This window comes from Natrix helvetica (assembly GCF_964273705.1).
Source record: "Natrix helvetica genome assembly, chromosome: 7".
Lineage (NCBI taxonomy): Eukaryota > Metazoa > Chordata > Lepidosauria > Squamata > Natricidae > Natrix > Natrix helvetica.
Window position 1 is genome coordinate 31,057,058 of NC_138558.1, and position 112,205 is coordinate 31,169,262.

Sequence of the window (112,205 nt, forward strand, 5' to 3'; positions counted from 1 at the left end):
TCCTTCCACTGGATCCTCAGAATTCTACGGAGGCAGATCATGTGGAAGTGTTTCAATTGCCTAACGTGCCTCCCGTATATAGTCCAAGTCTCACTGGCATACATCTGGGTAATTAACACTACTGCTCGGTAGACTTTGAGCTTTGTAGCACTATCTATCCATCCATCCATCCATCCATCCATCCATCCATCCATCTATATATCTCAGGAAAAAATGATATTGAGTAGCAAAGTAAAAAAAATAGCATCTGGCCTGCCTCATTCTGTTGGTAGGGTGGATCTGCTGGAAGTGGTTTCTTAAGAAAATATTAATTTCATTATTTTTAAAATGTGATTATGTACTCCAAATTAAAAACATGAAACGAAGAAATGAACAAGTGTTTTAAAACAAAATTCAACATCAGCTCCTTTATTGCTCTCTTTGTTTCTTACCGATGTCTAAGTAAGAAACAATTTCTTGATTGATCATGGATCATTGCAAGAGATAGCTTATTTGTATCTAGTTTTCCCCATCCTCTGAACAGTAGCATTTTCACTTTGTACAACTTATGGCTGACATTATACTTCAAGAGTACCTTATATTTACATGGATCTCAACTAATTAATTTTTTTAGACTTATATATCCTTTTGCATTCAGGAATTCACAGCAGCATATATTTTGATCTTCTTCTCATTTCCCCACAATTCCATTTTTGGAGGACACTAGTTGTTTTTAGACCAGGCAGCACATCCCCATTGAAGACTGGTACACAAGTTGCAGTTCCTTAATAAAATCGCAGCTTGCTGCTCAAGAGCAGGTGGCAGCTGTGGCCAGAAGGGCCTTTGCACAAGTTTAGATTGGGTGCCAGTTACACCCATTTCTCAGTCAGGAGTGCCTCCAATCAGTTGCTCATGGTATGCTCACCTCATGACTGAATTATTGCAATGCACCCTATATGAGCTGTCCAGATGGTTCAGAATGCTTCAGCACAAAAAATAACGGGCACTTCTTAATATATCCATGAGTCATTGCCACTACAAGCGACATGGATTGTCAGTCAGTTCTGAGTGAAATTCAACGGGCTTGTTTTAACATATACAGTCCTACATGGAGTAGACCCTGGATATGAGAGACCGTTTGTTTCTGTCCATCAAAATGTGTGGGTTCCAGATATGTGTGGCTCTGTTATCATATTGAGAAAGCCTTCTCTGCTATGTCCCTGTCCTCTGGAAGAATATCTCCCTTGATATAAGGACCATACCGTTCTGAAAGCTCTTAAAACCTGACTTTAGATTTCGTATACTCTTGGAGGACCTGCTGTGGTTTCTTGTTGCTGTTTTGATTGTCTTCATCTAGGCTGTATGGCTCATCCAGGTACATCTACTCAGAGAATTTTGATGAACAAATGGGCCCAGTAGTAGAAGCATTAAAAATTGGGTAGACATCTTTTGAAGATACCCTTTCATTTCAGTTTGAAAAAACTACCATCATTATTTTTAATAGGTTATCTTATTTAATAATTTACATACTGAAGTTATTAAGGGTTAACAATTATGTTATGGTTCTCAATCAATGAATTGCACACATGACGCAGAACAACTTGGATTTATTTTAAAATTCATCTCGAAATGCAATGTTTAGTTTAAAAAACATTTAAAACACCAAAATATGTCTAATTTAAAAAGAAACCTTGTTAGAAATAAAGAAAATTTACAAACTATTAAGTTGGAATGGGATTGGAAAATTAGATATAATATTAAGGCCAGCATTTCTTTCTTTATTCAGTATTTATGAAGTTTGAGAAATACAACATTCTCTTTTTTACAACTACAAAAGAATGAATTAATAAATTTTTCCATCATGATTAATGATTTTTTAAAGTTATACTTTAAAGAGAATTAGTGTTTCCCTTTTTGGCTGTTGAAGCAGCTACTATTTGGAATAAGAGTAGTGATTCAATAAATCAAAATATTCAAAATGAATTCTGTACCTGAAGAACTTTTTTTAAAAATGGGATAAATCTTGTGTTTTCCTTTTAAAAAAGAACAAGATGTTAAAAATACCACTTACATAGGAATTTAAATATAAGGCCAAGCAAGAAACTTGGCATAACAAGGATCATTAAAAATATTCATGTGGTGTCAAGATATAATAATTCCATTTGTATTGCAGTCTGATTTCAAAACAAAACAAAACAAAAATCACAGTATCTTCTAGTACTATAAACAGTGAATGTCACACCGCCTCATGAATTTTCATACTAAAAACCAATACAAAGGCTTGGTAGCAGTAGAAAATTAAAAGCACATTGTTTGAACCTGATATGTGAACTAGCACAATGTAGTGCTAGGTACGTACCTGATGACATAGTTTCTGTTTTTGTAAATGAAGTAAATATTACACTTTGCAGTTAAAGAGTAAGATCAGTCATTCCTGCATACCTTCAGTAATATTGAGATTTATGTGATATTCTGGGCAAAGATCCCTCCCTGCAGAATCTTTGCTCGGCAAAAAAAGAACACTGTTCTCATGAAAATTCAAAAGGACCTCCTCTTAACTAATGCATTATTGAATAAGACATTAGAGTAGATCCAGAAACATGCCTATTATTACTCAGTCACAGCCATTTCTGATAGGAAGGCAACCTGTAGAGCAGTGGTTCTCAACCTTCCTAATGCCGCGATCCTTTAATACAGTTCCTCATGTTGTGGTGACCCCCAACCATAAAATTGGTGTCTCGGTTCCTAAAACCATAGAAAATATGTGTTTTCCAATGGTCTTAGGTGACCCCTGTGAAAGGGTCATTCGACCCCCAAAGGGGTCCCAACCCACGGGTTGAGAACCACTGCTGTAGAGTTTGAAATATTCTTTGCATGTATTAAATATAAAACATAGGCATTTAACCAATCGTCTCTTGACAATTCAAGTAGATTAAAATTGTGAAACTATTTTTTCTAATTGATCTTTGAGCTATTAAAATGCACCTCAGACCTTAATTTCAGTATCATACACATAGCTTACTTCCTAGAATGTTATATAGTAGTGTCAGGGGGAGAAAGGAGGATGTTAAAAATACATTAGGTGGAGAAAGCTGAACCACCATTTTAACAAGGAAAAAGTGCATACAACATTGTAATACTATCAATCAGTTAATTCCAGATCAAAATGTTTTTCTCAGACCCAAGATACACTATTTTACATCATGAAAATCACTAAGATTTGCCATAGGCTACTGTTTTATTTCATGTTGTCATCAGCTTGATATTGAAATATTTGAAGAAAAATAATTCATTGAAGTATTCTTCTCTCTCGGTTAATGGTGGCTCTCTTTAAGAATATTTAAACAGGACCTCAAAATTTTTTATTTTCATTTCACACTTTTTGTTGGTGTTTCAGACTCTGTTGATTGCCTTCCATCTGTCCAAGCTTCTCTTGTACTCTTCAACGCTAATGTTTTTTGTTGGTCAACAACAACATAATCGACTCTTTCATCAGCCACACTACCGCCAGAAACACTACTCTTTTTCTGGAAAAGAAACAAAACAAGACATTAAAAGAGAATAACAGAAAGGGGTTGGTATAGTGGATAAGGCAGTGGGCAAGAAATGGAGACTTTTAGACTTCCCTTTGGCACAAAGCCCCCTGGGCAAGTCACTCTATTTCAGCCCTAGGAAAGAGGGAGTGGCAAAATATTTCTGGAAATGCTGCTAAGGAAACTGCAGAAACTTGTCCAGATGGTTTTCAGGAGTCAGCAATGACTTTAAGGCACATACAGAGAGAGACTTATAGTAAGGCAATGTAACGTAAGAGTCCTTTCCACAAATGAAAGGCTTTCTTTTCAGAAGAGAATGTGATTCAGCAGACATATCTAATGGAAAAAATGGGATACCTTTTTTTTTTTTTTTTTGCAAATAATTACTATTTATTTATTCCTCACTTCCATTCTTTCAAACTAGAGGCTTGGGCTATAAACTCTTGATCTAAATTTATGATGAAGAAGAAAGCAACTACTGGTAAATAGGTATATACCATAAATTCATTAGTGTTTGAATAAAAGTCATTTTCTACTCAGCGTTGGAAAGTTGGCTAAAAGAAAAGTTCTAAGCTTATCAGTATAGTGACAAATAACATAAATAATTGTATTTTCTTGATTTTGGTAATCCAAAAAAATGGACCTCAACTGTAATTGACAAATAAAATGATTCATTGCCAGCAGCTAAATTATCTGTGGATAGCTATGTAGTTGCGTTTACCTTGCGAGGTGGAGTAGATTTTCCAGAATCCAAATCCAGGTCTAAATATTCCACCTGCTTGTCACCTTTAGGTTTTACCATAGGGCTGCTTCCCCCATCAAGGCTGCTGCTGCCGAACAAACCCTGAAATTGTAATTGTAATTATTGTTATTATTTGTTAAAAACTTTAATAATGCATCCCTCAACATTGTGAAGTACGTTTGTCACATTTTGTAATATGTATTTCAATATCCAATAATATTTTACAACTAAGATTGCCTTTAATTAAAATTATTTAGGGACACAGCATAGGAAAAAACTACAATCAAATTCAGATTTAATGTTAGAGATGTGCAAAAGGTTTCAAAGCCAACATGAGTCGTATTAAGTTAACTAGAAATGGCTTAATACTGTTTTGTTCTTGGTGCTTTCTGAGCTTGCTTGTTTTCTTGCAGATGTTTCATTACCAAAACTAGGTAACATCATCAGTACTAGCAGGAGTGCAGTGTGATGCACCTCCACTGCACTCCTTACTCATGTCAACCCTGAGCTACAAGTATTCTCCTTTTTGGTATTATTTTGTTTGTTCCAGAAATATTTGAAACATGACCCAGTTCAGAACACTTCTGGAATGGTTGGAATAGTGTTAAACATGCTTATTGGAGATCAGAAGAGATGTTATGAAACTGAAATTTTGGAAAGCCACATTAATATTTACATTCATAAGAATTTACTTCACAATATGTACTGACTACCTCCCCCCCTTTCCCATATATGGGTACATGTTGGTCAAAGATTACATGAAGGTTTGCCTACCTTCTCTTGCTATTATTTCATAATAAATAAATAAAATATTTCTTAAAGTTGTATAAAATGTACAGGGACGTAATGAAATTCATTCACTATCAGAAGACGTGATGATGGCTGAATAGTTTTGAAAGGTTTTTGTATACATTGAAGGGTTCTAGTCCGAAGTCTATATAATGACTAAAGAATATCTTTTGTTCGAACAAAAGTTGGATTGAAATACTGGTCTTGTGTAGTTCCTATGTATTTTCACCAGCCACTTTAGAAACTTGTGGCTCAAAAGAGCATTATTTCTGAGCAGAGCTTAGGAGGGTTGAAATTCAGCAGTATCTGGAGAACCACAGGTTCTCTACTTTGTGATAGGACCTAGGCTGGTCATTTGGCCATTTATTTCTAATAAATGTGATGTAGGGTTTCCTTCCTAAGCATGGGTTGGACTAGAAGACCTCCAAGGTTCCTTCCAACTCTGTTATTCTGTTCTGTTCTAATCAAAAGAACAATTCTTATCTTCAAACAAAGAAAAGGCTGAAAATGAGAAAGAGGCAACTAGATCCCATTACTTCCAAGGTTTTACTAAATTTATGGTCTCCAGAACTTAATTGCCAGACATTAATGATAACTTTTCAAGATATGAAATACATGAAATAAACCATTTTAAAAACCAACATGACTAATTTGCTTCATCCGATTACCCAGTTTGTCTGTCACTATCTGTAATTTGTTAAGTGTAACTACAAAATAATGCTCATATTATTTTCAACATTATTTCACTTTCATAAATCTCAAAGTGTTTAATTGATTTAATACCTCCCCTCCCACTGAAAAACAGAAAGTGTGATATGATTTTGAAGAAAGGGCATATTTATGATGTAAAACGACTTACTGGATCATCAGTGGACTGATTTGGATTCATGGGTACATAATTCTCGTCACTGTCATGTGAATCACTGCTAGAAGTTGTACTATGAATTGAATCTGGCCGGGGAGATAATGGGAACCTGGAAGAACTAAATGAAGAAAAGTGTTTTAAAATGTGTGGTGTACTTATTTTATGCTGTTCATAAATATATTTCTGTATTATATTTAAGTATTTCTATTCCATCTTTCCCTTTAAAAGCAAGAACCATAAAATAAAGAAGTTGAATGATAATTCAAGAAATAACAAATGCAAAAGAATCTAGTCGTAAAATATCAGGAACTGTTCCTGAAGAGATTTTTAAAAAAACTCGTTGACCATAGGAGAAGTATGTGGGAAGAGTTTCTGGTGGTGGCATCTGCAGTGGGGACGGATTCAGAAAAATTAAGGTGGTGGTCATGACTGCCAACTTAATTTTTTCATAATCCTGTACTAGTTTCTCTGCTGCATGGCAAAATGGCAGGAACATATGTAAAGCAATGTATATGGGCAGAACATATAGTTGTGATCACCGTGACAGGTGAGTTGCTATTGGTTCACACTGGTTCGGGCGAACCGGTAGTGGAATGTTGGCCTGGGTCACAGAACCGGCAGCGCCCCAGGCTGGCCATGTCTCCAGTTCTCTGGTCGCCGTGGCATGTTTTTTTGGCAATTTTTAATGTTCTGGGCATATGCAGACCTATTTACAGGTGACTGCACATGTGCACTTTTTGCACGAACGCACCAAACTGGCAGTAACGCTGGCAGCAACCCACCCCTGGTCACCATTGAATACAAAAGAATATAGAAGAATTCAAAGACTTACTCTCGTGTAAAACTTCTGGTAATTGGAGATCTAACTGGAGCTGGCAATTCATCCCATTCTGATAAAGGTTTAATTTCTAGTGGTGCTGGTTTAACTATATACACAAGAAACAAGTTTGAAAACAATGTACTTTAAGAGAAATCTTACATTACTATACACATATGTTATTATAGTTCATTTTCCATATGAAACTTCACCATGAAATGTTATGGGAAAATATATTTAATATACTCTTAATATACTACATTCTTTCTTAATTATCTCTGTTCTAATTTAGTTTGTATTAGTTCTCATTACTGCTTTTAAAACACACAGGGAAACAAAAAATTGCTTTGTGCAAATTACTAGAGTTTAAAAGATTAGTCAAGACTAATTGACTATCCACCAAACCAGTTCTTCAGACTTTCTCTGTTTTTAATAGATAAATTCCAATTTTTCACTTTTCAAGGAATTGTATCTTGCTAGAATAAACAACCATAACTATTCTTTTCCCTCCTAAATACCTTGGTTAATTTTGTAAGATTCTTTTTTAAAGAAAGGGAAGTTAATCAACACACTAGTGTATGATTTAGCAGAAGATCATAGAATTCAGATCTTTTTTCAAAGTAGTTAATGTTACTCTATTAAGCTCACGAGAATGCAATTATTATTAGCTAAACTATGGTATAAGATCATAATCATTTTAAGAAGGTCTAACTCAGTATGTTATTAGATTTAAGTATTAACTGCCTAACATCGACATCCATCACTTTGAGATTGGTGATAGCATATATGCAGGCAAATATTTTTTGATATACTTTATGCATTTGGTTTTTGAACATTTGCATATTATTGACCTTTAGTAGCCTTGAGTGATCAAATGATGCAGAAAGGAGGGATGTTTTGTATTAAAACAATTAATGCTATTTCATAATTAAATTGGTACAATACCGTTTTTCAGGCTTAATACAAAGTGTGAAATACAAAACATTGTTTAATATCTTTAAAGCTTCCTATCATTTGAATGCAGGCTACTTGAGTCAAATCTGCTTGTATATGATCGCCTTGTTCTTTGAGATAAACTTTTTTATTAATTAAAAAGTTTTATTGGTTTTTTTCAAGTATTTTGGGGAAAAGGGTACATAAATATGGAGAAAAATTTTGACAGCTACATCATACAGAAGCTGGTACTTTCCCGGAGTCTTACATCTCGCTCTTATTTTATATATATCAAAATATCATTATTACATACATATTAGCAGTTTAACTTCAAATTCTTTGACATCTTCAACCATACTTTATATCACTTCTAACCATTTCATTGTATTAACAATTGCAATGTGTTTTTAAATCATTTCTGTGACCTAAGTCTCATTGCTGTCTCTTCTCCCCTGTCTGTTGGCTGTTCTTTGAGATAATCTGAGAAGGCCCGCCTAGACTTTTTAAAGTGGTCTGTGTTAAATATTCTAACACCTAAAACCAAGCAATATATATTTGAAATAATGCCCAAGATAAGTTAAAAGACCCTAAAAGCACATTAAAAAAATTTATAGTTGCTTTTAATAGTTTTACTATCTCAGGCTTTAGTTCCAATTTTGTATATTGTAAATAATAGATGGTGTTAAGTTACTGGTATAAATTAGTAAATAGTATAATATGTTTCATTATTGTAACATATTGACATACTGTATTTTTCGGAGTATAAGATGCACCAAGATTTTGAAGAGGCAAATTTTTTTAAAAAAGGTTTTGCACTCTGCAGACCTCCCAAAAATGGCCCGTTTTTCGCGAAAAGTGAGCAAAAAATGGCCCGTTTTTTGCTAATTTTTGCCCTCCCCAGCCCTCAGGAGCACTCTGAAAGCCTCCTAAAGGCTATGCATGGCCATTTTGGTGAAGAGGGGCGGGTTGCAGGAGGCAAAAAAATGCTGTATTCAGTGTATAAGAGGCACCCAGATTTTCAGCCTCTTTTTTGAAGGAAAAGGGTGTGTCTTATACTCCAGAAAATACAGTACTTCTATTTTTAAACAATTTGATACATGGAATATTGTCTTTAGTATAATTTAAACCAGTCATACAATTCTTGATTAGACTAATTCAAAAAAAGGTATTTTTCAAATTACTTTAAAATGCTTAAAATACTAACTGGACCATAAATAAGCATGTACTATATGAATATCCATTGTATTTTAACATAGATTAATTTTACAATAATTATAAAATATTCTTTTTTTCAAGGACCATTAAATAGGTTTTATAAAGATAGGGAAAGGGAAGAAAAAAGATCTTTTATGATATTTTAAAAACACTTATAACTTTGTCTTAAATACACAATTTAATACAATGTTATAAATGCATAACAATTAAATTGCACACACTTCAAAAATAATTGGGAAAATGTGCTTCAAAACACATTTGAAGCTTAATGTGCTTAACACACATTTGTGTTTAATGTGTGCAAACATTAAACACAGTGCTTTTCTTCTGTTCGTTGAAGCAGCCTGTTCTTTTTTTTTTTTTTTTTTTTTTTGCTTCCATATAAGCCTTTCAGACCTTTGAAGTAGTTCAAGGAACACCTCTTCCAAGTAGCTGGCCTGGCTCAACCATAGTTTTATCATATCGCTCCTGACAGGTTTTTTAATTGTGTATTTTGTATTGTAATTGAGGGGATTTTAAATCGAAATTTTAATGCTATTTTATTCATTTGTTTACCTCCTCCATGTACATGCATATGTATATGTTTATGTATTGTTTATATTTGTATTTTTTATGTGTTTTAATTGTACGCCGCCCCGAGTCCTTTTGGAGAGGGTGCGGCTAATCAAATAAAATTTGATGATTTGATGATGACAAGTAGCATAAATGCTCTTAATTGTTAAAAGGCCTTCAGGACTCTATATAACACATCTAATACTAAAATCAAATCAAGGCAGGGATATTTTTAAAATAGCAATGTGTCAATTAATTCTGACATTACTAAATTTTATCTATTACTAGATAAATTTCTAGATACATTACTAAGTTTATCTAATGTGTGTATAAAAAGATGTCAATGTTTCCCATTGTTACACATTAATTGAAAAAATATCCTTTATACTAATAAAATCTCTATAAAGAGTAGTCTTCAGACATCATAATATGGCATAACTCAAGTTACTTGAGTGTTTATGTATTTCACATTATAATAGAACATTATACATATAGTGTGTAAATAATCTAAAACCAAGCAAAATATATTTGAAATAATGCCTAAGTGAAAGAGAAGAAAACTGATTTACATGCAGCATTTTCAACACGTTTTGTTACAAATGTCTTTTCCTGAGCAAGTTAAAAACATGGCTGAGAAGCTAGAAGTTCTATGAACTGGAACGATACGAGTAGTCAGGATTACTTTTTTCTGGAGTTTGATACCCAGCCCAATAGATCATGCAATGGTGAAGTACATACCCTTTCTCCTTGTTGTAAATTCACCTATGGTTTGTGAATCTGTTCGCTCTAAACCATGAGGTTTAGGTCTTAGAATTTTAGGGCTTTGACCTAATTGATAAAAAAAGGAATCTTTCTTAATATAGCTTTTTATTATCAAGATAAAAACCAGAAAAATAATGACTATTAAGAAGCTGCAAAGTCCCTTGCAGAAAGAGATTGCATTTTTGAAAAGTAAACAAGCAAGTGACAGACAGAAATCTCACACTAAGATACATGCAGCATGCTGACAGCCCATGCATCAAAGTTGCTTGAAGGAAGTAATTGAGTTCAATGTCACCAACAAATACGATGTTCTTGCTGAAAACAGCACTGTTAGCTACCATATTGGAAGGAGGAACACTAGGTGATATTTCAACAAATCAAACTAGCATACTGTGAAAGGGATTCAAGTATATCAAGGAAAAAAAAGGTGAGCCACAGCAAATAGGATGTGTTCTGGAGGCCATCTTACGGTAAAAACATTTTTAATTATTGAAGCATATAAATATGTTAAACTAGATAACTCAAAAAAAATTCAAAAATATTTCCTTATCTACATAGAAAAACAGAGCGAACAAAAGCAAAATACCATGAGAGTGGGAATGACTTCTGACTTCCTGCTGGCTTACTTTGGCTAACTGCACTCCAGCAGTTGATAGTAGGACCAGTTTACCTGGTCTCTGAAGTCCCACCTGGCAAGAGTGGGACTTTTCTACTTGGTCTCCAGCAATCAAAACAGAGACCAATCTAACCAGCCTCTGGAAAGCTAGGGTAGAACTGGTCTACTGACCCTATGGATGGTGATATGTTATAGCATCATACCATCACTGAAGTGACAACAAATATGCCACATATGCGAAATCACCGGTCCTGGATTTTAGATGCATTCTGTAAGATAGCCCATTTGAGGTACCTTGTTTCAAAAATTGTTGCCCTTTGGTGCACTGTTTTGTCTACTTAAAGGTTACAGAAACAAGATTTTTTAAATAGCATATAGACAGTATTGAAGTCTAATGCAGTATTGCAGTCTAATTCTGCCCATTGCCTGAGTTTGATCCTGACCAGCTCAAGATTAACTCAGCCTTGTATCTTTCTAAGGTTGATAAAATGAGGACCCAGATTGTTGGGGGCAATATGCTGATGCTGTATAGTGCTTAGAGAGTCCTGTAAAGAACTATCACATGGTATATAAGCCTAAGTTCTATTTCTATTTCTATAGTTAAATAAATGAAATGGCCTTTAAGTTACTACTATAGACATGCAGTTCAATTTCAGCAGTGAAATACAGCAGCAACTTTAAAAAAAAATTGTATCAACAAGAATGAATGCAGCTGTAAGAAATAAGCAGGATTACTATGACGCATTTATTATTTTAAAATTTAAAATCTATTTGTGATAGCCTTGTCCCAATATCTAACATTAAATTATATGATGAAAGATTTGAAAGGTATAAAATAGTTTTGACGTAGAGAATAACTGCTTAATACTGGAGTATCATGATTGCTGACAAAAGGAATTACTTTAAAAAACTGACTCCATCAAGTTTTCCTGCATTGTTGTGGGTTTTTGTAGAATTGTCTTTTGTGGGTTCCTGCAAAGTTCAACCAATCAAAAACCAAAATTCAAACAAAAAAGCCCACCAAAATCTCACATTTAGCTTTCTTTAAATGAATTCAATAAAGCTATGGATAACAGGGCAACAAAGTGAACTCAGATCTAATGTCTAACATGGAAAGAAACCAGGATTATCAAATTTAAAGCAGACCCCTTCCAGATATACAGTATTATGTCATTTTACAGAATTATCTTAAAAAATAAATTTTACTGAGGTTTATGTTTTAGGGATGTACATAGTTTTGTAATTCAGATCATCTACAGGAGATCAAGAGGTAATAAGTGATGAAGCCATTTCAACACTGAGATACAAGGTGCTTGTATTGAGATTGCTTGTTGTGTACAAATATTATGATGGTGAATGAATGCATGAAAGGGTTGGAGCTTGCACCTGATGGGTGTAAGGCTGCTGACCTGGCCAATTAGATCAGAACTGGCCAATCTATCTTAAAATTATTCTTTATTTTTATTTTACAATTGTTTGAGAATCATTCTCTGCCGGTTGAATGAACAATAGTTCATTTCTGGGATTTTATACAGATCAAAATGACAATAAACTTTATTTAGGTTTGGCATTTAAATTGGGTAGACTAGGACCCTTTACAACTATGAGGTTCACAGGAAGAGAGTTGTATGTGATTTTAGGGAATCATGTTCTATACCTTCCTCTTACATATTGTTTAAGGTCACGCTTAAGGTAGAACAGCTAAAACTACTATGCAAAGGGTATTTTAAGGACCCAAGATTTATGTTTAATGTTCTACCTGTAATTCTAGGTAAGGGGTGTCAAACTTGCATCATCATGTTGTCATCACGTGATGTATCACAACTTTTTCCCCCTTCGCTAAACTGGGAGTGGACATGGGCAGCGCGTGATGCGTCTGGCCCATGGGCCGCGAGTTTGACACCCCTGTTCTACGGTAAAATACCAAACAGCTGTCACCAGTATGTAAATTAAGAGAGTTGCAATAACAAAACAGAACTATCACTGCATATGAAACGCCTTATTATCTCAAAAGGAAAGGTTATAACATGAACAACAAAAGAATGCTGTATTCTTATTTTAACAGTGCTTTAAAGACATGTGCGCAAGAGAAACTAAAGCACCAGCTTTGAAAAGCCTTGTTAACTATTTATTATATAAAACTGTACACAATTACATCTGTTAGATACCAGAATCAGTTACAATGTTTACACCAAGGTCCTCTGTTCCGGCGAGAACAGAGATTCAACCTGATTGGTCGAAGGGTCTGACAGCTCCCTATAAAAGGGCTGCTGTCAGACTGAACCTTCGCTGGATTGTACATAGTTGTTTCAGAGTTAATAAAGAGCTGTTGCTGCCTAAGCCTGAGTGTGCCTTTCCTTTACCCGATCTAACAACATCAGTAACCAAACATGCCATTTTCTTTGCAGATAGCTAATCAGTTTTCAGCATGAGCACTCAGAGGTCTGTTAACATTTTTAAAGATCTCAATGTGTCTTCTACTAAAAAAAACTCAGGACTATATGAAATTTCAACTGCAATCAAGTATTTAATTCATGTACATGTACCATTTTGCAATTATATTTTGTGTCAATTAATTTTTATATTAAACTTAGGACATCTCTGTTAAAGGCAGGTCCTAATATAAGAGATTGATGTGATGTTTAAAAACAAATCCTCCTTTTAATTTTATCTTTGAGGCTATACCTTTATTACATTTGAAATCAATAAGATTTTTTTAATGACACTTAGATAAAAGTTATGAGTAACTCAAGTTATTTGATCGGTTGAAATGCTGACACAGCAGTGCTGAGAGGAAAGCAACATCTGAATTTGCTACCAAGGTAAAAAAAATCTTTTTAAATTGCATATATGCAAAACATGCTCAAATAATGTGTATCTTCTCTTGTTAGAAGAAAAAAAAATTACCTGCCTATTTTTATACACATTGAGTTGGATCCAGGTTTCTACCTCTATGAACAAATAGGAACTTGAATCTAGCAAATCATCGTGCTAGAAAAAGGAAATATGGCAGCAATATTCTCTTATTCTTTCTCCCTTCTTGCTTCCACTTCCTTCCTATATTCTTATATAAAAAGTGCTGCAGAAGGAATAAGAGAAAATTGCCACTCTGCTCTTTCTCCCATTTTAGTAGATCTCAGGAAAGCAAATAATCTGTGAGGTTGTTGATGATCTCTGAGCTTGGTCATTTTCTTGCAGATGTCTGCAAGAAAAACAACCAAGCTCAGACAGCAGCAAGGATCCCTAAGCTACAAACAATCTCTTCTACTGGTAGCAAATAATGTGATTCAATTAAAAAACCTGTGAGACATTGAAGCAGGGCCCTCCAGATGTTACTGAACTGCACTGGCATGGCCAATGATGAGGCAAACTATGAATGGTAATTTTACAACATCTAGGAGTAATAGTTAATAATAGTTCACTATTATTAGTGGTGCAGTGGTTAAAATGCAGTATTGCAGGCTAATTCTGATGACTGCCAGCAGTTCGATTCTCATCGGCTAAAGGTTGACTCAGCCTTCCATCCTTCCAAGGTCAGTAAAAATCTCAGTAAGGACCAAGGTTGTTGAAGTAATGTATTGACTCTGTAAACCACTTAGAGTGGTCTGTAAAGCATTGTGGAGCAGTATATAAGTCTAACTGCTATTGCTATTCCATGACAATGACATGCATTCCTTCTATAGTGTTATATTAAAATATGTATTATCTATTAATATCACTTTGATAGACACTGGGAGATGAAGATATTTGAGATGAGTATCGTATACAGTATGGTACAGTACCAGCAAAATTTAAAGAGACAGTAAAGCTATGAGTTTGCCAGTTTCAAAAATGCTTATGTATTTGAAAATTACAGATTTGAATGAGATCCATTTAATAACTTATTTTATGAAAAACAAATAACATTATCTATAAATTCTGATGATCATAGATTAATGATGCCCAAATTACTTCCAAAACAGAGATCTAATCCGTGGACAAAATTTTGCACAAAATTAAAAGCAAAACTTTAAATTTAAAGTATAGAATTAACAATAAAATATTGCAAATGTTTTAAAAATTGCTGTGATTTTATTTATTGGTATAATTCATCTAACCACATGAGACCAAATTGGCTCTAAGTGGCTTATGGAAATTAAGTGTAAAAAGGAAGATGCAAATCAAAATTAAACTAGAATGAGCCTATTTAATATCTTAATAATAAAACTCTAAATTAAAATTGTTCATACTGGCTACCAACGTCTAATGTGGTTTTATTCTGTGAAGGGTAAACAATGATGGGAAGAAAATGCTTAGAGCAACTGGTTGCACACGCTCATCTCTCACCTTTCCGGTCTGGCTTCAGGTTCCTGTCCACTGGAGGAGGTTCACATTCGGCCACAGGGACTGGCCTTCTAGGAGGGGTCTTTGGACTAGATCGAAATCCCATGTGTGCTGGTGGAGGCACTTGCATTCCAAATAGTGAAAAATCAAACGTGCCAGGAGTCATTGGCACATAGTTCGTCATTTCTTGGATGGGTTCAGTAAAACTGCCAGAATGGTGACGTGGAGGAGAGTTGGGGTTCATGGGAACATAATTTTCATCCAGTTCTTCACTGGAAACACTTCCAACAGTCAATAGACTTTTATTTTTCTAGAAACAAGAGTTATGGTAGCAGTAAATTAATCAGAATTCACTGACTATGATTCAAGTTGTATGATACCGTGTTTCCCCGAAAATACGACAGGGTCTTATTTTCTTTTTACTTACAAAATATGGCCTTGGGCTTATTATAGGGGAGGGCTTATTGTTTTGGGGTTGCCAGGCAGCTGCTCCCTTGCAAACTGGCTCCCGAAGAGCCGGGCACAACCTCAGGGGCAAAGCAGCCACGAGGTGACCAAGCTCACAAGCAATTGCCCGGCAAACCCCCTCTCCAGCCGGGCAGAGCGCCATTAACTGACCTAGGGTGTATCCCTAAGGCGCCAAGCCATGTGGAACTCTGCCCGCTCCCCAGCTCCCACGGCATGGCACATTAGGGATACCCCCTACGTCAGTGCATGGAGCTCTGCCTGGCTGGAGAAGGGGATTGCGCGAGCGCCTGTTCCGCCCCCAGCAGGCATGCCTCCTAGCCTCAACATGTCCGGGCCCAGCTCTCCCTGCAGCAGCAGCCGCTGCCATCACGCTCCGAGCATAACGTTTTCTCCGGTTCCGAACTCCCAAACCCGGGTGCCGAGTCTTCCAGCAGCAGCCGCTCTAGGAGTGCGCTCTATGGTTGTGGGCTGGCTGCTGGAAGACTCTCTGTCTTTCTTGACTTGAATAGTAAGTCAACTGGCATTTCAGCTTTAGAAACTTTTTTTCTTCCTTGGCAAATCAAAATAATACTTACAAAGTGGTTATGGAAGCCTTCCAGTGAGCTTGATCTATCATTTGGAAATGTTCGTGGAACAAAATAGCAGTCTTGAGAACCAAGGTCTAAAACAAGGGAGAAGAAAGCAAATGTTTTCCCCCAATGACATAAAAATCACACACAGTTAAGTGCAAGTAGTCAAAACGAGAAATTTTGTATAACTACTTTCTATAACAGCCTTCCACATTTATTATGTTTTGGATGTATTCACACAAACTTCACTTGACTGGAAATAATGGGAGTTGAAGCACAATATAGCTATAGCTGAGGGAAGAGCTTAGAAGAATTAGCCCAGGTGTCTACTTATAGCTAAGTATAGCCACAAGCATGCCCTTTTTCGTGTTGCAGTACCATGATATCAATTTCACCTGATTTCCAGGCTTTGGCTAAAATAAGGGTAAGTCATCCTTACATTAATCTTAGAATTAATGTTTTTCCTGTTATTCCCAAACCATTTAAGGTTAGCCTCAAAATAGGCAAAATTTCTAGCCGCTGTACATTTTAGCCAACTTTAAGGATAGTAATAGCATTATAACTCAGTAACAGGGATATTCGCTATGTCACAGTTTAAAAATGCAAACAGAGCCATGCTCAACCTTACAGATGTAAGCAGTGAACAAAGACCTCAGACTTAAAAGGGAAAGAGAAATATTCCTTCCCATCCTTCTTTTAATCCAATTTGTTCTATAATTTTCATTTTGACTGCCAGTTTTGGCTCTTCTGCACATATCAACCTACTCCTTAATCCCAAATCATCCTCATAATATTCATAAAGATTTCAAATGTTATGAAGTTGAAAGGGATAACCTAAATAGATACTGTCCAAGCTCATGACTTTTTATACAACTTCAACCTTAGCCATTCCAACAGAAGCAGAAGGGAACTGAAAACCACAACATTCAAAAGCACTATGTGGCCTAATCCTACTTTGTAAGATACTAAAATGATTACGGCATACTTGCATAGTAAAAGATGAATATCACAATGGCAATTTTCAGATTAAAAATAGTTTGAACTCTGGAAGCCATATTGCTTGATAATAAAATGATTGATTTACATCACAAATAGCATTCAGGCTCAAAAGCAGTGGCATCAAACTGGTGGCCCACGGGCCGGATGTGTCATGCGCAGGCCAAATCCACTCCAGCTTCACAAATGGGAAAAAAAGCCATGAAAAGTCACATGACAGCAATGCGACTATGCGAGTATGACACCCATGCTCAAAAGGATTTGAAGTCATTTAGCCAACATTTTTACATGTTGGGAAATTAATTAAAATAAATATATCAAGTCTAGCACAATTTTTACTCACTCATTACTATATAGGAAAAAAACATAGTAAACATGCATGCATATTTTTGTTTTGGTACTGAAATTTGGCAGTACAAGAGGGCTTCATATAATCCTCAATGTAGGATATGCATATTGCAGTAGCCCTAAGATGGGGGTGTCAAACTGGATTTCTTCAAGGGCTAGATCAGCATTGTAGTTCTCAGTGGGCCAACAAGGGAGGGGGGAAGCAGAGGGAGTGATGAGACAATATGGACGCCTTTTGCAGCACCCTGCGGGTTGAAAACAGGCTGAAATGGGCCAAAAAAGGGCCCTGCATGGCCTATTTTCAGCTTCCCTGGCCTCCAGCAACACTTTGCCAGCCAAATCCGGGCACCACATGGCCCGTTTTTAGCCAGCAGAGGCATCGCAGGCCAGTCCTTTGATATTTCCAGGCTGGTCCGTGGGCCAGATTTAAGCACCCGGTGGCCAGGCTGGTACACGGGCCTTGAGTTTGACACCCTTGCCCTAAGAGATGTCTCTCTTAATAATCTATAACAAAAGGTAGCGAAACAAGAAAACCAAGTCTAAGAACATAACTCACTCACTCAAAATAAACTCTCGCTGATTTCAGCAAATTAAGATTCCCATAACATCAATGCCCTATATATGGTATGTAACCTCAAAGACCAATGATTTTGATTGTCTGATTTCCTTTTAGCAATATATGAACGTGTATATAAATTTATATCTACTAAATAATAATACAATGGGGATCTTAATATTAAGTACTCAGTACAGACTGAAACTACTATCACATGTACTATTTTGATATGAATGCAACTGTACATTTTTATATTATTCTTAATTTTGCGTGAAAAATGAAATAATTTTAAACTTGCAATATTGACATCTTAAAATGCTTTTAATATTGATATATTTTTACTTTTACTTTTTTTAATCAGAAGTCTGAGCTTTCCAAATAACAGAACGTTCACAATTTAAAATAATATTACTTAAATATTATTGAATGGAAATCTCCATTGAAATAATACAATGTATCAAGATTTATAACATCACATTAAAAGGAAATTAAAACAAATCCAATGATTTTGAGCTAACATCCTTCTCTTGGATCTTGGAATATTTCAATGAAATATAAATGAAATCTTTGATAAAAATTTATCCAATAAAATACCCACTAACCTTTGCGAAATATATTCATATCCATGGTGGAAATTGTGTTGCTGCGAGATGGGAGCAAGCCACCCGTAGGGATGCAGTAACTGTTATCAGTATCTGAGGCAGTACGTGAGATGCTACATGCCTCCACCGGAGAGCGATCTGAGGCATGATGAGGCTTTGGAGGACGTGGTGGAGGAATATCTGGAATAGTCTCTAGCTTTGAACCTTGAGTCAATGAATTTTCTGGAAAAGTTCGTGGAATTTGGTACGTACTTCCAGGTGTTGAGGGAATGTCATAACTAAGGGAGAAATGCCTCATCTGTATATCAAGAGAAGAGGTTGCTGATGGAGTGCTAAAAACATGTTGCTCTCCATCTATATCAGTTCCAGAAGGAGATGCCTTTGGTAAAACATCTTGAGAATAACTCCGTGGTAGATTATAAAGACTGCCATCTACTGACACCGAAGCGGCTCTTGATGTGGGGGAATCATATACACTATGTTGCTGAAAATATCCATTCACTGTGTGCTTGTTTAGCGATTGCACAGAACTTTTATGGGAAGGCACATTATCATTACAATCTGTTTCAGAACAGGCAGATTTTGCTGTATCAGCTGACAACCTAAGAATTAAATGAAAACAAACAAAAAATAAATGCACTGGCATATTTCTTCCAGAAACAAATATTTCCTAAAATAAGAAACAAAAATAGATAACCACAACTCTGTGACATACAAGCTTTAACTTTATATGTATTGCTAACATGCTCCTATAATGCAGAGGGACTTGAAGGGAGAAATTGCTGCTTGGTAAATCATAAGGCACGGGACTGCAGGTACCAATCTGGCATTTTCATTCTTAAATTCAAAAAGTAGTTGCTTTCATGATATACTATATTTCCATACTATGTTGCTAAACTCTCAGCTCTCATTCTGTCTATAGATTTTAGTCAGCAAGGTTTCTAAGATATCTCTTCTTATAAACATCAATGCTAGTTATCTACACAGGATTGATGAATAAGAAAACACTAATTATGCTAACTCTTATTAAATTGCCTTAAATGTGCTGCTTTTATTATTTTTAACTACTTTCTTTCAATCCTTAAAAAAATATTTCCATAACTTGTTATGAATTCTTTAGATTTGGAATAATGTAGTTCTTCAAACTAAGAAATAATATTGTAAAGGTATATAAGTTATTTAAGAAATAATGTTTTAAAGTTATTTGAAGTTACAGTTGAAAACAAATGTTTAAAACAACATTGTTTTTTGGAATGGGACTATATTTGAATACAAACCAGGGACAAAAATGCTGTTCAAAAGGAGCTGTGTACGCCACTTTGCTCTTAAATATGAGTGGACTGATCATCTGGATCCCTGTTATATACTGCAGCATCCTTCCTTATCACTATCTTCATAAAATTATAGAATTAAAAGTTGTCTTTTTTTTATCAAATCCAAACCTGCTCTGTAAAGAAATCCAAATTAAACCAATGTTGACAAGTAGCTGCCTAAGGTATACTTGGCTACATCCAGCGAGAGCAAGTCCACCATATAACTAACTATTTAGATTCACAGTTACATTGTTTTAGTGTCAGGACCATTTCTAATGTGAAATTGTAACATGTCCTAAGTTAAGAGAAGGCTGTGGTTTTTACTCTGCTTTTTAAGTTTCAGAAGAAGAACACAGCAATAGCAATAGCACTTAGACTTATATACCGCTTCTTAGGGTTTTGCAGCCCTCTCTAAGCAGTTTACAAAGTCAACATATTTTCCCCAACCATCTGTGTTCTCAATTACCAACCTTGGAAGGATGCAAGGCTAGGTCAACCTTGAGCCTGATGAGACTCGAACTACCAAACTGCAGGCAGACGGCAGTCAGCAGAAGTAGTCTGCAATACTGCATTCTAACCACTGCGCCACCATGGCTCTTAAGCATAATCAAATTACAATGTCTCTCAGCTTCTCAAGTCTAAATTGTACTTCATGGGATTTCTTTACTACTGTCTTGATTGTTCTAGGCATGATATCCAAGATATGGTCTGTTCCATATAGAGCAGGGATGGCGAACACGCGGCTCGCAAGCCGCATGCGGCTCCCGGCCAAAATAAATGAGGCTCTTTGCCTCTTATCATTATTTAGTATACTGTGGCTCGGATCACGCGCTCCCTTTCGGAAGCTGGGGAGGTCCTTTGCAGGCAGCTAGAACGGGCCGCCTGCAAAGGACTTCCCCAGACTTGCTTTGAGGAGCACGGGGCGACTGAGGCTAGTTGTGAAGCCCCAAAGCCCCCACCGCCACCGGAAGAACTGCTGCCACCTCCTCCTCATCCTCCTCTAACAGGCAGCACTGCCGGATTTGCCGCCCGGCGCTGCGGCTGAGATGAAGCCGCCAAAGCTCCAGCCGGCATCTCCGCACGTGGCAGCGGCACCTCCCCTCCGCTCGGAGCAGCTGAGCTCAGTCAGCGCTGGGTTACCCCTGCCCCCTCCTCCTCCTCCGCAGTGCTTTTGAGGAGCCATGAGGCTGCAGGAGCCAGTAGGAAGGCGGGGGGGAGCAGGGGAAAAAAAGCCTCATGGCTCCTCAAAAGCACGGAGGAGGGGGAGGGGGCAGAGGTAACCCAGCGCTGAGCTCAGGAGCAAATCTGGTGATTCTGTTGGAGGAGGAGGAGGAGGAGGAGGAGGTAGCAGCAGTTATTCTGGTGGCAACTCGTACTCGTCGGCATCTTCAGCAGAAGCCCTGCCCACAATGAAGAAAGCAAAGATGGAGCAGATCCATGCAGATGACGTCGCTGCAACATGACTGGAGGAGGAATTCTGGGAGTTGAAGTCCACAAGTGTTAAAGCTGTCAGGTTTGAAGACCCCTGGGGGTTTTTTTCCCTAAAGGGTTAGGGGTGCAAGGGTCTTGTAACTTGACAGCTTTAAGAGTTGCGTGCTTCAAATGCCAGAGTTTCTGAGCCAACATTTTGGTTGCTAAGCAGGAGCGTTGTTAAGTGATACTGATATTATATAACACTTTGAATTAAGCGGGTACCTTGAAGAAACATAACTTTGAGTTTCAAATAATACTGATTTCGTTGTTGTCTTAGGTGACATCTGTGAAAAAAATTCGGGTGCTCAGGCATGAAAATGTGCCGCTCAAACACTATACTTTTCTGCTCACATCGAAAAAAAATTAGAGGGAACATTGCTTCCGGGTCTGTTTTGGCAGGTCACTGCGTGGTGTGGCTCTCTGACTCTCACAGTTTAAAATTTTGGCTCTTTTTGTCGAACTTGTTCGCCACCCCTGATATAGAGTAAAATGGGATTACTACTTCCTTACATTTGCTTCACGTAAGAAAAGGGATAAGGCATAACATTCTAAACTTTTAGCAGACTATGTGCCAATGTGACGATTTTCTTAGCAAGTAGCAAAACTGTAAACCAAGCACTGATTTTTTTCCCCCATTTCTTTTACTTCAGTGTTTTTTTCAAAATGACCAATACATCTGCAAACAATGCAGCAATTTGTCCACTTCAAGCCACTCTGGATACATCAAGTAGTAATTATTTGCACTGCTTATGAAAATCCACAGCAAAATGCACAAGATGCAAAATACACACACAAGCTGTTTTTTTTTTCCAAACAGGCTTTAGATTTGTGGTTAATTTCTAAAGACAAATCCCAAACACTCACTGCAATGGAACTTTTTTACTTTCAAAATCCTCCAACAGTAAATATTCCTCCACTTCTTCCAAGATGAAAGAGCTGGTTTTTTGAGTACATGATAAAAATTAAGAGATCAGTGATGGAAATTATTTTTGAACAGTAACCCTAATCCCTTTTGAAAAAATATTTGATAAAAAGAGCAATTTTAAAAATAAAATATCATTGTATATAGGTTGGTTTTCAGATTTTATGAAAATAACATGTACCCAGAAGGTACTTAAGACAATTTACCTCACCCTTAAGTAATCAGACTCTAGTCATACTTCTTTAAAAAATTACATAGGGACTGATGGGGAAAAGGATATTATTAAAAAAAAACAAGTTTTTCATCAAGAATGATGAACAATGGCACTTAGACTTATATACCGCTTCACAGTGCTTTACAGCCCTCTCTAAATGGTTTACAGAATCAGCATATTGACCCCAACAATCTGGTTCCTCATTTACCGACCTCAGAAGGATGGAAGGCTGAGTTAACCTTGAGCTGGTAAGAATTCAACTGCCGAACTGCAATACTGCATTCTAACCACTGCGCCAACATGGCTCTGTACAATAATCTCTGAGAAACTAGCTATGGTAACTGTTACTATAGCATTTTAATGACACAAAAAGTTAAATGTTTACCTTGCTGGTTCAGGCTTCTTACTTTGACAATTGACTAGTAACAGGTAATCTTGTGGATCTTCATGACTTGAGGCAGATTCTAATGGTGGGATATTAATTAACTGATATGGAGGAGGCAGGGATGGCTCGGCTTGTACAGATGGTAGGGAAGTACTGACTGCTAAGGGTAATTCGGCTGATGCCGGCAGAGAATTGCCAGATGGCTTCACAGCATCTACAAAACAGAATATGCAGCCAGGTCACTAAATACTTGATTGATTGATTGATTGATTGATTGATTGATTGATTGATTCATTCATTCATTCATTCATACATTCATTCAAACATTCATTCATACATTTATTCAAGAGTTATATGGCCATCCATCTTGCAGTACAGGTAGTCCTCAACAGTTCATTTGGTGACCATTCAAAGTTACAACAGCACTGAAAATGCGACTTATGACTGTTTTTCAGAGTTACAACCTTTGCACCATCCCCCTGGTCATGTGATCAAAATTCAGATGCTTGGCAACTGGTTCATATTTATGACCATTGCTGTGTCCCAGGTGCATATGATCACCTTTCGCGACAAGCAGTCAATGGGGAAGCCAGATTCACTTAACAGCCGAGTTACTAACTTATCAACTATAGTGATTCACTTAGCAACTGTGTCAAGAAAGTTCGTAAAATGAGGCAAATGTTCCATTAACAAAGGTCTCACTTAACAACTGAAAATTTGGACTCAATTATGGTCATAAGTCGAGGACTACCTGTACACAGTTTTAGTTGGCTAATAACAATGATAAAACCATAAACAATAAAAGCAATAGAACTAAAAATCAGGAAAAACCTGATGCCCAACCCAACGTTTTTTTCTATTCATCTATTCAATCCCTAGACCCCAACCTTATTATCCCAACTCTTGGGGTAATGGTCGCCTCTTGATAGCTTTCCAGAAACTTAAGAAAGTGAGTGCCAGCTGGATCTAAAAGACAACAATGTTCCACGGAGAAGAGCCTACTGTAGGAAACACGATTTCTAGATCCCACTAGACAGCAACATTAAAGCGAAGGATCTGAAGTGTGGGCAGTCTAGCAATCTGGTGGAAAGGCGGATACCCTAAGGAAGAAGCAGTGCCACAAGCAACCTGGTCCTGTGTTATGTAGAACCTTAAAGTGATAACCATACTTTGAATTGACCTGCAAAGAAACTGGGAGTCAGTCAAGCTTGCACAACAAAGGTATAACATGAGCAAAGCGAGCATCAATACTGTGCAAGCTGCTGAATTCTGGACTGGTTGTAACTTCTGGGCAGCTTTCAATGTGCATGCACAGCACAGTGCAATAGTCCAAGTGGGAAATAATTAATTATGAGTGACCATGAGCAAGGCTTCGTAGTTCAAAAATGGGCACAACAAATGAATTTCTGCAAAGATTCCCTAGTCATGGCTGCGATCTGGTTCTTAAGTAGGAGGTGCAAGTCCACTCAAACTGCTTCTCAGCTCTGTGTGGGGAAGTGCTATACCACTGAGAGTCCCAAACCCCAAAGCTTGATCATTTTGCTAGGATTGAGTCACAGCCCGTTCATTCTGAGCCAGATCTCTACAATCTCCAGGAAGAAGATTAGCAGTGAAGCGGTGTTATCTGTTCAGTGGATGACACTACACCCCATGCCATCAGATGGCCTCACTCATCTGTTTCATATTTAAAAAGTGTGTTAAAAGATTCAAAATCTGGGGCATTCACATTGTGTGAATTTTTTTTTCCACCTCCAAAACCAATCCAACAGATTCCGGCCATGGAGGAAGAATGATCCCCACTTCCAATCCCTGCAGCCAGTCCAGAATATTATCATGGCTGAAGGTACAAAAAGCCAAGATGTTCAAGATTTCACCTAAATGCTACTAAAAGAACTTAAAAGTATTAAATATAATGCATGCTGATTTATACTTTAAAAATTAGTAATGTTTGGATTATATTATATCAACTACTCTTAATATCTTCAAGATAAAGAGATAATGGAGCAGGCTGCAGTTATTACGTAAAAGAATGGTGACTGTTAGGTTTTCAATCTCTTAATCAAGGTAAGATATCAAATTACCCATCTTCAGATATGATATCTCTGAACCAGATAATTCTCACTTGCCCCTTTCAGATTAAAGTAAGAGGAACCCATAATTTCCTTCCCAATTGACAATTTTATAGAATAAATACACAAACTCTATTTTTCCCTGTGTTTTTTTCTTGGAAAAAAATATAAGTCTTTTTATGTTCTGAATTTCAGTGTTAATGTATAACAGTATAGAAGAGAATGATTAATTGTTTTCAAACTCAATTAATAATGTAAATATTCACATCACAAGAAGTAGTAAGCCTCTGAGGTGCTTGAAGTGACCGTTTTATGTTCTTCTATTTACTTTTATGCTATTGCAGCTTGATGGGTGTGCTATAGCAGGGGTCCCCAACCTTGGCAACTTTAAGATTTGTGGACTTCAACTCCCAGAATTCCTCAACCAACTTCGCTGGCTCGCTGGCTTGAGGAATTCTGGGAGTGGAAGTCCACAAAGCCTTAAAGTTGCCAAGGTTGGAGACCCCTGTGTTATAGGATGAATGGGTTTTTATTAAAGAAATAATGATGATGAAGGCAAAAATTCAACATCATAACAAGCAACAGCAAATGTCGCCTTTGTAGCGAAAAGGATGAAACAATTGACCATTTGATCAGTGGCTGCAGCAAAATTTCATAAACTGACTACAAGCAGCATCGTGACCGCCAGATTATTCACTGGAAACTTTGCCAGAGGTTTGGATTTGAATGCAGTAAAAACTACTGAGGCAATGAAGTTGAGAAGGTTTTTGAAAATAAGTGGGTTAAGATGTCACGGGGCTTTAAGATCCAAAGAGACAGACATGTGGTTAATAACATGCTTAACATAACAGTTATTAAAAAGAAGAAAGGCTTGTATTGATGTTGCTATTCCAGGTGATGCTAAAATTGAGGAAAAATAATTGGGGGGGAAATTACAAAATACAGGCACTTGCAAATTGAAGTTTGGTGTTTACTGGGGGGGGGGGGGGAACCTCATTGCTCTACCAGTCATGAATGGAGGCCTTGGAGCAATTTCTTTGATATCTGGAAATACTGAATTTATCAGGCCTGAACAACCTAATTTTACAAAAAAAATATCCGCCTTGCCGTAAATTGCCTATATTCTTTGATGCCACCTTAATAATTCACAATTCCTTAGTTAAAGCTTGAATTATTAGATTACCACAGTCTTAGACTGTAAATCTAACTATAGAACACCCACACATAGTAAAGGGAAACGTATTGGTAATCAGTTCTGCAATGCAGAAAGCTACATTTATATAGGTGTAAGATTGATAACTGCCTTTGGATCCAAGCTATGGATATCTGCTCAAATGTTTATCCAAAGAAAGAATTTGGTATGGATATTCCCATTCATTCTGCAAAACAGATGTCCCATTCAGTTAATGTGGATACTAAATTCTAAAAGTAGAAAACCATAGCAAATATTTTGCAATAACAAATATTTATCGTACTGTCCCAAATTTAGCCTCAACATTATTATAATGTCCAATTGCTTCCAAAACAACTTCTAACTGTGGTATAAAATAAGGCAAACATTTTCTCAATGTTCAACTTTATAAATATATAAATTTAATCCTTTAAGATTCTGAAAAGTATGTTTCAAAATTGTTTCATAAAATCTATTATGAAAATATTTGGGAACTTTTCCTTCTGCCATTTGTGCTACCAATGTGGCCTGCTAACTGGGAATACTCGTAGTTGCAGTTTGAATATAATCTGTGTAGGTCTTCAGATTCAAATAGAAAGATCCAATAGAAAAGAATACTTGTAGCTTGGAGCTAGACTATTGAGTTCTTGATGTTACCTATTGCGTAGTGAAATGTCAGCAGAAAAAACAACAACCAAGCAAATACCAAGAAGACCACAGTTACAAAGTAGCCTGTGTAAAAACTAAGTCAGAAGGAAATGAGTGATTATGTGTCAGGTCAAGCAAAAGTATTTGTGTGACATTGCAACTCATTTTTACTGCAACTCACTTAAGCATAGGATCATACAGAGTAAGTGCATTTCAAATTGATATCAGAAAACGTATAGATTCAGTAATACTAGACCTGAAGTACTCATCCTGCAGAAGCTATTCTTAAAACGTATTTTCTTCAAAATTTTAAGTTACTTGGACAGGAGAAAAAATATATAAAAAGGAAGGAGCACAGACAGATACTTGACAAAATTAAGCCATAAGTCATATACTTTTATTGCCCCAGAATCAGAATCAGTTAACAATAATAACTAAAAAATAAAAGCTCTACGGTCATTGATTGAACCCTATCCTTACATACTTCAGCCTTCCCATAATCATATTTACAAATTCATCATACAATATATTTTACTAATTTAATACATTTATATCCACTTCTCATATGTGGCTCTCTCCCCATTGTTTTATTTATTCAATTCACCAGTGAAGCTGAGTTGGGGGGCAACTTAGTCACTAGACCAGGATATCCAGCAATGTTGTAGCCCAAATCATTTGAAACTAGCTCAGACCTATTCTGGCACTCTAACAATGATCTCATATTATGGAAGACTTATATTTGCTTCATGCATCTTTCCAAAATTCAATAATTTAAAACAAATATTTACAATACATAATAATATGTTTTCAAAAAAAATTTCTTCCTTTCCCAACAAATGTACTAGCTAATGTCGCTTGTAGCTAACTACACTTCTGAATGAGAAACTTTACTAGCTGAGAAACACACATCATTTATTTCTCAGGGGAATACCTAAGAAAATGGGGAATACCACATAAATTATTCATTATGGTATCCTGAGAATTCCATGATCAAAGGAGCCACATTAAAAGGACTAGCTAAGTTCAAAGGAAGACTTCAACCTGGCTTTCGGGAAATGCTCCTTTTTCTTTTTTCCATGTATGTGCAGGCAACGATTGTCCCATGGTGAGACCTATGTGCTTAGATTTTCTTGCTATCTTGTGTGGCTATAAATGACACTTCATTTCTCCACAACTAGATTGTCTGCCTGTACTGTATCTGTTTGATACTGCAACTTTGCAGCTGCACAGCATACTGGACCATCTTTGCTCCCAAAAAACTTTCTTTCAGAAGCTGAAGTGTGGCATTAGAAAACAATGGCTAATGAAATGCCACAATAATTTTCTATAATGGCAAAGACCAATATGGTTTTTTAAAATTACTACATTTTAGACTTAAATACAACAGAAAGTTATCTTCTGAATTTCCATATCCCAAATGTGATTGTATGGGCTCACATTTCTAACAAATTGCTAAAATATAACAACAATTTACTTACCATCATCAGTAGGATTGAATCCACAGATATCGCAAATACATCGAACCCACTTATTCATCTCCTCTTCACTGTCGGCAACTAAATAGAAGACTCTGTCTATTGTATTTATGTCAAAAATATAGCTGTTTTCAAACTCTTTTTTGTTAAATGTCAATCCAGCATCCACTTGTTGACACAAATTCAAGTCAATGATACGAATTGGTTTCTTGGTGTGGTCATTTTTGTAGTATTCCAATACATCTGGATCTCCTGTCAACCGACCGCTGCGAAGCACAAACCATCTTCTCTTCCATGCCTAGAGGATGGGGAAAATATCCAGATATTTTATATGAGTGTGTTACCGAAGTAGCACAGAGTAATCTAAATACATATTTGAAACGATAACATTGTATTATAAATTGAAATATTTGGAATTCAATTAAATTTATATAAAAAGAAAGTGCAGTAGTTAAGAAGTGCAAAGGAACTGACAATTTGGAATACTCAGTACAAAGCCACTAGACTTAAATCATATGCTGCCCCAGAGATTTTTCAGCCCAGGACAGAAATAGCAATATGGGGTACTGAGTCTTACATATCTTTAATATACTGATAATCTTTGTGTCCAACAGAAAAAGCTACAAGATTAAAAGTTTTTAAATTGATATTCTTTATTTTACATTGCACACCCCCTCCCCATAACTAATTTACCGTAATGTCTTGTATAAATGTATGTATGTTTGAAAATATAAAGGACTTTTCATTTTCTGGCATGAAATAGTTTGGTTTAACAAAGTATTCAAGCCTGTAATCACATTCCCATTTATTTAAGAATCAGCCAATTGCCAAGAACAAAAGGCCTTATACTGTATTAAATCTTAACCCAGTTATTATGGCATAAGCCACCCCTTGCCCAACCCCAATTTCTATTGTCACAGCTAATGTACATGGTTCCACATTTTCATCTGCTGTCTCTAGTTTTCTTGGACACACTTTTTTTTTTCTAAATATATAGCTAGCTTGGTATAATGGTTATGGAAATAGACTAAAAACTGGGAGACTGTGAATTCTAGTTCCACCTTTGGTACAAAGCCAGGTGAGTAACCTTGGGCCAGCCATTCTTTCTCCCTAGGAAACAGACAGAGTCAAATCATTTCTGAAATCCAAGAAAATTGCCGACTTGTCAGAAATAATTAAATTGATCACAGAAGGAGACAGAGAGAAGCAGAAAAAGAGAAGGCCAAAATGGGAAACAGAAAGAGGAAATCACTCTTCCATCAATTTTTTTGAACTTCTAAATTATTCTGGCAACTTCTAAAAAGATACAATCTTTTTACTATTGTCAGTCCTTAGAGGTCGTACAGATAGGAAACACCAACTTTTAAGTATTACCACTATTTTTTTGTAAAGTTACAGTAACAGAATCTTGAAAATTTAAAAGCACATCTCTTTCCCCATGCCTTTACAATTCAAGAATCTAGAAAGGTCCCTTCTGAGATGCTTGCTGCATCCTCATTGCTTCTGCAGGCTAAGTGCTTCTCATCTGACCATTGCCTAGTCTACTCTTCCTCCTTCTCCTGTCTCCCAAGTCCAAGTCCTGAATTTAATCCAGTGGTGGATTGCTAACTGGTTTACTACCAGTTTGCTTGTGCTTGCGCACGCAATGCTTTTGTGCATGAGCAGAAGTGGGTGGGCGGAGCCTCCCACCACCACCACTACTGGTTTGGCCGAACCTGGAGCAACCCACCTCTGATTTAATCCTAAAGAAATATGTAAACGTACATGGTGTGGGCAGTTCAGGGCAACATCCCTAAGTTGAAGCTTTCTTTAAAGAGGAATAGGTTTAAATTCCTCCAAGCCAATGTGCAGGACTGATGAACAGTTGTAAGAAAAGTTTAGTTGCAATCACTGCTACCCAACGATGAGCCATCACTGCTATATAACATTCCTAATTTCCTTCCATTAGAGTAGAAAAACTATTGGTTTTTTGAGTACTAAGAAGACAGGAGTTGTAACCCATCAGTATCTAGGTCAGGAGTGTCAAACTCACAGGCCACATGCCGAATCCGGTCCACGGGGTACTTAAATCTGGCCCATAGGGTGGGCCTAGAAATAGTAAAGGACTGGGGCCTGTGGTGCCTCTAGCAGCCAAACTGGGGCATGGGGGCTGCGCACAGCCCCCCAAACCCTGTTTTCAGCCTGGACAGCTTCCTCCTGTCATGCCTGCAAGCCATATTGGGAATTGGATCTTCAGGCCTGCCACATTTAGTGCCTGGTAGGGGGGATGGTACAAAGCTGGGGAGATATATAGTCATAACAAAATTCCTTTCTCTGAGAATCAAGGCCACTTTGCCCTGCACCTGGGTGTGTGTGACTGGGAAGCATGTCCAGTTGAGATGGTGCATTGATTGGACCATGTGACAGACATGTGGCTGCTGAGGCAGGGACTTGGACATTCTTTTAGGTGGGGAAAACCTGGAAGCTTTCAGTTTCGGGTTTTCCCAGATGTGCCAATATGGCATCTCTAATAAAATGGAACTTTGAGGAACTTCAAGCCTCGGAGTCTTCTTTTGTTGGGGGTGGTTTACTTGGAACCCTGACATTAACCCGAATCTCCTTTAAAACTCTAGCCTGCTCCCCAAACCTTGAGGTGCTCTCTGAGGTCCTGAGCCCCGAATGTTGACCCGATACCAGGCGGCATAAAGATTCAGGGAAGATGGAGGAAGACGATACCTGTAGCACTCTGCTGGGCAAAACGGGGTGTGGATGGCCTCCCCATTTCCCATTTTTTTTGCTGGCAAAGTGCTGCAGGAGGTGTCTGTCCCATCTCTCTCCCCCACAGCTGGCCCACAAAGGAGAACTACAACGTTGATCTGGCCCTTGAAGAAATCCATTTTGACACCCCTGATCTAGGTGATCATGGGAGTTTTGTAATACGGCAAATACTTACAGGAACAAATGAAGAACAGGACATCAATGTATCCAATGAAAGTGGGAAGAAAGTGTGCCATGATTTGTACAGTAAGGTGGTTGTAACCTATATAGTACAGATTTGGAAGTTTCTTCTCCAACTTGTACACTGAAATCTTTTCTGTATTTCAGAGCTAACAAAGATTCTCTGTGAGAGTGAAACATCGCTCTTACTGCAGCTTCCTTGGTAAATTGGCAATATAAACAAAACTTGTTTATAGTCCTATGTGTCAGAAAACTTTGCCTTTGGACAACTAACACCTGCTTCTATATCTCTGCTTTATTTCTCCAGAATACATCTTTTTCACAAGTGAAAATGGGAATGTTTATTTCGGTTGCTTAATGAGTCACTCACTGAAACTGGCACAGACTGTCCTTAAAAACAAAAGCAATTTCAGAAACTACACACTACTAAGGCAGACACAAAGGTTCTCTGGATTATAGCACAAAAGCACAATTTAACAGCAGAATAAAGCTTGAAGCTAGACAAGGGACCTGACATCAGCACGCGTGCTAATCATAGTACAATGGCCCTACTATGTTTCATGAAACTGCAAAGAGAGTCCATATAAATCGCTCTTTGTTATCTGAAAATATCTGGGATTCTTGAAGTAAGTTCTATTTTTAACATTTTAATATTGGCTGCCTGATAGAAACTGTATATTGCCTTACTGAGAAAAACTTCAGACAATCATGCTACAGAATGAAGTGAAAAGCACAGCTTTGGTTTTCAGATCCAAAGTATTTGGCTTGGAAAATCAATAAGATTTTCCCTTCCATGTTGAGATTCTTTGATTCCTTTTAACAGGTGGGACACCTAATGTTAACATCTTTAGGAATACACTTGAAAAGGTTGGTCTTTGTTATAGATATTACTATAATGAGCAAATATCAATTTTCACGTTTTTTTCTGCCCTGTTAAAGCAGAATAATAGTACTGCTCAAATCTAACCAGAATTAGAGTTTGTACTGCAGGCTTTATTCCGTCAGTCCTGACTGAAGAGGACAGAGGAAAAATTAAGCATAATAAGAGCTTATTAATAAGGAAAGAGTAGGAGAATATTTAATGAATGAATATGAAGGTCTCTATATCATAGCAGCTCCTATTTCTATGTGAGGCTTTTATCAGATTTAGTCTCCAATGGATGAATGAGGAAAGCAGACCACTTTCCTACGCCATAAGCTTTTCATTCAAATAAACAAATAATTTCATCCAAAATTTAGCACACAAATAATTTAACACACTATTAACACTAAATATTGATATTTACTGGCTTGCCAAACAGATAAACTACTCAAAGCATAATTGCTCAAGCTTCAGTTGTAATAATATATCTTAATACCTTTTACAAAGCGTTATAAATAAGGACAGAAAATATGAAGTGCATCTTTACTTATTGTTACACTGCTCCCCCTTTGCCAAAAATACATTCACACTTTTAAAGAATTGTTTTCCAGGAAGCACCATCTTTTCTTACAAAGAAAAATAAGGAAAAAATAGTCTCAGTGGAAGTTTCCACTCCACCAGCTATCATCCTGATTAGCTGTTTGAAATACACACATGGCCAACGTTTCCTGTTTTTAATCTATTGTCACCATTTACCAGTTCTGCATTGGTCTGTTCTAACTTTAGTGTACTTATGCAAACAAAAACATTGAAGACAACAGTGCTTTTTATTTTGCATCTTGCAGCATTTTTTTAATAACCTAAAATGGAAAATTAGAAAAGGATATTATTTGAAACATTTTAAAGAAGCAGGCGAAGCTATAAAATGCTTGATGAGATTGTGTGTGTAATTATTTTATAATTACTAATTTATTACCCTAAGTTGAAATGTGCTACTAGAATACCTCTATGTAAACATGCACTTCAGACAAACATCAGGATTTTTTGGGTGCAAATTCTGGGTATTGGAGATTCCAGGTATATTAGATTTGATCATGTAGTAAAGAATTATTGCATTGCCCGGCTGAAGCTAAAGTAATAAAAATGGTACTGACTTCTGCCTGCATTGCCCCGCACTTGCTCATGCAAAATATAACACTTTTTGAAGATAGCTGCATAGGGGGAATCTCACTATACATATTCACAATCAAGAACAATCAAAGGGTCATGCTCCCTTCTACTTTCATAAAACTGTAATGGCATGTGGGAATAGACCGCCTGGCTGAGCTTTAAAACTGCAGTCCAAATGACATTATCCATCTTGTTAACCTTAAAAAAAGGATAAATAATTTTGGCTTACAGCCTTGTTAAACTCCAGCACAGAGAGCAGGTTTCTTCTACTGTTTGGATTCATCTTCCAACATTTATACATTTGACATTTGTTATTTCATTAGCTTGCTATGCCTGCGAAATACATATTCAAAAATCTTTTTCTGCTTCTTTTATGTTCATTCTCTCACCCAGTTGATAACTTTTGGAAGTGATGCTTTTCAATAAACCCCTTTACTTACCAATATTTGTCAACTGTGTTAACGTAGTCTAACGCAAGCCTCAAAACAAACTAATGTTATTAGAATTATTTTTAATGTTATTTAAAGAGTAATTCTTAATATTAGTTTTTATTGATTCTCTTTTCTAAAAATACCAAAACTGCTCCACATATCAACAAACTCTGAGAGAGAGAGAGAGAGAGAGAGAGGGAGGGAGGGAGGGAGGGAGAGAGGCGCAAATGCATCTGTGTATATGGTCAGGTTTTGATTGAAAAAACAGAAGCCATTTTATAGTCGTTTTCCATTTCAAAATTATGAAAAGCTGTCTTAAATGTTATGGTTTTTCAGAAAGCATAGTAGGCAGTATCTGTCTTCCCCTTCTTTTGATTTATTCATCATGGACGAAGTGACAAAAAACAAGGATATAGGATGGTATTTGGGAATCATTTGAAGAACAGTTTGAAGTCATTAAGTCAATATGATCAGTTTTAATTGAATTTGACACCTAAACTTCATGCACTTTATAAATAATAACAGTAGTAATCAAGAAAGGCATGATGACTACCAAGGAATCCAAATTCACATACATGATTATTCAGGGTCTCTCCTTTTCGTCTTCATATATTCCTTCAATAAAAATAATTTTAATTTTAATTAATTTTTAAAATTAATTTTAAAAGCTATTTTAAAGTCACAAACTCTTTATACTGTATATGCTCAAAACCATAGGGAACCTGATCAGCTTCTGTTCAAGTCTTTGAATCAGTCCTTTCTTTGCAGAAATTCTCTTTGCAAAATGATTAGAATTGCTTCCTATCTCTGTTACAATGCCTTACACAAAGAATTATTTTTCAAGAAATTTTAACAAGATTACAAATTCTACATTTAACACACGCTTTTGTTTCTGAAAATACCAGCAATGCCACAAGAGCGAAGAATTATGGAAATATTTTCAAAAAATATTTTAAAGCCCAATCAACTCTTTAAAAAAAAGATTAAAATGTATAAAATAAGCAATTTTGCATATTTTATAACACATCAAATAAAAGATGGAAGTATTCATATGGATAGTTTACTATTGTTAATTTTAAAAAGTACCTCTTCTTTGTTTTCAGCATATCCCCGAATTCCAATCTTTTCAGTTGTTGCGTCTACCCCAAAAGAAGCTCAGTGTTAGTCTTCCTGTCAGCTTTCCAGCTTACTATACACCACCCTATTATAATAACCTTTGACCAGCAGGAAGCAGACACAATGGACTGAAAATAACAACAATTGTATGTTTTCAGAATGTTTTAATGTATATAAAAGAAGTACTTATTTAACTGATGAACAAACTATTTGAAACTTTGAACTTATATACTAAAATAATAAGCAGGGGCATAACTGACTTCATCAAGGCACATTTTTCTCTTGAAAAGAAAATGCCAATGTATAAAATATATGAAAATAAACACATGAATAAATATTTTAGATAAATCCTGCAAGGGAAGAATAAAAAAAAAATTCATACTGTGAAATTTACAAATTCTTGCAGAAACCTTTTCATTCATCGCTGGTCCTACTGGTACCGATCTTTTTTTGAAATGTAACAGAGGTAGAAATGGATAGATAGTTCATCTCAAATGTTGAAGGAAATAAAAAATAATAATCCGAGGGAATCATGTGAACAAGATGTCAATGTCCCAATTGTGGTTGGTAACAATTCAGCTATCTTTTGCTTTTGTCAGGAAGTATTAAAATTATTGTACCAAGTATCACATGCTGTTTTCATAACAATATTGGCAGAATGTCTGCAGAAAACGCTAAGCAAGTTAATCATAAATCTGGGAAAAGAAGTCTTAGAAGAAACAGTTCAAAGGACTGGTTCATTTATTCCCCCCAAAGAGAGAGAACATGATAGTGGTCTTCAATCACTTGGATGGAAACTGTAGGAAATCACATCTTAGCTAAATTCTAGAGGTCAGAATTAACAACAGAACCATCTGCCTTGTAGACTGATGCATTTTGATTTGCTGGAAATATTTAAGCAGAGCTGATGATCTTTTGTTAAGGATACTATAATTGTGTTCTACATTTCAAAACTTGCCTGATCAGACAAATGATTTCTACAGACACTGCCAACCTTTTGATTAAGAAGGTTCATGAGAGATGGTTTATTAAAGTATATAGTATTTATATTTTATATAACTCTGGATAATGGGTGATTCATCCACCCACCACCAGTTTTAGATTCATTTAATTACTATAAATAAAATAGCAGTTTTTTAAAACTGCCAAATTTTCTCAACTGAAATAAATTTGGCCAATTCTGAGCATTATTTTTACTAACATCATCCTATAAACTGAGCTTATTCTAACAGTGGTAAAATAACAGCAAAAAGACACAACTGCCTGACCTTAGAGCCAGCTAAACCTACAATCTAGACATAAGGTAAAGGTAAAGGTTCCCCTCGCACATATGTGCTAGTCGTTCCCAACTCTAGGGGGCAGTGCTCATCTCGGTTTCAAAGCCGAAGAGCCAGCGCTGTCCAAAGATGTCTCCGTGATCATGTAGCCGGCATGACTAAACACCGAAGGTGCACAGAACGCTGTTACCATCCCACCAAAGATGGTTCCTATTTTTTTTACTTGCATTTTTACATGCTTTCAAATTGCTAGGTTGGCAGAAGCTGGTACAAGTAACGGGAGCGCACTCCGTTACGTGGTGCTAGGGATTTGAACTGCCAAACTGCCAACCTTTCTGATCGACAAGGTCAACATCTTAGCCACTGAGCCAACGCATCACCTACAATCAAGACAGAGTTGAACATAAATAAGAAAAAAAGTTTACAAGTAATTTAGTGCTTGCAAATGAACAGGACATGACAAAGGCTGGGAAAGAAGGCAAAAAGAGAAAAATGAAGCTGCCGAAAGGCCAAAAAAGAAATAACAAGAGTAAGCAAATGACACAAACTGCCAAAGAAATTCAATCCACTGGGTGAAATCACATTGGAGTTTTCAATCATTATCATCATCAAGGTTCCATCGAACTTAAGTTTCTGTTTCAGAGCCCTTCAATTCTGTGGGGGTTTCTAGTTAAATTACCAAATAGGAAGCGCACTACCATTTCAATTCTGCAATTGTAACACAAAAACAGATGTTAGCGTTTACATGCGTAAACACAAGAATGCCAATTGTCCCCTTGCACTAATGTATTCAAGAAATGGAATCATAGACCATGCTATATGTTTACTTAATCTGACATCTCAAAATACCATTAACCCAGACATTAGTTCATAGTAAACCATGGTTTAATTTTGTTAATGTGAGCACAATTACAGGCTGAACATAGGACAGAGCAGCAAATTTTTTTAAAAAAAACCTGAAATATTCTACTACTAAAATCTAGCTGATTGTAGTAAATCAGTAATGTATAGTTATACTTTCTATTGTACTTTCCAACTGGACTGCTTATGATAAATATATACATGCAAATGTAACATAATAAAGGTTTTAATCTTTGCATACCAACACTAATTGGTACACTCTGCATTTTAGGATTTACACAACAATTAGTACAGGGATTCACAAATTTTTACTGCTGGTTCTGTGGGCGTGGCTTTGTGGGCATGGCAGGGGATGGATAGTGCAAAATCTCCATTCCCTCCCCACTCTCAAAATTTCCTCTAGCGGTTCTCCAGAACCTGTCAGAACTGGCTGAATACCATCTCTGAATTAGTAGCTCAAAATACCAGTTCATGGTTTTATGGATATTATTATCTTCATCATTAGATTTTTAGGACATGTCAAATTTTTCAATTTTTAATTTCCAAACATTAAGGGTGCTCAAACGTTCTGACATGCATTATAAAGATAGTTATTTTAATGTAATTTAGATGTGCTTGGTAAGAAACTACGTAGCTCCTTACCATTTTGTTTGTTTCGTTTAGAATCCAGTTAATGAAGCATAAAATTTGGCAAAGGAAAGTACGTACATCTATGCAGCCTTTAACTTACCTCTAAAAGTGTGTTACATGACATGCACACAGAACTGTATTCATGCGCCTATTATCAGGCTGTTTACATAAATAATTTTTAAGCTGGATTTATATTTCCTACTTCTGTAAATCCACTGGAAAATTTCATCCAGTTTTGGTTTGTAATTAACAATCCAAATCTTACATTCCAGTATAAAAAGGCTGTTCACCATTGTATAAAATGGAATTTATGATTACTGAATGGAAGAGAGTATTTAGTTCTTTAGTTTTGTTCCAGTGTAAAGAGATGAGAAATCCTCAAACAGATTTAAAGTGAAAAGTGGTTTCAGCTAAGTTTTAAGCTATGTAAAAAACAGCTCTTAGCAAGAAAGACAAGAGATATTTAAGAATAAACTGCTTAAGACAAGCATTCTTAATTCTAAAGTAATATAGTATATTTCTCAAATAGATTTATTGTCAAGAAGCCAAAACCTAATTGCTTTATCATGTGCACTGCAGTATAATAGATATATCAGCCTTATCCATCTTGAGAGCACAAGAGTTGAAAAAACTTGGTATGATACATATACATTTTTTTAAACGCACAGCCTTCCTCTCCCCCCCTCATTGTTTATTGCTGTATCCTATGTTATGTACATACAGTATCATATCTTTAACACAGCCCTAAACAGCTTGAGGCAAACATTCTAAATGACAGCCTCCTCCCTTGCTAGTCTGCCCAAAATTTGCATTTATCCTCCAATATGCTGTTACATGTATTACTTCCTACAAGTGTGAGCCTGCTGGGTATTTGGGAAAAGTGTCTTCACTATAGGAAGGTTCAGTTAATCTCTCTAACCTCTACCCACCTTTTCTTTTGGCTGATGAAGATTACCTATATTTGTGTCTATAAGACGTTCCCATGCATAGGACACCCCTCCCCACACTTTTTCTTACCCAAAATTCAGAAATCAAAATTTTAAGCAAGCGGAAGTTTGGCTCGTGGGGCTAGTTTGCAGAGATAAAGTATTGGAAGTGTCGCAACCGTGATTCTTCTCCCCCCCCCCCCAATGTATAAGATGTCCCTCCATTTTTAGGTAAATATTTTTAAGAAAAAGTATCGTCTTATAAACGGAAAAATATGGTACGTTGTTATACCTGGCTTTTTCGGAAATAATATTACCATCAAATTTTAAATAGCTTTTGGGGTTTTTTAAAAAAAAGTTTTTTAATTTGAACGCAGCAGGAATAAAACAAGATCCTAGTGGAAGAATACCAACAAGATTTGCAAGAAAATATTACAGAATGTACAGGATTCCACTCCATTTACCATTCTCTCCAAATCTTGACTAGCAGTAATTGTTCAGGCACTAATCAATTTGGTCTTCACTAAATCGATTCAGGAATCCCACTCTGGATTTTTGAGAAAATCTTGGGATAGAGACAATGCAATTTTGGTTGCATGTGGACAAACACATGAGAAATTAATTCACTATGAGTAAATAAGTATTTAGACATGCATATAATATACTACCTTCCTTCAATATGGAATTCTTCAGATGAATTCCTAGCACAACTTCCACAGTTGCCTCTAATTATAATAAATATAGTTTGGCAAATAGTAAAACTTCCAATATATCTATAAAACATACATAAAAGTATAAGCTTTGCTTTATTGCATTGCATTGCAATGCATTGCAATGCATGCTTTGTTTGTTTTGTTACAATGCTACAGAGCATAGATTTCTACACTTTAGTTCTGTGATGGCGAACATATGGCACAGGTGCCCAAAGTGGCACGCGGAAGCATGTCGCCTGGCACATGCGGCATTACACATTTCTCTTCCGGGTTTCTGGCACACGCACGCAACAATCAGCTGGCCTTCGTGTTCTCAGCAGTTCCGGAAACCAGAAGAGCTGGTCTTCCGTTTTCTGGCATGAGCATGCATGCTGGCCAGCTGATCATCACGTGCACATGCATGGCAGTAACCGAAAGACTTGCTGGCTGGCGCACATGTGTGTGGCAGAAGCTAGAAGCTTATTTTCCAGTGTGTGCATGCACCCTGGGCAGCTCCTCCTCCTTGTTGCGGCTCAGATGAGTGCATGCGTGTAAAGTGCTCCACTGCTCTACTCACTGCTCTATTTATATAGCATATATTTGAATCTCATGAAACATGCAAATGTTTCATTGGTATTCATTATAAGTATTTATCATCCCTTTCATTTAAATTGATGACCAATATATTATAGCTCACATCACTGAGTAAAGGATCTTAATTCTGCAACTTGTGAACATTGACATGAACTTTTAAAAAAATAATTCATCTGTTATCTGCTTTTTTTTTTCCAAACAAAAATAAATAAATAAAAGAGAACAAATGCTGCCAGAATCAGGAAACTTGTCTTTCTCGGTTATCAGGACATTGCATCTTCTCATATTGAGAGGACATGTTCAGGTTTGGCTGGCCTATGAGGGATCAGAGATATTCCAGATTAACAGCAAGCACACATTTTTACATTTTAATGCTGGATTCCAAGCTGCATTCCTGAGTTCCTTTTAGCCACAGAAAAATTGCTTAGAGGTTAAAATAGATTCTTTTCAGTCCTTCCTGATGAGACAAGTCCTCACATGTCACCAACTAATCTACTTCTCAATAACTGTTATTGCTTGTACAAATTTACCAGCTGTAGCATATGCATTTTGTTAGATTGGGTAATGGATAGGCGTTTTGTTCTGATAAAGCCAACCTTGATCTTCTAAACTCAAGTCTACCACTGATGCTTTTTGCCTTAAAGTGCAAAATATTAAAGTGCTTCCTTCAATATACCTACCAAAAAAGCATGCATTGGCAGATGTTGAAATACTAAGAACTTAGGTGTACCTAAAGTGTAATTTTTGCTTTATTTTGTCACTGAAATTCTAGCTCCTGCTGTTTAAAGCTTGGTTGCCTTTAGTTGTCTCTTCCCTGTTGCCTGAATGTGACCGAGAAATTGATTTTTTTGTTTAGGCCCTATTAACTGATGACTGCATATTACAGAAGCAACTGTAATAGTTGCTAAGAAAGAAGCAACCTTATGGGCCAGACCTGGCCCTCAGGACTCGAGTTTGACACTCCTGGTTTGGAGCCATTCTATTATTTTGAGAATAGGATTAAAATTGCATTCTATTATTTTAAAAATAGGAAGGAAGAAGGTTTTGGTAAGTAGGCCTTCCAATCACCGTCAGCCAGAATAACTACAATACAATGGCTACAAATGATTACCTGAAGAATAGGTTCATTATATCCAATGGGACAGCACTTGATAACAGCCATTGGGAATGGAGAACGATGAAAGAAGTTCAGATAAAGTAAGAACTGGCGAGTGGAGTGCCATCAACTTTGGTTTCCTCAAACGACTACCATTAAATCTCAATTTTGTAGTTCATTGGAATGCCTGTCTGTCTTGAGGTAAGTGATAACTCATTGAAAATGTCCTGAAGAAAATTCTTGCTATGCCTACAAACATGTCAGAACATTTATACAGAAGACCTGATGCCCACCAACCATATCTTTGATCACTCAATAACACTATTTATTACAAATTGAATTGCTGAGATAGTAGAAAATTAAGAGAATTTATAGCATTCCACTGAAGGATATTTACATACAGTATACTTCTGTCAAAATAAGATACAATTGATAGCATTTCTCCCAAATTCCTATGTGTCTTAGTCATAAATTATTTTTCATTCCATACCCCATCCTTCCCAAGTGTCTTAAAGCCATACAAACATATTTTCACACATTGCCATAATGCCTCAAAATCAAAGGCTTCAGGAAATATTTTTCTTCTATATGCAGATTCCAATTTACCTTATTTTTCGGAGTGTAAGACTCACCAGAGTATAAGACACACCAAGATTTTGAAGAGGTAATTTTTTAAAAAAAAAAGTTTTTGCACTCTGCAGACCTCTCAAACCCCCAGCACGCTTATTTTTTGTGAAAAATGGAGCATGCAGAGAGTTTGAGAGGCCTGCAAAGTGCTCCTAGGGGTTGGGGGGGCAAAAACGAGCAAAAACGGCCCATTTCTGCCCCCCAAAAAGGGCATACATAGTCTTTAGGAGGCTTGTAGAGTGCTGCTGGGGGCTGTGGAGGGGGGCAAAAACAAGCAAAAAATGGCCCCAGCCCCCAGGAGCATTTTGCAGGCCTCCCAAACCCTCTGCACGTCCATTTTTGTGAAGGGGGTTGGAGTTTCAGGAGACCAAAAATGCTGCATTCAGTGTATAAGACACACCCAGATTTTCATCCTCTTTTTTGGGGGGAAAGGTGCGTGCTATACTCCAAAAAATACGGTATTTTTTTTTCCAGACAGATTTTCAAAATCCATATACTGTCGACACACATAATTTTCTGTGTTCCTATTATCCTATGGCATTCTGTTGTTAATATGTAACACAATACAATCCACAAACTGACCAAGTTTTCAAATCAGCTCACTATTTATATATCTTACAAATAAGTATTATATATTTAAGATTGCTTGAAGCATCCAATCCACTGGATGATGCATTGTCTCTAAATAAACATTCATTTTTTATCAAATGGAGTTAGGGTTCAAACAGTTACAAATAATAGCAAACATGTATGAACAATTTCAAAATAATCTGCTTTGGAATCTACTCCTGCTCGTCATAATTGTATTATTTGCTAGTATAAGTATAAGTATAATCTTTATTGTCATTGTACTTAAATACAACAAAATTAACATGCAGTTGAACTTGCCAGAGCACTACTTGCTGTTATTGTGTCTATTTATGGAAATAACTTCCACTTATAGTCCCCAAGGAAAGATGGCTCAGACAGAGACAGCTAACTACATAATTCCAAGCATACAACAAATATAAAGAAGCATACTGTCATTCAGGCTAACGGATGGAGGGCAAAGAGGTCAAGGACCCATATGGTTTATTTCTGTAGTCATTACTGCATACATGAACCATTAAATTCTGCAATTTCACACTGGGGAAGTTTGAACAGTTTTTCAGTATCTGCCAGAAGATGTAGATTATCAAATGCCAGAATGTGATACATAGTGAGGTGCTTAACAATATACCATTCCAGTTGCTTTTCCTATCGAAGGAAAGAAATTCCTTTAAATTTGCTAGTGAGGACAACCACTCTGTGCATTTACCTGAACATAAATACTAGTCCATTTATAGTCACACACATTTGGCAGAGACTCTGCAAACTTTTCTTATCTATAGAATTTTCAAGCAAAATTAAGAGAGCAACTCCTGGAAATTTATTTTACACAAGATAACACATTTTGTTGCTAATAGAGAAGATGCCAACTTTCAACATATGTCTTTTAAATATCAAAGACAGCTAATGCTTTCCAAGCTAATTTCTTCCAAACCTCCTAATTTTATAGAACATATCCGCACAATAAATTACACTTCAAAGAAAAAAGAAAGAAAGTTGATAGAAGAAACTATGACAAATCTATGCATGTAGTCAGCCACACATATTACTCAGCAACTCAAGCCTACTATAGAAAATGTAATAAGTAGAAGTCTTCTTAACATATTTTGTTTCACTGACTTAAGGACCTTTTTTCAAAAGTTAAATATAATTATATTATTCATATTAATATTTATTAAATACAGTTAGATTAATCATAATCAGACATTAGATTTATTCATAATAATTGAAGGCACTGGCTAATGGTTTTTATCCAATCTGCAATATAATTTAACTCTTTAGCAAAAGAGTTTCAGAAATAGTAGCCCACTATGCAATTAAGAGTTCAAAAGTGTCACCCTGTGGCTTTTAGTTTCAGAAGATTGTGTGCTACAATGCAAACCAATCAATAATATAGCTAATTTTAATCTATCCTCAGAAATATGGAGGGCAGAAAGAACAACATCTCACCCTTATTTTACCTTCAAAGGAACAAGTAGTCTGGACTAAAGAAACTGTAGAACTCAAATTTACTTACAATTAAAACTTCAAGTCATAGAAATTGTTTATTTTATTACCCTCCCACAATTTGAGTTTAATGCTTTTTAAAAACTTTTTTCTCTTTGTCTATAAGCAAATTAAGAATCACCATAAAATGTACAATTTTATTTAAAACAAGTAAAAAGTTACAATTTTATTTAAAAAGACCTTACTAGTATTTGTCTCTATTAAATATCCTTATTTAATAAATTTGATATTTCTTGATTGGAAAAATAAGATAATCAATTATACTATTTGTGAGAGACCAATAATTTAAAAATGAGAACCATAACTACCTGCTATATTTAAGCAATGTGCTTATCTGGCATTAAAAATGAATAGTAAAGCTATTAAAACCAAGAAAAACAAACATCAAACAGTAACAAAATTAAGACATCATCTTTCCTTAATAACTTTAAATGACATAAATATATATTTGTTAAAACTATTCAGATTCATTATGACATGTTTGTGGTTTTGTTGTTTGCTTTCATAATGTTTTCTAAGACATATCTACAGTATATAAATTACTTCTTATTAGCAATATCTGATCCAAATCCAATCTATTACACAAATCTAATTAGCTGGATTTTGGCACCATACTTAATGGAATCTGAGTATTACATCACAATGTTCTGTCTCTGGCTGCCTAACATGCCTTATGAAAGAATTTACATCTTAAAGCAATTCGACTGAATGTACATATGCGGCAATATTCGCCTGACCTTAACTGACAAAAGGGCTGAGCAAACTTTTCTACATACACTGGTTATTATCTAATGGAGGCAAATCTTCAGTTATCAAAACATAAATTTTTCTAACTAGAAAGAAAGCTAAATTATTCTGGCAAGATACAAAAGCTATGGGAGAAGAATAGTAGATATATTGAGTAAATTGGGATTGGATGCAGTCAAGAAAACTAGACAGAAAGAGAAAAACATACCCTCTTCCAAGTTGAATCTCCGCTTATCTCTGAATCACATCACTATTCATTAAAGTGGCACAGAAGCTACACACAGAGCACCAGTGGCTCAGAGCCAAGTCTGTGACTTCAACTGCTCCATATTCATTTAGTAACAGAAGTACCATGCAGGGAGAGACAGAAAATGGAGTTGCTCAGACAGTTTGGTCAAGCCCGTTTGCATCTTGAGAGAAAGGGGAGGAGGAAAAAAAGCTGCTATTCCTCCTCCTACCAAAAAGACAAAACTAAAAATTTAGATATCTTTGTTTTGTCAATTCAGAGCAAACTCACATCTGTCCTAAGTAGCTATCTCAAGAAATGGACACTGGAAAGTGAGGAATAAGTTTAAATATGCAGATGCATAAATATGCATCTGCAGTATTTGCTATGATATTGGTATATCTGTAATTCCTAAATATAATTTTCCCAAATAAGCATGAGAAATTGTGTTGTGGATATGTTACTGTGAACGTCCGAAATCTGGTGAATGTCGACATTCACCGGTGAATGTCGACATTCACATAGTCGCTTGGTGTATGTTCGAAATATTTGCTGAATACCCTTATCCTCTCGACACCCTTACCCTAATACCTCGGCTCCTCTCTTCCTTTTAAGCGTCTTCTATTCGCGGACTTTTTTTTTTTAAACCTGCGATCCTGCGCGGTTAGAACGAGTAGTTTCCAGGACCGCGAATTGAAAAGCAAAAGTAAAGCGTTACGCTGACTCGTTATATATATGTCACCGTGAAAGACCGAAATTGGTATGTGTCGACATTCACCGGTGAATGTCGACATTCACCAACATTCACCGGTGAATGTCGACATTCACCAATTTCGGTCTTTCACGGTGACAGATACAATAATCATTTAAGATCCTTAGCCTCAGTGGTGGGATTCAATTTTTTTTACTACCGGTTCTGTGGACATGGCGTGGCATGGTGGGCGTGGCTTGGTGGGCAAGGCAGGGGAAGAATACAATAAAATCTCCATTCCCACCCCATTCGAGGGAAGGATACTGTAAAATCTCCATTTCCACTCCACTCCAGGGGAAGGTTACAGCAAAATCCCCATTTCCTCCCGATCAGCTGGAACTCAGGAGGCAGAGAATAGATGGGGTGGGGTCACTCAGAGGTTGTATTTACCAGTTCTCCAAACTACTCAAAATTTCCGCTACCAGTTCTCCAGAACTGGTCAGAACCTGCTGAATACCACCTCTGCTTGGACTGGATTATACAAAGGTACCACACCATATGCTGCATGATCAGGATACTTAAAGGTTGCAGTTTATGCTTTGTCTTTGCATATTAACAAGTTCTAAGGGCATTTGACCTAGGCCTGGGATGGCTAACCTATGGCACACGTGCCACAGGTGGCATGTGGAGCCATTTGTTAGGGTAATCAAGGTGTTGCCCTGTCAGCGACTTCGACCTTCTTTCTCCCTCCGGAGGCTTCCCTGAAGCTTCCAGGGGGCGAAAAACAACCCAACGTGCAAACTGGAAGTTCAGGAATAGACTTCCGGTTTGTGCGTTGGACCGTTTTTCTCCCTCCAGAGGCTTCAGGAGGGAGAAAAATGGCCCTACAGGTAACCCGGAAGTTCGGGCAAAATCAGATTCTGACATGCATCTAGTTAACTACTGGAGAATTCTGGATAGTGATTAAGAGTAGTCTTTTACTGAATAAAATGTAGGGTTTTTTTTTAAATGTATGATTTGAAACTCTAAGATGCACTGAGAACATAAGCTATGACATGATTATGTGAAACCTTTATCAGTGCAAGATTTTATCAGCAGAGGAATTATTAATATTATGCTTAGAATTTGACATAAGCCATTCTGTCATACAAGCTTTTGGGAACAGTCAGTGGAAGCAAAATGACAGACCAGAAGATGAGAGGAAAAAGTAATATACTCAATTTCACATAGAACAGTGAGCATGTAATGCTCTTTCTTATTCACTTTCATGAATGCTACATTTTCCCTGAGTTCAAACAGCCAAAAAACATATATTTTCATTATGTTACAAATATTTCCATCCAATCATCAAAATTGTATGTCAAGGCAAACTTTAAAGCTAGTTCTAACAAAAGTAATTTATGAAGAGTATATTCTCTTAATTCTGCTTTGAATTTACCACCATCAACCAAGATGTGAAAGAAGTAGGCAGCAAGTGTTACTGTACAAGTATGGATTTAATCTTTTTCCCTCGCTACAATTTGGTAGTTATTAAGAATAAATTTGCAAAATATCAATCAATCTGAGCAGATTTTACATTGGGACAATTAATCTCTATCTAATCACCAATAATTTCAATAAGATATTAAAAATAGTTATTTTTATACGTTTTATAAGCTCTTTTATAAGTATTCTTATTTTACATACCCATTTTGGTCAAGTTCATACTATTATTATTCCAATGTATAGTGTACTTATGTTTATACAGCATCTAATTCCATGTTTTCTTTTCTTAACTACAAAGTTTAAAAAGTTTATTTCTGCCTCAAGGAATAGATGATGCTACCTAGTAAGCCAACCATTATGTCTTAAATTAGTTAATTAATTTGATTAATTGGTTAAATGACCTGCTATACCAGTGATGGCTAACCTTTTTGGTGCCCCAAAATGCAATGCGAGCTTCCCCTGCACATGTGCCCCCCCCCCACCCATTTTTGGCTTCCAAGTTGGTGCAGGAGGTTTTCCAGGCCCAAAACTGGGTGCAAGAGGGAGCGCATACACCCGTGAACTCCCAAAATACAATGTGAGCACCCCCTGCACATGCACCCTGCCCCCACACATGCATCCCCCACATGTGCCCTGCGCATGCACAGCAGAGACCTGAAAACCACTTGGCAGGCGGAAGGCGCATGCACAGTGGTCCTGGGCTGGGGCGACGGCTGGCATGCCCGCAGAGTGGGCTCTGTGTGCCACCTGTGGCATGTGTACCATAGGTTTGCCATCACGGTTCTACACTTTTTCCTCTCTCTTCAGAGCAGTAAACTATTTCTGGATAATATCAGTGGTATCTAAATTCAAGCAATAGAAGAAGCACAAGCAAACCTCTTGTTTGGAGCTGCATGGAAATTAAACTATCTGGATATTTTCATCTGTTTTAGAAAACACTGAAACATCTTGAATGAGTTTTATTTTTCATGTTTATACTGTCTACGAAGAAATTTTATGGATCTCTGTATGTGATGAGACAAGGAGAGGCAGCTTTTTCAATCTGTGAGTAGGGATAACTGAACTGAGAATACACGTTGTCTTTAGAAAACTACATTTAAAATACTACTGGAATTATTCATGATAAGCACAAACATCTTATAAACTGCAAAGAAAATATTCATTTGAACAGAATTCATGACATTTCTTTTTTAAATGAAAATACTGAATCCTAGATATGCAAAGGTCAAATAGCTAGAAGACAAGAACAAGATAGAAAAGAGGCTTTTATTACAGAAGTAAAAGTACAATAAATAATTGGTAGTCTTAGAAAGACTTTCAAATGAAAAAGACCAGCTTTTCACATATTTTCACATAATTCATTAGCGGAATAATTCTTATGCAAAGACCCCAACCAGTCTTGAAGAAAATACTTAACCTCCTTCACTGTCAGTAAAATGACATAATATTTAAGGGACTGATATAGTTTTTTATTGATGTGTACTGAAAAATAACCCTAAAAATTACAGTAGTACTTGGATTACAAACATTTGTTCAGCAACCAATCAGAATTATGATAGCGCCACCGAGCTTAAATTATGACAGATCCGCATAGTTCCTGCCGTTGCAGTACCTCCACAGTTAGGTGATTGCATTCTGGGCACTTGGTGCCCATCCCCAATTACAATATCATGGTGAGCCACAGTCACATGATCACAATTTTAGATGTTCCATACTGGCTTCCCATTAGCAAAGTCAATAGAAAATCCAACAGGAAGTTGGAAGCTTTGTCACATGAGGTTCTCACTTAATGACCATCATGGCCCTCACTTAACAATAACATCCAGGATTGCTGGAACTGCTGTTGCTTAATGACATGGCCATTTGATATTGCACTTTCTGATTGCATTGCTTAGTACCAGACATTCCTGTCCTGATTGGCCATTATAACCCAAGCACTACCTGTAAAAATCCTAGCAAACTTTATTTAGAGGCTATAAGAGAATTTATCCTATAATTTTATATACATATATTGTATTGTTAGTGGTGAATGTTGCTCTGAAGAAAGTACAACAAAATACAACCTGTTGACCATGTAGATACAGCATGTAACCAAGACCTTTTATTAAAAATGTTTAAAACATAAAGAAAAATATCACAGGAAAAGAAAGGGGAAGAAAAATCCACACTGTCTCACATTATGGAATGTGAGACACACCCAATCAATGTTAGCAGAGAGCATGGCCTCTCCTTTGGGGGTGTCACAGGGACAGGGTTTGATGCTCTTTCTGCTCCTTTCTAATATCTACATGAGACCAGTAGGTGAGATCATTTGTCACAATGGGACAAGGTATCTCCAATACACTAAAATACTGTCTCACCCAGCTATATGTCTCCATACTGGATGAAGTGAGTGATACAGTGGAACCTTTCACAGTGCCTGGAAGCTGTGGAGATTTGGATAATAACAGACTCCCCACGAACTCTAGTTAGACAAAGTGGCTTTGGATGGGCCCCCTCTGTATCCAAGAGTTTATTATTTTTGGTTCTGGGTGGGGCTGAATTAGTCTAGCGTCTAGACCAGTGATGGCAAACCTTTTTTGGCTCCCGTGCCAAAAGCGGGGGGAGCACAGGGGTCGTGCACTGGCGTGCCACATCCATAATGCTATTTACGCGATCAGCAACACTTCCCGCTTTTGCTGTAGTTTTTCACCTTCCCCAGGGTCCAGAGGCTTTCTAGGAGCCTGGGGAGGGCAAACACAGCTCAATCGCCATGCGGTTAATTGCAGCCACTGGGGGTCTGGATGACAAACTGACCCTTGGTGTAGAGACAGGAGAGACCATGGGATGTGCTATGGGGTGGAGATTGACAGAGTCACTAGGTCGGCATACCAAGGCTGGCATGGCCAATTTGGCCCTAGCAGCAACAGTTCTGCCTCCTGCTTCAGCATTTTTTGAATTACCCTCTGAATGAGGCGAAGGGGAGGAAATGCGTACAGGAGACCCCTGGGCCACTGGCATCTGAGAGCATCTACTTCTGCCATGGGGTCCATGAACCTCGAGTAATACCTGGGTACGTGGTTGTTGTCTGCCATCGCGAACAGGTCTAGGACTGGGAGGCTGAACCATAGTGTCAGTCGATAGAAGAGGTTCGGATGGAAGCTCCACTCCGCCTGATCTATCGTTGTCCGGCTTAGCCAGTCTGCTTGGATGTTGGAGACCCCTGAGATGTGTTCTGCCCTGAGAGATGACAGGTGAGATTCCGCCCACTGGCATAACAAGTTGGACTCCTGCATCAGGGATCAGGAACGTGTTTCCCCTGTCTGTTTATATGTGCCTTGGTCGTGGTATTGTCCGTGAGGACTAATATGTGTCGGACCTGAACTCTGTGGTGGAAGTGTCTGAGGGCGAGGCGAACCGCCTGCAATCCTAGCCAATTTATGCTGTTTTGGCTCTCTTCGAGGGACCACTGACCCTGAGCCACTAGGTCCTGCATGTGTGCCCCCATCCTGTCAGACTTGCATCCGCCATAAGTGTGAGACAGCACGGCTCTCTGAGCAAGGTCCCTTGCAAAATTGCCGGGGACTGCCATTTGAGAGAGTGTAATACCTGTCTGGGAAGAGGAACCCTGAGAAGAGAGCTGCTCCTGTCAGCCTTTTGATATGGAACCATTGAAGGCTCCTGCTGTGAAACTTGGCCCATGGGACAATCCCGAAGCAGGATACCATCTTGCCCAAGACTTAGGAGAGAAGAAAAAGGGATGCCTTGCGTAGACATAGCACCTTCCTGACAAGTTCCCTCAGACTGAGAATGCAGTCGTTGGATAGGAACATCCACTCTGCCATAGTGTCTATCAAGACCCCGAGGTGGAGAAGGCGAGTGCTGGGAATGAGGTGACCCTTTTTGAGATTCACCCTGAGCCCGTGATTCCGCAAGGTGTGAATGGTGAGGGCGAGATCTCCTTCTGCTTGAACTGGAGACCTAGACCAAGGACCCAGGGTATGGAGGAAGAATGGAGGGGCCAATCAAGCACAGTAATCCCACGGTCATTGAACCAGGTTTTGGTGCTTTTGGCAAAAGTTGCTCTCATCAGAAAAGAGGACTTTGAACCACTGAGCAACAAGACTTTGGACCACTGTGCTTCATTAAGACCAGGGTCAACACAGCCGTCTACCAGGAGATTTTGGAGCACTTCATGCTTCCTTCTGCAGATGAGCTTTATGGGGATGCTGACTTCATTTTCCAGCTGCCCACACTGCCAAAAGCATAAAAACCTGGTTCAAGGGGACCAAACCAAGTACTGAGTACATATGCATGCTTATACTTTTCAGAGGTCCAATATTGTTCTATGTACCTATGTATCTTGTTTTATTGATTGCATGTAATATTCTAATTTTCTGAGATGGTGGATTTGGTGTTTTCATGAGCTGTACGCCATAATCATTACAATTATGTAATATCATGGCTTGAACTATCTTGCTTTGCATGTAATGAGTCTTATCTCATATATTAGTTTCACCTTTTAAGTTGCATTACTGAAATAAATGAACTTTTGCACGATATTCTAATTTTTTGAGTTTCACCTGTATATTTTGGGCTTCATTGTGGTCGTAACTCAAGGACTACCTGTATTAAAGTATATATGATTTGTGGAACATTGTTATACAGATTTCAGCATACCTATATTTGTAATGTTTCTCTCTAGTGCCTGGGCTTCAGGAAATATATGCATATGAAGGACAAATTAGACATCAGATAGTGGATCAATATTAAAATTAAGCATTCAGGTTATTCACTGAAATGTTGAAGTTATTCAGAAGTTAAACATAAACCACATGGATACAAAATAATCCACTATAAATTATTTACATTCTATAAACATTTGACAGAGTTATCAGCATTTTATACAGGTACACATTATGAATTTTTTAAAAATGGAACAATTTTTTAAAAAAATATTTGAAATTATATTTAAAATCCATTTTTTATTACTAAAACAAAATAATTGTATCCCAAAATAAATGTTCATATACAATACACAATATGTTATAGCTGTGAAAATAACACGCACTTTCCTAAGAATTCTATCAATCAAAATGCAACTTAAAGCCAAAAAGCTATTGAGATGCTTTAGAAAGTTGTCAAATGACAGGTTTGGTAACAGATCTCCCTATATACAATATTTACTTCCCTAGGTCTTTTGCCAAAACAGATATAATGCTAGTACAACTTGAAGGGAATTATATGAACGTATTTAATAGAATCATAATCTAAGAATCTGAATAATTCCAACAGAACAAACACTAAGCTCTTTCAAACAAAACACTTACTCATTATTTCGATGGTAATACAAGATAACACTCTTATTTACAAGGGATTTGCTAAAAAAAATTGGTTTTTAAACCCAAGTTATACATAAATAATTACTAAATTCTGGCATCTTTTCAGATTTTTATATTTTACTGTGAGAAAGTGAAAAGAACCACCATGGTGATGATGTTCATCGAAGAACTGTGTAGAAAAACAGACTGATGACACCAGTTATCCATGCCACCCTGGGATAATATGTTATAGTAATGCTACTGTCATTCTCTTAGCAAATTTGGAACTTTTAGCAGTACTTGTTTAACAAGATAAGCCAGTTGGAAATGTACAATAGACAAACAAGCCTAAAAGAAAGCATGTGGTAGGGCAAGTTGAAACACTTAGTTAGGCCTTGGTAAGTTGCTTTCTTAATATCAGTGTACTGCTACTGCTCAGCAGAGAGAATTAAAATCTCAGTTTTTTTCTCCTCCCTTATCTACCCAAAAGAAAAACACAACATTCACCCTGAAATGTAGTAAGCTAATGCATTAAACATGTGAAGCATAACTGCAAACGTTCTCTTTAAGAGTGTAATCTACTATTTGCATGTTAGATCACCATGCATATCACCAACCTGGGCCAAACCAGCAATGTTGCCCAAATATATAGAGCTTGCTGAGTCTAGCTGAGATGAAAGATATAGTTGCTGTTTGTGCATTGAAATTATCTGTCAGCTCCGGTGTTGTCTCTCTGGAAAGAAGTACTATACCTGGGAAACAGGTCTGTAACAGCAAACAGAACAAAACCTCCCAGCCACAGCCTCCATCTGTCTACCCAGCAGTAGCCATCCGTAGAACAGAACGATCTTGCATTGCCCAGTCAATGCCACTCATAATGCATTACTATGGTAATATCAAAGAAACATTCAAGCCAAAATTTAACAAAGGTTGGGTACAGGTAGTCCTCAACTTATGATCACCAATTGGGCCCAAAATTTATGTTGCTAAGTGAGAAATTTGCTGAGTTTTGCCACACTTCATGACTTTTTGTGCAACATTTGTTAAGTGAATCATTGCAATTGTTAAAGGAGTAACAACAAGAACAGTAGTAACACTGTTGTTAAGTGAATCTGGCTTTCCCGTTGAGTTTGCTTGTCAGAAGTCGCAAAAGATGATCGCCCTGGGGTGGCACTGCAACCGTCATAAATATGGACCAGTTATCAAGCATCTGAATGTAAATCCCATGACGATGGGAATGCTGCAATTGTCGTAAGTGTGAAAAATGGTCAGAAGTCACTTTTTTCAGTGCCATTGTAATTTTGAACGGTCACTAAACAAACTGTTGTAATTTGATGACTATCTATTTTTAAAGTCTTGTTAATAAGCCAGTACTTGTAGTCCTCAATTTATGACCATAATTGAGCCTGATAATTAGGGTTGTAAGGCATGATGGCTGATTTAGGTGTCTAGGGCTGATTTTATGAGCTTATTTGTGATAGTCATTAAGCAAATGCCACAATCATTAAGTGAATCCATTGTTCATTATGGATGGTTTTTGCTGGAAATCAGAAGCAAATATCTGTTTCTGGCAAAACAAACATAAATGTCAGTCATATGACCAAGGGATGCTGCGAACAGAATAAATGTGGGCTGGTTGCTTAGTACCTAAAATGTGGTCATGTGATCATGTGGAGGGAGATCTTCAAATCTAAATCATAGGTAGCTTAACTTTGAATGGTTGCTAAGTGCAGGTCAGCAGATAAGTCTAGAACAGGGCGGTCAAACTCCTGGCCTGTAGGGCAGATATGTCACGCGCTGGCCATGCCCAAGCCTGATTTGGGAAAGGAGGGAAAATCACGATACGTCACATGGCGCCACCGTGACAACATGAGTTTGACACCACTGGTCTAGAAGATGTCCTTTTATGCCATACCCCCGAGTTCCCCAACCTTTCTGGGTTAGCGACTCGGAGGGGGGGGGCTGGTGCCTTTATACACACATGCACATGAGTGAACAGGGCCGCGAGCGCATGAGCTCAGATTAATGGCAATGTTTGGTACAAATGATATAATCAGAACTTTCAAGTAAAAAAAAGCATTTTGGGAAACCTCTATCCACCACATGAGCTTCACACCTTTTCAACATTTCAAGACTTCTTATGAGTTCAATGGTGATATTAACAAATATTGCTAAAGTAAATTCGTGTGTAGTACTGAATAATAACCAATTATTTGAAAAGATTATTAGAATTTTCTGATATTCTCCTTTTTCCAATTACTCCGACTCTTTATGAGGCTGGATTTTCTTCATATATTTCAAAGACAACAACAGATTGCAACAGATTGAATGCAGAAGCAGATATGGGATCCAGGTGTCCTCTATTAAGCCAGCCACTAAGGAGATTTGTAAAGAATGCAAACAAATGCCACTCTTTTCCCATATATCTTTTGGGAGGAGCTAAGATGGAGGACAGGCAGCAACGGCTGTAAAGAACTCTTCCAAAAGTAAATTAGATTTTTGGGTTTTTATATATATATTAAAAGCCCACAGCTTGAAGATGGCAGGTGAGATCCTGCCGAAACGTTGCAAAGACAATCTCAACCTTACATGGGAAAAGACCCGAATACAACAAAACCAGCATACCTACACCCGTGAAAATCTAAACCATATTTTTATTTTTAATGTTGCCTTTTTATATTTGTGTTGTATTTGTATATATATGTGTGTGTGTGTGTGTGTGTGTGTGTGTCTGTCTGTCTGTCTGTCTGTATGTGTGTGTGTGTGTATGTATGTATATATATGTATGTATGTATGTATGTATGTATGTATGTATGTATGTATGTATGTCTTTGGTTGTTCGGGTTTTCTCCCGCGTAGAATTGGAAGTATCTTCACGACGTTTCGATGAAGTCTCATTCATCATCTTCAGGCTGCTGCTTCCGGCTTGGTGCTTCTGGCTTGGTGCTTCCAGGAGCAATGTGAGATCTCAGCCGGTTCCTCTTTTTAACTGCCAGTGGGGGTTTGTGCTGATTGGGTGGGAGCTTGGCTGCATTCTGATTGGGTGGAGGTGTATTCTGATTGGTAGGGGGCTTGGCTGGGCTCTAATTGGATGGGAGTTTGGCTGTGCTCTGATTGGATGGGGGCGTGTTCTGTTTGGGTGGGGGCCTGGTTGTGCTTGTGTTAGTCTGAGTTGCAGAGGGATTTGAGCTGGTGAGCTGCGTTGCTGTTGTTTGGCTTCGCGTTTGTGATCGTGCCACATCTTCGTGGTGGGCATCAGTTTGCTTCATGTATGGATTGGAGGGGTTTAAAGTGGCTAATAATGCAGCTGTGGTCTGGCTTCTGGTTTGTGGTCGGGCTTCTGGTTTTTGGTCATTATCGGTGTGGGTTTGGGCTTGCTTTTTGCGTGGATGTGTGATAGTGACATCCTGTGTGGTTTTCGTGAGTGTGGGTCTGGTATCATTCTTAGTGTTAGGGACTCGTTTGTCAGTGAGGGCGGGTTTCCAAATGGCTGGTAGGCGGGAGGTATCATCTCGTTTATTCATGCTGTGTGGTCGTTTTTCTATCTCAATAGCTTCTCTGATTATTCTGTTGTTAAAGTGTTCAATTTTGGCAATAGTTCTGGTCTTTTTAAAGTCTATATCATGTCCTGTGGCTTTGAGGTGTTGGACCAGGGAAGAAGTTGGTTCCTCCTTTCTGACTGAGTTTTTGTGTTCTTCAATGCGTGCCTTTATTCTTCTGTTGGTTTGTCCGATGTATGTGGTGGGGCAGGTGGTGCATGGGATTTCATATACTCCTTGATTTTCTAACTCTATTTTGTCTTTGGGGTTTCTCAGGATGGTGGATATTTTTCGGTTTGTGTAGAATGCTGTCTTGATGTTGTGTTTGTGGAGGATCTTGCTGATTCTGTCTGTGGTGCCTTTTATGTATGGGAGGAGGGCTTTCTGTTCCCAAACAGAACACGCCCCCATCCAATCAGAGCACAGCCAAACTCCCATCCAATTAGAGCACAGCTATTTAGCTGTCATCAGCTAGCCATACCCTTACTGGGATTCGAACTCCCTCCCATATTTGGCCATACCAGGGGTTGTAACACAAATACATACCTATTTCCCTGGCTCAGCTGATAAGGAGGAGAACCTGTGGCTTAGTGGATAATATAACTGCCTAATATGTAATACAGCCCTGGTTCGAATCCCAGTAAGGGTATGGCTAGCTGATGAGAGCTAAATAGCTTGAAATGGATCTATACTAGTCTCCCTTTATTTATTTATCAGCACAAATACAACACAAATATAAAAAGGCAACATTAAAAATAAAAATATGGTTTTCTGCCTGGATGGTCTTCTGTGATGAGCCGAATGACAGAAAGAGCGAGTAGTGAGCTCCCTCCCATATTTGGGCATACCAGAGGTTGTAACACACATACATACATACATACATACATACATACATACATACATACATACATACATACATACATACATTTATTTATTTGTTTATATTTGGTGCTTCTAGACCGCCCCCTCTCCCAAAAGGGACTCGGGGCGGTGTACAGTCCACAGAAAATATAACAAAATACAGTAAGAAGTGAAATATGTACAGTTTGGAGGAGGTTAAAATGCAATTAAAAGAACTGAACAAAGCTGATATAAATATGAGTTTTAAATCCCTAAAACAGACACAACAAATTAAAAAACCCCTAAGATAACCAGATGAAATACATTTGCCAGGAGGGACAGTTGTAATTATGCCAGGCCTGCTAATCAGAACAGGTGAGTCTTCAGTTTTTGCCGGAAGGAGCGGAGGTCAGAAGTGGTTCTAATGTCGGGGGGGAGGTCATTCCAGAGGGTTGGGCCCATCACAGAGAAGGCCCTACTCCTTGGTGTCGCCCGTTGGCATTGCCTAGTGGACGGCACCAGGAGAAGTCCCTCCCTGTGTGAGCGAATTGGCCACAGGGATGTATGTGGGAGGATGCGATCCCGCAAGTAACTAGGTCCCGTGCCATGGAGCGCTTTAAAGATGGTAATCAGCACCTTGAAACGCACCCGAAAAACCACAGGTAGCCAGTGCAGCTCGCGCAGGAGAGGTGTTACGTGGGAGTACCTTGTACTCCCCATCACAGCCCGCGCGGCTGCGTTCTGAACTAACTGCAGTCTCCGGGCGTGTCCCAAGGGCAGCCCCATGTAGAGAGCGTTGCAGTAATCCAGGCGGGACGTCACCAGCGCATGAGTGACCGTGCGTAGGGCATCCCGGTCCAGTAGGGGGCGCAATTGGCGCACCAGGCGAACCTGGTGGAACGCCCCCCTCGCCACGGCTGCCACATGGTCATCCATTGACAGCCGGGCATCAAGGAGGACGCCCAAATTGCGCGCCCGTTCCACAGGGGGCAATTGTTCGCCCCCTATGGCCAGCGATGGAATCAGCTGGCTGAACCGAGGTGCCGGTAGCCACAGCCACTCAGTCTTGGAGGGGTTGAGTTTAAGTCTGTTGTCCCCCATCCAGACCCCGACGGCTTCCAAGCACCGGGACATTACTTCGACAGCCTCATTGGGGTGGTTTGGGGTTGAAATATACAGCTGAGTATCATCAGCGTAGAGGTGATACTCAACCCCAAAACCACGGATGATCTCACCCAGCGGCTTCACATATGTGTTGAACAGGAGAGGCGAGAGGACCGACCCCTGTGGCACTCCACAAGTGAGTGGCCTCGGGGTCGACCTCTGTCCCCCTGTCAACACACATTGCCTCCGGTCGGAGAGGTAGGAGCCGAACCACTGCAAAACGGTACCTCTGACTCCCATCCCCTCCAACCGGCGCAATAGGATACCATGGTCGATGGTATCAAAAGCCGCCGAGAGGTCTAATAGGACCAGGATTGAGGAACAACCTCTATCTCTGGCCCTCCAGAGATCATCCACCAATGCGACCAAGGCTGTCTCTGTGCTGTGCCCGGGTCGGAAGCCGGACTGGCGTGAGTCTAGATACTTGGATTCGTCAAGGTGTCGTGGAAACTGCTGCGCCACCACATTCTCAACAACCTTCGCTAGAAACGGAAGGTTGGAGACTGGACGATAGTTAGCTAGCTCCATTGGGTCGAGTGAAGGCCTCTTAAGTAAGGGCCTCACCACCGCCTCCTTCAAGGCGGTTGGTAAGGATCCTTCACCCAAGGAGGCATTCACCAGGCCCAGAAGCCAGCCTCGGGTCACCTCCCAAGATGCCAGTACCAACCAGGAGGGACACGGGTCCATTAAACATGTGGTGGGTCGCAGCCGTCCACGCAACCTATCCAAATCCTCGGGGGCAACAGAATCAAACTCCTCCCAAGATGGTCTCACAAGACTCGCTGTTGGCGGCCCGTCCGGTCCACTGAGGGGGGCCCATCCACTCCGGATCTGAGCGACTTTATCCTGCAGATATTCCCCAAACTCCTCTGCTCTGCCCTGCAAGGGTGCCCCCTGTGTCCTCTGTGACAAGAGGGAGCGGGTCACCCTAAACAGGGTGGCAGGGCGGTTATCCGCGGACGCAATAAGAGCAGCACAATATCTACGTTTGGCCGCCCTTAATGCCACAAGGTAGGTCCGTAAGTAGGCTCTTACCTGTGTTCGATCAGATTCGGAGCGTGAGGACCTCCACCTGCTCTCTAGACGTCTCCTATGGCGCTTCATCACCCTCAGCTCCTCGGTATACCAAGGAGCCCGGGAGGGTCGCTGCTGCAGGAGAGGTCGCAAAGGCGCAACCCGGTCCAAGGCCCCAGCCGCCGCCCTATTCCAGGCGGCCGCTAGGTCCTCCGACCGAGCGCGGGTCAGGGCTACAGGTAATGGCCCAAGCTCCGTCTGGAACCTATCTGGCTCCATCAGGTGCTTGGGGCGGTACCAGCTTGGACCATCTGGTCCCGCCTCCTCGCGGTGGGGGGTAGCGCCAGGGAAGTCCAGCCAGAGACATGAGTGATCTGACCATGACAGGGGTGTAACAACAAAGTCCCCTATACCCAGATCACTCGTCCACTGCTCAGATACAAAAACAAGGTCCAATGTGTGGCTTCCTTCGTGTGTGGGGCCCTGAATTAACTGGGTCAGGCCCATGGCTGTCATGGAAGCCATGAACTCCCGAGCCACCTCAGACGCTGCTCCCGTCGACGGCAGGTTGAAATCCCCCATAACCACAAGCCTGGGGATCTCAACCGCCGTCTCCCAGATCAGCTCGAGGAGCTCGGGCAGGGCCGCTGATGTATAGCGAGGAGCCAAGTATACAATCAGCAAACCCAACTGCCTCCCTGGGCCCCATTTCACACCAAGGGACTCACACCCGGATATCTGAGGAACAGTGAACTCCCTCGGCTCTAGACCTGTAAAATACATGTTTATATTTTAAACTTATTTTTTATCTATTTTTAATCTATACTGGACTTTTACAAAAGCTTTTACCAAAGCACATATAGTGTGGCTACCCTTATATCTTTTGAACAATGTGTTATTTATCTATAGTGTTTCCCATCAATTAAAAGCAAAAAAATTATCTTTGATAAGCACCTCCAAAGCTCACGGTATTCAGGTTAGAAACAAAGACTTTGGAAAGTTTATCATAGATTGCTACTGTCTGGTCAAATTAATACTTACTCCTCAGCACAATGTAACCATATCTTAATAGGAGAATTTTGCCCCCTGTGTATTCTACTTTTGGTCCTGTTTTGACAGACTTTCCTGGACATGATGTTGAAATAAAAGAAACAGAAGTGGAGCTGAGAGGAATGTGCTCTTTAAAATGGTGCATTTGTGAACTATTAAATATATTTAATTTTGTTGAAACAATTTTTGCAAACTGATTATTCTCTATGGTAATAAACATTTAACTAAATTATATGACATAAATTGTTTTCAAATAAACATATAATCATCTTTATGGTTCCCATGTATTCCTCAAATGAGAGAATGCATTTAAAGTTTTTCTCAAGCTACTTATAGTCATGAAGAAAATTGTGTGAAAAGCAGATTTTGTTTTAGAGTGTAATTATTGTTTTTTACAATAGCAGAATTTTATAGTTGGCAGTGGTTAATTTTTATGCTTTTATTTGTAACATATGGAATAGTTGAAAGGTTTTTTTTTTTTACAATATGTTTTAAAATATTCTGTATTGCAGCATTTAAAGTGCTCTTTCCATTTAATTGTAGCCTCTTTTCACTTTGGTTGAAGTAGTGAAGTTCCATAAATTACTGTACGCAACTTTCTCTAATCTCTAATTGAAATCCCAATATAAACCTAAGTAGCATTACTATTGCTATTATGCTACCTCATAGTTACAAGCCAGCCTATAGTGGCTATTTTACCACTATAGGCTGACTTATATAGTTTCTAATGGAATATTGCAAGAGGCTTTCAAAATGTGTGTGAAATCAGAAATGCACACTTTGATTCTTCAAGGATTGGACAGACATTGGTTTCCTTCATGCAATACCACCTTTTCAATAGGAGTATCCATGGGTGTCAAACTTGCCATGTCATATTGCCGTCACATGACATATTGTGACGGTTTTTCTGTTCGTGGAGCTGGGGTGGGCGTGGCCTGTGCATGATGGATCTGGCCCCTAGGCCTCCAGTTTGACTCCTGGCGCTAGTCTCTTAATTAAAGTCTCAACACTCCCCGCTGTGCATTACCAAAACTATTACATTCAGTATGTACTATGAAGGGTTTTTTTTTCTCAGCCAACAAAAAGCAAGTCTGGAATTATGAAATCCAGATAAAACAATCATATCATATTGCATAGATAATTTTTGGTTCCCCAGTAATACAAAACACCATCACTAAAAAAATTAAGAGAAAACAATATTCCTCAGGAATTAAAGTCAACTTAGAATATAGCTTCCATCATGTGAGTCAACAGGTCCAAATATAGTCTGTAATCACACTCCATCAGAACTTCTTGATTAAGGGCGTGTATTTTTTTCAAGGTGAAAAACATGTGTAAGTATCATTTTATTATGTTTCTTATCACTGTTAACGATAACAACTATGCATCCAAATTACTTTCTCTTATTCTAGTGGGACCAATAGGATGCCATAAAGCCTTCCTCTGTTTGCTAAGACAGTTATCATATGTTAACCAGTTGTATCAAGCATAATAATAATTTATTAATATTGTATACTTTCCAACTATTAATGATTCTGGGAAGCCTACAATAATAAAAGGAATCACAGTAAAGCCAATAAAAGATAAAGACAAAAGATGGACACAGCATAATGATGCCAGAAGAACCAGGTGGAGGAGTGGAAGTCATCAAGATCCATTTCATGCTTTTTGCACTTTAGAAATATTTGTTCCTAGAAGCTTGCATTTCCAAATGCACTATATATTATATGCCTATTCAGCCTATTTTAAAAAAAATAGGCACATATACAAGTACTGCAGACCCATAGTAGATACATGCATTAAATTTTAATGACTTCCATCTGATAGAGTAAATTATTTAACAATGCTGTTTCTTTTAGCAAATTAGAGCAGCAGATTATTTATTTATTTATTTAGCGTATGACGAGAACATGACAAAGAAAAACTAATCACATACACACAATAATTTTATACAAAACGGCAATGGCCTCATAACTGATGTCCAGTTCAGCTATCCAGGTAAATCGCCTTTGGCGTCGCTTCATATAGATCTTCTCAGGAAACAGAAAATTCACATTGTGGGCAGTATTGCGCAATATGTTTAATAGTTTGCATATTAGAACCATGGTTAAAACAAGGAGAATCTTTCCAGCCCCATTGATACAGGGCAGAGGCACTTCTTCCAGTGTCACATCTACTTATCACTAGATAATAATCTATAACTCAGGGCACCTGGCCCATATTTAACTTTTCTGTGCTAAATCTGAGCGTAAATTTCTATCTTCTTTGATGGTTGGTGTATTTGATTATCTTTAAATAGTATAAAGTTATAAAAAATAGTAATGGGTATTGGTTTAACAATGGTTAATATTCTTATGCTTTTCTTAGGAAACATTCTTAAGTTTCCAAAAATTCACCTTATTCTGAATTTCTGAGATATACAATTTAAAATTCTTACAATAGAATATATTTTAACAGCCTTCTCTTTCTAAATTCTCAGATAATAATCAATATTTTACCAAGTAAAATGGAGCTTCTCTCACCTTTTAATAATACATTACACTCTTATAGAGATCTTTATTGAAAACTCCTAAGCTCCTCCTACTACTGCCTAGTTCAAAGATCCATTATATTTGAAGCAGAGATACACAAGTTGCCTTCCAACATAGAATACCAAAGAAATATTTTACAAAGAATTAGTAAATTAATCCATTGTGATAATTTTCCCAAAGCTTCCTTTTCTTTCTCTTTCATATAAAGTCTCAAGTGTTATGGTTTTATTCAACATTTCTTTATATATTCAGAAACAGTCTTTAAAAATAACAGACTTGTTCAATATTTTTTTTCAAATCTTATCAAATTTAACACATTTAAGCTATCTTTAATGAATAACAGTAAAATATTTTCTCTTCAATCTCATTGTAAAATTTACTTTAACTAGAAAGAATAGTGCAACTGAAATATTTGTGGACTTTTTACTGTTTTCAGTAAACCTGTTCCTCTTGATATTTTCTCACATTCATTCAGACTCAAGATACTGCAGCTGAAATGAACATCTAAATACTAAATGTAGTGCCATGTGGTCTCCCATAATATGATTATTGAGTTAACCAATTTCAGTAGGAATTTATGCAACCACACAGAACTGGTGAGCTGTTTTACTGGCTTTGGTCCAGTATTAGTTAATGCACTGCTTCAGCAGAGATTAATTTATTCAAAACTGTCAGTCCTGAGTACCTTTTCTCGCAAAATGATTAGGAACTCAAGCTTCAAATCTAATTTTACCACAATCAGAACAGAACTGAAATGTGTTTAGAAATGATTCATTATTGATGTAAATAAGACCATGTCTGAAAAATAACTTTGTCAGAATAGGGAAGTATTTTCAAAATTCTTAATATTAAAGTGTAGGTCAACTTCAGCTTCATGTATGCCCTCCATGCTATATTTCCTAATGTAAAGGATTATAATTTATTACACTTGGTTATTCTTGCCCATACAACACACACTTTATTTCATATTTTTTAGTCTAGAATGATGAAATGGGGAAAAGTTGTTTTCAACTATATTAGAAGTAGCCAAGCATATATGTGGCTCAGGGGTGGGCTGCTGGGAGTCACAGGGATTCAGGAGAACCTCTAGCTAAGATTCAGTGCAGAATCGCCAAATCCCATTCCTGGGTGACCCTGCCATCCCCGCCACTCCCAGGAGCCCCCACACAGCCCATTTTGGATGCAGATAAGTGCAAGGCAAGCACAGAGGCTCAGGGAGGGTGAAAAATGGGCCTACCAGAAGTTCGAGAAGGCCGGATACAGGTCCGTTTATAGCCTCCAGAGAGTCCCCGGAGCCTAAGGAGGCCATTTTCGCCCTCCCGGAGACTTGACAAAAGCCTCTGGAGCCAGGGGAGGGCAAAAACCCCTCTCGCCGTGGTGCAGGAGTCCAACTAGGCCACACCCACCATGGCCATGCCCACCCAGGAATTGGGAAAAGAACCCCTTGCTAAAAAAATTGAAGCCCACCCCTGATGTGGATACAACAGAACACAAACTGTGTAAGACTAGATTGTCGTTTGTTCATGTTTGGAGAGTTGGAGATCATCTTTTTTATTTCTATTTTTACACTAGAGTTTAATTTGTTTTCAGCACGAGAAGGCAAGAAGGTTTGCTGCTGAAATCCAATGATACCATCAGAGATAGATTTAAAGACAACATAGAAGGTTTGGAAGTCACATATACTATTAGAGCAAAGACGGCTACACCTAAGTCATAAGACGAGGCCTGCATGAATTTCAGGTTTCCAGTCTTGCCATATTGCCCTCTGAATACTTTTGTATTCCAGAGGGAATGAACATTTTCAACTTTCTCTCTTAAATGCATTTTCCTCGTGACCAAAAATAAGAATCCGAGGTTTGCTTTCCAGCTATGCAGAACATGGTAGAATCCAAGAATGACAGAAAAGGTCTCTTGTATTGCTAATGGAAGACAGACGTAAATGCAGATCTAGCACCAAGATATGCCAGAGATTTGTCAATATATACAATACAATACAATACAATACAATACAATACAATACAATACAATAGCAGAGTTGGAAGGGACCTTGGAGTCTTCTAGTCCAACCCTCTGCCTAGGCAGGAAACCCTATACTGTTTCAGACAAATGGATATCCAAGATCTTGTGCTAGACTGGGCTTTTGTAATCTCATTTTTCAAAATTTCCCAAGCTTCTTGAGTTGTTTTCCTCTTGAGGATTCTCATCCATGAATTTTTTCCCAAGATCTAAGTTTATTGAAATTAGCTCTCTTAAAGTCCAATACTCTAGTTTCACTTTGGTCTACTACTTATGTTTGCATAATGTTGAATTCCAATATTGCATGGTCACTTGCCCCCAGGGTTCCTGTGGCTTCAACTGCAACCTACCTTCTTCCCCACTTCTGCCAATTTCTGCACTGTAGTGTTTTCCTCCCCAGCCTCCAACAGGCATGAGCAAGGACAGGATGGACAGCATGTGCATTAATTATGTGTGAGGATCTCAGATGGACTCTCTATTAGTAACAATTTCCCTAGAATTACATTTGAAAAAGTGGCAAAATTCATGGTATTCCTGCTGGTTTCTTAAAAAAATTAACATTGCCTTAAATACTGCCTGTAAAAGGATAGAACAATATAAAATACTGTAGGCAGCAACGTTCATTACCACCAGTTAATAAGTATCAATAAGCAAGAGTAGGGATTAGTCCTATACAATCAGTAGCTGGAATCACACACACCATTAAGTCTTAATATAATTTGTTATTTTTTGGATCACAATCCAACCACTATTGTGTTACTCAACAATGCTAACACAAACCTGAATTATAATGCAAATTGTGAAATTATCTAGTACTACTACTGTTTTCTAGGGGACATGGTGGCTCAGTGGCTAAGATGCTGAGCTTGTCAATCAGAAAGGTCAGCAGTTCGGCGGTTCGAACCCCTAGCACCCAGTCACGGAGTGAGTTCCCATTACTTGTCCCACCTTCTGCCAACCAGGCAGTTTGAAAGCATGTAAAAAATGCAAGTAGAAAAAGAAGAAACACCTTTGGTGAGAAGATAACAGCGTTCCGTGCACCTTCAGTGTTTAGTCATGCCAGCCACATGACCACGGAGACGTCTTCGCACAGCGCTGGCTCTTCAGCTTTGAAACGGAGATGAGCACTGCCCCCGAGAGTTGGGAACGACTAAAACATATGTGCAAGGAGAACTTTTATCTTTACTACTGTTTTCAATAAATTTATGGATTTGAATTATATAAAGCTGAAACTCGAAAAATTAGAATATCATGCAAAAGTTCATTTATTTCAGTAATGCAACTTAAAAGGTGAAATTAATATATGAGATAGACTCATTACATGCAAAGCAAGATAGTTCAAGCTGTGATTTGTCATAATTGAGATGATTATGGTTTACAGCTCATGAAAACCCCAAATCCACAATCTCAGAAAATTAGAATATTGTGAAAAGGTGCAATATTCTAGGCTCAAAGTGTCCCACTCTAATCAGCTAATTAAGCCATAACACCTGCAAAGAGTTCCTGAGCCTTTAAATGGTCTCTCAGTCTGGTTCAGTAGGAATCACAATCATGGGAAAGATTGACAGTTGTGCAGAAAACCATCATTGACACCCTCCATAAGGAGGGAAAGCCTCAAAAGGTAATTGCAAAAGAAGTTGGAAATGCTGTATCAAAGCACATTGATAGAAAGTTATGTGGAAGGGAAAATGTGGAAGAAAAAGGTGCACAAGCAGCAGGGATGACCGCAGCCTGGAGAGGATTGTCAGGAAAAGGCCATTCAAAAGTGTTGGGGACTTTCACAAGGAGTGGACTGAGGCTGGAGTCAGTGCATCAAGAGCCACCACACACAGATGGGTCCTGGACATGGGCTTCAAATGTCATATTCTTCTTGCCAAGCCGCTCCTGAACAAAAACAACGTCAGAAGCATCTTACCTGGGCTAAAGAAAAACAGACCTGGTCTGTTGCTCAGTGGTCCAAAGTCCTCTTTTCTGATGAGAGTAACTTTTGCATCTCATTTGTAAACCAAGGACCCAGAGTATGGAGGAAGAATGGAGAGGCACACACTGCAAGATGCTTGAAGTCCAGTGTGAAGTTTCCACAGTTTGTGTTGATTTGGGAGCCATGTCATCTGCTGGTGTTGGTCCACTGTGCTTCATTAAGTCCAGGGTCAACGCAGCCGTCTACCAGGAGATTTTGGAGCACTTCATGCTTCCTTCCGCAGACCAGCTTTATGGGGATGCTGACTTCATTTCCAGAGGACTTGGCACCTGCCCACACTGCCAAAAGCACCAAAACCTGGTTCAATGACTGTGGGTTTACTGTGCTTGATTGGCCAGCAAACTTGCCTGACCTGAACCCCACAGAGAATCTATGGGGCATTGCCAAGAGAAAGATGAGAGACATGAGACCGAACAATGCAGAAGAGCTGAAGGCCGCTATTGAAGCATCCTGGTCTTCCATAACACCTCAGCAGTGCCACAGGCTGATAGCTTCCATGCCACGCCACATTGAGGCAGTAATTGCTGCAAAAGGGGACCAAACCAAGTACTGAGTACATATGCATGCTTATACTTTTCAAAGGTCCGATATTGTTATATATAATATCTCAATATGAATATCAGGAAAATAGCTACAATTGAATTAGCAATGTATGTTACATCACTTTTCAAAGAGGTAACAGAGATGGCTTTATTGCAGGCTACTTCTGCTGACTGCCGGCTGCCAAGAGTTTGATTTTCACTGGCTCAAGGTTGACTCAGCCTTTCATCCTTCCAAGGTCGGTAAAATGAGGACCTAGATTGTTGGGGGCAATATGCTGACTCTGTAAACTGCTTAGAGAGGTTAAAGCACTGTGAAACTGTCTAAGAAAAGTCTAAGTACTATTGCTACTGCTATTCTTGAACACATGTTTTGGGGCATAAGGGCTGAATTCCAGAAAAAAAAACATTCAACATGTGTACAAACAAGATTCTTGGGTCCTCTCAAGGAGGAAAGGAATTGCTTGGGTGTATCTGAGGACAGAGAGGAAACCCATTCACTTAATCACTAATTCTTGCTTTATCATAATCGCTAAGTTCACATTACCTCAGCAGACCACTTACCCTGCTTGCCCTGCAGAAATTTCCCACAGTTTACTTTCATGCCAACATAATTCCCTTTCCTAATCAGAACCTGTACATTGTCTGGAGCATATCCAATCTTGCTGAACCCAATCACCACACTTCTTTCCTGCCTCATCTTTGCATGCAACTTCACTTCTCTGCCTCCTTTTCTGGAGGAGAAGATTCAGGAGCAGTCACATGGTTTTTTAATAATTTATTTTTTAAATATTTATCATAGTTTATTGTAATATGAAATACAAATAGAAGATCAGAGGGGAAAGATGTGTAGAGTAAGAAGAAAGAAAAGCAGTGACTTCTGATTCTTTTCAGTGCAGTACAAAATACAATTACAGCTTCAACTTTTTGCTTTATATTTCTAATAGATACCAGCAATTTCTACAACAATGTACCGTAATTATCAAAACCTAAGACCAAATTTTCATTTTTTCCCCTCTTTTAAGTATAAAGTCCATAAGTGGTTTCCAAGTAGAAACAAAACTTGAAAAGTTATCTTTATTTAAAACTATTTTGTCATGAAGGCTAACTCCATCCATTCTTCCATTATGGAAATTGATATGCTTTTTTTCCATTTTTGCAGAAATATTAACTTATCTTTTAAAAAAGCATGCTCACAAAAAACTTAAAATGAAAGACTGTGCAGAACAAATCTACTCTTTTAACTGAAACAGAATTCCAAACACCAGCGGGCATCTATGGCATTAACCACTGGTCTGAGAACACATCATGGGTTTCTTTAAAGGAATCAGTTGAAAAGGACAAATTTCGGCCTCCACGCACTCCATTTTTGGGCTCTGCGCTCCCCATATTCATCCTGTTCCAGGCGGCGGGGATTGCCGCCACTCACTGCTGCCAATAGCTGCTGCCATTTGCTGGTGATGGCGGCAGTGGCCATAGGTGGTGATAAGCGGTGGCAAGCAGCAGCAGTGAGGAGCAGCGCTCCCCGCTGCCTGGAATGGGCAAAAAATGTGGTGTGCAGAGGCCAAAAATGGGGCGCACAGAGGTTGAAAATGGGTCATGCAGAGGCCGAAAACAGGGGCATGGAGGCCAGAAACGGAATGCATGGTGGCAGCGATGGGTGGCAGCAACGATTGGCCACAACGAAGGGTGGCAACAATCCCCGCAGCCTGGAACAGCTGATTGGTGGTATTCCGGGAGGCCAATCCAACCGCCAATCAGCTGCTTGTGCTAAATCAGGCTGCGATAGAGTACTGAAGCTGATCAGTCTGTTTGCTGCAAGGACACTAGCCAAATGAATACCAATGGATGCTGGGAGACAGAGGCAGATTTTTTTTCTTGTTTTCCTCCCCAAAAGCTAGGTGCGTCTTATGGTCTGGAGCATCTTATAGTGCGAAAAATACGGCAATCAGGTTATGACAGAAAGTGATTTTGACACGTAAGACTCGCCGCCCTGAGTCCTTTTGGAGAAGGGCGGCATATAAATCCAAACAAACAATTTTCAATAAAGATACCGTAACTAAAAATGCCCCATGCATTTCATTTTGACAGAAATAAAACAATAGTTCTAGATACCATGCATTAACTAAATAATGAAGTTAATTACATATCTGGACTGATCTACAAAACAAGGATGTAACCTGTACTGAAATTTAAGATTTAATTCTGAAACCATTTTGAAAATGAAGAACATGAAAACCCAAAGACCTCCTTGCTGATTCAGACAAAAATGCAAAAAAAATATTAAAAATCGGGTGGACTGTAAACATAATTGAAGGAGCTAAGAGGCCAGCTTCTCCAGTTCCTTGCTCAATGCAATATTGTTATAACTTCATCATCCCTGACAATTAGCTGACCAGTTTTTTAAAAATACCTCCCGCAAAAGAAATCCCACCATATAAGACAAACTAGAAAAACTATCATCTTGCATTCTTGATTTAAAAAAAAAGTCAGGATCATTTGTGAATTACATTTTGTACATCCCTACTCAGAATTTGTCTTTTCTGAAGGTAAACTGTTTAGGCTATGCCTTATTACTAAACTAAACCTGTAACACTCATATTTTTCCCCATAAGATTTAAAAACATTTTAAGAGGGGCAAACTTTAAAACACTTTATTTAGATTGTGTTTTGAATTATTTATACCTTGCTATGAGCATTAATACAATACAGCTATTAGGTAGATTTCAAACTAATTATCTTCTATACAGTCTTTCCCACTGGCTATATTTCATTTTGAAAACAAAACATGATTTTAGCTCTCCACACTATTGTAACATATAATCCTATTTGTTTCTAGTTTTCAATAAAAAGTGTGAGTAATATTTCTTATTTATGTTTAAAGTGCCAGGTATAATCAAGACTTTAAGGCAACAATTATCAAAACTCCTATTGATAACTGGAATTTAATTGTAAGTAAATGTATAAAATATTGTCATTATACACAAATTGTATTTTCCTTACAAGCATACACATATATTTAGTAAATATGTAATATTAGTAGTTGTATTGCATCTGGATTTTATTATTAACTGAAAAGAACGTTTTCCAGGCTTGGAAATAAACTAAGAAATTTCTTCATTGTTTTTCCACGTTAACCAGAGCTGAACACAACTGGTTAAAATTGGAATGAATATTTGCCAAATGCAGTTGTTCCATTCATATTACAAATCTGAAAATTCAAATTTGACACTCTGCTTAGAATTAGTGTGAGAATGTTACATCAAAATAACCATTAAAAAAAGATATTAAAGTGTGAGGGAGTCCTTTGTGCTCTCTGAGCTTGCTTATTTTCTTGCAGACGTTTCATTACCCAAACTAGCACTGATGATGTTACCTAGTTTGGGTAATGAAATGTCTGCAAGAAAATCCCAGGACCCCTCCTTTCAAATATTCTCATTTGTTAATATTAAAATATCAAATACTTTTTTCTAAAAAAAAAAACACCTTAAAATATTAAAACAATTATTGTTAGGGTGAGAGAGAAAAGCTTAGGCAGGGAACTTAATAATATGTGTATGTCTGCTTTTTTAACCCTAAGCTAATGTCCAGGACTTCAGGAAGAAGTCTCAGCAAGCTTTGGTTTCGCATTCCATTCCTCTCTGCCAACAGAGCTGCAAAGAAGAAGAAACTAGAAGCTTTCTCTTCCAATTTAAACCAAGCATGATTTAGCGTATTATCCAACATTTAACTATTAGTACAGTAACTGTAACTACTTGAATCTTTGTATTTGTGCTTTGAATCAGGCTTGTTTCATTTTGTGATACTTCAGATTAGCTACAGTTGGAGTTTATATGATAACTCAATTGTGTGATTAATCTAAAGCAAAAATGCAAGAGATTATGGAGGACAATTTGTTTTCTGGTAAGGCTAAATTGCAGTTTACAGTTATGTCTGCACTGAATCTGTACACTCACACAGGGAAAGCAAGAGCATGGATATATTCCAGGAAAAATTGAAGATGTGCAACAGAAACATATGAGGTGAATAAAATGGCTTCATTTTCTCAATGTAAATGTTTGCTTTATGATTTGAAAAAATGTAAAATTTGAAACAACCCACAGTGTGTACAAAGGTCTGTAGCTCTTGGATCAAATCATCAAAGTTCAGCTATGAAGGTATTATAAGTAACATTCTCTTCCCATTTTTTAAAGCAGCACTTTAAAAAAAACTATCAATGATTATGCTGTCCCTTACAAAATAGATTTTGTCATACATATAATTAAGTCTTTCATAATCTGCTGCACAAAGGCACAAGCTGAGTATTTCCCAATTCTGGAGCAGTCAACGATAAAATAACCTTCAAATGGTAACGATGATTTTTTTTCCCCTAAAGTAACTTCTAAAATATATGTTTTGTTAATCAACAATCAAAAGATTCATCTTGTCCTAAATACCCAGGATTCAAGAATTTTGCATGGCACAATCCTCAATACATTTTTGAAACAATTTTGCAACTATTACTTGGCAGTCAAAGACTAATGTTTTAAATCCATATAAAGTGAGCATATTAAACGTTATAGAAAGTGAAATATGTATGTATGCATATAACATATAAATGGATAATGTAATTTTAGAATCAACACTTGCCCTCATCACTCACTGATACCATTCTATAACAACATCAGTCTTTTCATTTTTAAGTATTCCTATTTTGTATAATAATCATTTTTTAAAACAGTGCCTGATAAATGCAATGACAAAATTGGAAAATGCCTCAAGGTTTTGTTAAAGAGGACTGCCTTCACAAGAGTTTCAAGATTTGTTTAATTTTAATCTATAGAAAGGTAATCCTTGCATTTCAGTGGTATGATCCTAGAAGAATCTAAATAACATAACAAAATAGGAATACCATACAATTCTGGAATTTCTTCCAATGTCCTTACTAGTAGTGGCCATAGGATGTGTCTATCATTTTTTGTGTAACAAAATAATGTTTCACCTGCACATGGTGTTTCTGTTCTGTTATAGTATCTATATACCGTATATGTTTGTATGTATGCATGTACAGTAAGAGGCAAGCTGCAGGGTTTCTCTTATTTTATGAGCATTTCAATTTTCAGATAGCTATATAATATTAGGTCATCAATGAGTTGGTGGGCATATCACCTAGCGTTATCCCTTGTCATTAACTATATTAGTACATATATTTCACTGCTATAGTTCTCTTTCTAAATAGTTATGAGTGAGGTACATTATTCTGAATTTTTAACAATACATGCAGATATTACCTAATAATCTCATCACAGAACAAACAAAGAGTGAGTTTGGGAAGGAGCTTAGTAGAAAGAAAGTATAATTGTGTAAAAATGATTCTCGTTAGTTAACGAACTCATTTTTTAAAATCAAATTCTAACTATAAAAAGTGAAACTCACAATCCAACAAATAAGAAACATTGCAGACCAAAGTGTATCACGAAAACACTCCTAAAGGGGATGTATCCGTGGTCTCCTTTCAAAATTCAAGCAGATATTAGTGGTAGGCAAAATTCCATCTATCTCTTTTCCAGTTCCCTAAATTTAATCTGGATAGCCAGGGAGTTTACTCCAGGATAGAAGAGTAGAAAAGACCTCTGTGCAAGATGAAGTTCATTCACATAATCAGCAATTGTGTGGATCAGCAAAATTATCTTCAACTGATAATGGGAATTGGACTGTCCCATATGAAAGGTCTATTCAACATAATGAATTCATGGTTTTGTGGAGGAGTTTAAGAACTGAATACAAAAGATTAAAAAAGCACAGGAATGCAACTGGCTGTTTGCACAAGTAGCAGCAACAACACATCAATGGCTGCCTTATCATAAGATCTAAGTGATAGCAAAAGAGAGAAGCAGCACCAGTTCTCTGTCTTGAGCATATCCCAGAAAACTGCCTGAGGCCCTGATGATGAACCTATGGCATGCGTGGCACAGGTGGCATGCAGCACCCTCTCTGTGAGCATGCAAACCGTCGTCCCAGTTCAGCTCCACCGCGCATGCGTGTGTGCCTCCCGCCAGCCAGCTAGTCTTCAGCTACTCTGAAGAGGCGAGGGCGAGTGCAGGGGTCCCATGCGTGCATGCGGGGGGAATGTGTGGGGGCCCACATGCACATGCACAGGGGCATGCACACATTGCATTTGGGGGGTTTGGGCACGTGCACACTCGCACGCACATGCTTTGAAAAGGTTAGCCATCCCTGGCCTAAGGTCTTGTCAGGCAGAGACTATGCCTTATCTGAGCTACATTGAGAGCAATTTTGAACAAATCCTCAGGCATCAGACCATTAAACCTTATGCAAGGCTTGAAGCGAATTTGAACATTATTGCATCCATGGTGTGAAGCACCATTCCCTCCTTATGTAACAAATACAGTTCTTCAGATCTATTCAGATAGCTACCTATGTCACTCCATACAGTATCTTGATTTATAAGGGCCTCTAAGGACTTTGTCCTCCCAATAATGACTGAGATAATTAACCGTCAATTTTTACAGGAAGAGTTTCCTGACTCCTGAAAAGGGGTAGCAACAAAGCTCTTTTTTAAAGATACATTTTAGACAGGTTGGTTTTAACAATTGAAGGTCTATTCCATATTTAGCCAAGTTGGCTGAAAAAACAGCACTACTATTATCCCCGGCAACATTTAGATTGTACTTTACCCTTCTTAATCTACATTTAAGCCCTTGATTAGGCATGGAAACAGCCTTGATTTCCCTGATCTATGATTGATTGATTCCTTGATTCCCAATTTATAAAGAGAGATCGACCACGGTATGATTCCTGTTGAGACTCTTGGACCACAAATTCAGTGTGCACAAAACCTTCCTTAACTATATAATGTCTGTATCAGCCATCACAGACAGAAGTGTCCTAAGGGAGGCTGTAGTATAAAAAAGCCAAAGTTATTAAAGGTGCTACTACAAAGGAGGGAAAGAGAGATGCTGAGAAGATTAGGGCTGAGGAGCAGTCTAATTGGGTGTACCATATTTGAAACTCAGCAGTGAAAATAGCAAATGGAAATACTAGGAAGAGCAGCATGTGGGGCAGCACACAAACTGTATGCAGAAGGAAAACAATGATACTATTAGTTTTGTGAAGTAGTCCAGACAAGTAGTAGTCCAGACAAGAAGCACGACCAGATTGACTAATTCTACTTTACTGTAGAATCTGTACCTATACTACTTTTATCCTATACCTAGAAGTGTCTCCATTGCTATACATAACCAGAGGCCAAGCTGACTAGCAATCAGATCAAGAAGCTGGCAATTAAGCAGACCTCTTTGGTTTAGAATCCAACCATCTCCCAGAGGGCTTCTTCCCTTTCTAATATGTGACAACTAAATATAGATGGTATCGGAGATGAAATCCAGCAGGTTCTGACAGTTTCTGGAGAACCGATAGCGGAAATTTTGAGTAGTTCGAAGAACTAGCAAATGCCACCTCTGGCTGGCCCCAGGATGGGGTGGGAATGGAGATTTTGCAGTATCCTTCCCCTGTCATGCCCACAAAGCCACACCACACCCACCAAGCCACATCCACAGAAACAGTAGTAAAAAAAAAATGAATTTCACCAGTAGATGGTACATACTGGCAGCAGTTAGAGAACTGTTTCACATTGGCATATAGCCCAATTTCCTTCTAAATATTGGTTACAACACTTAATATGACAGAAAATTTACAGGATTAGAAAATATTGAACTATAATAATTTAATTATGTCCTCTTCTCAATGAATTGAGGGAACCTGAACTGATTTGCTATCATTTGTTATATTGCACTCATTATCATTATCTTTGCTGTGCATATTTTAATGTTTTCTCATTTAATGTTTCCAGCAATGCAATCCTCAACCATTGTAATTACAGGTAGTCTTAGACTTACAACAGTTCATTTAGTGACCATTCAAAGTTACAACGGCACTGAAAAAAGTGACATGATCATTTTTCACACAACCATTGCGGCATCCCCATGGTCACATTATCAAAATTCAGAAGCTTAGCAAGTGATTCATATTTATGACAGTCGCAGTGTCCTGGATGTGACCACCTTTTACGACCTTCTGGCAAGCAAAGTCAATGGGAAAGCCAGATTCATTTAACAACTTCATTGCTAGTTTAACAACTGTGATGATTCACTTGACAATTGTGACATAAAAGGTAAAAAAAAATGAGATGAAACTCATTTAGCAAATCTCTCACTTAGCAACAGAAATTTTAGGGCCCATTGTAGTCATAAGTCAAGGACTACCTATATGTCCCTCCACTTTGCTACTAGTCACTTTCTTTTTCTTTTTCCTTTTACCTTTCACAGCATTATAGACTTTTCCATAGAAGTAAATATATGCACATATACATTCAAAATACAATAACTGGAGCTGGTCATTTGTGCCCTGAGTGACAATTCTGAACTTATTTCTTCTATGTTCCATTGGTTGTTCTCTTGATTATCCATATTTTCAGGTGTCTTTTTCAATACCAAAGTTCAATCTTTCTATTCTATTCTAATTTTCAAATGGTATCACAATGTCTACACAATTCAGATCTTTAGAGGCATAGTCACAACACCCCACTTTTTCAGAGGTCTACATTGCTACTTACCAAGCACTAAAATTGATATATTGCTTGATTTCTATTCATTTATTGTTGATAATCAATCCTAAAAAAACAAACTATCCAGCCCTTCAGTATCTTCATGGTCAGTTGTAAGGCAGACTGCTGAATGTACTATGCTCCTCAAATTTCATACTAGAGCTCCCAGATCATTTGCAGTTTCAGCTATCAGAATGTCATCAGCATAATGTAAGAGATGGATGATTTCTTCCTCCAGTTTTTAAGTCAGAGCCCCATTCTGGTGTAGATGAGAATATAAAACCAGTCTGCTTTGCCTATACACACTGGTTTTCTGTGTATAGATTTTGCATGAGAAAAATGAGATGTTCTGGGATTCTGAGTTTTTAAGCTCATAGCTTGATATACTTGACCAATCAAAGACTTTTCTATGATCAAGGAAGCACAAATTGACTTATTTTTCAATTATGCAGTATGCATCAACAACAATGTTATTTTTCAATTATGCAGGGCACATCAACAAAATGTTATTTTTCAATTGTCCAGTGTGTATCAGCAATAATGTCTCATGTTCCTCAGCCTTTTCCAAAGCCAGCTGGAACATCTGGCATATTCCTTTCCACATAGACCTCTAATCTGTGTTGTTTGACACTAAGCATGACTTTGATAGCATGTGAAATTAAAGATATTGCATGATCATTTGCATACACTATTAAAACTGTGAGTTTCCTGGGGCTCTCTAAGCATGATTGCTTTCTTGCAGATATCCTGGACTGATGATGTTACCCAGTTTGGTAATGAAATGTCTGAAAGAAAACACGCAAGCTCAGAGAACACCAAGGGCCCTACAGCTCAAACACAAGTTACTAAATATTTTCTTCTATCAGTATTGTTAAATTTTTTTGCTTTGATATTGGTATTTACTTCCAGTCTTTCAACCCATATGTCATTTCCCTGATTTAGTGGCATAGTTTAGTTACAATATTTTAAAAATTCTTCAGTTGTTTGCCATCTGTGTATATTTAATCAATATTTCAGACTTCCAATTGGTTTAACATTATGCTCTAATAATAATGGTTCTTGTAAGTATAGAATATATTCTAAGGGATTTTGGATGTTGGCATTTCTACTGCACAATTCAGACTAATTTTACCTTTAGTCTTCTTTGAATATTATTATCAGCATCTTACAGCATACCAATTGAATAAGGGAACCTCCAAAATATTTCCTTGTTTTTCCATTTATCTTTCCATCTTCAATGTCTTTACTGAAGTCACTGTAACACTGCATCTGGTTTCTTTCAACAGTTCTCTGAAATTATTTAAGTTACTTCCTTAGATAATTGGTTTTCTTGGCTTGGGTTTCTCTTCTCTGCTTGGCAATTGCTACCAGTTTATCATGTTTGATTTCTTCTGTTTTCAGATCTTTGGTAGTATATTTTAACATATATCTTATTTGGTTTTATTCCATAGTTCCTCTGTTTCCTGTCAATGAAGTTTCAGGACTTCAAAGCATTTCCTGATATCCTCCCTGAAAATTGTAATTTTATGCTCAAAATCATATTATGAAATGTGGTTGTTTTTCTTCAGTTTTAGTTTGACTTGGAACTTTAATTGAATAGTCAGTGACCTATTTACTCTCTGTCCTTTTGTTGTTATAACCAAACTCCTCCATCCCTATTTACCATAATTGAGAATGGAGAAAACTATTGGCTTGGCTTTATTTAACTGTGGAGCTTATGGGTCATAGTATCAAACTATCAGATCTGTCTCAAGTAAAATTAATTTTTCCCAAGCATAAATCTCAGCTTTCTCATTACTAAGTTTTATTAAGATGAAAATAATAGAACCAAAATATATCTGCAAACATGAGGAAATAGTTTCCTGATTTTTTTTCACAGTCTAAATCTGTTTTTTCCCCCTCAGACACCAGGTGGTCTCCAGCAGTGAGCTATTTAGGTAATGGCTTTTTATCAGGCTGAGAAACAACCATTAAGTATGATTTTGCTCCTTAGAGGAAAAATGCAGATCAGACAAATTCTACAAGCTTTCACATCAATTGAGAAATGTACAAGATCTAACCTGGCCTGCAAAAATCCAAAGGACAAGGTAACAGTAAAGAATTAAACCTGTCTCTAACTTGTAGTTAAATATAATTTTCTGATCAATCTACTCAACACAAGACCTTAGCCAGAATCAGTTCCACAAGCTTGGTTTTCTCAAAAACTAAGACTAATATCACCATCTTATATGAACATTTAGCACATTCCTATGCTATATTTCAAATGAAAGCAGAGAGATAAATAATAATATCCTAAGAACGAAAGTCTATTTGTAAGAAGCCACTTCTGCCTAGATATCCTTGTGTTGGAAGAAATGCCCATCTGGGATCAGTTCAGTGGTGGGTTGCAGATCCCGTTCCAACTGGTACGGTTGGAACGGGCCCGGTGGTGTCCACATGGACACACGCAGCGTGCGCATGCATCTTACCGCCTCTGCGATGCTCCAGCTGCTCAGCGGAGCGTCACACAGGTGCTGTATGCACCATGCGTGTTCACGGAAGCCTTAAAAGACAGGTAAGGAACTTGGGTGGGCCCTCCGGAGCACTGTACTGGAACAGTATCCGATGCTCCGGGCAGGCTCCGGTACGCCCGTAGTAGGGTGTACTGCCTGCAACCCACCACTGGTTCAGTTCCAAGTAGGGAAAAAGACACTGGAAACATGGAGGCTGCTTGGAAAGATGGTTTAATGATGAACAGGATTACATGGTTTGAGGTCCTGGGGAAAAGGGGGATCAAATGCCTCAAAGATGTTGAAGAAGGAAAAAAAGGCTGGCTTGCTGAAACTCCCTGGGTTTTATGCCCTCTGTTAGGCCCCGCCCCAGGGCCTCCTGCTCCTGTGCAAGAAATGCATTCTGATTGGCTGTCAGACTCCCATGGGGCCATGCAGGGGCAATTCTGTAGGCTGTGCTTTGAGTCCAAGTTTGTTTACCTTGCTGGCTGATGTAATTTTTCCAGGTGCCTTGTGGTGAGTTTCTGTTTGCTAGATGGGTCTGCCTGAAGGGGGTAGATCTTTGTTATGTAGGCTGGCTCAGGCCTTAATGGCCCATTGACAAGGGTGGGGAGAGCTGAGTTTCTGTCTCCCTTTTAGAGGAAATATTCTGCCCTTTTAATATTCCCTAAAATATTTCATTTTCTAGTAGAAGGGTGGGTTTTAACTTCCTACACTTGCAAGGTTTGGTGAATGTTAGATGAGTTAAGACTTTTAACAAAATATCCTTGGATAATCTTGCAGATGATCAGATTTCATGGGCGCCAGCTGAGTAAGGGAAGTACAACTTTCATTTCCAGGATAAAACTGTACTTAAAGTAGAGTTTAACATGAATATACGACCATAATAAAACAGATGAACAAATAGTCAAGCTAGACTGCTTACATACCAAGTAGATCTGTATATAGCTTCGACATTTAAGTAGCACAATTGCTTTCCTCCAGCTAGGAAATCACATCACCTGCTTTTCTCAGTAAAAAAAAAATCTAGTCTTTCTATTTTTAATCTTGGTATACTTCAGTTCATGTATTTCACAAATTTTGTTTGAACTATGGTTACTATTAAGGAAATACTTCAATTATAATGCAAATAACTTCATAGTGTGTCATTGGTATCAATGGTAAGACACAAAATATTTTCTTGTGAAGCTTGTAATCAAAAAGCCCAAAACATTGAATGAAAAATCTCAGCCTTGTCATTTCAAGGATGAATATCAGATGTAAAATCTCTGTCTTTCCTATTGAAGATTCATACATGGAATGCTAAATCTGCATTTCAGATTTTTAAAGAAGTTTCTACATTTAATAACACATTTTGTTTGAGAACCCATCCCAGAAATGTTTTCTGTACAAGTTTTTAACACTGAAACATTGAGCAATGGCTTGTATGCAAATAATAATAATCAACTGACTAAACTCAAATTTCATCTTCCTCATATGTTCCATCAAGTTCTGGGGAATCAAATGGAGTGTGTATCTGCAAGAAAACGAGAGGGAGGGGAAGGGAGGGAGAGAGAAAGGGAGAAAAAAGGACCGGCCCACATTATCACATAAGGAACAATCCACATGAAAGCCTACATCATCTGTTAAGTAAGAGAACCATCCCACACTTGATCTTAGATAAAGAGCCCACAGACAAAACATTTTCTGCAATATCCATTGTCCCAACACGACTAGACGGTATTGGAAAGAGCTGAAAAACTCACGCACAACAATGCTGTTATTTCCATGTGAAGGAATGTGCCATCTCAGCAAACAAGACTGTTTAATGCAATTTAAAATGTCAGATCAACTGTAGCCTATTAAAATATTTACACAGGAAAAACAGAAGGGGGGCTATAAAAAGAATAACATTTTGAGCTTTTTTTATTCCTGTAATTTGCAATTTAAACATTTCTATCCCAAAGGGAAAGCTTCCTTCCAATGAATTGCAAACAGCCAAAAAAGGACCCCTTCTCAAATGTCACAATAATAGAGCAATTGATCCCTCTGTAAAAATTGCCCTCAGAAATTCTTTCTTTCTCAAAGAAATCAGATCACAGGAGCCTAAAAATAATTACCAAAATCAGATCTAAAAATTCAGATTGCAATCACTTCCAACCATGTTATATAACAAAAACGATATTCAGAATGATCATGTCATTTATGTGCCCAGTTGCCAGACCAAGAACATGCAATCTTTTTCCATAACCAGTTAAAAGTCTGCCTAGTCCCGATTGAATCTGCAAAGACATTCAGAGTTACTAGTGGTTCTTTCCAGGTTTACACTTCTTCCTGGAGTAAGGCAAGCAAACACTAGAAAGAGGCCTTTTCAGCTGAAGGGCTTCTACATTTATTTATGGAACGTCTGAGAATCAGATTGCGTCTGGTGTCTTCTTCACTGAGCTTTTGATACCAACTTCACAAAACTGGTTACATGAGGCATTTAATTCATATTTTTGCGACCCAATAATTGTTATTTGTCTTTTTAAAGATAAAATATGCAGAGAGTTCATAGCTGTACCAATCAGAATGCCCTCTGCTCTTCCATTTTTGGAGGCAGAACAGAAGAAATAGAAAAAATTGTGGGAAACAAGTGAGTTACAAAGCAACACATTACTGTTATCTTCACCAAGCCTAGTAAAATCCCAGGAATTAAGCAAAGCAATTTCACAGTTCAACCTGAAAACACCTTTATTTATTTACCAACATTGTCTTTATTCTTCAGATATGCTGATTAAGGGCCTATAAATCTTGAAGGGGTCTTTGCTTAAAGCCAAGCAAAGCTCCTTTGCAAAACAAGAGCTTTTTGCTTCTAAGTGATCAGATTGCATTATTTTGTTCTTCCATCCTGCCCCTACAAGACTTGCATAAGTTGTGAAAACATTCTGCACATGTATAGTATCCACATAAAACCTACTCTAGCTTTTGTACAGCTACTGGCCACTGGCGAAGATTGGGAGATACTATAAGGCTATGTGAAGTACTTTTTTTGAACATATCACATTGTCTTTTTGCTTTATCAGAAAGTATTATTACCTGTACACCACAAAACTCTTCTTTCAGGCAAACTCTGTACAAGCTTGATGCAGTTATTTATTTTGATTTTACTTTATGGTGAGAAGTACATTTCCTGGTGGGATGTGTTTCTTTCTCATCTGGTCTTAATTATACCAATAAACATACAATTATAGCATATTTTGCTCCTGGGCAGTTTAGAAGGAAATAAAATTGCAAATGAGTTTCCAGACAAATTTTCAATGATGTATTTCATCCAGAAACAAAGTAGCAAATAAACAAATCACTTTCTTTATAAAAGGAGAAGACCGTACATATTATTTATAACAAAACTAATGGTTTGGAACACTAAAAATTGAAGAGTCAATATTATATCCCCTGAAATATCCCTAATGTACTTTTTAGAGAAAATAAAGAGATACTAAAATTAGATTATTTCTAGATAAGACATTAGGAAAAGATGCATTAAGAAATGTATATTTAGAGATACAAGAGGAAAATGTTCCAGGTATGTTCATGGTTTCCACTGTTTTCCTTGTAACTTAAAAATTTGACAGCCGGAATAACTCCATATGAAACTATCGCAATGAAACTATTTAGTAAAAAAATATTTTTATAGGGGACTAATTTTATTATTTAGTTACTATCTTTCTTTTATAAGAGCATATTGTGGCAAATCATATAAAGAGCCCACTTGTATTATCTGCTTTAAGAAAACGTTATTAAAGTCAAACAATTATCTTTAAAAGATGCATGGGAAATATCTTATTTAAAATTACAAAGAAAAGCCCAAAACTTATTATAGAATACCAGGATACTATGAAGGTTCTAACGACTATCATATGATTGTGTTTATGAGACAGTACTTAGAAGGTGCATTTATATTTTAATTCTGTTAAGAAATAAATTCATTCTCAAGATAAACACAGATTATTTAGATCATCAGTTCTTACTATAATCCTAGATGATAAACGAGTGACCAGTAATGTGGCATCTGCGGCACCATTGTTCACTAAATTTTCCACAGCTTATGTTGATAAAACAGCAAACTAAAATAAAATAAAGTTGAAAAGAAAAGCTGCCTACAGTCATGTGAGGTTCTGACATTTCAACCAATGGTGCCGTGGGAGTAACACCCAATCTTGCTAGATTTGGCGATTTTCTAGGAATTGGGTCATTTAAAAAAATTACATGTACCAAGGACTATCAATTGTGCCTTTAGAGAAGACTTTAAAGAGAAGCTTAAAAGGGGAGGAGTATGGAAACAAGATCTCTGCCAATAACTCCTTTTGCGTTTTTTGAAAATTATGGCACTGGAGCATAAAGAGAAGAGAAGAAAAAATAAGCCCTTAAAAAGAAAACATTACTTCTGAAAAGTCATCCATTTATATTCAAGCTATAAAACCACTTTCTCATATTTCAGTGGTAAGAATATGATAAGTTTGTTTAGTCTACTTTGCTTTTAGCCACAATTTTTAGATGAACTGAAATAATCATGAGTCCAGAAATTTATCCTGAGAACTAAAATGAACTAAATTCAAATCATGTCAGATAAAAATCATTCTGTCTGGTTACCATAAGCTTTTATTGTTTCAGCAGGATAATCTGAATGAAAGGAGATATTTTTTTTCTTATATGTTACCTGCCTAACTATACAGACAGAATTACAATACAGCAAATATATAAGTTGCAGTGCTTGTTCAAATAATGATTACAATTTTATTTTGTGAGAAATATTTTGAAAGAAACTGCCTCTTTTGTACAATATCAACCTAATCTGCTTGTCTGAAACATCAAAGAAGTAACTGTATAGTTTTTCATAAATTTTGAAAGAAGCTAATAAGAGCTTTAGAGCTGCAGTTGGAATGACTTCTCCTTCTGGGAGAATATTCGAAAGAGTATAGAAAGTCCAAGAAACTAGAAAGCATAAGAGGACCAATTTCAAAAAAGTAGAAAGAAAGCATAAAACAACATCCATTAAGATAAGGTATAATTTATAGCAAACAACCAACAAATAGTATTGTAATATACTTGTACTCTCTGACTTACAACCAAAATTGAACTCCAACACTTCTGTTGCTATGCAAAGCAGTTGTGAGTTTTGCCATATTTTATGACCTTTTTGGTCATAGATGTTAAGTGAAGCACTACAGCTGTTAAGGGAATCATGTGGTCATTAAGCAAACCTGGCTTCCCCCACTGACTTTGTTTATCAGAAGCCAGCTGGGAAGATTACAAATAGTGATCACATGACCCTGGGACAGTGCAATTGTCAATAAATACATGTCACTTGCTAAGCGCTCAGATTTTGATCAAGGGAGGGACCATAGGATGATGCAATGTTCGCAACAAGAGTGAAAACTGGTAATAAGTCACTTTTCTCAATGCTATTGTAACTTTGAACAGTCATTAAATGAATGATTGTAAGTCAAGGACCCACTTTCTTAATTCTTGAATTAAGAATTAAATATGGGGGAAAAAACTAAGAGCAGTTAAAAGAAGGAATTGCTTTAATAACGAATGAATGCAAGGCAGCTTATTAGATGCTGCATTTCTATATGGAACAATTAACCATGTACCTTACTACGTATGTGTGTGTGTGTGTGTGTGTGTGTGTGTGTGTATGTTCCTGACATCTATGCAGAGTTTGCAGCAGATATTTTCTCTTTGCGCCCTGACAGAGAAACATCTGCAACTGCCTAGGATTGAACTCTCAACCTCACTGAATGGTGAGCGTCTTCATAATTAGGGCACTGCTCTGTGTACCTCACTATATAACAGTGATGGCGAAACATTTTTGGCTTGCGTGCCATAAGGGGGGAGTGCAGGGGGGGTCATGCGGTGTGCCGCACCCATAATAACGTGCGCCCCCCCCAGTGTGCATGCACACCTGAGAGGCACTCTCCCCCCCATTTTTGCATGCTTTTTTCGCCGTCCTCAGGCTCCAGAGGCTTTACTCACTTCCGGTTTGCTCATAGGATCGGTTTAAGCCCTCCGGAGGCTTCAGGGACCTTCAGGAGGCTTCCCTGAAGCCTCCGGAGGGCTTAAACTGACCCTATGAGCAAACCGGAAGACCGTTCCTGAACTTCTGGTTTGCCCATAGGGCCGGGGTTTTTGCGCTCCGGAGGCTTCAGGGAAGTTCCTGAAGCCTCGGGAGGGCCTCCAGGGGGTTGGGGAGGCTCTTTTCCCCTCCCCAGGCTCCTATAAAGCCTCTGGAGCCTGGGGAGGGCGAAAAATGGCTTTAAAAAAGGCTGAACTCAGCTGGCCAGCCGGGTAATGCCTCGCATGCCCTGACAAATGGCTCTGCATGCCACCTGTGGCACGCGTGCCATAGGTTCACCATCCTGGCTATATAACAATAAAAAGTTACTTGAAATAGTTAGAGCATATAGAGCATGATATGAGCAGTTGGGACTAGTGACCACAATGCTCCCGTTTAATATATATGTAAATGGAACATTGAACAATGAAAATGCCAATTCATTTAAATGGTATTGGATTTCAAAAGAGAAAAGTTACAAAAACTAAATGAGTATGAAATTGAAACTGAATATGCACCAAAAGCCAAGGTTTCATTCAGTTTACTTTAGATGTACTGTATATAATTGATAAAAGTATAAATAGATACATGTCAAGGAGGAAAGCATAAAAGTGAAAAGTGAAAGTCATGTCCAAGTGAGGAAATTTCAAAAAAGCATTCATTCTAAAAAAAACTAATGCATATTGACAACAAGCCAAGCAAAAACACAACGAACGGAGTTCAAAATTGCACTGCTATAAATGTTACAATGAACAATTCCGCTAAAATGTAGTTAAAGCAGGAAATCAGCTATGGATGCATTATCTGTGTACTGGAATACAGTTTAGGATGTCCAAGCACTAGCTATAATCAGAGGAATGAATGGAGAAGAAAAATTCGTTAAAACATTTCATGGACAAATAGTTGCCTGAACTGCTTTCCAGAAAGAAACTAAAATAGCAAGTTACATTACAAGTGACACAAGAATTCGGTAGACATATCCTTAGGACCACAATCCTTATCTATTTTTCTAACAGCAGGGACTGTATGTATAAGATTCTGTATGTCAAGACTCAGGATCTTCCTACAAAGGTATGTAAGGCAGTTCTCTGCTCCAGAGGCTTATACCATGGTAGCAACCGGACAGAATAGGGGAAAAGCGAACTAAAAAGCTACTGGCATATTAGCCCAACTTTTCTTGTTGTACTTTATTAGCCATTATTAATACATCTACAGCTATTACTTTTATAAAACAATACTGTTGAGTGAGAATATGTGTAACTTTTGTCCATTAATTTCTTACATATTAATGAAAAGCTGAAGTAGGGCTTACCTCCTATATGTGTAATTCAGGCTTATTATTTTGCATAACCTCCATTATACTCTAAACCAGTTTCAGAAGGCTGCCTGTGTAACTCTTAAAAGCAAAAAGTTACTCCTTAAACACTAACATTGTAAATTGTGCAACACAGTCAACTACATCAGATGTCATTTTTATAAAACACCAGTTATTTCTATTCCTTTTTGATACAAGAATGTAGAACTAATGGATAAGACCATTACTAATCTTTAAAAGCTAACTGGTGAAATTCAGTCTTTGAAAATTTCAATATTTTCACACTGTAATATTATGTTCTACCCAATATGCAGCTTGGAGCCTCCTCAGCTTATTTGTCACTTCACTTTCTACATGATCCAATATAATTATAAATGTGTTTAAACTGCACCAGAATATGCAAACAGGATGGAACAGAAGTTGCCCAGTTCTAACTTAAGATCTAATAATTAAGCTATTTTATATATATTTCTACTGAATGCCATAATAAAGTAGAAAGGGAGAAATAGTCTGAATACTTAACACATTTCAGCAGCAGGTCTAAATCAATTTAATTGAAATATTACCTAACAGGTAAGGCTTTTCCATCTATAATAAATTTTCACTCCAAATACTTAATCAAAGAAGTTAAACAGTTGAAGCATTTCTCCTATGTTCAGCCTGATTGGTGACTTGCAATGAAAGCAATTCACCAGCCTTTTTTATCTTTTTCCCAACAATCTCACAACCTTGTCTATACATGTCAGTAACCCTACCGATGTTATTTCAAAATCACCATGAATACTTTTTTAGAACTGCTGGAGCCCAATTTCACTTCATTTGTGGAAAACAAAATCTGAGAACTGTCTCTAGTCTGAATTAGCTTCATTTGCACTCTCATTATTTTAGTCTAAAAAATTTTAAAGGTATTAAACAGCACTTAAGAATTGTTAGGCACTTCTTAAATTTATTTCTCAGAACAATTAAATAACTACATAATTACTATATTCTTGTTTACTTTAAAATTGTCTCTGCTACATTAGTAAGAGTAGTACCATGCAGCCAGCAAAGCTGTGCAAGATAAACAATATTTTGTTTAACCAGAAACAGCAATTGGCAGGCAAGTATATTTATTAGTCCAGAGGTTTATACTGCTGGATTCTTTTAAAACCCAAGTACCATAGACTTCAAGAGCAAAACAACATCCTATCTTTAAAATACACCTTTTCATATTGCTGTTTTCTTCAATGACACTATCTATTCTAGACATTTTGGACTGTGGGTGCAAATGTTAGATGTTGTAGATCAACATATGTGGAAGCCAGTGGATAAAAGTTATTCTGTTTGAAGGTTCTGAATAACCACATCAATAAATTAGTTGATAGAATTTGATTTGCTGAGTTGAGTGTGTTCAGGGTCCTGAAGTAATTTATGTTCCCAATGTTAGGAGTATCTACAGTATATTATGAAATGTTTTGCCCAGTAGTCTGTGAAAAGACACAGAATAGGTCCCTATTTCTGAAATAAAATTATATTAAATGGGGAGCAAACATTCTTTTTGTCTTTGTACAATAATCAAATTTTCCAGAAATACTATTTTCATATCTGAATGACACATAAGTGCAATGTCACAAATTGGTTAGAGGCCCTATTGCAAATTTCTGTGGAAATAGTATTACAGATAAAAGCAAAGTCAATGCAGAGATACTTTTATTTATTTACTATTACGACATAGTTCAAAGATGTCAGTTTTGGTGAATTAACCCATTGTAAACAGACATTGTAAGATTGTTTTAAAAGCCACACAAGACCCAAAGTTTTTGTGTACATGGATCTGCCTTCCAAAAGATCAATGCATTTCTCAAGCACACTTCCCAAGTCTGCTAACCAGAACATTCAGAGAAAGAAATTACACTCAATGTTGAATACAGTGTAAACTGTAACTGCTCCAGGTAACACAATGAAACTACGTTATACATGCAGCTTCAACAAGCAAGTTCAGTCAATGCAATCAATACACAGATTGCCTTCCTCTTTTCCTACATGTTTGTTTCCCATGGTAGAAGGTAGCTAAATGCAAATCCTCCAAAAACCGAACCAAAACCATATTAGACAAATATCACGAGCGGAATAACTTTTTGAAATTTCCAAGAGCAAAACAGATTTGCCCATTTCCATGGGATCTCGCCCTCCTACAACCCTCCCCCCCCACCTTTTTTTTTTAAAGCGCCCAAACAGCCGAGTTCCGTCTTGAGTCCTTCGGAGACTCCCCCCTTTTAAGACATATGTGTTCCGGAAAACTTCGTCCGCTCTTCCCCAATCCTCCGTCGCAAAGGGCGATAAATCAGAAGAGAAAAGTTGGGTCCGTTCAGGGCCTTGCAAAAAGCCCCAGTAGGAACAAAAGTGCGCACTGTCAGATTCGGGTGATTTAACCCACCGTCAACGTATATTATCAGATTGTTTGCAAAAGTCACGCAAGAACCACCAAGCATTCGTGTCTACATAATTTTACAGCCAGAGGTAGCCGACGGTTGAGAGCCTGGGCAGCGGACAACTGCCGTAGGGACTAAGGGCGAGAAAAGAAGGGGAGAGGCGCGAAAACGAAGGCAGCAACGAGACAGAAAACACCGCCGAGAGTGACCAGAAGCGGAGAAGGGCGCTTCCTGCAAGCAGGAGAACCCGCCAAGCCACCGGAGACACTTACATAGCGCTTTAACTTCTTCTCCGGGGGAGACTTTCGGAGCCAGCCCTGGCAGACCACCTCCCCGCCGCTCATGATTGCTTCTCGCCCCGAAGAGCCCGGGGTCTGTTTTCCTTCCGCAGCTGCGACGGCCGGGCCGGGCCGAACAAACAGCCCAAGAGAACAGAAGAGGAGCGCCGCGCCGCGCCTGTCTGCCGGCCTCCTCCGGCAGCTCCTCTGGGGGAAGGGAAAGAGGAGGGAGAAGCGCAGGAGAGGGAGGAGACGACCGGGAAAGGGAGCGAGAGAGAGAGCGAGAGAGAAAGGCTGGGAGGAGGGAGGGAGGGAGGGCCGAAGGGTGCGTGTGGGGCTCGTCTGTGAATATTAACGCGGGTGCTCCGAGCGGAGACAGACAGCCCAGAGGAGCTGAAGCGACCGCCCCCCTTCTCTGCGGGCAAACGAGGTGTCCGCTCTCCTGTAACTTTCAACTACTGCGACCCAACAGCTACACGGAAGCCCGGAGTCGGGAAAGCCCTCCCTGCTCGGTCCTCTACAGAGCAGGAACCTCCCACCCGGTCTACTGAAGCGTGAGGCGGAGGGCTTCCCTCGCCTCGGCTGGGCAAGGCTGGAGTCCGCCCACAGCGACTCCCTCACGCCGCGAGGCCAGCGCAGCGGGGAAAAGGAGGAGGAGGAGGAGTCCCGGTCCTTCGCGCTTAATTTCTTTGGCTGCTCCGCCGCCTTCTTGAGTTGAGGCGCGAGTCTTCGGGACTGGGAGGCTGAGCTGGTGGTTTGGCGGCGCCTCCGCCCGACGAGAGCTCTGGGCCGGAATGTATGGGGGGTGGTTGAACTGGGAGACGGAGCTGTGGTCCCGGGCGAAACGCGTTCGAGGGAGCCCCGAACCACCAACCAGCCAACCGCAGTTGAGCGCAGCGTTTTCTAGGAACGGAGCCAGCGCGGTTCGTCTGTGGTACGGCGCGTCCTGCGAACTCAGACAACTTGAGTTTGCTTAACTGTGAATAAGCATATCTTGTGAAAGCCAGCCTGGATTTAATCATCACAAGTAGTCCTCGACTTACGTCCACAATGGAGCAGAAAATTTCTGTGGTTAGGTGAGACATTTTGTCCCCATTTTAGGACCTTTCTTGCCACAGTTGTTTAGTGAATCACTGCAGCTGCTGAGTCAGTAACCCGATTGTTAAGAGAATCTGGCTTCCCCATTGACTTTGCTTGTCCTAAGCTCGCAAAAGGTGATCACATGACCTTGGGACAACCCAACATAAATATAAACAGGTTGCCAAGCATCTGAATTTTGATCACGTGATCATGGGGATGCAGCAAAGGTCATAAGAGTGAAAAATGGTCATAAGTCACATGATTCAGTGCCTTTGCAACTTTGAACGGTCACTAAATGAACTGTTGTAAGTCTAGGACTCCCCATATTTGTTGAATGCAGTATTCATTAGTCTGCATTCACATATTATGCTACTCCATTACTGTATTTTTCAGAGTGCACCTTTCCCCCCCTAAAAGAGCGAGGAAATGTTGGTGCATCTTATACACCGAATACAGCCATTTTTGGCCTCCTTAAGCCTCATTCCCACATCCAATTTTTGTGAAAAACGGGCTGTTTTTTGCAAAAACAGAGGCATTTTTGCCTTCCCCCAGCAGCACTCTGCAGGCTTCAGAAGGGCTGAGGGAAGGCAAAAATGCCCCCGTTTGGTGAAAAAGGGGCCATTTTTTGCAAAAATTGAGGTCTTTTTGCCTTCCCCCAGCAGCACTCTGCAGGCTTCAGAAGGGCTGGGGGAAGGCAAAAATGCCTCCATTTTTGCAAAAAAACGGCCCGTTTTCAGGGTGTTTTCGCTTTCCCCAGCCCTGCTGAAGCCTGCAAAATGCTCCTGGGGGCCGGGGAGCACAAAAACTTTTTTTTCTTACTTACCTCTTCGAAATCTTTGTGCATCTTATACACCGGTACATCTTATAGTCCGAAAAATACGGTAAATCATCCAAAGAAGGAGACTCTACACAGTTTAAATCAAATGCAAGTCACCACACTGGTTTACCACAGTGTGTGAGCTTACCCAGTTTTTACTGTCTTACCTATCTGATTAAGACATAGATCTCACACATAGTGTAAGTTTCTTCCCCTTCTAGGCCCGTTCTCCTGCAAGCCCTACCCGGCCTGCACCAATCAATTGCTGACTCTTTACTCTGGCTGCTGTAAATCTTTCCTTTCCCCCCAAAGTTGGCCTCGTAACTTTTCTGTGTACTGCACTCAGAATCTAAAGTCGAGATTCTCTGAGAAAGTTGGCCAGGTTTTTGTTTTTCTTTTTTCTCCTCTCACGTGCAGGCTTTCTTTCAAAAAAGAAGGCAGGCAAATTGAACGAATCCTTCAAAAGGATCCTGGGATCTGTACAGTGCAACAATAACAAGGCAACAAAAGGATGGTGGAGGATTGCTGAAGGACTACAAAACAAAACTTTTCCAGAAAAGCCAGGATAGCACTGAGATTTGGGGAAAGATGCAACTTTTGTGCCTACTTTTCGTGATTGGTATAAAGAGCTGTTGTAAATGTTTGCATTAATTATATTTTAAGTACAGAAAAAATGTCTTCAAACTGATCTGTGCCGTGACTAAGTGTGGGTGGGGAAAGCTTCTTAGGGCTGGTTCTCCCAAGGGTTGGCATGGGAGGATAATAAAGAACAGTGTTTCTCAACTTGGCAACTCTAAGGTGTGTGGACTTCAAGTCCCAGAAGACTAGCTGGGGAGTAAAGTCCACACATACTAAATTTGCCAGAGTTGAGGAACACTGATCAATAAAGTATCTCATAGTGCAGTGGTGTGAAGATGACAAAGGCAAGAGTTATCTTGCCCTCAGGTTTTTGTTTTAGAAATGAAATAATGTTCAATTCTCACAGCCTGGACAAGTTCCTAAAGTTTTCTTGGCAAAGCTAGTTAAGAAGTGGTTGCTGTTGCCTTCTTCCTAGGGCTGAGAAAAAGTGCCTGGCCCAAGGTCACCCAGTCAGTTTAGCCCCAAAGTGGGACTAGAACTCAGTGTCACCATTCCTAGTTTACTGTCTTAACCGTTACACAAAATTGGCTCTCTGGAGATCACTAGGGATTATTTAAAGTAGGAGTTGTGAATTATGCCTAGATCCTTTCTACGTACCATTCAACATTGCCTGGAAGCATATACAAGCAGTATGCAGAAAAGGCTTTTACTGTCCATTGAAATCAGCGATATGAAGGATTAGACTTGTGCATTTTTTTGTGCGTTCAGTGAAATTTATTCCCAAGAATTTCAAAAACTCAGAGCAGTATGCTGCTGAATTCCATTTCCTGAGGAGCAGAAAGGCAAAACAGCAATTGTCTTCATGATATGTTTCCAGATACATTTAGCTGAACACTGCTCTTGAATTAAGCCAAGCATTATGGACTACTTACAAATATGCCATAAACCAGAGTTAGTATCTCTTGAACTGGGCCAAAGCAGAATATTTCTAAACTGAAGATGGAAGGTCTGTTCATTTCAAGTGTCAGCCAATACCTGAGATCTAATCTGAAGTAATAATAAAAATCCATTTTTTTCCTTCTCTTTGACAACTGTAGATTTTTAAATGCACAAGTCACATTCCTGCTGGTTGGGTAGGACTTCTGCTAACTTTTTAGGAAACATGATCTAAGTGTTCAGCCATGCAATGGAATAACTGAATGTTTCCAGGTGTCCTGGATCCATATGGTGCTATGGAGACATGTAAAAAAATCTTGCAGTATAACATTTTTCTTCAGTGAATTGCCTCTAGAGCTGATTGAGAAGTCAAAACATACTTTTATACATCAGGATTTGTGGTTAGAGGTCAGAAGCACATTGGGTTTATTTTAAAAAGAAATCAGCTGCTGACCAGCAAAACATTATTAGCCAGCTCTTCATTAATATATTAGTTTGGAAAACATAAATTTTAATATCATTATACAATATACTTCACATGTAAAAATAATAGCTACTTTCCTTCAGACCCCATTACTTAAGCAATATGTATGATTTAAATATACGATTTAAAACTGAAATCAACTGCTCAAATTTTATTAAAAGTCAGAAGGATTTCAGTCTAGATACTGAATTCTAGTCAGTGACCAAGACAGATTTTAATGAAGGAACATGTCTAATCTGCAAAGATGAAGTCAGTAAAGCTAAGACTCAGAATGAACTAAGACTTGCAAGAAATGTCAAAACTAATAATAAAGTTTCAACATATAAAAAACAAAGAAACAATCGGACCACTAATGGGAGACAATGGCAAAGAAGTGATAGGCAGCAAGGAGAAAGCAGAGCTGCTTAATACCTTATTTTCATCTGTCTTGATGCAAAAAGAAAAAATAGCCCATCCTATCAAAACCAGAACTATAAAAGACAGACTTAAGAATACAAATTAAAATCAGCAAGAAAAAAGAACAATTGTCCACTCTAGATAAGTTCAAATCACCCAGTCCTGATGGATTACATCCCAGAGTTCTGAAAGAGCTAGTAGACATGATTTTGGGACCATTGAACCATACATTTCAAAGATCCTGGAGCACCTGAGAACTACCATAGGACTGGAAAAGAGCTAATGTGGTTACCATCTTCAAAAACAGGGAAAAACATATCTAGGAAACCTCAGAGCAATCAGCCTGACATCAATACCTGGGAAGATCCTGGAAAAGATAATCAAGCTGTGAACACCTAGAAACAAGCAAAATTATGACCAGAAACTAACATGGGTTTGTCAAAAACATTATGGTAAACAAATCTTATTTAATTCTCTGATAAAGTTATTAAATTAGTTGGACCACCGAAATGCTGTGGACATAGTTTCCTGGATTTCAGTAAGGCATTTCACAAAGTGAAACTTCTTGGTAAGGTAAAAAAAAAAAATGGGAAAGAGAGCATCACACCAGATGGATTCGTAACTGACTGACAAATCACACTCTGTGTGTAGTCCTTAATAGAAATAACTCTGCATGGAGGGAAGTAAGCAGTGGGTACTCTAAGATTCTCTCTTCGGTTCAATACAATATTTTCATAAACAATTCAGATAAGGGAATAGAAGGGGAACGCATCAAATTTGTAGACAACACCAAGCTGACAGGAATAGCCAACACTAGAAGATAGGTTCAAGATCAATATGGATCTTGACAGACTTGAACACTTGGCCCTATCTTACAAAATGAAATTCAACGTAGAGAAAACTAAGGTTTTACATTTGGGCAAGAAAAACCAAATGTACAGACACAGATTAGGTGAAACGACTCAATAGCAGTAACTACAAGAGGAATTTTGGAGTCCTAGCGGACAGTCACTTAAATGTGAACCTGCAGTGTGCTGCAGCCACTAAAAAAGCCAATGCAATATTAGACTGCATTAACAGAGTATCAAGATCACAAGAAGGCCACACTTGGAATACTGCAGCCAATTTGGGTCGCCACAATATAACAAGGATGTTGATACTCAAGTTGATACTACGATTAGGGGGCTGGAGACTAAAACATATCAACAATGGTTGCAGGAATTGGATATCTCTAATCTAGTGAAAAGAAGGACTGGGGTGACATGATAGCAGTGTTCCAATATTTGAGCGGCTGCAACAAGGAAGAGGGGAGTCGACCTATTTTCCAAAGAACCAAAAGTCAATACAAAAAGCAATGCATGGAAACTAACTAAGGAAAGGAGCAACTTCTCCTTACAATAGTAAGGATACATTTTCTGACAATTAGAACAATGAATCTGTGGAATGATTTGTTCCAAAACTGTTGGGTGCTCCAACACTGGAAGTTTTTATGAGGAGATTTAGATTTGTCTAAAAATGGTGTAGAGTTTCTGGCCCGAGCAGGGATTGGACTAGAAGGTCCCTTCCAACTCTGTTATTATATAAATCTCCTTTAGAAACACTTTAAATATTGCCAAGGCACTAAAAAGCTGTAGAAGAACTTGGATTGAGCTTGTGGTGATGTCGTGTGGAAGACTGAAGGTATCAAATCTCTTTGGAAAAAGCCCTCTGTGCCTTCATACTCCAACCCAGCTTTCTGCTTTCAGATAGTAGCTTGTTCATTCATGCTGCTACAGTATCAGCTATGTTTCTTGGGCCATCTCTCCTTTCTTTAACTCCAGAGTGTAACAGAAACTTTTGCTATTGTTGTCACAGTCCGTGATGCCTTTATAATAATTAAAATTTCAAAAATAAAAAAAATCTATCCAGTGCTACTTCCTTGCCTTATAAAACTGAAATGGAGGGAATTGGTTGGTTTTACTGAAATGTATGTGTTTTTTCTAATATATGCAATATATTGTTGCACTGTATTTTTGGCCATGTCATCTTCTGTGATCAGAATACTTCCTTATAAAGAAGAACATCAGAAGAGATTATTATCTAACAAAACAGACAATTCCTACTTCCTTGAATTTCCAGAATCTGAGGGGAACATTTTCTATACAACCATTAGGAGTTTTATGTCATGATTCCTGTCTAAATGATACTTAATTCTGATGATTGCATGGTTTGGCACTATTGTCTTCTAATTACCTTTTACATTTCTGTCTATTCTACAGTCCTGATAGTCCCTGGTCAGTTGCCATCCAATACCTGCTTCATATGAAGCAGGAAAGAACTTCTTAAAAACCATTGTATCAAAGTGCCCTGGAGAATTTGGCATTCTACAACTCAGTCTGGTTGATAGGATAGCCAGGCAGTTTTGAGAAAACATTCTCCAGAGCTGCCTGGAATCTGATAGGATCTAATTTTAGTAAAATGCATGGAGGTGGCCAGAAGAGTGTAATAAAAAGAATAGTTTTAAATTATGAAAATGGGGTAGAGAACAGAGAGGAGGAATAAAAGGCAGAAGTTATAGTAACATTTTCAGAAAGAGAAAAAACAGTTTTTAAAAAAAAGAATAGCAATATATCAATATATTCCTCAAGAAAAATTAGATTTCAAAACATGCAAAAGTTTGCCAGCTTAGTTGAATGGAGATGATGAATTAATATATGTATAAGAACTTATATTTCAAAACTACATTTCTCAGGCCATAAGCAGCAATTACATTTGTTTGGTAAGTGAAATGTTTGGTAAGAGATCGAGGAAGCAATAATGGAAATATATGAAAGGGAAAATCCCTTAGATTTCCTCATGGGAAAATTTATGGCATTGTGGTTTATGGCACTAGATCAAAATATTTGGTTAAAGTGTATAACTAGTGTTGTATTTTTTTTTTAATCTTAATTGTCTTCTAATTTGGATTACTATGTCTTACGTTTATACTACCAGTAACATGGGAGTTTCTTTTTTTTAAAAAATCAGTATTGAAGCTTTGAAAATATGGAATGAGAATCAGAATATGATGGAAGCTCTTCAGAGCTTGGATTCTTTTAAAAATTTATTACAATTCACTGCCCAGCATTCTTGCCCTGATCATGTCCTGATCATTGAAATGATGGGAATTGCACAAAAGCCTATTTCTCTTTAGTCCTTGAATTCAAGGCCAGGAAAAAACAAAGGAAGGCAACAAGTCAAGACAATGACTACATATGAAATTTTGAGTATATACACAAATCTGAATATTTTTAATATTTCATATTTTGTTGAAAACATAGCAGCAAAGCATTAACAGGGTGTAAAATACATGGCTGTATCTATATAATTGGGATGCAGCCTTGCAAGAGTTCTGCAGAAATAAAGAGTAAATATGTGGGGCAAATCAGGCAATGGGATGCTTGGCAAATTGTGTCACCTAGAAAGTTTCCAAACCACGGATTATACACAGTGATGCAAATAAAGTAAAGTTGATGGTTGAAATCATGATTGTGTTTGTCTAGCTATTTTGGGTAGGCATCATGCTGCATATTTCAGATTCTAAGCAAGATCAGCCTCTGTAATTCTGTGCATTCTTAATTTTAATTAAATAATAACAGAGAATTCTTGTCATAGCTCAAGTTTTCCATGCAAAAGTTATCAGATTTCAGCTCCAGATATCTCCAGAAAGAGCTTGGAAGAAACTTATTTGAAATCCCCTCCAATTAAGTAGCTATAGTATCTGGATTTACACCATCGTGGTATATCAAAATGTAAAGCTTACATGAACACAGCGTATGGTGAATAATTTAACAACCATGCTTAAACTAACTATGAGAATGCAAAATGTAAATCAAGTCAGGAATAAGTTTTATATTGATTTAATGAATTTTGATTATTTATTAATTTTTTGTTTTTTTATATTATTACATTGTTTAGGGTTTCTGTCCTTAAAAACAACACAGAACAGCTATTGTTAATTTCTGAAATTTATTACACTAATCAATATACGCTTTTCAAGAAGGTGAGTGGTAACTACGAATGCTTCCTGTCCTTTAAATCTTAATCCACAATAGGATTTCAACAGTTGTGATCTTTTGGGGAAATAACGACTCAGCAGTTAAAATAATGGCTTGTCAGCTCAGTTGGAAAGCTGACATCCCTGGTTTGAGACCCGAGCGTTGAATAATGGAGTGAGCTTCTGCCCACCTCGCACTTTTAAAGCAAGCAAATGGAAGCAGATAAATAGGTACCACTTTGGTGGCAGGGAAACAGCACTCTGTGATGTCATGCTGGCCACATGACTGCAGAAACATGTTTGGACAGTGCTGGCTCAATGGCCCTTGGAACAGAGATGAGTACCACCCCCTATAGTCAGTTATGACTTGGAAAGCAAAATTCACAGGAATTCCTTTTCTTACATAGTATACAGAAATCATACCTCAGCATTTAACATGGACCAATTTAGAAAGGGAGGACAGTATCAGTGGTGGGTTACGACCGGTATGCCCCGGTACAAGTGTACCGGTGCCTGCCGGCAGCACTGGGTACCATTCCAGTACAGTGCTCCGGAGGGCCCGCCTGCCCTCACCTTCTGCGCTTCTGCGCACACGCACAGTGTACAATATCTGCGCGATGCTCCACCAAGCAGCTGGAGTACCACGGAGGCATCACGGAGCATCGCAGGCAGTAAGTACACATGCGTGCACTGCGCACATTCATGTAGTGGACACTGGGCCCCATTGCACCAGGATCCGGAACCCACCACTGACCTAGGTGGGTTGTAGAAAGAGTTTGTATTTTTTTCTCAGAATCTGTCAGGCATTTTAGTAGAGGATTTGGCTCTTCAGGCAGTCTTTAAAATCCTCAGTTCTAACATCTGACTTCTTATGCTTTCTTTTACTTTTCTCTCAAAATTCTTTTCTTTATCAAGCTTTCTTTGTACCTTCAACAAAGCAACTCCAGCATATCCCTCTTGTCAATGCAGTATAAGGAAATAATCTAGATCCTTCATCCGATTATTTGTATTTATTTTTCATTTTTCATATTTTATATTTCTTTTCTAAATCCAGTATTTCCATCTCTATCCTGTACATTGTAAATTTTAATTCCACCAGTAAGCTAATTTCAGTTTTAGTCAATGGGGCTTCTTTCTCTGCAATAATACCAGCCAGTGCCAGTAAAGAGTTAAATAGTTCAAAAATTTCCTGTCGCTATAAGTCAAACATTTCTGATGTCTTCTAATGTCTAGTCTTCAAAGTCTTTCTAACAGTTCAGAACACAAACAGGATTTTTTTTTAAAAAGTATCCTTTCAATCAACTTCAAAGTTTTAAACCAAATCCACTGAGCTCTTAATCCATATAAAACTTCCTAAAGCCAACAACAATCATTATCTTGCTATATATTCCCCAAAATATAAATCTTCATATTTATAATGAAACTTTTAAAAAAAGACTTAAAGGATACTCACCCAATGATTTCAATTAAACTCACCAGTGAAGATTCTTAATTCTTAAAGAATTAGAAAAAAGTCTGAGGTGATTAAGAGATGAGCCAATCAAAATTAGCCCATATCTGCAACATTAATATATATATATAAGCCCAATACAATCCCACAACACCCAGCCAATCGTAAACTGACTGCAAACACAATTCTTACCACCCACTAACAGAAAACCAGCTGTACAGAGAGCATGTGAGTAATCTGACTATGTCTTTAACTTCAGAGAAATTTCAGCCTTCCAATTCCGATAGTTGGGCCTCATTTCAGTTACAATGTGTTCTTCTCCTTTAGAGAAACATTAGTCTGCTTTTATAGCTCATTCAAAGAATGCAATTAGATTAATGCATGCACTTCATGTACAGCTGCCACTGAAGACCTTAAAGACCACCTGGAAGCTACAGCTGGCTGAAAATGCAGCCGTACAAGCAGTAACAGGTGCCTCTCAATTTGTCCATGCACCACCACTCCTGTGCAAACTGCATTGACTGCCAATTGGCTTCCGAGTGCAATTTGAAGTGCTGATTATTACCTGCAAAAGCAGTACAAGTGATAGGGCCTGAGTAGTTATTGATTGATTGATTGATTTAACTATCATGTTTGTATAGCTACCCATTTCACATGGAAGGTACTCTGGGCAGCATACAACTTTTCTGCCCACACAATATGTTCCAGCAGAATGGATGCATTCCAGGTCCCCTCCATTAAACATTGCCCTCTTAGGACAGCCAAGAAGTTACCTTCTATGTTGTGTTGCCAACACCCTCCATTAACTGCACTCCCTCCTGGGGAAATTTTTGAAAACCTGGCTTTGGTTGCAGGCCTTCTATAGTCTTGATGTTTATTGTTTTTCAATGATCCCTGTTTTGTTTTGTTGTTTTTGTTGTCCATTGGATTGGTTTTCTTTGCTTCCTTCCTAGAGTTAAGAGAAAGTGACTAGCTCAAGGTCACCCAGCTGGATTTGGGCAAAACTAGTTTTCTTAGCCACAGCAGCAACTGGCTCACATAAGCCCAATTACTGCAGGATCAAATAAACCTGGAGATTTTTTTGTATACCAAGATTTCCATGTGTCTCTTACACCTAAAATGAACCATAAAGTATTTAACAAATAATGTTGAATTTTTAAAATTCATGAAACCCATATTTTGATTCAGTATCCTGAAAAGAAATTGTCCCATTGTCTGAATGTTCAAAAATGTCAAGGAAGCAATCATTGGTAATTATAGTGCTTTTAAAATGCCTTAAGGAAGAGCAAAAAGTTCAACATTCAAGAAAACCTATTCTTAACAGAAAAAAGCTATGACACACTGAACCATAAAAATAGCCAAACACATTTTAGATTTCTGTTGTGCAAATCCAGCCAGTGTATATTTATGGAAAAGCATAACATGGAAATATAGCATCAGAAAAAAATCAAGAAGGAGCAATCTAGTATCTAAAAAGCCAAATCAATGGTCAAAATAAGTCGTCCAACTATCTTGATTTGAAGAACATTGGAGATTTGCTTCTTTCTGCTTACCACAGAAATATCTAAGATAAATAATACTAATGAAATGTGCACAATTATGAACAACAAATAACAAATGTGGTTCCTTTCTTCAAGAAAGCAAATAAGAGTGGGGGGAGAGGAAGATAGCAGTAATATTGATGAATCTAATAGTATCCTTGGAAAGGTATTAGAGCAGGTACTAAAGCAATCAGTTGTAAGCGTCCTGAAGACAATGCTGCGAATACTAAGAACCAGCATGGCTTTGTCAAGAGTAGAGATAACAAAGGTGAGAAACACTATAGATATAATCTATGTTAATTCTTCAGCTCAGGAAATGGACTCTATAAGATTAGAACTATACATTATTGTGATAGGCTATCTTGCAAGCCTCATTATGCTTTACTTCTCATATTTATATCCCAGTGAGTCAGGGAATAGTCTGTCTATGGCTATTCCAAACACTATCTTTTTTTTTTAAGAAAATTTTATTGGTTTTCAAATATATAGGGGAGGGTAAATAGGTATACAAAATTTTTTGACAGCTTTCATACTGCTGGTAGAGATCCCAGCACGATACTCACTTATGTAACATTGTACAACAAATTTATAGAAGAAAACAGTAAACCAAATCTTACTCTATATTGTGAGTCTTGTGTTCCTACATGTTTCTCTTTGTCGTTTTCTAATATATCACTAACTGTTATTGTTCCAAATAATTTTATTTTTGAGATCTGAGCCTTTTCGATATTGCTTCTTCCTCCCTGTTGCCAGAGAGAGCCTCAGTGCCCCCCTCCTTCCCGTCTTGGATCTTACTATCTTGTGTTTTACTGTCTCTTTCACTACTCCCACTCAATTCCTCCTCTGAGAGTGGAAAATTCTTTTTAATGAAGTCCTCCGCCTCCTGGACTGTATTGATTCTGATCCTATTTCCCTCCCAGAAGATTAACATCCCCTCTGGAATCAACCATTTGAACCAGATCCCTTTTTCATATAATTTTTTTGCTAGGGAGGAAAATTTCCTCCTTCTATCTCTTATTTTTTCCGGGATCTGTTTGAGAATGGTGATCTCTTCACCCTTGTATTTCAATGGTCCCTCCCTTTGGGTCGCAAGTACCTCGTCCCTTGTGGATCTCCTGACAAACTTAACATGTATCTCCTTCGGGACATTGTGTCTTCTAGCATATGCTGAACTTATCCTATATACTAGATCCATATCCCACCATACTTGTTTTTTATCTCTCTTGAGATAATCTGCTAAAATTGTACTCATAATATCTTTAAGGTTTTCATTCTCTGTTTCTGGTAAGTTCTGGAATCTAAGAAAAAAGGACATTCTTTCAAATTCTACTTTTGTCTGAAAATTTTCCATATCTATGTTTCCCTTGCGCATTGTCTTCACTTCTTCCCCCAGCCCCGCCATTCCGTCCTCTAACACCAAAATTCGCTGTGTATTTCCAGCTATATGTTCTTTAACCACTCTGAGTTCTTCTTTGATCTCAGCCCTCATTTCATTCTGTCCCTTCATAAGTTCTTTAAACATTTCCGTAACAGATAATTCCTTAGGATCCTCTCCAGCCACTGCTTTCTGCAACATTGATGATAACTTGGACTGTTGCATCGTGGGACTTGGGGCAGCCGATGATGGGGCTGAGTGCACCTTGCCGGTTGGGGGTTTTCTTGCCGCCATTAGTTTAAGTTCAGAGATGCAAATCCTTGCCAAGAAAAGTGGTGTCAGAGGGTTTCGCAGCTACGCTGATCTCCAAAGGAAAACGATCGCAAAGGCACCCAATTTGCAGTTCCAAGAATAGAATACACCAAGATGAATGAAAAGAAAAGTCAGCCAAAGATCAGAAGATCCACACACAGGAGGAGGTCCCAGTTTCCCTTTGGGAGAGTAAACAAACAATCCAGTTTTCTTTATTCTCTCTTTGGGAGTAGCTTCAAAGGACAGACTTCATTTGCATAAAGACAAAGAAAGAGGGGCAAGCGCCATCTTGGCCCTCCCTTTCGCAGGGAAAGAAGTCGCCGAAAGTTTTTTATTTTAAAACAACAGTTCAGAGTCGTTTCCAGCAATTGTGAAAGTCATTTTCAATTAAAAGTCAAGCAAATCAGTCTTTTAACCTCTCTCTTCCCGAGGGTCCATTTTCAAAGCCGCTTAGTCTGAGGGGGAAATAGTAAAACCCCCCTCTAATCTCTCTTCAAGAACAGAAACACAAAAAACTCACAAAGTGACTGTTGCTTTTCTCCTAAATCCTCCAAGAGCGCCGGTCAGGATCCCCACCTTCAGTCTCCAGCTGCACTTTTCCAACTCTTCTTTTAACCTCCGGAGCCATCCGACGAGAGGGCGGGCAGCACGAAGCTGTCTCTCGCCCCCCCTCCGCTCCCCAGCTCCTAGGCAAAGCCGAAAAGCACCCCAGCTGGCTGCCGCCACATGCGGGGTACCTCGGCCGGCCACCCTTCGGCAGGACCCCCCTACAAGGGCTCCTGTGTCCCCTAAGGGACCCACCAGGGAGACGAGCGGCGGACAAACATGTCCGTCGTTGTCCGATCCCGGAAGTTACCTATTCCAAACACTATCTTGTTTTCCAGGATTTAGGGAATGTTTCAGCACTCTTTATCCAGTTTTGGTCCCCATACTATAAAAAAAAGATTTTGAGACTCTAGAAAAAGTGCAGAGAAGAGCAATCAGAATGATTAGGGAATTGGAGGCTAAAACATATAAAGAACTGTTGCTGGAATTGGGTATGTCTAGTTTAATGAAAAGAAGGACAGAGTGACATGACAGCAGTGTTCCAATATCTCAGGGGCTGCCACAAAGAAGAGGGAGTCAAGCTATTCTTCAAAGCACCAGAGGGCAGGGCAAGAAGCAATGGGTGGAAACTAAGCAAGGAGAGAAGCAACTTAGAACTAAGAAGAAATTTCCTGACAGAACGATTAATCAGTGGAACAACTTGCCTCTAGAAGTTGTAAATGTTCCAATACTGGACGTTTTTAATAAGAGATTGGAGAACCATTTGTCTGAAATGGTATAGGGTTTCCTGCCTAAGCAGGGGATTGGACTAGAAGACCTCCAAGGTCCCTTCCAGCTCTGCTATTCTGTTCTATTCTTTTGTCCCACATCTATTATCTTTTTAGAGAACCTCAGACACTTGTAAAAAGACTATACTATGGCATCAGCAATTTTCATCTCTTTGTTTTGCTTTCCTCAGTCCAACAAGTAAATCAATAAACAACATGTTGATATCTGGAAATCACCAAGGGAAACTGACATTCTGTACGTAATGCAAAGGAACAAAACAATTATTATCTACAATATATTTACTTTCAAAGATTTCTTAGTTTACATACAGTTTCTTTTGAAAATACAAATGTTCTCAGTAAGAGATAGGAAAACAGTACAGAAAAAAGCACAACTTTCAAAACATTTTCATGTCATTTATTTCAGTGGTTGGTTGGTTTGGGATGAACAAAAAAGCATCCTGATGTTAAATAAAAATTTATGTAAATAAACAATTCTGCATGCAAGTATAATGACATTTCTACATATGGCTGTAGAAAAACATGGGATTTTATATGTAGTTAGATATTGGTAGGGAACATTCATAATTCAAATTACATAAATTACATCAGCTATAATTCATAAGAATTAGATGCATTAATGAACAAATAAGTTCATTATGTTCTCTAGATAACTTTTCGTTTTGGGTTTCATTAATCACATCTGATTAATATACTTTTCATGTCAGATGCCAGACGTTTATTTTATTCACAGGGGAATTGTAAAGAGTTTGGTACAGATTATTGGTATTTTGAATGATTAAACTTTAATCCAAAACTACTTTGTTCACCAAATGAGAAGATTCATTGGAAAAGATCTTGATATTGGGAAAGATTGAAAGCAAAGGGAGAAGGGCAGTAGAGGATAAGATGGTTAGATAGTGTCATCCATATGATAAACATGAATTTGGTAAACTCAGATAGTGGAGGACAGGGGTTTTGGCGATAGTCCATTGGGTTGCGAAAATTTGGACATGACTTAGCAACTGAAAAACAATGAAAACTAGTTTGGAATTAATATCAGTGGTAATAATATCAGTATATATGGAAGAGAATCAACATTTCCTTCCAATAGCCTATCAATATTATGGGATGGTATAAGGATATCTGACCTTTGAAGAATGTCAGTCAAAAAAAGTAATTTAAGTGTGGTAATTTCTTGAATGTTGCTCTGCCTTTGTTTACTAAATTTATCTGCTTAATTGTAAATTTATAAACAAGAAATATATTAGAAAGACCTACAATCACTGCCCCATAATCCAGAAGAAAAATGTGGGAAAAGGGCAGTGGTGGGTTTCAATTTTTTTTAGAACCTCTTCTGTGGGTGTGGCCTGCTTTGTGGAAGTGGCTTGCGGGCCATGTGACAGGGTGGGAGTGGCTTGCCAACCATGTGACTGGGTGGGCATGGCCAACTTATAAAATGTGGTGAAACTCACTTAACAACGCTCTTGCTTAGCAACCTAAATGTTGGCTCAGAAACTCTGGCATTTGAAGCACAGCTTCAAAGTTACAAGACGCTTGCACCCCTAACCCTTTAGAAAAAACCCCCCAGGGGTGTTCAAAGTTGACAGCTTTAAGACTTGTGGACTTCAACTCCCAGAATTCCTCCTCTCGCTCTTCATCTTGATGATGTGCAGATGGGTGGGGGGAGGGAGCTGGAACCGGTTCTAAATGGCACTGTAGATTTATGGAACCTCTTCTATAGAAGAGATTAGAACTGGCAGGAACCCACCCCTGGAAAAGGGGAACATGAAAGAGATTGCCACAAATGTGAACAAATTGAAATATTGTGAAAAGAAATTCTCCTAATCAAGAGCTCTGATCTCACCCACACAGATGTTCAGCATTCATGTTTCTATTTTCATTGCAAGATATTCTAATTAACCATGCTATCCAGCATTAATAGCTAGCAGAAACTACACCATCTCATCTAATTTAGAAAGGGTTTTGTATATTGCATAAAGTAGTTGTACATTGCGTAAAACAGATGTGGAGGTACATGGTAAATAGGTTTGCATAACCTTACAGTGACACTAAATGAAAATAGAGAATAGAAAAATCAATATAATTCAGACTTCATGGATTAAAATAAAGGTGTTGAGAGTTTCAAATTTGAACACTAGTTTTGGTACATTTTCTTAATAAATTTAATACAAAATAAAATTAATTAATATTAATAAAATTAACCTTAAATAACCTTAATAATGATAATAACCTTAATCCTATTATTATTAATAATGATTATTAACCTTAACCCTGCCAACAAACGTGCGAATAGTCAAAGCTATGGTTTTTTCAGTTGCATGTATGGCTTGAAGGTTGGACCATAAGAAAGGCTGAGCCCGAAAGAACTGAGGCCTTTGAACTATGGTGCTGGAGAAGACTCCTGCGAGTCCCTTGGACTGCAAGGAGATCAAACCAGTCAGTCCTAGAGGAGTTCAACCTGACTGCTCTTTAGAAGGCCAGATCCTGAAGATGAAACTTAAATACTTTGGCCACCTAATGAGAAGAAAGACTCACTGGAGAAGAGACTAACGCTGGGAAAGATTGAGGACAAAAGAAGAAAGGAGCGACAGAGAATGAGGTGGCTGGATGGAGTCCCCGAAGTAGGGAACTTTACCCCGAAGGAGGGGACTTACGCAGTAGGCATGATCTTAAGTGGACTCCAGAGGTTGGTAGAGGATCGGCAAGCCTGGAGGAACGTTGTCCATGGGGTCACAATGGGTCGGACATGACTTCACAACTAAGAACAACAAAAAACCTTAATATTAAAGAATCCCATGCAATATTAACAACCTATTAAACAATCCCATGCAATTCAAAGTGATATTCATTGTCAAATTTGATTGAGCGATTAAATAAAATTCTTTCTATAATATGTGATGAAATCCACTGACTTTTAATTTTTAATTTAATTTTAATTAACTTTCAGTGGATTAAACAATTGAATAGGAAAGCAACCATAGTAGCTATGCTACTTTCCTATCTTCAAAAAAATCTCTGTCGGGGGGAGGGGGGAACAGACCAGTGGGAAATATTGTTGTGCTCATATCCTACCTATGGGCCTCCCAGGAGCATCTGGTTAGCAGCCAATGCAGAAAGAGTCTACTAACAGTATACTGACAGATCTATGGTCTGATCCAATATTGTTTTTTTGTTTTTAGATATAAGGAAAACTTCTAATAGCTGACCTAGTCTCCACCCCCAACTCTCCTTTCTGCATGCTTATAAAAGTTATCCAGGGATTTCTGATTTTCATGATATTCCTTCAGTAGAACTGCAATATGCAGTTCTGTGGCCAGGAACATCATTAGCTCTTTTTTTTCTCATGCCAAAGAGGCAAATTACACTTTTCCAAACAGAACTGTAGACCACCCAAAGTGAAGCATGAAGGTAAATACTATTATTGCTCCAGTTCAGACTATTGTACATCTGCAAGGCCAAAACTATTATTTATCTCATGCCTAAGTTTCTTAAAACCCTTTGCCTTAAAGTAGAAGAGTCAGCTGTTTTATCTTCTGAGTAAATGTGCAAAGTCAGCAGTGCACCAAAGAAAGCAGCAGTGAACTTCCACTTTTAGGCAAAGAATTGCAAAATATAGAAGTATTAGTTTTTGCCACTTTATTGATTCCTCTACTAGTTAGTAAATGTGCAACCTTTGCCCTTTCTTGTCTCATTTTGCAAACTAAATCCAATGCTTTGCTTTTAAAAATGTGCTTTGCTGCCTGGAAAAAAAAGTTCATTTCACAGAAGAGCTCAGCCTAAATTATAAAATGCTCCTTTGTCAAGAACTGATGCTAATCGTAATGCCTTCCCACTCTAACAATAAGCTATTATGAAATCTCCCAAGATAATGAGAAATCATCTTATGTTCTCAGTTAAAACAACACAGCAATTTCAACTTGGCTTGCTTTTACACATACTGGAGCTGTGATGTTACCAACTCTGCTAACATGATTGCCTTTCTTATGTAACCATGGAATTAAGCGGTTAATAGCATTAATATTTCCATCTCCAATTCAGGGCCCTTTACAGAAAAACTACACAATTTGAGATCCATATCTATCAAATTGTGTTTTTCATCATAAGAGAAAGGAATAGTCATTCTAAGACTGAAGAGTAAATGCTATATCTTATATATGGCTATATTTTACTCTAATAACAGACATAACCAAAGTTATATATAAACTTTGCCTTGAGTTTGTTCAAACTTCCTATCTCTACCAAGAGTTTTTTTTTCTAGCAGTCACTACTTCTGGTTCGCTCGTGGGTGTGCGTGTGCACGCTTTGTGCGTGCATGCACAAAACAATAAAAATTGCTCTGCGCATGCTCAGAAGCAAAATGCAAGATAGTGCCATCTATAGAGCCACAGGGAGAACCAGTTCAGAGGCGTGGCAGGCTTAGGTTGCTGCCAGTTCCAGTGACCCAGGCCGCCAAACTACTACTGGTTTGGCCGAACTGGTCCGAACTGGTAGAAACCCACCACTGATTTCCACCCATCAAAGGCCAAGTGAAGTGTCGGTCTTCTTTACAATATTTATGACTTTGACACCTCAGAATTTCTACTTTTCAATTACTTACAAATCATTTTGAAGAAATATTTTTTCTGCTGTTCTCTAAATGCAGAGAAAAGCAAGGAACACCAGGAACCTATATTCTGTAAGCTGCCTTGAGTCCCCATGTGCGAATAGGCGGCAATAGAAATTCCATAAATTCATGAATTAATGAGTTTTCATTCATTTTTATTTATTTAATTAGAAGATTGATGTACCTGTCTATCTTAAGAGATACGATCCTGGGCAGCTTACAACAGTTGAATAAAACAAAATGTCACAAAACAATGAAAAAGTATTAAAAACAAATAACCTGGTGCCACAACCAACCTCCTTCTATACAACCAACAGCACAGTCTTCAAGTGCCATCCTTTTTCCTCACCCCACTGATGAATGCCAAAAAAAAATGTCTCCATTGTTTCCCAACTCAAGCTACTTTGAGTTCTGGAAACAACAGAAATTATCTCCTCTGCTATTAAACCAAAAAATTGAAATAATGGCAGCCTCTCCCTTTCTAACACACATTATATGCATTTATCATTTAAAAATTGTTCCCATTAAGGAAGTTTTCTTATTAATAGCACTAACCATTAGTGCTACTCAGTGCTTTGAATTTGATTCCAAAAGTGTGCTTTGAATCACAAATACAAACATAGCACAATCTGCAACTCTGGAAAGCAGCTGTGTTTGTCTCCTGGATCATATGGCTGCCCTCCACAGCTGGGCTAAAAGGCACCTTCCAAGTACTTGAATCTAAGATTCAATTTCAAACAGGTTTCTACATTACTCAACGTTCATATGGAATGGACTTCAGTAAATGTACTTACATATTGTCTCAGAACAGAAAGAGATGAGAACCACACTGTAAATCTTGACCTTGTTTTAATGGTAGATACGATTTGTCTAGGTAAAGGTAAAAGGTCCCCTTCGCACATGTGTGCTAGTCGGTCCCAACTCTAGGGGACGGTGCTCATCTCCGTTTCAAAGCCAAAGAGCCAGCACTGTACGAAGACCTCTCCATGGTCATGTGGCCAGCATGACTAAATGCCGAAGTTGCACAGAACGTTATTACCTTCCCACCAAAGGTGGTTCCTATTTTTCTATTTGCATTTTTTACATGCTTTCGAACTGCTAGGTTGGTAAAAGCTGGGACAAGTAACAGGAGCTCACTCCGTTATGCAGCGCTAAGGATTCAAACCACCAAACTTCTGACCTTTCAAATTGAGAAACTCAGCGTCTTAGCCAGAGCCACTGCATCCTTCTGGAGTTATCTATATCACTGCAAAAAAGAAACGTAGCTGAGTCACCATTTCTGGAGACATTTTTTTCAGATATTAAGGAAGCAAAGAGAGAAGTAGCAGTGGGAAGAAGAAGCATCCCTTCTCTTCATACCAACCCCTTTCCATTTTATATTGTGGGAAGCTATCCCCACAATATAAAATGGAATATTCCCCAAAATATTTAAAAGATTGAAATATTTGGGGGGATATTAAAAAGGCAGAATATTATATTTCCATAAAGGAGAAATAGAGAAACATGCTCTTAAAGACAGAAAGCAGACTCAGTCCTTCTAAATAGCTCTCAGCAGATATTTGTGCCCAATAAGAAAGATTGGGCCAGCCTATTCAGAAACAAAAGACCTTCACCTCCAGCAATGGGATTAAAAATTGACATTCTTAACCCAAATTCTAAGAACAGAACATCACTGTTTAGGACAGGCATGTAAAACCTGCAGGCCAGTTGCCTCACATGCTGGCCCCACCCCCGCCCGGTTTAGCGAAGAAGGGGAAAGTCCTGATACGTCACGTGATATTGCCGTGATGACACAAATTTGACACCCATGATTTAGGACATAATAAGATTAACCTACTACCATTTAGCAGAAGACAGAGTTGACTACATTGCACAATTTCCTAAGGGCATGTCAGGCATTACACAACCCCCTCAACTCCCAACAGCATTTCAGGACCTGTATAAAAATCCTGACACTCATCTAACTAATTGTTCAGCTGACCTAGAACTGCACACCGTCTTTGTGTGTGCGGTTCTGTTCACCAATACATTTTCTTTCCAATCAGCTTCCATGTTGTTTCCATCATCTTTCTCCCAGCTTGGAACTGAACCAGATGGATTTGCCTTCCAACAATATGCTCAAATAAACCAAGATTAATATTCCATAACTGGTAATCTGGAACTGCAGCAAGAAAATACAATTACATCTAGTGCCCTAGATCCAGTGTGTATACACTTGGTATCTATTTATTTATAAAATATATTGGCTGCCTATCTTACCATAAGATAACTCTGGGCATCTTGCAGTCATAAAAATATATCTACATTAAAATATAAATAAATTAAAACCAAACATTAAAATCTAAGGTCACATAGGGATGGCAGTTGATACTTGGTCAACCACCTTCACTGTACTGTGCTGTTCCCCTCCTGGGTCCCCAGCCCAACTGGCAGAACCAGATCTTTAGACCATTACAAAAAGATAGGAGAGTTGGGGCAAACCTCACATAAGGAGGCAAGATGTTCCAGAGGGCAGGAGCAACAGAAGGTAAGGCCTTCCTCTTGGACCCCACCAGCCAGAGTAATCAGGCTGATGGGACCTGCAGCATGCCCCTCTGCCAGCAGGAGTGGGACTGGCCAGTCCATAAAGTAAACATTCATATGAAAAGTACATGTTTATGAATTGTATACAGACATACACTCGCACACATAACATGCTGATATTCTTGATTCTGCATATTTGTAATTGTTACTTGGAATTCAACATACGGTATTTGGAATTCAACTAATGATGAAAATCATCAGCAAACAACACTGATGTATGAGTATTTCCACTGCATTTCTTCCCAATTCAGTAAATATTCAGAACTGTTAAAGGAAGGTCCTTTACCTTTTCTCTTAGTCTACTAAGCACTAGAATGTTTATGACAAATCAGATACTTCACACTGAGTTACTTACCATAAATTCAAAGCTTTAATGCCAATAAAAAATCCCTTAATGCATTACATTATAGTTCCTCCTTACTTGTATAGCTGTCTAACATAAGCATTTTCCCTATAAGCCCATTCAGTAATCCATGACAAATGAATGAATTTATAATTGCTGCCACCTGGGATGCATAAAGTATAGAAAACAATTCATATTTATTTCTGTGTATATCATCTGTAAGTATGGCTTTTCCCAAGTTAAGAAAGATTGTTTTTTTATGTTAAGAAGACAAGTTAGGTCCATTCTACCAAGCCTAATTGATAAATTCATACTACATTATGTTCATCGTGAAAACCTAAAGTTTAATGTATGTATTAAATGCTCCCATTTGCAATACTTTCTTATATTTATAACTGATATAAGGCTTATTTCATCAGTTTGACATTGTTCCAGTGATCAGATTTTTTAAATTGAGCAGTGCATATATGGAAAAAGTTATGATGGTTGTAATGATTTTATAGAGTTTTGCTTTACTAAAAACACGTTAGGATTGCAATTTAAGTTGCAGACCATTCATCTGTATTCATAGTTATAGAACTGTTGATGGCACTCCTGAGGGTAATTGAGTACAATTATTGGTACTACTACTGCCAGTAATTGTGTAGTAGGTCACAATTGCTTCTCAACAGAGAGGGGGGATTATTTAAGTATTTTTTTATTTATTTAAACAAATTAAAGGACTTATATGGCTACATAAATATGAAATAACATCAGAAAACAAAGAATATTTTTTCCCCACAGCATCATATCATCACCATACTATGTCTATATTCCAAGAGCCCATCCTTGTCCAATGCAAGGGAATATGATAAAGCCTCGGTGGCGCAGTGGTTAGAGTGCAGTACTGCAGCTAATTGTGTTGACTGCTGACTGCTGCAATTTGGCAGTTCAAATCCCACCAGGCTCAAGGTTGACTCAGCCTTCCATCCTTCCGAGGTGGGTGAAATGAGGACCCAAATTATTGGGGGCAATATGCTGACTTTGTAAACCCTTTAGAAAGGGTTGTAAAGCACTGTAAATTGGTATTTAAGTCCTATTGCTATTGCTATCCATTGCTTTCTGGAAGGCTAAGAAAGTAGAGGTCTTCTAGTGGAATTAATAGGTGCTTTATTTTTGGAAGTCAGTAATCTAAATCTAGGTGGATAATGAATAAATCAGGAACAATTGCAAACAGACTTCCATGAGAACATCCATATATGTTCAATGTTTTTTTTTAGTCAGAACTTCTTCACTCCAGAACAAATAAACATAGTTCTTATGACTAATCCTTTAACTATTCAAAGTAATTTCTTCAGATTATGTAGGACAATTCAGTGATCTATTTAGATTCTCAGCTAATTATAACCGTATGTATAAATATGGGTCCTTTCCATAAATGGAACTCTATTATTTGAGGGAACATTTCACAATATTCTTCTTTTAAAGCAACATAAGATAAAATGATAATGCTAGAGAAACATACTATCAAAAAGATGCTGTTTGTTATCTAATATACTGCCAGAAAAAGGAAGCATTCTGAAAAAGACAGCCACCAGTCCGACTAGAAACCAGGAGAATTCTAGTCCCATCTTGGGCCAGACACTCACTCTCAGACTTAGGAAACAGCCAATGCAAATAATTTCTGCAATCTTGGCAAGAAAACTGCAGGGACTTGTTCAGGCCAGAAGTCCACACTGACTTGAATTTAAAAAGCAAACAAAAAACACAACATAGATAAGAGCTAGTATAATTTCATTTGAAAAAAGAGTTTCATTTCTGCCTCTAGTTTTTGCCACTATCAAAAACTCTGATATAGCCTAGTCGGCATTCGTGGTAGCAGGAAGTATGGATTCCAAAATTGGAAACAACTGATGATCAAATCATGAAAATAAAATGATGCTTAAATATTCTTGATCTAAAATTTCTCAATGGCAAAGAAGAAAACAAGAAAATTAACATAATAATACTTTACAGGTTAAATAATTTTTTTAAGCTAAGAAATGGGCTGTTTCTCTTAAACGTCTTCCTGAAATTTGATTTATTTCCCAATTTTTTGCTCTCTTTTTCTTTTCCTTTAAGAATACTTGATAACGCAATCCTCCGAACTTTTACACACAACTCAATCCCAGTATGTTCTCTTGAGCTTAGTCACAGGTATGTATGCAATGGATTATAATCTTTTGTAGAACTATTGTTTGTTGCCATATACAATAACAGTTGCAACTATGATAAATTGATCAACAGCCTTAGTTACTCTTGTACGTCTTATATACACACACAATCTTTCTCTACATCGATCGCTGGAAAATCCTTTTAATAAAAAGTTTGACTGTGTGGGTGTAAATACCTAGTTCTATACATTTAAAGGCTTCACCAAGTTCCATTTTA

General features: G+C 38.0%; 1 protein-coding gene across 1 annotated transcript; it reads right to left on the bottom strand.

The window, feature by feature from the left end:
• Positions 1-1,571: 1,571 nt before the first annotated feature.
• GAB1 (GRB2 associated binding protein 1) lies at positions 1,572-88,210 on the bottom strand. Its single transcript, XM_081959946.1, has 11 exons — positions 87,940-88,210; positions 28,339-28,633; positions 22,973-23,186; positions 18,666-19,267; positions 16,170-16,255; positions 15,130-15,436; positions 10,164-10,253; positions 6,741-6,834; positions 5,903-6,026; positions 4,234-4,356; positions 1,572-3,506 (listed from the first exon to the last, which is right to left on the bottom strand). Exons 1-11 carry the CDS (start codon positions 88,009-88,011, stop codon positions 3,348-3,350), a joined length of 2,166 nt encoding a protein of 721 aa, XP_081816072.1. The 5' UTR covers positions 88,012-88,210; the 3' UTR covers positions 1,572-3,347.
• Positions 88,211-112,205: the final 23,995 nt, after the last annotated feature.

What these genes read in the sequence shown, in the direction of transcription:
- GAB1 (XM_081959946.1), bottom strand. Translation starts at nt 88,011, where the DNA reads ATGAGCGGCGGGGAGGTGGTCTGCCAGGGCTGGCTCCGAAAGTCTCCC. An exon ending in CCTGAAGCCAGACCGGAAAG is followed by an intron (nt 10,254 to 15,129) that starts GTGAGAGATGAG and finishes TTTATCAATTAG; the next exon opens with GTCAAAGCCCTAAAATTCTA. An exon ending in ATTTACAACAAGGAGAAAGG is followed by an intron (nt 6,835 to 10,163) that starts GTATGTACTTCA and finishes TTGTGTATATAG; the next exon opens with TTAAACCAGCACCACTAGAA.